The sequence below is a fragment of the Thermobia domestica genome, chromosome 16 (genome assembly GCF_964235325.1).
Source record: "Thermobia domestica chromosome 16, izTheDome1.hap1.1, whole genome shotgun sequence".
Taxonomy (NCBI): domain Eukaryota; kingdom Metazoa; phylum Arthropoda; class Insecta; order Zygentoma; family Lepismatidae; genus Thermobia; species Thermobia domestica.
The window spans coordinates 179,919,812-180,063,990 of NC_137469.1; the positions used below are offsets into that span (position 1 = coordinate 179,919,812).

The 144,179-nt window shown below is 35.9% G+C and overlaps 1 protein-coding gene across 1 annotated transcript; it reads right to left on the reverse strand.

Annotated features, from left to right (window-relative positions):
- Nucleotides 1–29,363: 29,363 nt before the first annotated feature.
- Nucleotides 29,364–112,572, reverse strand: LOC145673521 (23 kDa integral membrane protein-like). The gene is made up of 5 exons (XM_081743298.1): nt 112,191–112,572; nt 79,510–79,701; nt 61,059–61,223; nt 44,478–44,648; nt 29,364–29,922 (listed from the first exon to the last, which is right to left on the reverse strand). Exons 1-5 carry the CDS (start codon nt 112,239–112,241, stop codon nt 29,857–29,859), a joined length of 645 nt encoding a protein of 214 aa, XP_081599424.1. The 5' UTR covers nt 112,242–112,572; the 3' UTR covers nt 29,364–29,856.
- Nucleotides 112,573–144,179: the final 31,607 nt, after the last annotated feature.

Genomic DNA, 144,179 nt, shown 5'->3' on the forward strand with positions numbered 1-144,179 from the left:
CTCGAAAACATCATTTCTTAAAATTCTGAAATTTTGTCGGATAGTTCAACTTTACATGAGTAATAAACACACCAAATATCGTTCTCAACCAATGCTTCATGAATTAACTACAGCCGTTTAAAGTTACCGAAGTTCTGTTAACTTTGATGTCATAGTTGGTAACATTGGAAGCAATAGAAGTGCAACAATTTGATGATGTTTGTTGTTCACATTCATTAAATAACGAAGAAATGTTTTTCGTGACTGTTTTTTATTATTTTGATCAAGAAGGCTTTCTGAAATAGTAAAATAAGCCTTAATCTACTCCTTCCCTTTCTTAAACGGAAGTAATCTGAGATGGAAATTACGATTTTGAAACACACAAATTTTAAGTTCACTTACTTAAAATGGTCTTCGGAAATAAATTTCGTTTCCTTTTTTATGAACCAATCATTTGATTCCTTGGTGTCTTCTTCGCTAAGAGCATGTAACCGTTCAGATGCTCCAATAGGTGTTGGTGCACTCACAACTGATAGCACATTCTCGATAGTCACAAAACACTAATTATCACTTCCCTTATACTCTTCTGGAAACCTGTAGCTTGCTGAAGCTCCATATGGAAGCATAAATAGGACTTCAAATTCACGTAATTCATGATTTATTCATAATATTTCTGCTACCCACCACTAGTTATCATATATGCATTTAACAAAAGTTCCTTTTTGCAGACATTAAATATACGCTTTGAATTGCAGAAGCTCGATTTTGGGAGCAGCATAAAGTTAGTTCATGGTGACTCATTACGGCCATAAAAACTTCGCCATTTTCCGAAAGCCAAAGGTAACTTTGTTGAATATCAGTTACCGGTCACACACTTTCCCATTCTTGATTTTTTTTTTTTCGGAAATTGTCGAATTCAGTTTCAGGAAACAAAACGATAGTAATACCCGGTGTTTGTACTTGCACTCTACTCAAGAGTTCTTCTGCAGTTTTAATACTGTGTATGTTTTTGCCTACGGTTATGCCGCATTGCCACATTCTTTACAACATCCTCCCCCTCCAATACCGTCGCAGATACCCTTGCATGGCCGGTTTCACTGAAAAACCACTACTTTATCGGACCTGTCTCCATCTCGAATATCTGAAAGCGGTCTTTGAAGTGGGATGGAGCACCATCAGAAATCATTGACACGGTTTGGAAAGTTGTATACACTTATTTTCACGTACTCGAACCATCTTTCATAACCTATATTTTCGCTTTTCTTTGAGTATTTTTAGAATCTTGTCTATGGCTATGAGTACATGAGCCGAATCGTGTGTTTTGTCGTCGCAAACTTTCAGTTGTTTCATAATAATATTTTATATCCCTGCTGAAAAGATGGAAATTTGCTCCTTTTTTCGGGAACCGGTCAAAACCCCCACAGCCAAAACCCCCACACTCAAGAAATGTCAAAACGCCCACACAAACGGTCATAACCCCCACACAAATGGACAAATCTCCCAAACGCACAAACGGTCAAAACCCCCACACTCAAGAAATGTCAAAACGCCCAGACGATCAGTCACAACCCCCACACAAATGGACAAATCTCCCAAATACACGAACGGTCATAACCCCCACAGCCAAAACCCCCACACTGGTAGTCGGTCATAACCTCCAACGGTCATAACTCCCACACAAATGGACAAAACAGCCACACATAGCAACGGTCACAATCCCCACATAAATGGACAAAACTCCCAAATGCAGAAATAGTCACAACTGCCACACAAATTGACAAAACCCCCATACTCATGTATTACCCTTGTACTTTTTAATAACATTTTTTATTCCACTTAAACTGATGTTGCAACTATTCTTCTTGGGCGTCATAAAGAGCCGCAACAAAGACGTGAAATGACGATCATTTCAGAGTGTGGGGGATTTGTCCGATTTTGTGGGAGTTTTGTCCATTTATGTGGGGATTATGACCGTTGCTATGTGTGACTGTTTTGTCCATTTGTGTGGGGGTTTTGACCGATTGTGTGGGCGTTTTGACATTTCTTGAGTGTGGGGGTTTTGGCTGTGGGGGTTTTGACCGTTCGTGCGTTTGGGAGATTTGTCCATTTGTGTGGGGGTTATGACCGTTTGTGTGGGTGTTTTGACATTTTTTGAGTGTGGGGGTTTTGGCTGTGGGGGTTTTGACCTAGACCCCCTTTTTTCCAGCGATCACTCTGAATGTCACTTTGCAGAATAACAGTCTAGTTTTCAGCGAAGTCCGCATGAAGTAAAACAGAATTTGTATCTTAAAATTTCATACGATTTTTTCGGTAGCAACTAATTATTTGGATTTTCTTGATGTAGTCATGGATTATAATACTTACAGTTAAACCAGCAACGTACGATATGGAAATGAAACTGGCACATTTTTTTTTTCTAACGAGATCGCTGTTTTCCAATATGGCATACGTAACACTTTCATTACCATCAAGATCAATAATTAAAGACTCCATACTTATTTGTTCCACTCCAGGACATTCACAACATTCTTCAAGAAGACAGCTGTTATTTTCTACGGATCATACTACTAAAGAAAATAGGGCAATCATGACAGCTTCAATACAGGATGCACCTTTGATTTGTGGCAAGGCAGCAGTAGCTAACTTAAAATTTGCGCGATACATACATACACACACATGCACACCTTCCTCGCAGCTTGCGGACTGAGCCACTTTGGTCGAACACTATAAAATTTCGAGTGAACCATTCTTATGGTGGGATTATTCTGTTTAAAAAGTCCGTAAATTTCTTTGATGGAACGCGTAAGAAAACGTTTCATTTTTTTTTTTTAAACATTTTGTCCATTTTCGATCACTGTAATGCCATCACACTTGGGACTTTGTCTGGAACATTGTAGATCATCACAGAGGTAATAGTTCACGCTTTCATTACATCATCAGAATTTATTGGATGACTTTTCCAAGAAAACTTAAAATTTGTGTTTCGTAATTGTAATTTGCAACTCAGATTATTTCGGTTTAAGAAAACGGAGAAGTGGAGGGAAAGGCTCATTTTACTATTTCAGAGAGAATTTTTTATCAAAATAATAAAATGCAGTTAGGAAGAAACTTTTGTTCTCCATTTAATGAATGTGAATCACAAACGTCATCACATTGTTGCACTTTTATTGTTTCCAGTGTTGCGAACTATGACATCAGAGTTAACAGAACTTCGGTAAATTTTAAACGATGTAGTTAATTCATGAAGCATTCGTCGAGAATAATATTTGGTGTATTTATTATTCATGTAAAGTTGAACGATCTGACAAAATTTTAGAATTTTAAAAACATGATGTTTTCATAAAAATGGCACCCAAAAATACGATTTTTTTTTTTAAAAAATGACAAATTGTCGAATTGTTTGCGACAAAACGGTTGTACACAGAAGCGGTACAAAATATTTTTCGAACAGCTAGTAATTTGGTCTCACCAACCATGAAAACAGAATTTTAAAATTCGAACCGGAAGTGATCGAAAAAATTCGCAAACTTTGACTTTGCAGGTAAACTGACGTTCATTTGTTAATTTATATACAAAAAGATACACATGCGCAAACCCAACTATAATAAAATATAGTATGTACATACATGTATATATATCTATATGTATCTATCTATCTATCTATCTATCTATCTATCTATCTATCTATCTATCTATGTATATCTATATATATATATATATCACAAGAATTATAACTCTACCTGTCTCCATAGGTGAATGGTAGGGCTCCAAAGTTGATCATTTTCCATGTCTTTTACAACTCGTAAATTATACTCCCCGTCTTTGATGGTCCATTACTTGCCGACAAAACAAAAAGAATAGGTCCCTTAAAAACATGTGTAGTTGCTATTTAAAAAGTTTCAACCATATCTGAGATGATGATGGTACATGTTCTGCCTAAATTGAAGTGGAAGGCACCCATAATTCAAGAATGCTTATATAGTATTTATTACAGAGATCAATTAGGCCTATACGATAACATATTTTGAAACTAATTCCGTTAGATGTTCTTTATAGAGTTTTAAACAAATCTGATCGTGTAGTACTTTGTCACTAGCAAAGGCTTGTATTGTCCTTTACAATTTCCTTCACAATACTGTGTCTACGTACATTTAGATCTGACGGATGTGTTTGAAATACTCTAGTTTAAAAAACCTTGTTAGATCATCCAAAGTCGATTCATGGAGTAATTAGTCTCTTCAAAAATGTCTTTAGAGCAAGATAGAAAATCGTGTTGAGAAGTAATTTGCAAAGTTTTCATGGAGTACCGTATACAACGTGTTTTGTTTCAATCTTTTTGAAATTCGGTCTATATGAAGTTAATATCCATGTTTCTAATGCTGTAAATACGTAACCAATCAAAATCTGCACAATTGTTCTAATATCATACCAACTTGGAAACCATTTCTGTCCTAAAATAATAAAGACTACCAAAAGCAAACAAGACAGTATACAACGTTCAGTTACTCAAGTAAAGTAAAGAGATTTAACACTAGATTTCTTCGGGATTAAAGAGAGAAATTGTTTTCCTAAATTTGTTTTGAAAGAAAATCTTACTCTGACAACTACTGCACTGTCTAGGTATGGAATGAATAATAACTTACGTCTAACTTGTAACACATATATATAACTAAATATTGCGCTCATAGTTCGATTAAAATTAGTTTAATAATCATCAAAACTTATCACGATAGTTTTTCAATAAATTAAAGTATTTTGTTGCTTTTAAACTGTGTTTCCCTAATACTTATCATTCATTTTGCAGTAATTAAAAATACACTTCAATCACGTATGGCTTCCTCACTTATTATATCTTTAACAGCATAAGTAAAACAAGTTTAAACAAGTATGGCAACAATATTTGTTATTATAAGGTACAGGACTATTGTCCTTGTTGCCCCATAACTCTATATATATACGTTATGGTTTTTAACTTGAAGTTGTGATTCAGAGAGCTACTTATAAACTAAATGAGGATTTCGTGTCGAACTTCTTCGGCATGATTGACAGTAGAATACTTGTTGTACGTTCATTGACGTACGGTTTATGTTCAAATCTCACACGAAATCCTTTTTTATTGTACAATCCAGGAGGTGCAGTGTTCCATCCCACGCTTGGTGATGTGATTGACCAACATCTTGTGCGCATTATTGAACTTTCGTCTAAATACACAGATACCTTATTGATCTAGTCGTGACAGCCAATCCAGCATAATCCATGAAAATAATTATAGCAAACTCACGATTTGCAACCAACAGTAGCTGAATGTTAAATGAAATGTCATCTGGAGCTGAACACTTTTGTTCATATATCAGCATATCTATTCTGGGTGCTGCGCGAATTTAACATTAAATGCAAACGGTGGGACATTGGAAATTATTTCATATATAACATTTAAAAATGTGTAGAACAAATGCAATACATGAGTAGATAAATAAACAAATTGATTCCTTGTGTTTGAGTGTTTAAAATATTACGCCTCATTATTTATGGAGTGAAACTTAAATTCATAAGTTTTGATTTTGAATTAATAACAATAGTCTATGTGAATAAATGAGAACTCGAAATCCCATTTAATTATACAATTTACTACGACTCGTTACTACAATTTGTTGCTGTTGCAAGAAGACTTATATGCAAAATGATCTTATGACATCTCACTCAGACATGTCCGATGACAGAGTTTTGACTGAAAGTGGAGCAGGAATATTAAGGCAAAATAAAAGTACTTAAAAAACAAACGCTCCAAGCTCCATAGCAGTAGATTTCGATGTTCCCCAGAGAGGCAATTTGTAGAGTGGTTGGTTTGGTGAAATACAGAATGAAAGATTCCTGAATTCAGAATGATGCTTTGGTTTTATAATTTCACTTTTTATATGCACCATCGTCTTTGTATGTCCAAGTATTTTTGTTTCTTTGGAAATTTTTGGTAGTGTGTTTTTGAGTTTTCAAACTTTAATAACTTTTCAAAGTAATGTTATTAAACTGGAAGATTAAACAACTGGTCAGGCAAAATGATGATAATATGAAATGAGTGTTCTTTTTGTTTTTGTTTAGCAGATCAAACCATGGCGTGCCGATATTTCACTGAGCAATGAAGTACAATAGCTGCCTAGAAGGAGGTTTTTCATTCTCCAAGCATCGTGCAAGAGACGCTCACGGCCTGAATCGGACAGGATGCATCTTCGCACCTGATAATTGGCAGGATCTACGAGAAATTTGTAAGGACGGGGTCCTTTCAAGACAGTTACAAACAAAATAGGGGTAGAAGGAGATCTGTGGGAACTGAAGAAAATATCATCTTCGTGCAGGGAGCGATCGTAGCCAGCCCAACCAAGTCCTCGCGCAGACTTTCTCTAGAGACTAACATTTCTTAAAGTTCAGTGCTTAGAATTTTACACCGTGATTTAGGAATGATTCCGTACCACTTGCAGATTGTGAATCATCTCACAAACTCGGACAAGCAAGCAGGTGTGAATGCTGCACAAATTATCTTGGAAATGGTGCGCATAGAGGCGAAAATTCTGTCCATGTTCCCCGACCCGACGCCATGTAATCTTTGATTATTTGACATGCTCAAGGATCGTGTGCATGCCAGCAAACCTAGCAAGTTGGACGATCTGAAGCTCAGCATCACTCAGATCATTGCTGCTGTTCCTACTCAAATGAGCCAGAGGGCCATAAAATCAACAATGGACAGACTCCATAAATGCACTGAGCGCGATGGGTGTGAAATTGAAACCCTGTAACAAAATCCTTGCCTTGTAATTTCACGTGAGCAAAACTCCATTTAATGTTAACATCTTTTTGCCTCCCTCTGTATTGATTGCTGCTGTTCTTTCTTTGTCCAGTCTTTTTTTAAACCATGTGTTATTTTCACCTCACAATGTTACCAGATTTTTTTTTTTCGTTTCCAGAAACACACATTGAGCTCACTTGGAGGTCATGTTTTTGATGGAAAAATTTGCTTTCTGTTTCATACAACTTGACCATAGGTTATTGTCGCTTTTGGTTGCTTCGATTTTTTCTCACCTTCTGCGTACGCAAATACTTGCATTGAAAATATGATTTTGACTGCTCGATTTCAATAAGAAATAACTTATTCGTTTTTTTGTGATCATTCATTAATTATATGATGTTGATAAAAAATGAATCACTCGAAATTTTTTTCTGTTTTACGAATAAAGCTAATATGATAGCCAAATCTCTTCGAAGTCTTTTATCTGAAGATGTAAAGAAGATACGTTGACTACATTTAGCTAACTTTCAGATGTATTTTGTGTTCACTATAGTAGAAGAGATAGAAGTTGAATTTACATTATTTACATTTCTTTTTAGTAAAACCCAATTGTTTATAAATGTCTCCCAAAGATACAGAATTAGTGATTATTATCTATGACAGTACACACACACACACACACACACATATATATATATATATATATATATATATATATATATATATATATATATATATATATATATATAGATAGATAGATAGATAGATAGATAGATAGATAGATATAGATATACAGGGTGTTTCAAAACAACACCAACAACGTTTGGGAGATGATTTCTGACACTAAGTTAAGACGAAAAGTATACACCAACCTGGGACTAATATTTGTGCTATCCAAAATTACATGTTTCAGAATCCTGAGGTACTGGTGCAACAATTTCTACAGATGTAGTTTGGCTAGGAGCATATAATTTGAGGTACTCGCCAATTAGCTCCATAAAAGCTGTTGCGGAAATACCGCCGGATAGGGCACATAGTAGTTCCTAAATAAAGTGTTGACCCGACTACGGTAAATCCCGAAGTATTGGAGCTATGGACCTTTAAAGTACATTTTGTCATGTTTTAGGCAGGCTGTAACTCCGAAAGAAAGCATTTGTACACCCAGGTTAGTCTAACATGTATTCTACCATTATTAAAGGTCACTTTCTGCAACTGAGAATCTTCCGTGCTCTATGGTCTTCCGCTAATCTCTTCGTCCTCTCATACGACTTTTCTGCTTTAGTTTCGTCCATTAATTCTAGCCTCCTTCGCCCCTCCCTATCTTTCCTGCCGTCTTACCCTCTAACACGTATCTCATAATACAGTTCTATTTCAATCAATGTCAAAAACGGGTTCTCATTCCCCTTTTCAATAGTACCTAAAACTGCTCTCTTTTTCAACATTTCTAGCACCCTCTGATTCCTTTGTCACTCGACCCAATTAACTCTCTCTATTCTCTTCTACAGTCACATTTCGAAACCCTCCAGTTATTTTAATCATTTTTGCATAATGTCCATATTTCTATCCCATACAGCACAATACTGTACACGAACCATTTTATGAGTCTTTTTCTCAACTCTTGTTCAAGGTCCTATAACCCGATTTTTCTTTCTCCTAAAGGCTTCTTTCGCCATTACTATTCATACTTTCATTTCACATTCGCACTTCATATCAACATTAATAATACTACTCGGGTATCGAATAGTAGTCACTTGTTCTATTTTCACCTCTCGTATTTCTAGATTTCATACAGATCACTTCGTTTGAATCAATATGGTTTTCGTCTCTCTAACATTTATTTTTATCCCATATTCTTCAGCCTTTCCTCAAGTTTTCCAACATCTTATTGATTTTCTCTTCAAATTCTGCAACAAGTGCCATATCATGTGCAAACCCCATACAGGTAATCATTCTACCTCCTATTGAAATGCCATCCTGATTATGTACGCTCGTTTTCACTATCTGTTTTGCATAGATATTAAATAATGTTGGCGAGGGACGGCATTCCTTTCGAACTCCCCTTCGAAATACATTCTGCTGTGTCATTGCCTCCTCCATTTTAACACTTATCTGTTGGTTCATATACGAGGGTCACTACGTATATGAGAATTGTGAGATGTGAAATAACTTACATACTTAAAATCAATTTAACACTTACATTTCCTCAAAGTATTCACCATTACACTGTACGCACCTTTGCATCCTCGAAAACCACTTTTGGAACCAGTGTTGCCAGTCTTTTTCTTTAAGTGTTGAAAGTTTATTCTCGTAAGTCAGTACAGCTTCTTCAGGGCTGCAAAATCTCTTCCCACGAATGCGATCTTTGATCCTGGGCAACAGAAAAAAAAACACACGAGGCCAGGTCAGGGCTATACGGCGGATGAGTCATAAGTTGGATCTCCGTAGATTCTAAAAACTGAATTGTGATGTTTGCCGTGTGTGTTTACGCGTTGTCATGATAAAGCAGGATCCCACGCAATCCAGTTCTTGAACGCCGTTCCCGAGGCTTCTGGAACACTTTTGTTAGGCAAACAGTGGTGTACCAGTGAGCAGTAACAGTCGTTTGTTCTTCAAGTGGAACAGTTGCAATATGGTCAGATTTGGAGAAGAAAGTTGCGTCCATCTTCTTCCCCACACTTCGCGCTCGCTTCACTTTCGTGGGTGGATTTTCGTCTGGATAGATCTAAACTGTAGACTGGCCTTTATTTCCAGGGTCAAATTGATACATCCAAGTCTTATCACCAGTACCAATGTCAGAGATGCGTCGAGAATTGCCTTCATCAAACTTTGCAAGCATTTCTTCACATCATTCCACCTTCTGCTGTTCAGTCAAAGTATGAGGCATGCAACGAGATGAAATCTTCTTGAGCCGAAGATGATCATGAAAAATTTTTGTTACTGCTGGCGACCCAATGTTTACTGTACATTCAATGTCCTTGAAAGTTGATCGAGGATTTTCTCGAATCATTTGTTTCACAGCGGCAAAGCTTTCATCTGACACAGCTGTTGCCGGACGTCCAGCTCTCTCTTCATCTTTAAGCGATGTCCAGCCTCTTCTGAATTTAGCAAATCACCGATAAATTGTAGCACGGGAAGGAGCAAGGTCCCTAAATGTCCCCTGCAAACGGTCAATGCTTTGTGTCTCGGTCAAACCACTTTTGAAAACGTAAAGGATCATTCCCCCAAAATGTTCCCTTTCGAGCTCCATTCTAGACAGCCGAGTACTGCTTACATCAACAAACAAGTGAAGACTATACGGCCACGCCGATAAGCTAGTCGAGTTGAAACTTGCTTAGCTTCTTCGCTCTGGATACCACTACCGAACGCAATAGTTGAAATTCAAATACTGTGCCACAACAATGCGTATCTCAAAACTTTCGTAGTGGCCCTTGTATAAGATTCTTATGAGTCTTTGATATTTCCATGTCAACACAACCTTCTTCAGAATTTCCAACAATAATTTACAATTCACACAGTAAAACCTTTCCCAGATCAAGAAATCCAACATAAACATCTTTCCCTTTCTTTATGAACATTCCTCTGTTCACCATTAATAGTGCTATTGCTTGTCTTGTGCCTTTACCTCTTTTGAAATGAATATGCTTCTTTTTCAACTTTGTCATTTGTTGTCCGTTAACCTTCTGTTTAGTATTTGAAACACAATTTATATTGCATACGACATTCAACGAATAGTTCTATAATCCTCACATCTCTTTGGATTCGATTTCTTAGACACCCGTATTATGATTATCTCCAGGAAGTCCTTTGGCCACTCTACAGTTGCATATGTTTCATTGAGAGTTTGAACAATTCTATTATGCCCTTGTCTCCCATATTTTTAATGAATTCGTTTGGTATAATCCCGGTTGCGTTTCCATGACTAATCTCGGATGTAGCATTTTCAAACTCATTCCGAAGAATACAAAATGCTTTATCATCCTCGCCTACTTCATTTTCTACTTCAACATCCATGTTATATGGTCTATTCGTACTCTCATATTAATGCTCAATATATTCTTTGCATGTTCCTAAGACTTCACTCCTCTCGCCGACCACCTTCCTCGAGTCTATTCTTATTTTTTTTACTGCCACCGAAATATGAGTTTTGCTCCTCAGAAGTTCCATAGATTCCATCTCCTTGTATATTTCCTAATATTTTTCAACTCATTGTAAAATCCTCCCTTTGCTTTGTCTGCTTCCCTTCATAATTTGTTATTCAACGTTATATACGTGTCTACTCTCTTCCGTATTAACGTGTTTCTACTTCTTTCTTTCCCCCATTTTCTAAAACATTTGTTCTGTAATTTCTTAGCCATTCTATGGTTGCACTAACGTACTACTCCTCTCGTCTGCTGTATGTAAAGTTTAATATGCTCCCTCAGTCTGTTGCTACATGCACCTATCCATTTCTCGTTTGATTATCATTTTTTTTTAATTTTTCAACGAAAAGATATTTGCTTCCTCGTTTTTGAACTATTGATTGTTCAGATACCTACTTTTCTTCTGCCTACAATTTTCAATTGAATATCCACTTCTGCCAGTACAAAATTATAATGAGAGAAAATTTCAGCCCAAGGGAGGGCCTTTTTCCTTTACTTCTTCCATTGCATGCAAAGTCGTCGGTTCATATCTCTGTACTAACACTAGATCCTTCGTCTTCCGTTTAAGTCTTACAATCATAACTGCATCACCAACAAATTTTACTTCCATAACCCTCTCTTTTAAGCGCTTACCAAGAAGTATTTCTACAACATTATTACCACCATTTTCATTACCTAAGTAGACGTTTAACAACCCATTATCTTCCCATCTAACTTCACGAACTCCAATCAAATCTAGATTATTCTGTTTCGTTTCTTCTTTAAGATTTTATAATTTCCCTCCCTGTACCATAGTATGTACGTTCCATGACCCCATTTTAAATATTTTCTTTTGATTGTCCTTCTTTCTCTATCTATCTTCCCTGCATCGTAACTTTCTCATCCTGTAGTCCTTCCCGAGCCAATCCCCTTCCTGAGATCCACTTGGGGTAATATTTTACCTCCAGAACTATATTTTGACTTGCGAAAGATCATCGTACATATGTTCTCTTCTTGCTGTCAACAAACTAGGGAAACTAGAGTAGTGGTTTCTCGTTGCTGCGGAGTAAACTTCTGTGAAGTAGACTCAAAATATACTTAAGTACTCCTATTTCCAATACAATTCAATAGCAATGAACCATCAATATGGTTCTCAATATGATACGATAAAACAGTAATTCCCAATTGCTGCAGAAAGCTCTTTCGTAGCTATATAGTTACCCTTCGCCTATTTGGTTCGGCTAGAGACCCTTGGTTCGATTTCCAGCCATTTCTCATGTGGTTCGGATCACGCATTACGCAGGAGATGCAAGTCTAGATGCTTAAAGGCACGCTAAACGTGATCAAGCAAACAAATTATTTCATTAATGGCCCCGATCCTCTTTTTTATTTGAAAGGATGCTATTCTCTGTCCCACCCTAGGAAGATTATAAAACGGAAATGACGCTCAACGAGCGCAACGTTGCCACTTATTATGAGTAGGAGGAAGCAGATTTGAGAAAATAAGAAAAGAACACAAACCAAACTGCACACCGGTAAGCGACTTAATAATAATAATAATAATAATAATAATAATAATAATAATAATAATAATAATAATAATAATAATAGAAGAGGAATTGTAATTACTTAACTTACGTAATCTATTCCTGGAGGCAAGAAGCACCCAAATCTTTACTCCACACAAGTTCAGCGGAAGGGAGCTCGCATTGATAAGGGGGAGACGAAGAACTTAATGTTCGGCTCAATTTGCAATGCGGTCTATTCTGTAGGAGACTTCTATGTTGGAAGCAACTTTATTTAACATTTCTATTGATTCAAATTTGTTGGAGATTGAATCACATTCAACACTTTAATTTTTTAATCACTCTACAATTTCTTTTTCGGAACATCATTTCGTAGGGATTTTTTCATCTTTTATTGAGTGTCTGCGGTCATTATCTATAACAATCACGGAATTTGGTGCTACATTCGGAAGGAGTATTTCTTGGAAATGTTCATATTCTGCTGCTCAAATTCTCCGTGATAATCATCTGTTTTTGTGCCGTGAAAAACGAGGTCTGTCCCAGGAATTTACCCCCTCTGTCATGGTATGAATCACACTATTACTCCCTCTCCTTTCCGGAGATGCCTTGACGCCTAAGCACAAATCCTCTCTCCAGCTTCACTGTCTGTTTTCGAAAATATGAATAAATGTTTAATAACATGATTTTTTTTCACCAGTAGAAAGAGGTTTGTTTCTCTTCTTTCTTTGCTTCTTAAAACAATGTGGGAATTTTCAGCGATTGTCTTCAAAAATACCACTACAGCAGTTAAACACAAAATTAGCTACTAACAGCGCTAATAATAACAAGATAACACGGAATAACTATAACAAGAAAATAACAAAATAAAACAAAACAAGAAACGCGCACAACTAAATTCACTGAACTATCACAGAAAACAATGAATGAAAACAGTCATCCGCTTCCGCCGACGTGGCAACAACTGAGCTCATGTTGCCAAACTTACCTTATCCTAAGAAGTTTAACTGATAAAGAATGAGTTTGCATACCTCTATTGTTATTCTAACAGTCTGTCTTTCTTTCTTTGTGTATCTACTGCAAAAGTAGCTCCATTTTAAAAAGTTTGTCGATAAACTAATATTTGAGTGAGAGTAAATCTGACAATTTTACTTGTGTCATGCTTCTGCTGTTGATGTCGGCTGCAGTTAGGGTTGCAAGCACTTATATTTATATACTAGATGAACTTACCAGCTATTCTGAACACACGAACAATTATAAACTGCCACGCAAGTCAACTCTGAAGTTTAATTTGTTTTTACCACAATCTTCAAAAACATTTTAAATTCTGTCACTAACCGAATTCACCAAAACCGTTTTTGGTTTTAAACCGTCTCGTTTTTCTACTAAAAAACCGGTTCGGTTTTCTATTAAAAATCGGCTCCAGTCACAAACGCAACAGTTTTTAAATTCGAAACAATTTTCTCTGAAAATCGGAACTGTTTTATAATCTTCCCGGTTGTTGAAAAATCTCTGTCGGTTCTTTTGAAAACCGCAAAACCGTTATTTCTTTTCGCACCAGTAGTATGGAATACCACACAGGACAGTGGGTGGTCCGGAACCCTCCCCCGCAAAAGTTGTTTTAGGCTTCATTTTTTTTTTACAAATTTATATTCCCCCACCGCTTCAATGACTTGTTCAAGCAAATTTAGTTCTGCTTAAATACTTTCAATAGAGAAAGGGCAAGCGCATTTAAACAGGTTTTACATCATATATAACAATAAAATACATAAAAAATACAATGTACTGAAAATAATAATAGCATAGGCTATTAACTTTGATAGTTTTAAAATTGGCTACCTATAGCTTTAACAAAAATAATAATGCAGGAATTTAAAAAAAAAAAAACTTTTAGGGGTGTATAAACCTGGATCCTCCCTGGCCACACTACTGCTACAAAAATTAACATAGTTTAATTTTTTGTTATACTACACCTTTCGTAAACCTCTCGTGATGATGAGGGAATCTCATAAATTGTGGATGAAATTAAGAAATATCCGGGCATAAATAAATTTACAAGACAGTCCGAATAAATTTTGAGATGAGATGAGAGCTAATTCTTCGATAATTGAGACGAGAAGTAAGTCTTCCATAATCGAGACGAGGGGATAAAACCTTATTTCTCGTCTCGTGAGTAACACTATTTGGACAGATTGGAGATTGTCACTATTCATCTAGTGACCCCAAAAACTATGAATTCTACACTAATCTTGACCAATTCCATTTCAAATCGTCCAGGCAAACCACAATTAGTCCCCATCATAGTCTCAGATTTCATTTATTTTTTGTATATGGGATCTACATGCAATATTATTAGACCCATATTTTTTCTTTTTGCTGAAAAAATTTTCCTTCGATAGATAGCCTTCCAAATTGGCTGCCCTCCTCTCGGATTGCTCGAAAAACTGAAAAACATGTCAAATTAAAAGTTTTTATGTAGAGAAACTAATGTATTTAGTAACATAATCTCAATAGCAGGAAGAGTATAAAGTTGTATGTTTCGTTGGAGGGTAAAAATTCGTCTATTGGTCCAATAGGAATCGCGCAATTCACTCGCAATGTTGCCAACTTTGATGAAATTTTTGCTAACTTCAAATATTTTTTTTCTGTCCTCACGAGCAATATCAACCATCTGCTTGTAGCATCAAAATCTACTCCATAAGGTCTCTTGAAAATGTAAAGGACTTACGTTTCTGATTATTACATCCCACGTTATAGCATGATGAAAAGCTGAAAATTTCATTAAGACGCCATGTTTGGACGCCATTTTCTCAAAAACCCCACCTTTTAAAAATCTGAATTTTTTACATGTATTGGAAAAGTACCTAAGTATTTAATATCCGTTAACCGTTCATGCGGCTGAAGCCCCTAACATTCGCAATTAATTATTGAAATTTCGATTTTTGTACTTGCAATGTAAATATTTCCTATGGGCATTTAGGTCCTATACACAAGGCGATTTGAAAGGGAGTATGAAAATTTTGAGAGATGAATCCTGACATCAAATCCAGTAAAAAAGTTCCTATACACATGAGTCGAATTCCGCTTCGTTTTCGAGTTACAGGGTTTCCAACTCGGGACCAAAAATCGGCTCGCGACAATGGAAAATAAAATATATATTTCGTGTTAAATCAGAGCTATGTGCTAAGGTTATGATGAAGTTCAGAAAGTTGATTTGTATCAATATGAAAATTTTTACGTGCGTTGCAATTCGTTTGGCAGTGTTGCCAACTTGGTAGAACTTTTATTTCTTTCCAAATGACACTACGTGGATTTTATTTGATATTTGGTATTCATTAATGACTGCAAACATCACTTAAAGCATAATTTTCCCCACATCACCACAGTTTTCGAAAACTTACATGGATTTCATTAAAAGGTTTATCTTGTGCATTATTGATAGTTTGCAACATTAAGTGTGAATTTCACTCGATGTTTGTCATCATTAGTAAAACCAAAATGTCGAATAAAAACTACGTCTGTGTAAGTTGTAATAATCATAATAATAATAATAAAAAGAAGAAAAAATATTCTTTATTATTGCAAAACCTCTCATAACTCCACGCATCAAGTTCGAACTTGTTCAAGAAGTTCTGCTGAAACCACGAAACAGTTTATTACGAGGTTTGGTGTCGTGAACATCGTCCTAGTGTTCTCTGGAACCATGAAAATTGTTTTTACTGGTAGCATGACATTGTAGTGGACGAGTTACAGTGTTTGTGTGAATAACAATGAGGAAGTCCTATTACAGTAAGGACCGTATTAAATGTGTTGATGATTCTAAAAGGCATAAGATAATTGTGTACAGAAAGAATTCTTGACAAACATTTAATTTTGTGGTAAAATATATGTATTGTGTACAGCGCGTCTGCCAAAACGTAGTATTAGGAGAGGATGATTATTTGTGTAAAGGGTGCTTTGAATATTTACCGTGAACAACGTGAATGTGTGTGAGATATTGGTGACCACGAAAGAGATGTAAATATAAAATTATGCACCAGCAAGATAAAGAATTTGTTCCTCTGAATGTAGATTTTGAAACCATTAACCAGACAGTTAACATGCTAAACATGAATGTGTCCCCATTAAAACGGCCGTTATCGCTGAAACCTAGACTGCAGTGAAGGATTCACCTCTCAAAATTTTTCATACTGGCTTTCAAAACGCCTTGTGTACAGGACACAAATAATCATCCTCCCCTAATAGTACGTTTGGGCTGACACGCTGTACGCAATCCATATATTTTACCGCAAGATAATTTTTTGTCTAGAACTCCTTCTGTGCACAATCCTCTTACGGCTTTTAGCATAAATAACACATTTAATACGGTCCTTACTCTAATAGGACTTCCCCATTGTTATTCACACAAACACTTAACTTGTGCACTACAATGTCATGCTACCAGTGTAAACAATTTTCATGGTTCCAGAGAACACTAGGACGATGTTCACGACACCGAATCTCACAAACTATCAATAACGCATGAGATAAACATTTTAATGAAATACATATAAGTTTTCGAAAACTGTGGTGATTTTGGGAAAATTGTGCTTCATGTGATGTTTGCAATCATTAATGAATACCAAATATCAAATAAAATCCACGTAGTGTCATTTGGAAAGAAATAAAAGTTTTACCAAGTTGGCAACACTGCCAAACGAATTGCAACGCACGTAAAAAATTTCATATTGATACAAATCAACTTTCTGAACTTCATCATAACTTTAGCACACAGTTTCTGATTTAACGCAAAATATATATTTTATTTTCCATTGTCGCGAGCCGATTTTTGGTCCCGAGTTGGAAACCCTGTAACTCGAAAACGAAGCGGAATTCGACTCATGTGTATAGGAACTTTTTTACTGGATTTGATGTCAGGATTCATCTCTCAAAATTTTCATACTCCCTTTCAAATCGCCTTGTGTATAGGACCTAAATGCCCATAGGAAATATTTACATTGCAAGTACAAAAATCGAAATTTCAATAATTAATTGCGAATGTTAGGGGCTTCAGCCGCATGAACGGTTAACGGATATTAAATACTTAGGTACTTTTCCAACACATGTAAAAAATTCAGATTTTTAAAAGGTGGGGTTTTTGAGAAAATGGCGTCCAAACATGGCGTCTTAATGAAATTTTCAGCTTTTCATCATGCTATAACGTGGGATGTAATAATCAGAAACGTAAGTCCTTTACATCTTCAAGAGACCTTATGGAGTAGATTTCGATGCTACAAGCAGATGGTTGATATTGCTCGTGAGGACAGAAAAAAAATGTTTGAAGTTAGCAAAAATTTCATCAAAGTTGGCAACATTGCGAGTGAATTGCGCGATTTCTATTGGACCAATAGACGAATTTTTACCCTCCAACGAAACATACAACTTTATGCTCTTCCTGCTATTGCGATTATGTTACTAAGTACACTCGTTTCTCTACAATAAAATTTTTAATTTGATATGTTTTTCAATTTTTCGAGCAATCGGAGAGGAGGGCGGCCATTTTGGAAGGCTGTCTATCGAAGGAAAATTTTTTTTCAGCAAAAAGAAAAAATATGGGTCTAATAATTTTGTATGTAGTTCCTTATTTTAAAAAATAAGTTAAATCTGAGATAGTCATGTGGACCACCCTGGACGATTTGAAATGGAATCACTCTCTTAATGAGTTTGAACATTTTAATTTTCATCCCCACCATGTGGATGGGGCTAAGTTTAGACTTGAACAGCTTCGGGAAAGTTACTATTCATCTCAGTGACCCCTAAACTATGAATTCGACACTAATATCAATCGTTTCCGATTATTTTTACATATCAACCCACTACCAACTCGTAATGTACTAAAAGCGCGACCTCTCACTAGAAAGGGAATCAATATTTGTACTTAGGAGGATGTTCAAAATAAAAGAGGGTATATTCACAAACAATATATTCTGTAACGCAGCTATTAGTGATAACTGGTTTAATGGACTCCTCCCTCTCAACCTTCATTTATACGTATCAATTTGCTTAAAAAAAACTTACACCCTTAATTATTTCGCGGAAGGAACTGCGGCGCCCAGAGGAGAAGGATTAACTAAGCATGTCCATCTTGTTGATTGTCTTGATCCAAAAGCATGTCCATCCTTTTCTATCCGGGGATGTGTAAAAAATTGAATGTTAGAAGGGTCTAGAATCTGAAGGGAATTATCAAAACGCTAAAATTGCTGGACTATCTGCTTATTGTTTAAAAATGTCAAATTTCAGCTTTCTAAGTTGAGAGGCTGATGAGACTCCCCCACTCCTCTTTGGTACATTATTATAATTAATGTGATATGATAACATCTCACTTATTATTGGGGTCTAATATAAACCGAAAATCTTTTCATTCTGCTTTGTCGTTTGGCCGTACATAAAATTGGATTACAAACACTATTAAGTTATTTAAGTAAAGATATTGTTATAAATAACTACATAAAGTCACTTGTGTTGTTCACTTCCCTCATATTCTGCGAATAGAGGCAACTGTAGGATCTGTAACCTTGTTGTATGAGACTATATGCACATGTATAAAGAGACAATAGTCTTTCATCCTTTCTGACAGAAAGGTGCACTTTTTGCTACTGGCTACACTGGTTTGACGCGTTTGACGTACTTCCGTTTTATATTCTTCCTATTGTGAAACAAAGAATAGAACCGCACGCGTTTAAGACTGGTACATGTGGATGGAATATTTAAAAGGTAAATAGAATTTGTAAGAATTAAATTACTTATAGCTCTAAGTTACGTTATAAGCATACATCATACAGTGTATAGGAGAGTCTAAATGTCGTTCAAAAAAACATACATATTTTTGATTTGAAGTGTAGGTTTTACACAATTGAGAATGTCTTTATTTAATATATTAAATAATAGCACGAAGTCCTGGGATTCCGCGGACCAAGAGAAATGGCAAAGACAATAATAAAAGATACTCAGAACCAGTATCCTTGGAATGTGATCTGGGTGCCACAAAGTCATCCTACGGAAGCTTTTCTTAGTGTTATCAATATTGCTACGAACTAAAGATAAGAAAAGGTAATTTCTTTATTGGTGAAAAAGTGTCTCGAAATTACACAAATGAAAAATAGTACTGCTGAACTCTGAGTATTTATGTGACGACCCGATGTACGATCGAATACAATTTCAATAAAATTGCAAACTAATTTATATTGATCTCTCGGTTATATGCTTCTTACATTTACAAAGTAGAAGGTACAAAACGGAGCAGGAAACGTGTCAAAATCAAGTGGCGCAATATAAACAGATGAAAGTTCTCGGCGCAGTTCTTGTGTGCCTCTACGTAAGTTCATCATGAAATAATAAATAGATAAAAAGTTTATTTTCTGAGTGATAATGAAACAAGTAGACTCTTACGATTCATGTTATTTGATTTGGAGTTTAAATTTCGAGCATCAACGATACATAGGGGACACTCAAAGTTTAACTTGAAATTCGAATCATAAAAATCATACCGGAAATTAAGCGAACGCGTGTTTGATTTGCATATAACCATAACAGAGTTGGCACTTATAATCATATAGAGCGCAATCCTTCAGGGCTTAACATCACAATAATAAGAAATTTAAACTAATTAATATGGGATACATCTTACTGAGTTCAAAGATTTGATGTTTAACGTGGTTAATCACTCAATTTGTTTATTTATCAAACATATCAAACATAGAAATAGTTGAATAAAGAAATAAATATCTAAAAGAATAAACAAAATAATAAATATTTGATAATATCAAATATGTAACAATAATAAGAAGCAATAGATATATGTTAATAACAATAAGTAGTGAAAACAATAACATAAATTAACACTTATAGCAAGCCTTTCCACATGGGTCAAGTACCAACCACTCACTATCCATCAGGTCGTCTTCAGCTGTGCCAAATTTCAAAGAAGCTGAAGGCAACATATAAACAGGTGTGAATTTTTTCTTTCGGGGAAAGAGCCATATCGTTGAGCTGGCGTATATAATGACTAAATTCCAAGCCGGCCATGTAAGGTGAGTGGCAATGAGCTGCAGTTCTCAGAAGAACACAACTAAAAGAAACACGTGGGATGTTGGACACTTCGCTAGTAGATGCGACTATGATCTGAAATTATGAACTTTCATCAGGAAGAACATCAGTTTCAGCACCACTAACAGAAACACTTGGGGTTTTCGAAGATTCGCTCGCCTATGCGACTAGGGTCAGAATTTCTGGACTTTGAGCGGAAACAAGATATGTTTCGGTGTAAACTTTAGACGTCTGTGTTGCCACAGATATACAAGGAGCTGCAACAGTAGCAAATGGCACAGAAGGCGAGCAAGGGATGGTTTCCTTTAAGCGACGCTCAGCATCAGCTGCACAGATCTTAACAATTAGATAAGTCTTTCAGGTTGAATGGCTGGACAGTCCCGAGACCAAGCAGAATGCCCGCCCTTGCAGTATATACAAAAGGGTTTAGTCGCTGTACAGGGCTCCATGCCATGACTATACTAACCACAAATCGCATAGAGCCCAGCACTCGAATTACACGACATGTTGCTGTGCTTGAAGTGTTGACATTTAAAACATCGCAGGGGACTGAGGATATAGAGAAGGACCTTAAGTCGATAATAACCAGCCTTGATGAAGTCCAGAAGTATAGCCAAACTGAAAATAAGAAGAGTAGCAATGAAGAGTAACAATGAGTTCAACTGACTTCTCACTTTTGATTCGAGTTACTTTTACAGCATGTTTATCAGCCAGCACCGATTTAATATACTCTTCGGGTATTTAGGAAGTCCCAACATTTCCCACACCGAAGGACGTTCAGTACACAATGGAGTTCTAAAAACACGCTAAGTTGTCCAATGGTAGTTAACTTCAGTGGCTTCACTCTTTGCTTCTTGTCGACCGTTTCCACCAAGTAAGTGTCATCGGTAATTTCTTAATATCTTTAACCTGTCCGGCGTTATAAGTAATAACTTTATTAATGAGGAAAGGAGACAAGGACTTAAAAGCAATCGGACGATTTGCTTCAGCATTGGCACTGCGAGCATCTTTATCTTTAATTACAAGATATCGGACTACAGGCATTACGATACTTGTCTTTTTCAATCTCTCTACACCTTAGGAGTTTCTCTGGCTCTTTTTGGCTTGGATTTGTTTTGTTAAAGGTGAGCCCGGACTCGATTTTAAAGTTTTAATATCTATAAAATGTTGGTATAATTATATATTTATAAAGAGAAAATCTGTATGAACGCCACAACTTCACACATGGGCACTTGTGAGGAGAACTTATGCTGCTCCCCTGGTTATCCCGTAAGCTCACACTCACTATAGCATCAGTGTGGAGCCATCGCTGTGAAACGCAATTGGATGAAAAAAAAACAGTATTATGGACAAACAAGTGTCTGCGGAGAAAACAAACAAACGAATTGGAACTAACAGACAATCTGTCAAATAATAACATACACCTCACCAGCTCACAAGAGAGAACAGTGTGTGGATTTTTAAAAATCTTTTTATGTTTTTATTATTTATTGAATTTTTACGTTTTAGTAGGCTTTTTGTATTTCTATTCATTCAACGATTTGGATATCAGACAACACCAACAATGGACATACATAACACCCGGTCTTAATGGGTGCATTTGAACCCTACATGGAGGAAGACGTCCAGGCCTATCCAATTACCAAGGTTCCCAACAACAATTTGGGCACCACTTCATCCAGATCTACTCGGTGCTCATGCCTTTCTCTCATCCGTCTCATTGCTCCGGGTCCATGCGACTACCAAATTACAAATTCAATTATCACAAACCGTCCATAGGAAGCTTGGCGTTCAGAGAAAGCAGGCCACATGCTAGCCTTATCTTTGCACTTTGCTCGATTATAGGTTTTAAATGCCGGGTGATCTACCTGGCACAACCCCTAACCTGGAGGACCAGTGACTGACTGCATTTCAGGAGAACAGAGCGATGGGGGCACCAGAACCTGATGCATATATATACTGCAAGAGTGGATCCACATCACAACACATGGGGTTATATTAGTTTCATAAACTCATTGTATCTTCTCAAACAGGGACAACGCTAGACGTCAATAAATCCAGCAGGTGATCTCTTAGTAAGGATCATCGTGCATATGATGGTCATACATGAGGTAGATGAGAGTCTGCAGAATACGGTGCGTAATAAAGTACGGCGGATTAGATTGGAGAAAAAATGTAGCGACAGAGAGTGAATAGCGATAGGAGCGGAGCGAAGAAAACAGGAGAGGAAAAGCTGGGGGTGTGCTCTTAAAAAGTTGACTTTAAAAGTGGATGTTTGGTTTTGAAGGAGCCGGGTAATATACTGTGTACGAAGAAATTCTAGATTAGGTTGCATGAGTAGAAATGTAATGCGAGTAGAAAGCTCACAGAGTGACTGGGTAATTTAATGCGAAAAGCTATGAAAAATGCACGACGTACAAGAATGCGGATTTGCTCATAGTGAGATGATGATGCAAACAACCAAACTGTGAAGCCGTACGTTAGTATACGGCAGGGAGGAACACTTTATTAGTGTTGAGTGTTAAACTGGCATTAAGGACCAAGTTGAGCCGACAAAGCTTTACAGTAAAGGGCATGGGTGGATAAGTATAGGGAAATGGCCCCAGATGAATCTTGAGACAAGTGGCTGGTATGTACGCACCACCAAGATACATTAATCCCTCACGTTTCACAACCTCAACTCCCATTGGTTCATGAGAAATGACGCAAAATCAGAAAAGTGAAATTAATTTATTTCTCAAGAAAGGCTCGATCGATTTCGTTCAAAGTTGGATGTATGTATAGGGTATACAAGGGCTTTGTCTGAAAAAATTAACAGCTGCCCCGAATATCCCCCAGCTCAAAAAATTCGATTTAATATTTCGAGTTCCTTTTGATCTATAATGGTCTGCAAGCACGTTATGAAAAAAATAATTTTAGGTGTCGCTTTAACCCTACAATTACATATATTTTTTCCAAAATTGTATCACGGATACGTCATGGTCAAAATTAGCCAAAATCAACCATGTCACACGTATAAGGAAGCAAATCCGTAAAGAACAGCGATTCATATTTACTACATGAATGAATAAAAAAACACACCTGAAATGACAATTTCACTGAGGTTCCATTTGATGGCCTGTGCACTCCCATCCCTAGTTTGGAATATATTGAAAGTGTTTATTTTTACCAAATTATTTGGGAATGAAAACTCTTGTCATTTTAAAACAAACACGAAACAATGGATCTTTGTGATTGTGTGAATTTGTTGGGGAAAAAGGAGTACTACCAGCAGTTTTTTCTTGGGGGACAAGACCCCCATCTTTATAAGAATTGTACGTTTTATATTAGTAAATTAGTAGTCAATGGATTAAAATATTGGCCCTGTAAAACATAGAGGACAAAGTTTATGAAGTTCCTATGCCTGCATTTAAAGGTTAAAAAAATCACAATTGTCAACTGCAAAAGCAAGAGCAAGGGTTGTTACAAGAATTCGTTAGGCAGTTGAAGTTACACATGAAATGCTGAAAGAAAATTATCATCTACTCGATTAAATATATGAGATGATAGCTAGTATCGGCCCGTGTTATAGAAATGCTAATTCTCTACTCAATAAACTCTCCATATGTGTTACATCAGATGAAAACCACACCCCAATCATGAAATCTGCGAAATTGCAGCCTTTGTTGAACAGAATAAATTGCAAACAAGAGAACTTCCGTTTGCATCTATTGTTGACAGGATCTTGAGGATCTTCTCAAGCGAGCGAAAAATATTTGAAAGGATTATTTTGTGGATCCTTCCAATATAAACAGGCAATATGTTATTTGGCTAAGATGTTGGATGAAAGAGGAAATATAATATGCAGTATGTTAGAGACAACAACGAGATGTTGAAAACGACAGTGCATTCGAGACATACGCAAAGAATGACATACAAGTGCTTCATCTAAAGTTACAAAAGTGTCATTAGGTATTGTTGCGACTGAGCGAATGGATTGCGAACAGTTGGCTCTTGCTTCCATGTTGCAGCCTTTATTACCTAAGTTATGGAAGATATTTGTCGAGGATCCCAAAACCAGCACAAATATTGAGTAAAATATGCAATCATGACAGCATTTGTATGGTCATAAATGAAAACAGTGACAAGGACTGAAGTACCTACTATAATGTTCCTTTCATCCTTTTTTTTTCCACACATTCAAATACTTGTACTTCTTACATGTAACTTACTTTCCGTTTGCATTTTATTTTCTTCTATTTCTTGGATAAAATGTACCTTTTATTCAAACGTTGCAGTTTTGCACTACTCTGCTTCTTATCTCCATCGCCTTTCTCAGAACCTATGGGAGACACTACAACAAAGGTTGCATTACATTATGGTGTTGTTAATGGTTATACTCTTTCCAACTGAGGTTCTTTGTTGATTAGATACTGTATGCATAAGTAACTGATATTTTTTTATGTCAGCACTCACATTGAAACTCCAGGTATTCTCAAATGGGGTACTTATGAAGTTCTAATGGCAACTTGGACCTCATATTCATGTTCAAGCTGATTGGGTCAAATTAAATAAACACCGATATCAACAGTTTTACTTTCAAAATGGGGAGGGCATAAAGACCCTGCAGGAAAGGGGAAAGGAAGGGAAAACAATTTAGAGCCAAAAAGCATTAGTTTCGGATAGATGCATCTGATCTCCCAGAGCATTTGTTGACACGAGCAACCACATACTGCGATTTATATAATTAAAAAAAGGTTAGAAATGGCAAGCGTGTTGAAGAAAAAAGCAGAATCACGTAGCACACTAATTTTGTTTTCTCCAACTGAAATTAATGGAAGGACTACAAATAAAAAGCACTGACTATAAAGAATAACATTCCTATTAAGCTATAAAATTCGTAAACTGGTTTATGTTTATGGCTTAAAACAAAGAGAAATTATCCAGCAATTGCTTCCGGGATTGTCTGTTCATTTAATTTAAATAGCGGTGCCTGTGAACAAAAATTTCATATCCAAATTGAAAGTGACTATGTTTATTACTTTTAATCTCTTGAACCACCTGACCGATCTCAATCAAATTTTTGACGTAGATTGGAATTCTAGCCTGGGAGTGTTTTCAGCTATTGACTTTGACAGTACAACTTAGGGGAGGAAGAGGGGGAATTATAAAAAATAAATAAAACTTAATAACTCTTGAATTACCAATCTCGATCAAATTTTTAACATAGATGATGTTCGAGTCTGGGATGGATTTTATCATTTCACTTTCACGGAAGAACGTAGGGGATGGGAAGGAGGGGCAGATATACAAAAATCAATTAATATATAAATAGAAATGACCATGTTCGTGAGTTAATAATTCTTGAGCCACCCGATCGATGCCAATCAAATTTTCAGAATAGATGAAGTTTGAAACTAGAAGGTCTTTTTATTATTTCATTTTGATTGTAGAACATAGGGGGAGGGGAAAAGGGTAAATATATGGGAATGAATAAAACTTTATAACTCATGAACCACCCGACCGACCTCGATCAAACTTTCAAAATAGATAAGGTTCGTACCTGGAATGTTTTCATCATTTTACTTTGACGGCACAATGTAGAGGAGGGGAAGGGGTACATACATGTAAAAAAAAATCAAATTTTCAACATACATGACATTCGGGCCTGAGGTTTTTTTTTCTTTTAACTTTGACGATGGAACATAGGGGAGCGGAGGAGGAGATGATCGAATTTTCTACCACCTGACCGATCTCGATCAAATTTTCATGAACCTAAATGAAGTTCGAATCTGAGTTGTTTTTGTCATATCACTTTGACGTGTAACTTAAGGGAGATGGAGAGACGCTTGATAATGATGAAAATGACCAATATTACTGTCGAATCTATAGTCTTTGGGGTTCCTGAGATGAACAGTGATACTTCCGATGCCGTGCCCGCAACATGTGGATGGGAGAGGGATATATAAAAAACATCGAAAATGACCAATATCAAAGAGCGCTTTAGTAATAGTAAAAAGTTTTTGACTAACGGAACATATTAGTACTTTTTCCTTAATTTAATCCTGCGAAATCTGGGTACGTCTTAGATTCGAGGACGTCTTGAGTTCGAGTTATTATTGAGAAATTCTTAATTTAAGTTATTGTTAACGTGTTTATTAAAACTACTTTGCTAGTTATAAATATTTTTAATTTTGTATCATATTCAAGCATTCATAAATTATAGTGCGCTGTGCTGCGAGTTTAATTTAATGATGAACAGTCATTGAAGTACCTGACCCACATAAGCTTTTCCGGGATCTTGAAGCTGGTCTTCCGAATGACATTCTGATATTGCCGATTTAGCAAAATCATTGAACTCTTTTGATTTTCTTTTTAAATACTCGTATTCAGATAATACTAAAAAGTAAAATACGCAGTGATCGGTAGGTCACCACGATGCGTAAACTGAAGTGAATGTGTACAAAATAAATGTGGGAATACCATTTAATGGGAATTTAGAGCTCCGCCTTGAAATGCCAAGATGTTGGTCACGCCGTTTAGTTACATTGTTTCACTAACACTGGTCTACATATGAAAACTTTTTTTTTCTGCTGACTGAGATATTTGACTTCTTTTTTTTAAAATCGAAGTCGCTGATTCCAGGGGTGTAGTTAGTTTTTGCCTATCACGTCAGAATTTTACACAATCGGATCATACTTACACTGACAGAAGTTTCTCATTTATTCCATATATCTTACTAAGAAACTTACATTAAATATTGTATATTGTATAAGTGCGGAACAAGTTACGATAAAGTTACTGACACCCACCCACACATAGTATACTACATATACGTATATATATATATATATAGTATACGATGTCATGTGCAACATGGTGTTTATGGTTCCAGAATATTACGCATGGGTAGTTTTACGAACCTATTTGTCAGTAATGAATTCAGACTTGATAGAAAGTTAAGCAGATCCAATACATTTTTTAAATTTCATTTGCGACCTTAAGCTGATAAATGCACACAACAAAATAACCCAACGTGCTTACCTACTTAGGCAAAAATCTTCATTTCTTTGGTTTTCTGGAGTAAGTGGCCTCCGGACCGTCACGCTGCAAGCACCAGCAATGATCCGCCATCATATTTTCGTTCCACCTTCCCTGGTACCGGTTCTCCATGTTTTTCATATTCTGGTGAAATCATTCACCCTGTTCTTCATTAAGGGCACTAAGATTGGAAGGAAAATAGTCTAGATGGCCGTGTAGAAAGTGAAGCTTCACACTTATATTTACTCTTAAGTTCTTAAATGTGGCCAACAATTTGCAAACAAGTTACTTGTAGTCGTCCGCTTTAAAGTTTCCAAGAAACTTTGTAACAACGGCAAAAATGTATCCCATGCATCTCTTTCTGAGGGGTTCATGGTTTATAAGAACTCTTCATCTTTCATTAGCAACCTCATCTGGGGTCGTCAAAAATAGCAGCTTTCGCTTTCTCCTGTGTCAATGCAGTAAATTTCGAGCAAATGTATTTGAAGCAAGCACCATCCTGATTCAAAGCTTTTACATACAGTTTCATTAATTCAGCTTTATGTGTAGTGGTGGAGTAAAACTTTCTTAGGGTCAACAAGCGGTTCGTTCTGGATGTTTTTCTCTCCTACTTCAAAATCTACTTTGGCAGGCCACAATCTTCGTACCCAGTGTTCATTTCTTATTTGAACCGTTTACATACTTAATATCCTCTTCAATTTTAATTGACATTATTTTGAATTACCTATTCTTTATTTAATATATTCTTTAATTCTTACGTTTAAATGTTTCCCAATAACTCGTAAAAATAACATTAAACGTAACAGTGTGTGTGTTGCCATCTTGTGACATCTTTTAGAACTACGTTACGATTAATGGTTCTAAAGCATATATTAAATATTAGATAAAATTTCATTTTGTGAAAATACCCGACATGATTGAGGAAAACTAATTTCATTTTTGGATTTAGCACACTCGAATTATTAAAGAACAACTGGTAGCCTCAGTCAGCAAAATTGGTGTAGACCAGTGTAATCATTTAAATATTACTGCTATTCGTCACAATATATTTATCTACACTGAAAAAAAAATACAAACAACTGTGGATGTTCTTTGGATGTTCGTACAATTAATGTTTATAAATAATTTAGTCAATGCGAAATTCCTTTTTAATCTCATTTATATGCGATCTTAACGCTCGGACTAGCAATGGGGATGGGGTACTTTCTGACCACCACAATATATTTTTCGTAATTACTCTTCTAATCATTTCTTTAAAATTGTACGAAAATATGTTATAGCTCAACATATTTAACTAAAGAAAATACCTTATAGTGGTTCAAATAGAACATTAGAGTGTCGCAATAAATTTGCTATTTTAAGTTAGTGGGCACAAAGTGCCTTCCCGAGCCACAGTTTGCATTAGATGTGACTGACATTTAGTAGTGACTGATGTGACTGACTGACTGACATAGATGTGACTGACAGTGTAATAAACAGCTAGCTGTATCCCGCCTTTTTTGAACTTGGCAGTTACTATCATTCTGTGTACCATTCATTTTGTGTTTCACGTTAGTCTCATAAATTTGCTATTTTAAGTTGGTGGCCAGTAAGTACCCCCTCGTTGGTAGAAAATGTGACTGACATTTAGAAGTGTCACTCCTAGAGGACAGTATAACAACTGGCTGCCAGTCATATCTCTGTATATTGTTCACTTCTTTCTCTTTAGATTTTTGTGAGCGTTTCTAATTTCTTTCCTTTGTGACATACATTTAATCTTAACAAATGGTCACAAAATGGTCTGCCTACTTGGTAGTCCGCGTTACAAAAAGTACCTAGGTAGTGCGAGGGTTAAGCATAATAAAATATAACAAGACTAAATTAGCTTTATAACAGCTCTTTTATTTCATTCTGACACTTTTTATACAAATGATATCTGAGTTCTATCAATAGTTAATTACAGTATTCTGATAGCTCTTTTCAAATATTTCCTGACTTAAATCTCTCAATAAGAACATTTTTTTAAAAAACTTCATTATCATATTCAAATAACAAGATGTGTTTATCTTTTGTAAATTGACAATTTATATTCAAAAATTAACACTCGACTTTTTTTTTGTGAATAACAGGTTATTAAATTTACATTGCTACTAATAGGCTATGATGTACAATTTACCAAATGTTATTTAATTCTCATAAGATGAACGAAGCTTGAGTTTGTTCATATTCAGAGCTGAGACAACGCCGGTTCATATACAAAGCAGCTAGTCTTTACATTATTACTAGTTATAAATTCCTCATATCAAATATTGTATACAAAATTATATAAAGACACTACTCGTTCTGTAGATTCCCGAATATTTCACCTTCTTATTCAATTGTAGTGTGGAATATCATGAATTGTTGTCATTAAAAACAGTGTTAGCAAAACCTCTGCAAGCTGTGAAAATATATTATTTTAGCGATTAATATATTCGTTGATTAATTTACGAGGAGTAGTCCGGAAAACGTTTCCCGTCTCGTTTTTCCCAGGAAACCGAACTGCAATGGATGAAACAAGGTAGCTGTTACTCGGCCAAGACCCTCAGAAACAAGTAGGTATCGTTCACCCGCGATTAAATTGATAGCGTCGTCGCAGCACTTGCGCAAAGCGGAGACGAACCTCTGAGTCTGAGCCTGGTAGCTTTGGAGAGAACGAGCGTTTTGACGTAATGATCAAACGAGGAACTGCGAGAAGTTGCCCGCTATGAAAGAATACGTGGCTCATCGGGAGCAGAAATCCATAACCGCCTCGTTTAAGTCTATCAGCCTGATGTGATGTCGAAACAAATGGCGCAGAGATGGTGTCGCCAATTCACCGAGGAGCGGAAGAAAATGCTGGACACACCGAGAACTGGAGGTACGTGTAGTGATGGGTAAATTCCCGGGATGATATTTTTCGGGAATATCCCCTGGGAATATTCCCGGGAAATTCCCAAAATGGAAATTTATCCGGGAATTTATGTACAATCAGAAAGAAAATTGCATTCTATTACTATATTATGATTTCAAAGTTCAATTAATTTTTATATCACAGCATATTATTAGTGTTGTCCACAAAGGACTCTTTAAAATGTATATTCTGAACGGTACTATGTTACTTTATTAACACTTTATTATATTTAGAGAGTACGCATAAATGTATATTTATTTACAATATTTTGTATCAATTAGATATGTGCGAAAAAAATTATATAGTAACAGTTTAAATTTCTATGTAAGTGTATTTGCTCAACTTGACTCTATAACTGATATTATAAACACATGAAATTTATAAATGTTATAAACTAATTAGATTGGATAAGTGCTTGAAGATACATGTCTCACCAACTTATCAACATTTGCGCATACATAATGTTCCCAAAATTTGCAAGATACTTACTTATCTTTATATTTTAGCACGTAACATTGCCATACACGACCTTTCATTCTACCTATTTCTTGAAATTCCATACGTTAATTCACATGTAAAAGAAGTCCGAGTACCTCTTCAGAAATTCGAGTCAGAGAGAGGAGACAGACCGATGTCTATTACTAATGGTGGTTCAGGGTTTATTAATAGTACTTCATCTCTATTTCTACATAATTCTAAATTACTTTACAAAATGGTTCCCTTCATCATTTGTAAATTAGTACTTTGCTAATTTTGACTGTTCTTTAGCATTGGGGGCCAGCTTTTGCACCTACTTTTTTGCGATATTCTATTCCGATGCGGTTGTTTTATAGTTTCATACGTTAAATTACGTTACCAACATTAAATTCAGACAGTATTGCGGAGCGAGCGTTAGCGAATGAAGACGTGTTAGAGCCCCGCATGGCACGTTGTTTTCTATCTTCGTTACCAACAATTGACTTTCTTTTCACACATAAATCACTTCCTCTTACCTTTCTGTTTTGTATAAATCCCCTACTGCCTTAAAAAAAAATATGTTCCATACTTTCCTAACTACTTGAACATCACTATCAACTCATTTCTTCTGTAAATCATCCTACTTTTTGCTAGTTTTGGCCTCCAACACTAAACAATTACCCTACTTTTTAATGCAAATGGAACTAACAATTACCCTACTTAAGAAATCATATTATTATTTATATAACGTACCGTCAAATAATTTAAAAATTTTTAACCTCCAAATTCTTTAAAACCTAGAAGTAAATCAAAATATATTAAAATAAAATAATTAGTCATATGGTTCTTATAATTTGGAGGATAAAGTAAAGAAATGAAAATGAATTCCTTCCCGGGAATTTATAGGCCAGGGGAAAAAACCCGGGAATATTCCCATTTTTAAATTCCTTCCCACCGGGAATATTCCCACTGCCCAACACTAGGTACGTGCACTGCCATTACAGACGAAAACGTCAGAATGGGGGATGACTGTTGGCAGTAGGCGCTTTGGAAGCAACGCTGAAGTCACAAACGTGTTCGGCGCTTCTTCCCTATGTAGAACAATGATTTTGTTATTTCTGGAGAGGTTTTTGAAGTTTATAGACCGGTATGACAAAAAGCTGAATGTACGTCGTAGTTATATGGAAAACTAAAGGTACGTCTGATTTTTAATGTCACATGCTATTTTTGGTTTTGTATTACCACTTCTGTGCTCAGTCGCCTAGAGAAACTTAATTTCGGACTCCTCCTCGTACTATCAGAAACATTTTAATACTAGTAGAATGCCAATATTTGTAATAGAGAGAATAAGGTTTATATTACAACATAATTATATATTTATGGAACATATTACAACAAATACAAAATCTTTCTCTGTTTAAAAATACTTGTTGCTGCATGTACAATACTACTCCAATTAAATAAACACTTAAACAATCGCTGGTAAATAATATTTTACATTATGAAGATTGACCTAAATCTTTATTTTTCGCAGCCTCAATCGATGCATTTACCCTAATTCATTACTCCAAAGTCCAATAATTTTTGTGGTGCTCATACGTATGTTTTATCCAAGATGATACGATAGAATTCAGAATAGGTAGATTTTTATGCATCTCGGAAAACTATTCAGCAAAATTAATATAATTTAAAATAAACTTTTCTAAAGTTCCTTCCAAACTTCTCCTGTATATGAACTATTCATATTTTGGATGTCAAACTATATAGAAGACACATTTCGTGACTATATGCTGAAAACTTCAATATAAATTAATAATAATAATATAAGAGCTTTCAATTAACGTACGTGCTACTCACGTCTGAATGCAATTACTCTAAACTGAATGCATTTTACATATGATGTAGGAAGTACAGATAATACTTCTACAGAATTTTAAATTCCTATAAGAGAAACGTTCAACAATATTTTGGCTTTCTATTGCGTCGTACGCACGAATGATGACTTTAATGACTGTTTAGCATCTAATAATACACTTCGATAATTTGGACGATGATCATTTTAGAGTTCTGATATTGGCAACACTGGTTAAATATGGCGCTCGTCGCCCATAATATCTTCCTCTCTCTCCCCGAACCCCTACCGCGATGGAGAATATCGATTTGTTTCATCCGGAGCGTTGAATCGTGCGGACGTTTGTTTGTTTTGTTAATCGGTCAGGAATACCGTGTGTATTCTTTACGGTAATTTTGTCGGTCAAACTGACCCAATGTGTCCATTTACATACACTGTGCTAAATCTTTGGACATAGTTTATAGTTTCTCACGCAGATATTTAGTTGATAAACTTATTACAGACTTACATAATTAGCGGACGTTTTATTTTTTTCTGTATTTTTCACATAAAATCAACCATCTTGGTACTAGTAAAGCTCTGTCAGTGAACAATCCAGAGTTTGAAGATAAAGTATGTAGAATGAATAGAATGTAAGAAAGAAATGGGCGATCCAGATGTAGTGGACGATGTAGATTCTGTAGTGAATGACTGACACCGACCCTTATTATATAATGTGTGAAAGTGAGGAAGAATCAAGTAGTTCACGCTCAGATGACGAGGCAATGCTAGGGTGAGTCGAGTGATACAATAAATACAGTGGCTCTAGATTCTACAATGTCTGCATATTTCATTGAGTGGATGAAGAAAAATTAAGAGGGTCCTCCAATACTTGGACAAGTAATCATCTTCTTAGAAATGTAAGGATCCAAGCACGCAACATTATGAGAGGATGATTTCCAAACATAACAAGGTCTGCAGGAGATTTAGGAGATAGATCTAATAGAACATACGTGCGGCACCTGTCTTTGACGCAGATAGTATTTGAAAAATAGTTACTACCACTTATGTAAAGCTAACATTTGTTCCTGAGTAAATCCTTCTGGGCAAAGCAAAGTCAACTACAGGAACAGCAATGTTGAAGAGATAAATCCTTAATTGTTTTGTTTGTATTATCCTCGATTCTAAAATCCGATGATGAAAATATGATGTCATTTTGTCAGAAAAGACGAGTTTAGCCGACTGCTTTTTTCGGGCTACTATGGCTCTGAATCGATACAAAGTTCTAGTTTCGTCTCTATAATTTGAAGATGCTCAAACACGAGAGCTGAGTAAAACAAATGAAAAAAAGCAGCAGATATTTCAGAAATTTTTTGACAAAACCATCACCAACAGTCAGGCTGTTCATCGTCCTTCGCCCTACGTCACCACTGATGAGATGCTAATATCTTTTCGAGGACGATGTAGCTTTAGGATTTACATGCTAAACAAACTAAAAAACTACGGCATAATGGGTATGTGTTTCGTCCATGTCAAAACCTTCTACTTACACAAATCATATATTTACACGGGAAAAAAGTAGTGGAGTTGGTTTGACCGGAGGTGAAAGGACATCTAGTATAACAACACAGTCAGTCATTTGTTTGAGTAAAACTATAGAAGGAACCAACAGAAAAGTGAGCGTTGACAATTGCATTGCCTCTCTGGAGACTGTGGAAGAACTCGGTAACAGAAAGCTGACTTTCGTCTGCACCTTGAAATAGGCCAAACGTTTTATACATGAATTAAGTTTTTCCCTAATAATAATCTGCCAGTAGCGTCTACACTCTATGGTTTCAAAAATGATGTAACACTTCTTTACTTTATACCCAGAAAGATCAGAGCAGTTTTTCTCAATCACACAATCGAAAAAAAAACAGGACATGAAAAGGCCGGAAATAATTGCATTTTATAAAAGCACAAAAGCCGGTGTCAACCTGTAATTCACATGATGTGTGCGTTTTTTTCTTCAAGTAGAGAAACTATTCGGTGGCCGCTAGATGTTTTATGCAAACTCATAAACATCGCCAGTGTAAACTTATACAAAGCGTACTTGTGCTACACAAGATCGACCAAGAAAACACGCCTTGGTTTTATCAAGAGCTTAATGCCAGAGAGTTGATTTCCCCTCGTCTTTGTAAGAGGATAACTGAAGTGGCTAATTTTCCACGGGACTTTAAACAGGAAATAAACATGACTCTGAAAAACAATACTGCTCCCCAGGTTGAATGCGTGCTTGATGATCGACTCCAGAAAACAAAACGCAACGCAAAATCATCAAGTGCAACTTCGCAACTATGCGGAAAATCTCAAAGAAGAGTATATGCAGACTGTGCTGAAGAATGTGTGTAAATGTAAGGAAAGAAACTGGGGGAGTTTGTGAACTACACCAATATATATTATCCCAATGTTTCATAAGTTTCAATAACAATTTTTCTGCTGTTGTAAAAGTTTCAAAATTGTAATACATTTAATATAGTTATGGTTAATAAATTTTGTTTGTTGCTTTAAATGTTATCTTATATTTAATTGCCTTACGATATTTATTAAATAGTAAAATTAGTAAAAAGGATTAAAAATATGCGTACACTGTCGAAATGACAACATGTGTACCTTTACGTTATAATGAAAATGTGTCCTTATAAGTTTTAATTAGAATTATTTCTTAAATACACAATTTGTGAATCATTAGTTTAGATACCCTTGTACTTGTAACCCTTGTCAACAGGGAACATCCAAAATCAATACTGCGCAAGATTTATTTCACAAGTTTAGAGAAAGTTTTATTTGTTTTTACTGCTTTAATGAAGGGTAAAAATAAAATATGTTATTTCACAGAAAGCGACTCTAATGATTTTGTAGAATGGGAGAAGAAAAACAAAACTATGAAATAAGTAGTTTAATTATTAGTATTATTTTATAATGGTCATGGGTTTTATGCATTATTAATGTCGAATTGAACATAACATTGTTTCTCGTATGGTGAAAGACATTTATGCTTATTCTTACCTAATACATGTGCTTCTCACGAGACAAACACAACGTGCAGTTTTAGTATGTGAAAGAAAAAATGAAATTTTTGTGTTTTACGTCCCATGTTTAGCCGGTTAGGCTAAAGGAGACGGTGATGATGAGTAATGAATGAAATGGTGGAATGAAGAAAGTGGGAGGAAACGGGAGAACCCCGAGGAATCCCACGCACACGGTGTTTGTCCACCACAAAGTTCACTTGGCGGGGGCTGGAATCGAAACCCGGGGCCCAAGCACCAGAGGTGAACCCTCTACCACTGAGCCACCGCGGCCCCTAGTCTGTGAGAGATATCCTATGATTTCGCCCGGAGATAACTGAATTAGACATAGGTAACCGTGTAGACGGCGATGTCAAGTTATTGTGTTATAGAACTCTATTTAATGCTACACGAACGGTAAGACAATAACAGCAACTGCTAACGATACAAAGATCTTGCCATAGTTCAATTTAAAGAAGATTCACAGACTTTTTTGACCTTAATTCTATCTGGAATTTTTTCAACAATATGGAGTAACGCCCTACATAGGCCATGGAAGCCATGTAATGTTAGAGAAACTGATTTCGGAACGACTTGTTTCTAGAAAGACAGACTTTCTTTTTCCTCCTATAAGTAGGGACCTAACCATATGTGATGCTTCCTTGTGGGGAATGTTAAGAGATAAATGCTTCACGCCCCTCCTACTTCTGTGGAACTTCTTCGTGAGGTTATTTGGGTGAGAACAACGCATGCACATTGCGATTTCCTAGTCCAAAATCTGGCTCAGGATTACATTAACCCTTTAGGGATCCCATGGTACAATTTGTACCATACGGGGTGTTTCATGGTACATTGCGTTATAACTCTCCTATTTGAGCTTTTTCGTCCGTTTTTTTTCAAGTCCAGAGGCATTGTAGAAGACATTACGTATGGTTTCACACCTTCCTGCGTCGACACATAGGAGGTGATGACGTCATAAGTCTAAAATTTATATTTTCGTGTAATACTTTTTGGGGGGTTATGTAAAGTATTTTTGGTGGGCTTATTTTTGCACGTAGAAGATTGAAATTTTGCACAAACATGGAGTCCACCAAGTAGTATTTACCAGATTTTTTTTCAGATTTTTGCGTTAAAACAGGGGGGATCCAGAGGGTCAAAAAGTTGAAAAAAGGGATATTTTTACCCATAAATCCCGTTTTTCCTCATTTACCCGCCTTAGATACATGATGGAGACAAGTAAATGGTACCGCCTGAAAGGCAGTTCTATTCTGAAGAAAATGATGTGCGACACATGGCCCTAGGGTAATTAGGGAAGTGTCAGGGAATTTTTACCAAAATATACTTTTGTATAGGGGAATATTGGACATTTTCGGTATTTTTTGCGGGCTTATTTTTGCACGTAAAAGATTGAAATTGTGCACAAACATTTAGTCTACCGAGTAGTATCTACCAGAGTTTTTTCAGATTTCTGCGTTAAAACAGGGGTACAGAGGGGCTAAACGTTGAAAAAGGGAAATTTTACCAAAAAATCCGTTTCACGGGATTTTCCCGCCTTAGATACATGATGGGGACAAGAGAATGGTACTGGCTAAAAGGTCGTTTTATTCTGAAGAGAATGATGGGCGAAACATCACCCTAGGGTAATTAGGGATGTCTCAGGGAATGTTTAAAAATTTCCCTCTGTATACGGTAATATGGGACATTGTCGGTATATTTTTTTTTGGCGGGCTTACTTTTGCACCTGGAAAATTGGAATTGTGCATAAGCATTCAGCCCATCTAGTAGTATTTACCAGATTTTTTCAGATCTCTGCATTAAAACAAGAGGGTCCAGGGGGGCTAAAAGTTGAAAAAAGGATATTTAGACCCGAAGTATCCCGTTTTTCCTCATTTTCCCGCCTTAGATACATGATGGAGACACGTGAGTCATACCGCCTGAAAGGCAGTTCTAAGCTGAAGAGAATGATTGACGAAACAAGACCCTTGGGTAATTAAGGATGTCTCAGGAAATTTTTTACCTGAGATCATGGTGTTTTACGGTAATTTGGGGCATGGTGGGAATTCCTGATAAAATTTCTCCCGCCCTTGGTATTCAAGATAGAAACTTGAAATTTGGAACAAAAATTCAGTATATCAAGTACTATTTATCAGATTTTTATATATATAGCTACGTTCACACAGGGCTGCTCCAGAGGGGCCCAAATTGGGAGAAAAAATTTCCCTCCAAAATTTTCATTTTGACATCATTTTTCCCGCTCCTGGTATATGGTATGAACATGCAAGTGGTATAATTTGAAAGACAGCTCCATTCTGAAGAGAATGAGGTATGAACCATGATCCTAGGGTAAATAGTGACGATGCAGTAGCTGCTTGACTGAAAGTCTAAAAAATAGCCCAGAAACCAGGTGCCGGAAAGGGTTAATCTTCATCTGTCTATGCTATGCGAAAGTGTAGTAGTTTGTATATTTTCTGAACGGGCTTACTGACTGAAGTTGCCTAGCATTAAAATGATCTGCACATTTCAACTACTCTGGAATAAGAAAAGAAGAGACTCCACATAAACTTGCAATGATGGGAGTGGTACAGAACTTGAATACATTAAATCCTCCCAATCGTACACACCATAGACGAGAGGTTTCAGCTACAATGTTATTGTAGTTGTGATGTTCATATGTACGGTGTATCATATCATCCACTTTTTCTAATTTTTACTTTTTGCAGTTGTTCAAATTTGTCCTTTTCCAATTCTAAATGTCGTTTACATTCAAAATAAGAGGGATTACGGTAGAATTTATTTGAATATATATATATATATATATATATATATATATATATATATATATATATATATATATATATATATATATATATATATATATATGTTTAAACTACAGAATGGAATGAAGCAGTATACAAAGACACAACCTATTACCGGTACTAAACATTATCAATAATAATTGCTACGAAAGACTAAAACAAACAGTTGAACTTCTACAATATTGACTAAAGTAGAAACAAGCACTGTATTCAATATTTCCCAACGGACTCGAACCAATCTCCACACTCTCTAGAACGTAACTAAATATTGTGTGTCAAGCTGAACACAAGCTTGTTCGACAGAAACCTGTGTAGTACTGCTTTTATATCTTGTAGGATCGATCCCTCGACACATGATTTTATGAAAGTTAAACGCCACATGCGTGGCTTTTTTCGGAAACGGAACAGAAAATGGGACGAGAGCCTAATCTTTAAATAATTCGTTTATGAGATTCATGCAAACGAATCTCGCATGTGTGAGTGGATTTGCAAGTACAAGAGCTTATTGATATAATTGTTCGTTTATGTATCAACTATTCTGTGAAAGTCAACATTTATTATAATTATTATTGTTTTTATTATTATTACACTTACGATCGGAGTTTTGCACTACACGGCGCAATTACTGCAAAATATGTTATTATTCCTGTATATATTCCTACATTGTACGTTATTTCATTTATTTGTAGCCAGCAATTTGTCTACAGGTTGTCGAATAAAACATTGCAAAGTGCACTTGGTGTAAATAATCTTACAGGAAGAAGCCAGTTTGTTTCAACGATCAGTCCTAAACATCGTGACATTTGGCCCAGTGGTTAACTTCTGAGAAGTACAGCAAGATTACATAGGTTCAAATCCTGTTCAAGCCAAAGTTCTCTACGTAATAGTAGTGAAGAATCGAAGATTAATATCTCATACTAATTAAACGGACAATCTTTAAGAACACCTATGTCATGATAGTGATAATTTGAGTGTAGTTTGTGAAAGGGTAAGTAATCTACGGAGTTACCAGGAGTTCTGCCAGTAAAAGACGTCATTCGTCTGAAATATCCACTTTCCATGTTATTGTTTATAGAACGAAACACTACACAACTTGTTAAACAAATCTGGGGAAGAGTAACCTATGGGGTATCGCTATAGTGCTAGTATTCCAACTGGAAAATTTCGGTCCGATTCTCCAGGTAGTATCTTTCCACTTAAACTAATCAGTGCAAACAGAGATTCATTTGTGGTAGGAGAAATTACAAGGAATCAGTGCCAAGAATCCGAGTAAACACTGTGTGCGATCTTTATCATACACTGTAAGGATCAGTACTTTTCATATTTATATTCGTCTTTCTCTCTGTCTGTCTATCTGTCTTTCTTGACAACTTGTCACGTCTTTGAATCTTCCTTTTTCTCTCTCAATCTATTCATTTTTCTTTTCGACTCTTATTCGTTTTTTCTCTCTACCTCCACACACAAGCACACGAAAACACTCTTTCGTTTTGTGCATGTTCGTACTCTAGTGTTAAAATCTAGCCTCTTTACATTGCCTGGTGACTGCCCTAACCCAAACAGAAGCATTCTGGTCTAAAACTTAAGCGGAATGGGCCATTCGACCCGGCGTGAAAACTCTCATTAACTGGTACTTTCGGGGTCATGTTTGCTCTTCTGGGGATAATATCTCCAGTTCTGGTCATCTGTGTACAAAATCCTCTTTAAACACAAGGAAATAAATAAAATATCGTCTTCGTACTCCGACTTACCGTGTTTAGTAGAATCACGGATTCACTACGGGTTCGAATCCTCAAGCAGTGGTGACAATAACTTAACTCACATAACTAGACTGACGTGATACCCGTTTCAGGTCTGAGGTGTTGATTCTGTCTGTGCGAATTAGAACATTGTATTCAAAATCTTGAAATCTAGCCTGGGTGTTCGGAATAGGTAAATCTTCAGAGATGACAAGCAAGTAGCCCCTTTTTGGTTGTTTCAAGCAAAGCTTTTATTTATATTACTTTGAAAAAAAATTTGCTTACATTCTATAATTTATCTCAACATCTTAAATTCAATGCCGTTTATTCACAATCGAATTCTCAAATATGCACGGTCTGCTATGTCTCTAATAGACATCGAATTTTGCATTTGAATATTTGTAACTATTCATTACAATAGTTTAGACTTCTAATATTGGTCCTTCCTGATAGAAACCAGAAGAAAAATGGAACTAATTCATTTTTTGTCCATTTTGCATTAGTAGTCTGAAATGGAAGGTTTTGCATGCAACCGAACCGTACGCAAAAAATCATGTGATTTATCCTTTTGGCATTATTCTAAATGTGTCTCAGAACTCTACTGTTCCAATGGAATTTGTATATTTAACTTGACCGCCATGTTTGGTCTTCAGTTTGAAAGTGACTCATGACTTTCTGAAGTATTCCCTATATACTAGAATAGCCATGGAGACATTAAATATAAAAGTTATTTCTATATTGCTCTTCCATTTCTTGAAATGGAAGATCATAATGTTAGGGTTTTTAATACGTTTAAATTCTATATTTTTTAGTTGTGCTCTCTTTTCTTCTTCTTCTTTCCTCCAATCTCTCTCTGTGGCTCGCATCTAGTTGTTGTAGTTCTATCCAACAAATATCCATCGACTTCAATTTTCATTATGTTTGTTTAAATTTTTCCCTACATCAACACATGAATCATGTTTCTTCTCGCTTCTATTATTTTATTTTATTGATATTAACACATGTTCATTTTGACATTAAAATTGTGCCCATGTTGTTTGCTGATTTTAGTATGGGAGAGACTAGGACTGCAGAGAGATGTAGTCTCTTTACCGGATACGATTATGTTATCAAGAGGTGTCAATTGGGTGCCCTAGCTGCATGGCGTTTGACGAATAGGTGGTCTAAATGCAGCTTGGAAGACAAAATTAAGATAGATCTCGCAGAAATAGCAATAAAGATAGACATTAGATCAATTGAAAGCTTCTTTGAATGCAGCATTAAACCTTTGGATTCCATAAACCATAACTTCAGTTATTTTTATGTCGTGGCGTATCATATTCTGTACTAATTCCTTATGGACGCCCACAAAGTAATTTATTTGATAGAGTCATAACACAAGTCTCTATTATGCGAATAGTTATTATTTAGGAAGACTAGGAATTCACCTATTTTAAACTCGTATCTTCTACTACATCAATTTGTTTGTTTCTTTCTCATATATTGTTTAATGGAAGATGCAGAATGGGTTGAAAAGATTATTGTCATCTATTAAATACCGTCTACATCTTAGATGATTTCTTATCAATTTCTTTAATAATGTTATATTAATATGTTTAATGATTTTTGAACCTTGAGATAATAAATTGTAAAGCAAATGATACATTTTCCTCCAGATGATGGCCTTGTAAATATGAGTAATAAATATTCCAATTATGTACGTAATGGGAGAACTAATCTGGATGGCAGAATGGCTGGTAATAAGAACAATCTTGCTTCGTGAAGTATCTTGAAGACAACATTCTGTCGTCTTATGTCCCCAAATCTATAAAGGAATATACTGTTAGTCTGTTACGAAGAACATCAAAATACTAAGTGCAGAAAGCAATGTTGTAAAAGAACCATCTAGTGTAAAACAAATCGGGTGAAACTGGGAAACAGCTATAGAAACATGTAGCTGGTTATTTACAGACAATGTGATAGACCAGATAACAAGCATCCACATATTCAGGTAATCTGGAAAGATCACAGGCTTGAAGGTAGGATCATGATTCGACACAGCATTCGACGCAAAAGAGATTAGAACACTTTCTGAATACTGTATATTTGTGATGTTATAAAGTATTCTCAAACACACTCAATGAATATCTGGAGTGAGGATGCTGTAGATATACGACGGGTGTTAAGCAATTGTTGTCCCTTATATAAAAGGTATTATCCGAAATATATGAAATTGTACACGCAGCATAATGTACTCTTTGAATGTTTAGACATAAAGTTCTAAGCATGTCGATTGTATAATGTTAATGTTATGCTTTGTTTTTCAGGTTAAGGAGAGCGACGGTTGAGAAATTGGATAAATCTGAACAAGGAGCCTTCATTAAATACCTCCAGAGAAAGGGATTAATACCAAAGGAGGTTCATGAAGGCATGGTGAGTGTATTAGGTGAAGGTGTCCCTACATGCCAAATCATCAAGAACTGGTCACGTGACTTCCTGTGCGGCAGGAGGAGCTGTGAACATGCATCAGGTGCCGTTAACGGTGTGCACATAAGAAAAAAATAACCTGATAATAGCTGACAGAGGATTTACTGTGCAGAGGTTAGCTGAAGTTACTAGCTTGTCACTCGGTTCAATAGGCACAATTTTATGCCACAATTTGAGGTGAACAACATATCGTTCGATGGGTATCACGAATGTTAACCATTGGTCAAAAGCGTGAACGAGTCCGTTGTTGAGAGACAAATTTGACCTTGTTTAAGAAATACCCGGCTAACTTTCTTGCTAGATGTGTGACCAAAGATAAAACCTGGATGCGTCATTACGAACCAGAGTCCAAGCAACAGAGTATGCTGTGGAGGCACCGCGATTCTCCGCCCCAATAAATTCAAGAAAATGCAATTAGCAGGCAAGCTTGTGGCCACAATTTTTGGCATAGTAAAGGCATAGTGTCCATTGATTATCCCCAGGGCAAAAACGCAATGACAGGTGACTATTATTCAAAATTGATTCCAAAAGTTAGGAAAGCAATCTAGGAGAAACGCAGACTGTTGCTAGAAAGTAAAGTGCTGCTGCTCCAGGAAAATACTCCTCCTCACAGAAGTCACTTCACCTCAGTTGCTACTGCTGAAGCCGGATTTGAATTACTTAAGCACCTTCCTCACTCTCCAGATGTTGCTTCAAGTGACTTTCATCGTTCCCTAAACTTAAGCAACATCTGCTAAGAATACAGTTTGACAGCGATGAGCTTGTTATGTAGGCTGTCAAAGAACGGCTTCTAACACACTCATCAAGGTCCTTTTAGCTGGTATTCGTTCTCAACAAGATAGGTGGAAGATGTGCATAACAGTGAGGGGGACCATGTAGAAATATGACATATCTTCTATATCGAATAATTGTTGACACCTTCTTAAAAAGTTACAATTTGTACATTGGTACGTATTTCTTTATAAACTGTCGGACATTTTAAGACAATTTAATTAGGAGGGAAAAAATGTGGAAGATAAACAATTAAATACAAATTGGATATTTGCATATGTTCGAGAGATATTTGTAGATTTCGTAAGAAATTGTCAAATTGCATATAGCATATATGAATATTCAATCATATACTAAAAATTTAGAAGAAATTGGTAACTGCTTCGTATTACTTAACCCATCACTTACAAAACTATTTTTGCAGGCAAAACTATTGCATGTTACTATATGCTGAAAATATTCCAACCACTACTATCTTAAGAGATCAATTCTAATTGAATATATAAGTAATTATTTCTATATCACAGAAAAGAATGCTAACGTGTGGTTTCATAAGAACACATCGGAGACATTATTTATTTAATAATTTTAATAAAGGTGTTTTAGTAGATACTAATTAGTAGGCAAAGATACTACCCCCCACGAGTGCGAATGTAAGTAAAATAGGTGCGAGTCTTTGACGGTTATAAGTGCTTACCTCATATATCTTTCTAAGAAACACATATTTTATTTTTTTTAGTTATTTTCATATGCCTTTTATCTAACTTTCTACATATAGCATACTCGTCATTTGTTGATCTTCACTACTCTTTGTATTTCATAAAATTCTTTTCTAGCGTAAATAATACACTCAAATTACACAAATTTTAGTGTCTCGATTAAATTTCAATGCTATAGAAGAAAAGTACTACTTATTCACTATTTTACTTCATTATATTACCTGAACTGCAATTATGGTAATAGCCAATATACCGAGAATCTTCACGTGCTTTTGAAAATCTTGTTTGAACTTTTGTTTGCATCCCGGCTTCGTTTCTGATTGTCCGATATAACAGTTACCTGGAATTGGACCTTGATAATCACTAGCACCTTCGATTCCACAGCAATTGAACTGAAATTACGATATATGTATAAACATTACACATTTTTATAATATTTCCACACAATAGCAATTTACTTAGTTAACAAAAAGTCATTTTCTCAGTCAAAACACTAGACCACATGACCACTTTCTATGAGCTTCATAGAAAGTACATATGAGTATATAAGAGAGCATGGGTTTCTCAGCCTTTAGAAATAAGCTTCTACTGAAAACATTCAAGCTAGGGACGGTCAATTGGGAGGAATATATATGCTTAAAATGTCTAATCACTGCGAAATTAAAATGCCCGTAATTTTACAGTAATTATGTGATATCTTCAAATAGAAAAAAAAATAATCCAAAGGTCGAACAAGAGTGCGCGAATAATGTACCTCGTATTATTTTGCATGAGGTACATTACTCGTATGACGAGTCACTTAGTAGCTTTTCGTTTGCAGCCATTTATAAAGGCGGAAATAAATGCCGATTTTCTAAATGGCTGGAAATCGAAAGCAGATAAGTGAGACGTGATAACGGTATCTTATCTAAAATAATATTGTCTAGCAAGCTCTTCTTCCACTTTTTGATTAACTTTTATTTATTTGAATGTACTACATAATTTCTGTAAAATTAACGGTATTTTAATTTCGTGGTGATGGGGCCCCTTAATTTTCATTAGGTACAAACTCTGAAACACCAAGTGGTAAAGGCGAAATATGTCGTTTTACGGAAGTACATAATAATAGACTTAACACCTAAATTAAATAGTGTATAGGCTATGATAAAAGTCGATCATTACATTCATAAATATGAGCAGCAGTATGAAAATATATATTTAGATCGAACGCCAATAAATGTAATTGTCTTGAAGTATTACAGTGGAGTTCCTAATTACATATCAGTAGAACGCTAACTTTCACATGGAGTTTGCGTCGTGTTAGACTCTTGTATGTAAAGAAGAATAAACTAAGTTTTATACGAGTATCAAAAAATATTTCAATACTAATTCTATCGCAAGTAAGTGCTCACAGAGGTTACTTTTAATTATGAGATAACTGTTTCTGGGACTATAACAACAACGACAGCAGAAGAAGTGTCGTGAATGATGTGAAACACATTAAGAAGTGCGTCTTGTTAAGCACAAGCGTGATAGAACGCAAACTTACATTTAAAATTTTAAGTTTTGTTCGTGGCTCAAGTTGAGATTTATTATGTCCTCAACTGATTATTGATGTGAATACCATCACGCAGGCCTTACATATATCAAATCAGACACGCTGAGCTCCCACACACTCATTTATTTACTATCTTGTTTGCAGAGACGATTTCCCATAAAACTCAGATCTTGTTTTGAATTGCGATCGAAATTCAGTACAAATATTTGTAGAACGCATAGAAGTTCAAATAAAATCTACCTAAAGAGGTATTTCACATCTTACAATGGAAAGGTTAACTCAATAACAGGAATTGTAACATGCAACAACAAAAATTGATTGTGATGAGTGCAGCCTAAGTGTTCTCTGCTGCAGTAATGAAAGTTATTCACAATCAGGCTCTACAATTGAGTTGTTGCTAACTTTGTGGAATAAATGCAGTGAGAATACAATGCTCTAAGTTCGTTCTTGTTTTACTCAACAACTGATAGGACAGTATTTCGTTTAGTATATTGTAAGCTTGTTGTTTTCCCACATACAATGGCCTTAATTTTAAAATGCTATGAACGGTTTATGTGTACTTGCAAATGAAGATGTACTATACTCACCAACTACTAGTACTCTCATTTAAATATATTCACCACATGACGTATTTAAAATACGGTTAAACTTGTTCATGATGGACGCCTTCCAATCTCTACATGATAAGTAACACTTGATGCCATTTCGCTTCATAAAATGTGAGAAATAGGTATTGTAAAACTTCCTCTCAACATGTGTTTTCAGGCATCTTGGATGTATCTCAGACTACTTCATGAATTTTAAATAACTAATGCTGTATTTACATCATTTCAGTCTTTGGCTTTGATAGGTATAGCGCAAATGTATTTTCAGAATGTGTAAATCACAGTCAGTTCCTAATTAACTTCCTTAAACGTACTGCAATTTTTAGTCAGAATGTCAGCTAGTCACAAGTCATCTATATCTTTAGTCATTACTGGAATAGCCAGACCCCGGCACTGAGCGTGCTTATGTTGCTATTTAAGAATTTAATCCCGCATGCTTATTCTAGCAATGGGTGCTAGAATATAGTCAAATAAAGATTTAAAACAGACTAGGTAAGATTTTTATACTAGCATCGTACATCTGGTCACCGCTATGCACATTGAAACGTTCTTTCTATAGAATCAATATGGTCATTCTCTTATTTAACTGTTTTATCATGTCCTACATGTTATTTTGAGTCCATGTCCTCCAGTTTAATTTATTGCGTGCATGTAAAGAGGCTGTGTAATCTCTTGCTTATTCGGGTATATTACATCGTGAATCCGGAAACCGAGCTTCAGTTGAAACACGGAAGTTCTAGTATGTTATTATAAAGTACTATTTTTAGATGTTATTACACTTCGACACATGCTCAACGTCTGGTACTGTTGTATAAAAAAACATTTCTAGTAGCTGAATAGACGAAAGTGATTTATTTAAGGGTGTAAAAACTTGTTTTAATTTCACCCATGGTTATACGTGTAAAGGCAGTATAATAATTCACTTTATTAGAACAGTTTTCTCATATATGAAAACTCATTTATGAAAATTATTATTATTATTATTATTATTATTATTATTATTATTATTATTATTATTATGTTCCATGTCCCTTTCACAAATGTTGATCAATCGTTATCCACAAAGGGCGTGTTCTAGAAGAAACTAATTTCATGTCAGTAATCAGCTGCTACTTGCTTCTTTACTGCATGTAATAATTCAAGGTACGAATCACGCAAGGCACTTGGTAGTATATTGCAAATTCGTAAAGGATCATTCCTGGAGCAGTCAAATTCAAGAGACGTGAGGGAAACAACATTATTTTTAGTATTCGTGCTACGGAAATTCATATATTTCCTCTCGTTGTTGGTGCAAAAATGATAAGACCCGACCGAAGAGTGTGCAGTAAGGAATAGGAAAATGTGTCGGTCCAAAATGTTATGTGTTGTTGTAAGGTTAGTATCATGGACTCTGTTTGCTGCTATACCATGCACATTAAACTCGAATAGTGATGCTTATTACCCGATCACGACGTCAAACTTCATCCACTGTTCAGAGAAGTTAAGCAATTCTCAATTTCGGCGCAATAAAATTTTAATTTTATATCTAGCATGAGGACAAAGAAGGCGAAATTGTTGATGTTTGACAACAATTAGGTACCGGTTAAATTAGCGAAGCCACACCGATTAGACAAGATACAAGTATTTTCGCTAACTAACATATTATTCCTCCTCGGAGACCATAGACTCCGCATTTTGCAATGAAGCATGAGCATCTACGGTAATAGCTTAAGTATGTCTTTAGCAGAACATACAGGTATATTATCAGAATGATGATATTTACTGAATTTAAGGAATATGAATCAAATGGCGATCAAGTATATGTGTAGCGGACAATAAGAATTAATACCTTGGTACTAAGCACAAACTCAACGTTTACTGCTACATAGATCTGGATGATCTACACATCTGGAGAAAGCTTCAAAGGAAACAACACACACACACCGATCATTACTCAAGCATTTATCGCGTCCAGTCGGGAAGTGTAAAGTCAAACCTTTTGAGATCAGCCTATTTCACATTCGAAGAATGACGAAAAACGTACTGTTTTTTTAGTACGTAAAGATGTACTATATCTAGTGCAAGCATTCAATCCTTTTCATGTGTTCAATTTTATTTCGACTAGTTATTTTGTATAAACCTGGAAGCTATTTTTCAGTTTACAAAGTTTGATTTAAAAGCTGTTGATACATTACTTTTGAAGATATTGATTTCAAACAAAAACCCTTTGAAAGAGAACGTACATTTTATACTCAGTGTACATTTAAATCACTACGGAACAAACGTCACAGAAATCTTGTTCAAAGTTACATTTTCGCAAACGCAAATTACCATTTTAGAATAATAAATATTTATCTGTAACTTTCTTCTAAATACACGCTTCATGATGTACTATTTACTAAAATGTTTAATATCTGAGAGTCTCACTTCTTATCGTGGGTCTCCAGCCATTGCGATTTTATGAATATTTCCAATATTCAGCCTAATATTACTGAGGAGTGATACACTTGAAAAAATCTCAATGCTTTACAAAAAATCGTTATTTGATTAGTAACAGTACAGTCTTCTTTATCATTTTATTCACACTGCTAAACAACGAAAATGTAAATTGAACAAAATCAGCTAATTCTTATTGATTTTGTGGTGCTGATTACGAATTTGAAAGTTATTTTCGAATATTAGCTCTACTTTTCGTTTTACAGGCATGTCTAATAACAACGCTTTAAAAATAAATATATTCGCTTCGTTTGGGGTAAAATGTTACACTGATCTGGCAACACTGGAGAAACTATATGAACGCTTGGTTTCATTGTGTTCCTTATCTCAGTAGTGTTCTGCTATTGTTAGAAAAGACAGGTTTAGTGCAGTTATCAGCGTTTTGGGAGTGACGTTTGTGTAGTGCAGGACATAAAAATACAACTACAAGTACGCAAAAATACTGGTATTTCGAATGTATATTTTTAAATAGTTGTCGGAACTATTTCAAGTGACATTTTGAGGATTTCAATAAAGAAAATTGCCGCGAAATTGTGTAAACAGTGCGGATAGCTTCTGCTACGTGTGTGGGAAAGTGACACTTTCCTCACAAAAGCAGACTATAACACCACTAATAAGGAAAGCCTAACAATATTACTTTGGTTGTAAAATTGGAGACCAAGATAAATCTTGGGCACCCCACATTGTGTGTAACACTTGTGCCAGCAAGCTAAGAAAAAGGATTAATGGGAAGGGGCGCTCAATGCCTTTTGCAGTGCCCCTGATTTGGAGGGAGCCAAGCGACCACATCAGAGACTGTTATTTTTGTATGGTTCCTTCCGTCAAGAAGAGAATTTCCACAAAGAAGAAGCGGGCCTTGATCTATCCTAACATTCCTTCTGCAATGCGCCCTGTTCCACATGGAGAAGGACTACCTGTTCCTGACCCACCTAAAGAATACGATCTTTTTTCTGATGATGATCAAGAAGTTGAAGCTCCTAAATCAAGTACTTCGAAGGACCCTACGTTTGTTGTAGAAGACCCTCCATGTGAACCACATAGACTTACTCAAGAGGAACTAAGTGATCTAATCAGAGACTTGGACATCTCGAAAAGCAAAGCCGAAATTTTAGCGTCACGCTTAAAGCAATGGAATTTATTGCAGGAAAAAGTAAATATTTCAGTGTATCGGAATAGGGAGACGATGTTCACTTCATTTTTTACTATGGAAGACACACTTGTGGCACGTACAGATGTAAATGGTCTCATGAGGGCACTTAAAATTAATTACGAACCTACGGAGTGGAGGCTCTTTATAGATTCATCCAAGGTGAGTTTAAAGGCAGTGCTTTTACATATTGGAAATGAACTTCCTTCAATTCCTGTAGGTTACGCAGTTCATATGAAGGAATCTTATGAAAACTTGAAACGTTTACTTCAAGCCATTAAATATTACGATTTTCAGTGCCACATTTGTGGTGACCTTAAAGTAATAGCACTGTTGCTAGGTATGCAGTTAGGGTATACAAAGTATTGTTGCTTTATATGTGAATGGGACAGTAGAGATCGTGGATCTCATTACCGCAAAAGTGATTGGAGTACCAGAGAAACTCTTCAGCCGGGAGTGAAAAATGTGCAGCATGAACCACTGGTAGATCGTAACCGAATTTTGCTTCCCCCTCTACATATTAAATTAGGTCTTATGAAAAGTTTTGTTAAGAGCATGAACCAAGAGGATGAGGCCTATAAGTATCTAAGAGGACAATTCCCTCGATTAAGTGATGCCAAAGTTAAAGAGGGTGATTTCATAGGGCCACAGATAAGACAACTATTCAAAGATCACAAGTTCGACGAAATTCTCCAAGGTGAGGAGAAAGCTGCGTGGGAAAGCTTGAAGAGTGTTTGTTCACAGTTCTTGGGAAGACACCGAGCAACAAATTACAAACAACTGGTAGCAAAATTGTTATTGTGCTATGAAAATCTTGGTTGCAATATGTCTCTGAAACTCCACTTTCTTCATTCACATCTAGACTTCTTTCCCGAAGATTGTGGAGCAGTAAATGACGAACATGGTGAGCGTTTCCATCAAGATATTGCAGCCATGGAGAAGAGATATGAGGTAAAGTGGATTTCTAACATATTTGCCCACTACTGTTGGACTATTGCAAGGGATGCTCCAGATGTAACCTACAAAAGGCAAGCCAAGCGAAGACGCTCAAAATAAAATAAACATAATCCTGTACAAGGGATCACTTGAAACTTTTGTCTACATTGCAGTGTAGTTCTTGCACAAAAAGGTATTTGTACATATTTTTCATGTTTTGATGTTAATACTGATTTTTATTACGGTATTGTTAATGTTTAACTTGACCACGGTTACTTTATTTTCTGTATCGCTGTGAAACTGGTATTTGCACAATTTTGAAAAAGGAATTACAAGGGTATAGAAAGCTATAGATTAGGGTACTTCTTAACTCCCCAGCTTATCACATCACAGTGAAATAGATAAAAAAAGTGAAATGTAGGTTTTTACAAGGATTTTGCTCAAATGTTCTATAAATATTAATACATTTGTATATATACAGCTACTGTTGTACAAGGGCGTTTTTTTCACAACCTCAGCTAAGAAATTTCTTCTATTATCATTTCCTTTCATATTATGCTTAAATGAATGTAAAAATCGCAATTTCAAAGAATTTACATACTTTCGATCAAAATTTATTGAACAGCGTAAGCAATTTGAAGAATGGCTTGAAAGTAGTATAATAGAAACCGTTGTTTCAATATATCGTCACACCATTTTCTGTGTACTCAAAAGGAATAGTGGCAAGCTGAGAGTAGTAATAGATCTTCCCAAACTTAATTTGAAACAAACCAAAATAAATGAAATGTTAATTTACTTTCCATCAGTGGCATATTTACGATTTTGTTTCGGGGGGGGCTTCACTAACTTTCGGGGGGCTTTCCCTGAAAATGTGAAAATTGTGCAATATATTTAATATACTTTACTATAGGAAGTAAGATTTCGGGGGGCTTAAGCCCGAAAGCCCCCCCCCCTAAATACGCCACTGCTTTCCATAGTACGCAAAAACATCTCAAACTTCTTCATTTCTATAAAAGGCCATTGTTTAGTTCAAAAATGACTTGAGATAAGGTATTTAAACTGTTAGATCCACTACCAGGTAAACCAATGAAATTTAGAAAAAGCAATGTAAAAACTCCAAATTAGAACTTAGCATTCAAGATGTTAACTGTGATTTCATTCATGCTTTATCCTTGTAACAGCTGGAATTATAAACTAATTCTGGACTGGTTATAGTAACACAACTGCAAGTGATGCTGCTGTGCGATATCTACTCACTATCAAGTTTGTTTATTTCTTATTTTAACTACCTATAGTTAGACACCAGGAATATGAACCACTATTATTAGTTTTAAATTGGAACTATCATTATAGATACCACAACTTCCCCTAACAACAAAACACACACACACACACACACATATATATATATATATATATATATATATATATATATATATATATATATATATATATATATAAATTTTTATTTACGATTAGCTCGTGACAAATTATGTTTTAATTTAATGCCACGTGTTTACAGTGATATCCTGGTAGATCTTTCTTTGTCAGATAGCTCAAGGAAATAGTTTGGATATGAATAACTGATTCCAACATTGTTCACTGAAACGATTTTCAGATTTGAGAGTCCTTTATCAATACTTGTGAACAGGGGTGCCCATCCCCCCCAAAGCTGATGGCGCACTCCCCCCCTTAAAACTAATAATCTCTTCCCTCCTCAAAACTCAAGTCCTCTAAAAACAATTGCCCAGTGTAGCAGTAGTTTTTATAGTACTAGTAATTGTTATTTTTGTTGTTGTTTTTATTTCCTGTAGTAGTATTATAGAATGCTTGTAGTAGTAGTAGGGGCAGTAGTAATTAAAGAAATGGCATTACTTTTATTGGTAGTCTTGGTAGTGTACAATACTAAATATGTTCTATAAGGATATTGAAGGGTATAAAAACTTCTACACACTGTGTATGGCACAGGTATTTTTTTTTTTTTTTACAGTTAGTAGCATTATTTTTTTCTTTACAAAATATCGATATAATTCCCTTGTACATGAAAAGTAAGACGCAAGTTACAAGTTATTGAGTTTGATACCAAAAGAAAATGTTATCCTCGAAATTATCCTACAAAAGGAAGTGATATCCAACAAAAAACATTCCTGTGAAAGAGCCAAGTACGAGTGGCCTTAAAAAGAATTGAAATCACAAAAATAGGCGCCAAGTTCTGGTGGACAACAGTTACAAACACACTGGCTCACTTCAAATTTAGATTTGAAAATTGGCTGTTGTCTGTATGGTTACCACTAGCTCACAATTATGTCAAACTACTTTATAATTTTCAACAGACAACATAGGCAAGTTTCAAATTTAAATATAGCAACTTGCGCGGTACTTCATTCATAGAGTTTCTAAGCAGGGGGTAGGAAGATTCATTCTCAAGATTAAAAAAAAATCGCATCGTGTTCCAATGTTATTCTGACGATAGCAAAATTACTTATTCGACATTAGAGTAAAATTCTTCCCCAATATTTTAATTCCCCCCAATTTTTTTCTCGGTGGCACAACTTGCGCCATTCATCCTTCCTGTGGGCGGCCCTTCTCTCTTAAAACGAACCAACCTTTCCTTTCATACGGCTACTTGCGCGGTACTTCATTCATCGAGTATCGAAGCAGGGGGTACGGGGGTTCAACCAGGAAAATTTTTGAAAATTAGCTTCTCAAAATCGTGTTTTAATGCTATTCCGACAGTAAAATTGCTTGTTCGAAAGTAGAGTAAAATCCCCCCCAAAATTTTTCCCAATGGCGCAGCTTGCGCCATACATCCCCCCTGTGGGCGGCCCTGCTTGTGAATAACTCTGAGTCCTCACTGAATTCACATCAGTGACTGGTTCTGAGATAGAACATGTTCTTGGTATCCGTTGCTAGATTTCAAATTTCCTAAATAATCTGCTATTTAACACAACACACATCCCATGCTTTGCAAGGGCTTCTGCATACGGTTTTCCAATTCCATCCGTGCAACCCATTACCAAAGTCCATTACGCAATCTTCGTAACATCAACATTCATATTTAGTGCTTGTACTATGCGTGACTGATACATAATTTTGGGATTCGAAATAGTTAGGAACTCCCAATACAGACATGCATAATATTCCTATTTTTTCCAGTGGTGTAATCGTGGTGATAATTGAAATGAAAAACTTATACGAACAAACTGTCTCAAATATTATCTCACAGAAACTAGTTAAATTGTGAAATTACAATGTTTCCAAAATTTGTTTTCTATAGAAATGAAATTATATTACAGTCATAATTGATCTAAAATTTCGAGTTGTTCTTCGAAACATATGGTTGAAATACTAACATAATTAGTCTAACACACTAATTTGCTTTTAAATCGTAACCTAAAACCTTTTGGAAAGGCGCAATTAGACTAACTGGTCCATGAAAATACCGAAAAGATATAACGGTATGTCGATACCCTTTTCCATTCAATGAAAAAGCAGTAAAATCTTGTTATTCTTTGGCTAGTTTTATCTCCTGATACGATGCGAAAAAAATCGATTGAAATTACGAATATACAATCTTGACATTTTAAACGTATATTATCTATTTTATTTACTTTGAATTGTTTTAACATGCTCGTTAAGTTCGGTAAGTGACCCGAATTTTACCGTTCCTCTTACGAGGAAGGTCCATAAACTGTGAGAGTTGAATTTTGATGAAAATTAGTAACAAGAATCAGTTCGAGTTGCTAAGTAACGTAGTAATCGTCACTCGATGCACAAATGCTTCGTTGAGCTGCTACACCGACGCCATCTTAAAATCCAGTAGTCAATGTCCAAGAATACCTTTTTGGCACAAAAATGGAAAAGCCTTTGGTAGATATGACTTTACTATTGTAAATAGAAATAGAGCGTCTATATGTTGGAATACCCAGAGCATGATCGCCATCTTGAAAGGCGCCATATTAAATCGCGGTCAAATATGATAAATGGCAAGCGGGTCATGTGGGTATCAAACAGCACTGGAATTTACACTTCAATCAATTTCCGTAGCCAAAATTTACATATATGTTTTCACTTCAAAGTTAAGATCTCTCTCACTCACAGGAACATATAGAAACTGTGCTAGTTAGATTTGTGTTATGAAATGCGGTCGTACGAAAGCTTCCAGGGTTCTAACTGATGCAGTAGTAGTCACTTGATGTACAATAGCCACTATACCAAACAGATCTTGAGTCTAGTGAGAGAAATCGTTAATTAAATTGAAATGCCTGTAGTGAAAAATGGAATAGCAGCATGCTACACATTTTACCTATTTCGAAGCGCGATGGAATAGACTGGTGGTCGATGAAACACATGTTTAATAGTACGAGCAGAGAATACCAAAGGGATTGTTCGGATATATATTAGAAAAATTATATAAACTAGTGCATATTAGTTGAACTACCAAAGTGGTTCGGATTCCACTACAATCAGAAAGTCCACGTTTCCTTTAGCGTAGCAGTCACAAGTGTGGGACATTAATCTGAATCAAACTAAAAATTTATTTTAGGCAATTTTACATGGCCCATTATAGTGTGTTAAGGTTTCTTCTCCGATCTTGAAAACTTACGCAAAGACCCTCATTGTTGCTGAATATTGCGGTCTTTTCCAATACTCATATTTGACAACCTATAATTTACCGTGCTTATTACGAAATTATAATACTTTAAAGTAGTTATTGTCAGTCTGTCTAAACAAAATCAATTTATCGCTGACGCATTGAACAATTAAGGGGATTTAAATTATCAGTTCACAGCCCATTCTTAGAAAAAGATACACCTGGAAACTTCGAATTCACTTTTCTTTTGTCTGTTCTGCTATTAGTGATAAGAGAATGCATATGCACCTGCTAACAATAGATGACAATAAAGATTATTACAAGATTCAATACCAAGTTGCAATCCATGAAAGAAGCTTCTTTCTCGGTTTTCCTTAAATATTGAATAATTAAATGTCTGCATCTTTCCACATTTAACAATAAAATCTCGCTTATAATAAGGGCAAGACCAGTTTTCATATCAAAATTGTGATAGATAACTAATTGTAGCAAGTGTTCCTTAAAGTCCGAGGATTTATTTATTATTGAATCGATGTACTTGACAACTCCATTCATTTTGGGACTTGTTTATTTATTTGCTTTAACACTCACAATGATATGTATGGCTTTTTTGTCTTTGAAATACTCTATGGGAATGTGGTGAATTTCCCTAATATTGTACTCCGTATTATTAAAAACTGGCAAAGTAGACTTATTGGTTCTCTTGACTTTACACTATTGTTTAAGCTTTTAAGACATAGCATGCAGAATTTAGAGTGCTTTCCTACAGGCAATTGCAACATGGATGTGCAGTGAGGTGTATGGTGTCTGCCTTTGAATGACAAACGGTAGTAGTACAGCAATTTTGGTGCGGGCAGGCGTGTGACGTTCGGTACGAACTCATTTGTTGGACCACTGAAACATTTGTTCCGTGCATAAAATGCGAGCAAATAATCCGATAGACGTAGTCAACATTTAAAATCAAGTAGTATTGGAAAAACATAGTGTCGTGAGTATGAATGGGGTAGAAGACATTTGCAGGTACATTGCTTGCAATGATAGCACGCAAATATGATGTATACTTTTCTCTAACTGTTAGTGACACATTAGGTGTAGACACTGAAACAGAGAATGAACATGAAGATTCGACAAACGAAATGGATCGGTCTAGGTTTAATACTGATCAGTCTGGGTTTGAGTACGAAATGACCTCTGGTAGAACTCCGTCAGAAATAGGTGAGAAACATACTACAGCAGTCGTTCAGTCTTTGGCATCAGTGTCCCACGGATACACCATCCAAAGTCACACTTTTTCCAGTACGAATAGGCACACACACACACACACACACACACATATATATATATATATATATATATATATATATATATATATATATATATATATATATATATATGTGTGTGTGTGTGTGTGTATGTGTGTGATATACATATATATATGTGTGTGCGAGTGTGTGTGCCTTCAGGAGCCTAAAGGCCTATTGGGACCCAAAGTCAAACAACAGTTAGCTAAACAAACACCTTTCAACATTATTATTGACTCGAGCAAATCAGGTAAACTCACTCGTGAACACGTCAAACGATGGCTAAAAGACGTGTTTATTCCTGATAGGAAAGAGGATTCCCTGCTGTTGCTTGACTCGTGCAGTGGACAGACGGGTGAAGACGTACGAGAATTGTTACATGGGAGAAGCATTCGTGTTGAAGTTATACCCCCAAAGACCAACAAATTTATTCAGCCTGTTGATGTATACTTCTTCTGCAGTATAAGCTGATAATTCGGAGACTTGAGGATTATTTTCGACACAAATTCATTGTTTGTGGTATACCGAAGAAGTAATATAACAGAATTTTCATAATAAAAATGCATTCTGTTGTACTTTACCAATTTTGTGCACCAGTTCTAAAGGACATGCCTGCGTATGTATGGCAGAAATGTGGGTACGTTACAAGAGCAGTAGTTGGTTCATTTACAAATGTTTTGGAGACTATGTTGCAAGTAGAAAATAGCGTCCGTTGTCATGAAGATTGTGACGAAAGTGCATTTGTTAAATGTTTGCACTTCTCCACGATGCTGTGTACTAATCACTTCGTTATGGATCACCATCATCCCAACTGAAGTGCAAAATAGTTAATATTAGGTTAGTAGGTTAATATTTGTTATGTGCACCAGTTTATATTATTTTCTAATATTTTTTCTATTAATTTTCTGATAACTTCAAGACATATCCTTGTAAAGTCATATGTGCTGTTGCACCTACCTTTTATTACAGAATTTAAATGCTATCTATAATCGCAATACACACTCGTATATATATATATATATATATATATATATATATATATATATATATATATATATATATATATATGCATAGCGCGCTTCGAAATAGGTGTAATTTGTCACAGTGCTGCTATTCCATTTTTTACTACAGGCATTTCAATTTACTTAACGATTTTCTATTCCACAGCGTTTAAGCCAACCTTCAATTTCCTTACCTATACTTTGTCTAAAATTATAAGGAAAATTATAAGGTCGTTTCACAGTATATTCATTAGTATCTACCTCCATTGTATAATCAAACACGTTACATGTGCTTGGACAATCTGTCAAAATATATTTTTTGTGTGTTTCAATAATACTTCTAATTTTGAAGTCTTACCACCATAATCTACGAGATAAATGTGTGATGCAACTTTCAAGTCTGGCAGGGACATAACGGAAGATATTTTTTTCCATAGCTCAAAGCTAATTAATAACATGGAAGTTCTGGAATCACACAATGCTCTAGAACTGTCGTTTACAATTCTGGCGTGCATGTGTAAAGACCGTTAAGTGAAGAAAATGAGAAATGGAGATTTTGGCAAGGTCGCATTTAAAAAAAAATAATTTAAAAAAAACATTCTGCCTCTTTGTGTTTAGTTGGCTAAGTTATAACTACAGATCTAAGAGACATATGGAACTGTGTATATACAGACAAATGGGCAATGCAAATATTTTGCGAGTGAATTTTTTGACTTTGCTTCAATGCCAAGTCTGCTAACTGAATTAGGCGTTTCCTCTTATGGTCCAACAGAATGGAGATTATTTATCGACAGTTCGAAGCCCAGTCTCAAGTGTGTTCGTTTGCACAACGGTAATGCTTACGGATCGGTTCCAATTCGTCATTCGGTGCAATTGCGAGAATAACATAATATTAAACTTGTGATTGAATTACTCAAGTATGAGGAGCATTACTGGACCATTTGTATTGATTTCAAAATGGTCAACTTTCTGCTTGGACAACAGAATGGTTTCACGAAGTACCAGTGCTATCTATGTATGTAAAACAGTCGAGATCGAGAGCTGCTGGAGCACAAAAAGAATGGCCTATCCATGACACTCTCAAAGTAGGAATGTCAAACATTGTGAACGAACCAATTGTCAGCGGAGATAGGATCATTTTCTCTCACTCCACATCAAGCTTGGCTTCATGAAATAGTTCATGAAGGGACTGAATACTGATGGTGATTGCTTTCTGTATCTAATTTCTACATTTCCTGCTTTGTCTTACGAGATCAAAACAGACGTATTCGATGGACCTCAAATTCGTTTTGTTTTGCGTGATGGGGAATTTGCCAAGAAGATGAACAATAAGGGGGAGGCAGCAGGCTGTCTTTCGTGCAAGTTATTAAAAACTTTCTAGGCAAGAAAAAGTCGAATAACTAGGAAGTGCTGGTTAAAAGAATATTATCGGCCTTTCAAGATCTTGGGAATAACATGAGTGTGAAGATTCATTTTCTATGCATTCACCTTGATCAATTCCCTGAGAACTTTGGAGATTGTAGCAATGAACAGTGAGAGCGTTTCCAACAAGAATTGAGGACGATGGAAGAGCGTTATCAAGGGTGATAGGACAAAACTTTGTTGGAAGACTACTGTTAGACTAGCAAACGAGAGTGCCCCGTGGTTAACATAAGAGAAAGTTTTTGCCTCAATAGAAAGTGTTTGAACTTTCCATGATTTTATATGAGTTTTTTTATTACTGTGACTTGTATCTAGATAAAGAAGTTATTGTCAGGTAAAAGGAATTTATCATATTTCAATATTAGATGTAAGAGTGTGTGTAATTACTACAGACAAATACTTTCGTAATGATCAATATCATCATTTTTTGAATACAAGTAGTCCTCATGTACACGAATGTGCCATTCTCACATAAATTCGTTAAATTCACATTTGTACACTAGCATATTGGATTTGTAAGTACAAGGCAGGATTTAGGGGAGATTCAAAGGTTTAAGTGCACCCCCCTTCGTTGTAAGTATTCACTATCTAAAATGAAAAGCTGGCAGTGAAAATAGCAACGCATTCGGAAACTTTCAGCCATCATGTTTCCTTTTGGGGCTTAAAAAAAGTAGAGGTTTGCAAAAGCAATAATTCAAGTTGATTTTCTGAAGGTTGAAATAAAAGAATTCACCAAGCAAAATAATATAACATTTGTCAAGTAGGGAAGAAAACAGAAGGCAGGAGGAGAAAAGGGCATTTTTGTGCTGCATCCACTTGCGACCCTCTTTGAAACACTTCCTTCCGTTCTGTGAATCAGTGATGTCATCGGTAAAGAATATTGTGACATGTCACTTTGAAAAGTTTATGATTGATTATTTTGGTAGTTACTGGTGCACCCCCTCAGACAATTCTGGATCCGGCCATATGTACGTAATACTACTGAAATGTGCATAGTTCCAATTTCAGATGTATATGCTTTAATTTTGCAAGGCTTATTATACCTTTTTGTAATAGACGTGGATTGTATTTACACATATACCTTAATTTCTTCGCAAATACTTATATTCATATTCATAGTGGGTGCTGTGTAATGCACGGAAACAAATGCTTTTATTTTTCATATTTCCTATATATATATATATATTGTAGATTTTAATGTATTTACACCCTTTTCTGATAATAATAATATGTTGGTAGTTAATTTTTCTATAACCCTGTTTTATTATACGTTAACCCTATACATTAATTTTCTTATCTAGAGGCTATATTAACGGATTTCTTAAAGTGTATTTCTCCACAATTCTGCAAGCTCCAATTTAGAAAATTATAAATACCATAAGTATACATTATAGAAAAAAACACAAAACATTGAGTTGCAAAGAAACTGGAACTTACACGCAAAAATAAATTTTATATTTGAAATCAGCACATCCAAATTAGGGCAAAGGAGCTGTTAGTATCAATACAACAAAAGTTTGTTCCCGAGTGTTATTATAAATTTTGTCTTTAGTTGAATCAGAGTTTGTAATCAGAAGTTCCAACAATGCTAAACACTCATGAAATCGACTAATTATTTAACGTAATATATTATATCTCAGTAAAGTAGGAATAGATTTCGATTTTGTTGCTTCGAAACTGACTCGCAAGTGAGTTAGTGTAAGATGGTTATTATTATGAAAATGATACGAAAAGTTTGTCAACGTTACATTTTACACGTAACTGGGTCTATATTAAATACATACGAGCCTTTCCACATTAAACCATTCTGATCTTTTGCTTTCATCCATGAAACATTGCCTCATCTTTTCGCCGAAACCCGCTTCTGGATCAATTGTTTTGCTAATTACCAGAAATGTTATTCCTGACCCTAACTCCATACATATTGCCAATAATGTTAATACCAAATACTGAAATAAAAGGAAAACAAGACTGCACTATAGGTGAACTTAAGAAATATTATGCTGTAACATTATTACTTAAATTCAGGCAAACAAAATTTACAGATATTATACTCTTAGTAGGGAAGGTAGCGAAGTGTTCCTCTGATTTCATATCGATACTATACTCAATCGCTTCGTTTTTACATATTAAACTATTACGAAACGGATAAACCCTCGATCGGAAGTGTGTTCGAATTATAAGCGTTCAAAGTTCAAAATTGAACAGATTTTGCGAATAGTTTGAAGTTACCACTTTTTGAGATGGAAGGTTCGGTTTTAGTATGATTTTTGGGGGTATACCCAACACAGTGGTGAGGTAAAAACACTCACTGTATGCAACATAAGGGCAGTCGTGAGGAAGGGGGTGAAGGGTAATGGAATTTTGAAATTTTCAAACTGCCTCCTGTTTGACACACAGTATCGATAAAATAAAAATATACTTGCTGCCCCTATTCGACTGTATTATCATTCAAATTCTGTTCAATTTTGAACTTTTAACGCTCGTAATTTGAACACGCTTTTGATCGAGAATTTCTACGTTTAGGTAATTGTTTCATTTGAGAAATGGATTCGATTTAGCATAGTATCGATATGAAGTCAGAGTAACACCACGCGACCTTCCCTAGTCAATATATATTGTAAAATATTAGCTCAAATGTGTGTTTTGCGGACGGAAAAAATATAGAAAATATTTGAAAATTATATTTGAACACATTCCTTTCCGCGTTTAATGCATATTTGAATCAGAGAAAAATGAAAAATTACGTTCGTCTTAAGTGCTAACTCTGCTAAAAATGCTTTTCTGACAGTTCAGATATTATCTTCTTTTGGTGACCTTATGAATACATAAAGAAATTACATTTTGAAATTGTGCATCTGCATTGTGCCCCAAACATTACTTAAAATTCATTACATGTGGAACGTTTGAAGATAAAAACGAAATTGAATAGAATGAAAATACATAATGAAGTAATTCATAAAAGATAACACCATAGAAAAGGTTGTCATTTTATTTTCATTTTTGACATTTTTAATCAGAAAAATTCTAACTCTAGATCGCAACCAAAGGGTTCATCTTTCTTATTATAAAATGCGACGAACAATAAATTACATATACTGTTACTATAGGTTATTGTGTGCAATGTTAAACTAATTTTCAACAATAGGAGTAGGTATCCCATACAGAATTGAAAATCGGGATTATACCGAATTATGTTACACAGGGGAATTCTTCCGTCCAATTCAGGAGAAATTGCAGTTTCTAATAATTTTTCACTACTTTCTTCCCAATCTTTCACGTTGACTCGAACATCAAAAACACAACTTTCTGGAAACGAAAATATACCAGCAAACGCAGTCCAATATCAGAAAAGTGAGAGTTTTTGTTACATAGAAGACCATCCTGGAAGCATTTCAATTCCAGGCTTATTTTTCTCTGTCAGGTTATAACGCTAGCCTTCTGGTAGCTAGGGAGTTTGCTCCGAGACCACCATGTTTGTTCTGTCTATGAAACCGCACTTCTCATATCCTAAACATAACACCAATCTTAAGGGATTTCGAGATATGGCCATCTCATTAGAACAATTGCAAACCCAAAACTTTTTTCCTTCCTGTTTTCCTCTCTTCTGAGAGAAATGTCGAAAACACTCAAAGATATCGTTAATAATTTTAAATTAAAAGTCTAAGCACCAATTTTCATGACTCTAACTTGAAAGAGTTTCGACATATGGCCACTTATTTTTACAAGTTTTCAACGAATACTTTTCTCTACCCGCTTATTTCTTCCTTTCTAAAGAAAATATAAAATAATTGAGACATGTCTTTATTTAATATCTAAGTACACTTCCATTCTATGTTACTCTGCACACATAAATATCAACAGTGTCAAAGACCGGACTTGTTCCTTCGTCTGTCAACAGGTATCAGAGCTAAAGCGGTAAGAGACATCGAGATGTTTTTTAAATTGATTTAGGGCGGCAGGAAAGATCCCATTTCCTCCTTTAATTCAAAATACACACAATACATATTGTAAAGCTTTGTCCTATATAGGTATAGGTAGAGCATTAATAAAAAGAGTGCCCGGAATCGACCCCCACTACCGGTTTTTATTATAAAAGTTTCCACTATAAAAGTATTTTGTAAAATAATACTATACAAATAATTTCTCTAGTATACAAGGTTAGTTATAGATAGTCTTTGACCATAAGGTCAAAGACAAGATCCCGTAGCAGGCTAAGCGCAGAGGGGACTAAGGACCCAATGCTCCGTAGCAAGCAGAGGAGGGTAAACTGGCTAACAGAGCCAAGTAGCAGGCTAAGCGGCTGTGGTTAGGATTCCCAGACAGAGCCCCGTAGCAGGCCTAGCCAGGAGATAGGATAGGCGTAGTCCCGTAGCAGACTAGAAGCCTGGGGTTAGGTTACTCCTAATGTGCCGTGGCAAACAGTAGAAAGGTCACCAGAAAACTGGTACAGACTTGCCGTTATCCAGCAAATTGAAAGGGTTCCTTGGGTGGCGGTGGCGCTGCTGCTCCGTTGTCGTTTTCTGCTTCATGGGAGATGCTAGAAGTCCGACGTCTGCAAGTGATTGTAAATCCATCTGGTGTGAAATCCTCTTGTCAAACCACGTGGTGGTGTTTTAAGCACTGGCGTGTATAATTGATTATACAATACATCATGCGGGACATTTAACCCCCTGGATTGTTCTAAAATAAGCCGAAGGGTTATTTTTCTTCTTGTAGGAGTTGAAACACTGAGGGATCACACACAAAATATTACTAAAAGCATTACTAGCACTGTCAATATTAAAACATTTCAGGTTTCGGAGCAGTATTATGGTAGCGGAAGAAAGCACTAAGTTATTCACTAATCACAGGTAGGATCGGTGCATTTTATGTCACTTCATTTCCCTCGAGGTAGGTCTGTTTTTTGCTTTGGCGTTGATATAAATATATTAGTTTACTTAAGGTGAGGGATGTTATAGTTTGTGGATCGGTTGCTCTTTAGTTGTATGAATGATATTAAATGTGATCATTGGAATTGGAAGAGATATATCTAAACAACGCCTCTTGGATGTTCTTGGTACCGAACGAAGACGGAGATATATATATATATTATGTATAAAATAATAAGAAATACGAATACTAAAATGGTCGCAATTATCACAGGGATATAATGATAATTTATATTGGAAAGTTCATGATTCGAACGGCGTGATTCGTTGGTCACACTGTATATCGTAAGAGTTGTCCTGATTTTTGGAACTCCATGTGTAATGTTTATGTTGCATAATGTCGATGACAATATGTAGTTCACAGTGGAAAAGGAAAAATATCAAGGGATTCTAAAATTATAGGTTAGCTGTTCTTTTAAAGATCAGTTACCTTTTACATACGGAAATGCAAATTCAGCATACTTTCATTCAGATGCAGAATAATGAGTCACCTTTTTGTAAAAGCAGAGAGGAAATGTTTGTGTCGCAAAGAAAAGTGTTCTTATCTGTCTGAATGCTTGTTTTTGTGTTTCCTTCTTCCTAGTGGTGAATCCTTTATTTTTTTTTCAAAGTAAAAAGTGAGAATCATTAAAATGTTTTTTGATATTCAATGTTATTTGCCAATTGAGTTAAAATATTTAGATGCATTTATGATCTTTTCTTGTTCTTCCTTTCGTACTGCCAATTGAAAGAAGAGGAATACCTAAAAGATGGAATATTCCAGATCCTATAGTATATCTTGCGCTCTGCCTTGGCTGTTATATACATTTTTAAATAGATGTGTTCGCTCGTGTAGAAAAAAGCTATTTATCCTCATGCTGTGTCGTCTAATTCTTCATAGTATGGTTTAATTCTGTCTACAAAAATCTCTTGTATGGGTTGACACTATGACTCGGGAAATGTGACCTCATAAAGATTAGTTTAACTCTTTCGATAATTTCTAAAGGTCCTACGTATCTAGCCGAGAAAGTTTCTATTATTCCAATCTGACGATTGGGGAAAATACAAGTACCTTCTAGCCCTTATCAAAATTAGTATGTTGATATTTAAGGTCGTAATATTTCTTCTGTTTGTTATAACTTGCAGTTAGATTGTCCTGAACAATTGCACGTATTTTATTCAAACGTTGCAAAACATGGATCATCCTATATTCTTACACAACCTGTAAGAATATAAAAAGAAAGTCAATAAGATGTTGAAAACTTGAGAAGAGTTTGTGAAGAATATACGATGAAAATAAATGTTAGAAAGACAAAATCCATGGTGATTGGAACGAAGTGACCAGTGTCAAATATAGAAGTAGGAGCGGATAAAATACAACAAGTGACTAGTTTTGTCTGACAAGTGACACTTCCCAAGTGTAACACTCCGATTTTATAAAATTTACCTGGAAGATACTACACATAAAATAAACGAAAATTTGTCTTTTTATTTTCTGCAGCAAGACGGCTTTAGGGGCATAAGCCCCCACCCAAAATTTTGGAAGTTGACGCGCGAAAATCAAGAACAAGTGTACCGAAGCGAAATAAATTGTGCACAGATATTGTAGACCTAAAATGAGGGAATACGTGTTTCGTTTTCTTCTAAAAAGAAACGGTTGGGTGGGTCACGGACCTCTTCAAAAATTTGATCTTGAAATATCAGATGTGCTAATAGTAGTATGTCAGAAGTGCTTAAAGAATATGAAGAACTGGAACAAAATTTTGTTGCAGTGACAATACGCAAAAAATTTAACGAATACGGATTTTTTTATTTTCTGCAGAACAACGGTTTTAGCGGGCATAAGCCCTCACCCAAAATTTTGAAATTTGACGCCTGAAAGGCAATAAGAAGTGGACCGAAGTGAATGAAACTGTGCACATATATTGTAGACGTGAAATGAGGGGATACTGTTTTGAATTGTTCTTAAAGAAAAGAGTTGGGCGGGACACAGACCTTCTAAACCGTCGATTACGAAATATCAAAAGTGCAATTCGGAGGGGCCTTGGCCCTAATAATATTTTGGGGGCCAAGGCCTTTCCGAAAAAAGTAAATTTTACCGTAGTAGCGCAGGAAGGAGTGGACCAAAGCAAATGATATTGTGTGTAGGTATTTCATATGTTAAATAAAGTCTCTCATGTTTCCCAAGTGTTCGCATTCAATTTGCTTCAAATTTGGCACATCAACAGTAAATAGGAAATAAATCGACACGTCTTTCTGTTTATGCGGGAAAATATTGTAAGGGTTAAAGGAATCTCCCGAAATACAATAAAATACGCTATACTGTTTGTGCTTACTGTTGATGTACCAAATTTGAAAAAATCGGATAAGGACAGATGTTGAACACGAAAGGCCTTATTTTACATATATAATATCTACACACAATTTCATTCGCTTCGGTCCACCCAACTGTTTTATTTATTATTATTATTATTATTATTATTATTATTATTATTATTATTATTATTATTATTATTATATTATTTTCAGGAAAATTAGAATCACGTATTCCTTCATCTTACGCCTACAATATCTGTAAACAATTTCATTCACTTTGTTCCACTCTTGCCTTTCGGGTGTGAACTATGAAACTTTTGAGTGGGTGGTTTTTTCCCATAAAACCGTTTCTCCGCAGAAAATAAAAACGCGTATTTGCTTATTTTTGCATATTGTACAACGTTTCGTTGAAATTGTTAATGTTCTTTAGGCACTTCTGACAAACTGTTATTAGCACTTTTGATATTTCGTGATCAAAGGTCTATAGGGGTCCATCTGTGCACAATTTCATTCACTTCGGTTCACTTCTTCTTGCCTTTCAGACGTCAAATTTCAAAATTTTGGGTGGGAGCCTTTGTCCCCTAAAACCGCTTTTCCGCAGAAAATAAAAAAAGACACATATTCGTTTATGTGTAGTATCTATTTGCTAATTTTTTTTATCAAAATCGGAGTGTTACATTTGGGAAGTATTACATGTTAGACATGAGTTCAAACAATGCCGCAGTGGTTCAGTGGTAGAGGGTTCACTTCTGGTGCATTCGATATCACCTCGCGTCGAGTGAACCTTGTGGTTGACACACAAGTGGGTTTTCTCCGGGTTCTCTATTTTTTCATTCCACCTTTTCATTTATTAGTCATTACCACCGTCTCTTTTAGCCTAGCATATCTGTAAGACGTAAATCTCAAAGATTTCATTTTATCCCCTTTCAGCAGCGAGGCTATATAAGACAAAACCTACTGATTAACGTGGAATCCGAACCACATGAGCTCCCGCCGAGAAGGGAAGACCAACCGTAGCAAGTAGTGACTATTTTCATGAATACATGTATCCAGTGGCATATTTACGATTTTGTTTCGGGAGGGGATTTGCTAATTTTCGGGGGGGGGCTTTGCCTGGAAATGTGAAAATTCTGCAAGGTATTTCAATTACTTTACTATACTAAGTAAGATTTCGGGGGAGGCTTAAGCCTGGAAGCCACCCCCTAAATACGCCACTGCATGTATCATATAGAAATCTCTTCAAGTCTGATACTAAAATATTATTATTATTATTATCATTATTATTATTATTATTATTATTATTATTATTATTATTATTATTATTATTACTATTTTACGTATTACTTGATTTGCAAGCAATAGTTGCAGTATTGTAGGAGGAATATTGCCTAATTGATAATGCTTATGAGAATTGTTACGTTTTTACAGGGGAGGATCTACTCTTCCCACCCTGGGAAAGCACTAATTACGTAAATTCCTCTTCCACTCTACAAATAAAGCACTAATTAGCATATAGCACTGGAAAAGGATTAAATTTTAAACAGGAAAGTAACATTCTACATATTGTTTTTTCTGTGAAACAGATGATTGATTAGCTTTAGTGGATGAACATTTAAAAAAATAATGGAACGAATTAATTTCTTTATACGACAAATAGCTGTCGTTTCTAAAGAGAGCAAAAACATAGCAAGTAAACATAAATCGAAACCTCTGCTCAGCTAAAACTCACAGAACACTGTGTTAACATTTTGATTTTGTCTTATTCCTAGAGACATTTACAAGGTCAGTACAATATTGTCTGTTAACGTGTAAAAGTTGGCTGAAGGAAAGTGGAGCAAAATACTAAACAGTTGTGCAGTGCTCATTTTAAGTAAAACAACATACATCGAAATAAGGAGTGGAATTTGGCTGTTTGCAAATAAAAAATACTTTTATGAGCTGTTGGAGCAACTAACTCACACACTGATAGAAATAGAAGCTACTGTTAGAAATGGAAGAGATTTAAATGCTTCATCAAAGTAAAAATATGCTTCGTAGCAATTGAATCCCGACTATGAACAATTATGACAGCAGCGAGATTCGTACACGGAGTCCATAATTTCGTTACTAGTCCATGACTTCACCGTTTGAGCAGCGACTATTTGCTTGCTTTTGCTGATATATCTATGCATTTCGGGCACAACTTTGGAACATGAACACTAAAGTGAAATAATTAGAATGATGAGATTGGCAGTTTGAACTTTCCACTATTGCAACCCTAGTTGGGCATTGCAACATTACGCGAACTCTATTTTATATACAACCATTATTATACATTTGGTTTTCATAAACTTGCTCTTATGATAATACCGATTTCCTAATTAAATTAAATGTACAGATAATTGTTTAGTTCAGTTGAATTTGAGTTTAGCGTTCTTTTCAGCAGCGAGGCTATATGAGACGGGACCTATTGATTAACATGGAATCCGAACCACATGAGCTCCCACCGGAATCGAACCAGGGCCTCCCACGCCAAATTTATACATAATTGTGTCTTATATAGAAGCTAATATCGACTTTGTGCTGGACAAACATCTTGCTCGTGGGTTTTCTTTGGGTTCTCCCGTTTATTCACTTTCTTCATTCTACCATTTTATTCATTTCTCATCATCACCGTCTCCTTTAGACTAGCCGGTATAACCGTGGGACGTAAAACTAAACATTTCATTTTTGTTTCTTGCTATACAGTATATAATAACTAAACATTTGATCTAAATAAATGAGAAACCTAACATATTGCAGATTACTAAAATTGATATTTAATTAAATTTTAAGCATTATACATCTATACGATTGTTCAAGTTGCTTTATAAAGATGCAGATTATGAATTATACTAATTTTTCAGTGAAATGAAATTAAGTCTTTAAGTCAGACGTCCCATGCATATGTCCGCTAGGTAAAGGAGGCGGTGATGATGAGGAATGAATGTAAATTGTGGAACGAAGAAAGTGGGAGGAAACAGGGGAACCCTGATAAAATCCACGCACAAACGGTGTTTCCCCACCACAAATGTCACTTTGTGCAAGTGGGATCGAACCAAGGACTCTATGCACCAGAGGTGAACGCTCTACCAGGAGGATGAGGGAGGTTTCAAGTTGATATTTAACTCAGAACTATGTTCTTAATGAGTTGTGTTGATTTGGAGTTTAACGTCCCTTTCAACAGCAAGACTATATGAGACGTGGAAGTATTGATTAACGTAAAAAACGAATCACGTGAACTTCTGCCGTGTGGTGGTGATGATGATTTTGAAGCAGCTTTCATTTATGCCACACCCAAACTTCGCAAGACAATGCCGCATATTTAGGAATATTTTGATGTCAGCAATCATAAGCTGCTATTTGAAACCATAACACTTTGTACAAGGTTGGCAACATTGTCAACCGAATAAGCTCAAATATTGATTAGTTTCATTCTCTATGTTAGTATAAAAGTATTTGCAAAGGCATAATTCCACTTGATTGTATTATTCTTGTAATATTGAACATTTGCATTTACTTTCCCATTGTGAGCCAATGTAAGGACTCGACATATTCCATATTCCTGTGTTTTGGCAATCAATTTGATTATAAACAAGCTACTGTTTTGAGCGAACAGAAAATATTCTTTATTTAGGCTAAATTATTGTTAATTGACACTATATTCTGCCCTTTTTTCCTTGTGTCTCAATGTGTAAATTTTTACAAATATTATACAAATCAGAAACGTTCAGTTATATTTGCAACCTAAGGTGAAATACGCTTAGTACGGATAAGTTCTCCATCTCGTTTGAGGGTTATCGAATTTTGCATTTTTAATATTTACAAATAAATTACTGCGTACCAATATTTTCAAAAGTCACTTAACGAATAATGAATTCGGGCAAGTTCTTTCGAAGTAGTATTACGTATGAATCAGTGGAGACGGAATTAAGGAGCTCAGGCCCTGTAAGACTTCCAAAATTTTCATTGGAGGCTGAGCTCTTCCCCGAATGATCGATCCATATTTTAATTGATTTGCAGGTATGACTATTGTTAAGTTTCATAACTCAGCGCAAGGGTTTATGTTTACTTAAAAAATATCGTAATACATATACCGCATAATCTATCCGTATATTATTTCATACGCATATACGCTTTACGATTTGTTCTTTTAACAGCTGGGGACAACTTCATTCTGCTGTTCTAGCTACTCTACCAGGCGTAATTCATCTGCGAGCAGGCATTAGTTGGGTTGCCTAACTCAAGGACTTTGTAGATCAAGAATTTCTGTGGCCCACAAAGTCCGTGAGTTAGGCAACCCAACTAACGCCTACTCGAAGATGAATTACGCCTTGTAGAGTAGCTAGAACAGCAGCATGAAGTTGCCACACCTGTTAGAAGAACAAATCGCATTCTTTCCTGTACCATCTTGTTTCGAATTTTCGTCCTATTTTCTCTATAGTCATGTCCATGAAGTTGATTTTCCTCTCTTCTTCTACCTCCATTTCTAGCCTAATCCCTTTTTATCCTAAATTATTTTAATAAATTTCTCTAACTGTCTCTTAGTTCCTTTCCATATTCCAAGGTGTTCAATGTAAATCAAAAAAGTTATTTACTTACATTACGCATGCACTTTTGCTATACGAATCCATAGTATAGGTAGTAATAGTAGTAGTAGTAACAACGGGTCAGAAGCCCCGCAGGGCTCATTTTGTTCCACCTTGACTGCCATGATATTAATTTAACCTCAGCTGCTTCTTCAATTTTCTTCCTCTTTAATTCCAACAAAGTGACAATTTCCTTCTATTACTATATAACACAATAGATACACTAGGAGATTTGCACACTCGCAAACTGCAAAAAATCAGAAATGTGTATTTAGTTGTTACGGCTATGGCCGAGGGTGAAATAAAAATATAATGTTCAGAATATACTGTCTGCAATGCAGTAAGTAGAGTAGTTCGGTAGGTAAGAGTGGTTCGGTGGAGCACAGTTGGTCATGGCGGGTGTTGTATGTCAGTGGATCACATGCTGTTGATCCTCGGCCCGCTGGTTGACTCAGAAAAATCGACCCACTAACCTACCGACCATGTCCAACTATGATCTGAGGGTGAGGTACTTGGTTCGTTCCCATGGCAAGTAAGCTTGAAGTGGACAGCATCGTGCTCGTGGGTTTTCTCTGGACATTAAAATATCCTCCCATTTTCTCCTTACACTAATTTGTCCATCATAATTAACTTGCTTTAATCATGGTCCCCCTTAAGCTAACAGGCATAATCGTCGGACATTAAACGCAAAGATCACGAAATATCAAAAGTGCTAATAACACTATGTCAGAATTTTCTAAAAGACATGATGAGTTGCAACGAAATTTGTGTAGGAACAATACGCAAAAAATAGAAGAATATGTGTTTTCTTTTTATTTTTTTGTGGAAAAAATGGTTTTAGTGGACAAAAGCGCCCATCCAATATTTTGAAATTTGACGCCCGAAAATGAAAACGTATACCGAAGCGAATGAAATTGTGCATAGATATTTAGACCCGAAATGAGGGAATGTGTTTCACATTTTGCTGAAAAAAAAAAATAATAAGTGGGCACGGATTCCGGAAAGCCGTGAAATATCAAAATTGCTAATAACAGTATGTCAAGAGCGCCAAAAGGCTATGAAGATTTGCACCGAAACTTTTTGTAGGGACAATAGGCAAAAAGTAAACGAATATTTGTTTTTTTTTTTTTTTAATTTTCTGCGGAAAAACTGTTTTAGAGTGCAAAAATTTCTACCCAAAATTGTGAAAGTTGACGCCCTAGAGGCAAGAAGTGGTGAACTGAAGTGAATGTAATTGTGCACAGATATTGTATAAATAAAATGAGGTAACATGTGTTTTGTATTTTCCTTGAAATTTTCCAAACCTTTGATTACGAATTATCTAAACGTCAGAAGTGCCTAAAGAAATGGATGATTACAACGAATCTTTTGTAGGGACAATATGCAAAAAAAGCAAACATGTGTTTTTAGCTTGTGCGGAGAAACAGTGTTGGGGCCAAGGCTTCTTCCGCAAAAAGTAAATATTATCGTGGAAGTACGGGAAGGAGTGGATCGAAGCGATTGAAGTTGTGTCTAGATATTGTATATGTAAAATAAGGCAATTCGTGTTTCCCAATTGACCCCTTGTAATCTATTTTGTAAATATATTGATATCAGAGTTATGTTATAGTTATCACAGTCGTTGTGTAAAAAATATTCTTGACGCTTCGCGAATACATCTGTTGACAGTGTAAATATTACAAAGGGAATGAGAAGGAATCATCTTTGGTAATACTGGATGTTACTATAACCAAAGGGGATTACTCCTTATTCCACTTCTATTAAGCGGCGAAAATCTGTCTCCAATATTGAAGGGGGAGAGGACGGGAAGAACGTTCCCATATTTTCTAAAGCAATGTTCAAAATATTTATGATGTTGAAAAACAATACTGTGAAGGATCAGGGGAGCAGAGTTGTCTTCATCATTGTCAGGCGGGCAGATTTGAGGCTTATTCTGGAGGATATCAATTTCATCTTATTTTCCTCTGTGGGAATCGGACACAATTCATCAAATTTCTCCCCCAAAACACATTTCAAATCGGGTTATTGAGGGCACAATCCCTCAGTTCCAAGATTGGAGGGGACATGTCCCTCTCAACCCCCCCCCGTGCCATTTGTGCCAGTGCTTGTAATACACACACATTCTCAACAGATGTAGACACGAGGCATAAGAACATTTTTTATGCAGTGAATTTGGTAACCATAATATAACACGTGATATCAATATATTTACGAAATAGATCATATTTTGTTGCCAGTTACCATGAAATACTGAAAGATTTTACAGCTGATTTGAATATTGCTATTATTTTAATTCATTATAAACCTATAGAGAATTAACATTTTACTTGTAGCTACAAGCGGCTGCTTTATTGGTTGAAGCAAAAAACAAAAAAACAAATAAGTTGCCACCAATGGGAACCGAACCGTAACCCTTGGAACGTCAGTCGCAAATGCTTCTGACTCTGCCACGCCGCCACTTAATAAATTTGTGCAACATACGACATATGCAGCGAGTCAAAAACTTTAAGACGCTTTTTCTATGCTATATTAGGCCATTGCGCTCTCCCAGTTTGTAATATGAACACTTTAAATGTTCAGAATCACCTTGGAAAAAATGGCTCGTATGTTAATTTACCAAAGTCTGCTTTCTCCTTGTAAGCGAAAAAAGAACTTTAGGCATTTTGGGATATTGATATTTGTAATTGCAATTTTAGCAAGATACGAAGATACTTTTGGTGAATCAGAAAGAAAGTGGTTTGAGGAACTATATGCCTATTTTTTAAATTTACATTTGAAGTCTCTCAATTATAGTATTTTATCATGACGGAAATCAGTGTGTTTCGTCGTTATCGTAAACGTGTGCAATTTGCTTCATAAACGAGTGTTTTTTGACTCTTACTTGAGAGAGAAGTCTTAATGTAGTATCGTAAGCATTCGTTTCGTAATTCAGGGGTCCCGAGTTCAATTCTCGCTGCGGTAAGTTGTTTTTATGAACTATAATATTCATACTTCTGATGTGTAATAATACGAAAAATACTCAATTTCTTTCGGTCTTACAAGTTAGAGTGGAGACAGCTTTCTTCACAGGGGAAATACTAGCAAATTGACGTCACATGTCTGTCTACAACCTTGATTCGTACTGCGGTGGAAAACGTAACGTGTTTAGTAAACAATTCATGAATACAATCCCTAATGGTCATACTTAGGGCCTAGTATGACTCATAAATGTGTCTGAAACGATATTGTATCCGAGCAATTATTCCGAACGTCTTCCAATATTACTCCTACTGCTAGAAATAATATTTTCATTCGCATTTCCAAGACTTTCCATATATCCGTTCAACCGACATTTGTAAATAGGAACTATTCTTTCTTATATTTGTATGTATATTTTGTTCAAATATCAATATAACTCATACATAATCCAAAGTCTTTTAGCCAAAGAAAGCGTGTTACTATGTATCGTAGTGAAGACAAATCCTACTTACTTTCTGTTTAGGCATCCGGAGTTTTGATATTAATCTTGTCCTGGAGCTGACACCTTCTTTCTCCCCTCTAATTTCCTTTCGGACACTATTCTCTCTTATTCATTCTTTATCACTATCTCTTACCCTTTATTTTTCTTTTCCTATAAACTTCATTACCCTTATTTACATTGTAATAGGACGTAATATTGAGGTCTTAAATTTTCAGTAATAATAATAATTATTATTATTATTATTATGGTATTAAAACTTTCAAAGTTGCCCTAATATTAGACAAAACTTACAGATAAACACACCTCTGCAACTACCAAAATTTTAAACCAAAGCATTCAACTGAAGTTTCGTGTAGGAAGTATTCTACTGTACGTTTTGAGGAAGATAACTGTAATAAAAATATCTTAATATCACTGAACAGTAAGGATATAATAAACTAACTTTTAGGGCATGCAGAAGTAATTATAAAAGCTTTGCTACAAAAAAAACTTACACAGACCATAATAAATTCTTTGAGCTCCAAAATACAAAGTTACAAAATAGCGTATAAGATTCAGTCTACAAAGTAATTTTTACTTAAAGAATGGGCATACACTATTTTGAGAATCGAGATAAAACGAGAAATGTTTGCGATACTTTCTGTCTCGTCTCGATTTCCATCTCCCATCAAGATGATAATTTGAGTTTCCCTTGTCTCGTCTTGAATGTAAAATGTTAACTCTCGTCTCAATTTTGTACATTTTGTATCAGAAACGAGATGAGAAATTCCTCTTCTCGAGAGGAACACTAAGCAAAACCGAAATATTCTTGCAACGGTTACATTTCTGGTTGTAATGTTAGGCCTTGAGCGATAATAAGCTCCTAACTTTTAATCTTCTATGAGATAATAATAGTTATTATTACTACTATTTTTATTCCTGAAAAATTTGATAGTTCAAGTATTGAAACATCCGAGTATTCAAATATCAGAAGAAAATAAAACGTGTCTCATCTCCGATCGATCGCCATCAAAAATTCTAAAGTAAAAAAATGTACTGGTAGTTCGTGGATCCGATTTGATTCGACTACCTTCAGATTACTGGTCGAACCACTTAACCACGATTACTACGCATCAATTGATTTTTTTTAAGTTTGTTTGTGAGTATAATACACGCGCCATATTTGATTCAGAATAAAGGAGTTTTCTATTTTGTTTTTAAAAAGTCTGTAATGTTTATAATGTAGTGAATAGTGATATAATGCCCTCCGTGTCAATTTCATGTTCCTGTGTTTTCCCAATGAATCTATTAACAAACTACTGCTTTGAACAGAAAAGACTTTATTTAGGTAAATCGAAAGAAGTATCGCTTTGGATGAGCGGTTAGAGTGGTAGTTTTCTAATCTGGCGGCCCGGGTTCGATTTCCTCCTTCGCTGTTTACCCTTTTTAAAATGTTTCATTTCCAATGCTGAGCTCAAGTTGGATGCTGCTAAATGAAAGATAATCTCCAGTGGAGAAATTCAGTGATCTTGAAAACATACCAAGAAAAACGAATTGGGGAAACGAGTTGCAGAGTTAAATTTATCAATGATTCTATATTTGATTTTATCCGTAATTTCATGCATTTTTAAATTGTTGTTTATTCACACTATATTCTCCGCTTTTCTCTTTGTGTTTCAATGTGTAAAATTTCACAAATATTATATAGATCACGAACCCTCAGTTATATTTTCAAGTTAACGGGAAATAGCCCTACTTTAATACGAATAAGTTCTCCATTACAAATAAATTACCAATAATTATAATTTTCAAAAATTATTTAACGAATGATGAAATCAACACTTTCTTCTTTTGAAGTAGTGTTACGTATGAATCAGTACCGCCGGAACCTAGGAGCTCAGGCCCTGTTAGACCCCCAATATTTTTATTGGGGATTGGTTTCTTCCCCCCAAACGATTCATCCATACTTTTAATTGATTTGCAGGTAGGACTAATGTTAATAGTTTCAAAACTCAGCGCAAAGCTTTGAGTTAGTTAAAAAATAACCTACCATGCGTACCGCATAATTTATCCGTATATTATCTGATACGCGGGTATGTATAGTTATTTGAACTAAGTAAACTTGTTTATATAATCCTAGGTTGAGTTAATTATAAGATTAACTAAGTCCTCCGACTGTTATCTTCTCATCAGCGCCTCTGATATCCGTATATTTTTTCAAGTGGCTGTGTATAGTTTTACGTGTGTATCATACAAACAAGAAGTACTGCGAGTACAAGTATCCAAAGATTCCCTTTTGTCATTTCGTCAGCCAGCGTTTTGCTCAACTTCTGCACGAAAACACTCTCTACGATTTGTGCTTTTAACAGTTGGGGGCAACTTCACGCTGCTGTACTAGCTACTACCAGGCGTAATTAATCTTGAAGCAGGCGTTAGCTGGGTTGCCTATTTCACGGATTTTGTACATCAAGAATTTCTGTGGCCCACTGTACGCATGCTTCTGTATGCAAACAATATCATATAGTCCTGTTTGTAAACATCACCACATATATTTACGACGGAGTACTATACATCACGACTATTACTACAATAAGCACACGACGGACCACCAGCACCTTCTGCAAGTCACATGACGACAGAACAGCAGCACCACCACAGCCTCTCTGGGACACCTGTATATTGGACAGCAATCAGCCTACACTCACCAGTTTTCTGGTCTCTCTCCTCTTTTTTGCCTGGAGCACTGCGAGTAATCTACCCCAAAGCCTCTAGTGTGCTTTGGGAGTCTTGTCTATCCTTTTCCTCCTGGCTTAGCCTGCTTCGGGGCTTTGTATAGATCGTCTCCACGATTGCATGGTCTTTGGCTACCTAATTTCTACTTTACAAATAGAGAAAAGTGGTCTTTCAGTAAATCTGTTGCTATTTGGAAGATTTTATAGATAAATCTGTAGTGTAAGTCGATTCTGGACTGTGATTTTATTACCCTGGCTCTACCAATCCAAATTTTACAATATTTTTGTCACCTTGTTTTAAAGTTTCTTAATATTAGTTATCTTTGTTATACTTTTTCAACTTATCCCAACAAAAGGAATACAAAAGCAAGGATTGGATTAAAAATATTCGGTCTCTTCAGTGAACCTCGAACGCCTCACCTTCTATAACCGAACGCCGAAAACAACTGAAGTATGGCTAACAGACACTAGAATATTGATATAATATTTCAAACTTACCATGTTTGTTCGTATGATAAATGAGATAATGGGCTAGACTTTAAACTTTTTAAGATCATTTAGTATTTTCTAGTATGTTAAGTGTCCTATTATATTATTTTGTTATGCTAAAATAGCAAAGCCTAAGAATTGACAAATCTTCCCAAGAGGTGTTGAATGAAGTTCGTCTTGATGACTTACGTTTCAGTTGTTCTATCAAAATCTTATGTATTAATACCCTCCTCTCATCCATACACATGCACAAAGTGATTTACTGTTAAGTCTGCTTTAAGCTTCCAATATAAACAAATTTAGGTTTGCAGCATTCACTAGAGCATTGCAGAATATTCGGTGTACTCAACATGGCGTTACAAGATCGCATTGGCAACACTACCGTTGTTATTTCCTTTCACAATGACTGGCAGCTTGCTTTCCTCAGTACTCTCATAAAAGCTTGTCGATTCAGCTAGATTTTAGTATTACATGTTGAGTTTTATTGTTATAGTATTACACATTGTATGTAATGATCTACACTTGCATCTTCTAACGTATACCCCTGTACAACAGTATTACACATTGTATGTAAAGATCTACACTTGCATATTCTAACGTACACCCCGGTACCACCAGTTTCCGTGAAGCAATTTCACTGTGTACACTGATGCACTGAAATTTCTTTATCGAGCTACCCTTGCTGTACAGGGCTAGCATAAATGATTCATTCATTTTGAAAACGCTATATTATCAAAAGTATCACACATACACACATGAAAGATATACGCCTGTAAAAAGAACAACAAACTCAACACATTTATACACCCTCTACAATGTTCAATATGTGCCCCTTTGGTGACACGACACATATTCAGACGATACTCAAGCTGATTCCATACATTTGAAGTGTTTGAGGCAAGAACGTGGTAATCAACAAATTTTTAATTGCTGAGTTATGCAGCACCAGATAAACAGCGACGCATACCGCTTTGTCTAATCTTGTCCCTTTGATCATGTATAGTCGTATGTGAAAAATCAGCTTTCTGATTTTGAAATTGAATTGTATAGCAGAAAACCTCCAATTTCTTAAAATAGTAAAATTGTGGGTCACCATGTTCTTGCCTCACGCTCTTCATTTTGTGGCATAGTCCTTTCAATTGTCTGCACTGCAGCACTGATGCGTTCTTTGAACTTGACTAAGGATTGTGGTAGTGTGGGTACGTAAACAAAGTCCTTAACGTACCCCCACAAGAAGAAGTTGAATCATTAGACCTGGGAGGGGAGACAAACTAGGTCATTCTCACCAATACGCTTAATCCAGCAATGCAAAAGTTCATCGTTTAGGTAGTCACAAACTTGAATATGTTAATAAAGGGATGCCAAACTCTACACAATACACACTTGGTGAGCTTGTGGTTTTTTTTATATATTTTTCATGTGTGGACGTGTAACACTTTTAAAAATATAGCCTTTTCAAAATGAATGAATCATTTACGCTAACCCTGTATTTCGTCATTTGCTCGTCACGTGGCATTATTTCTAAGTGCTTTCACAAAATATTAGATTTGGGATTAACTTAATTTTCAACTCATTCTTGCAATTACCAAAACATATAATGAACATTACGTCCATCTAGGTATTATACAAGTCATCCATTTACTTACAAAACTTCCGTAAAACAAATAGTTTGAAATATATTTTCTTGTCATTACCTAATTTAATACAAATCGTAAAAATGAAGTAGTTAAAAAATTACTTACAGCTCTGAGACATGAAGCGTTTTCGTAAAATACCCCACAACAACCAAGACTGGATTGGATAAATAGTAATATAGCGACAGCTATCAAAATTGCTAGTGTAGCAGTGGAGCCGATATCAATGCAGTAAGCACTTATACTTTTCCCTTTATCAATTATTATAGAAGGCCACACGATGAAAACGATACCAGCAACCTTAAAAGTAAAACAGAAAGTGCAATTTAACAGTAACATTTCAATGGTTTAATTATCTTTTAAAGAATAAGTGGTCTTTAGTACTGTAAAACGGTGTTAGTTTGCACCAGAAATAAGGGAGATTAAAGAAAATTCGTCCAAGTGCATTAGTGAACTGTAAGTATGGTTATGGCTATTAAAATATAAACTTTGGCGCAAAGTAATCCCATAGCTGAGATTACTTTGCTCCGCATACAAAAAAGTATGTTCAACATACGAACATAATGTTTCTCTGCAATGTTTTTCTCCCATATTTATACTTTCACTTTCTACACAAAACAGCTTACAGTTTACAAATATTGATAATAGAATGATGGTACCAGTATCGGCACTTAGTATGACTTACCAATATTTGTAAAGAAAATTATGTATTTTATTTACCAACACAGACATGGGCGCCGAAGGGGGCTGGGTGGGGTTCGCTACCTATTGCACTAAAATGTATACGTAATATAGACCACATATCGCACGCCCGGTGGAAAAGTGTTACAACTCAAAAAAATGGATATTTTGAGTTATCATCGCTCAAACGAGAATAGAGAGAGAGATAGAGAAGCGAGCTAAACCTGGTTGTATTTTCGAACAAAGATAATGGAACGCCCCCATCCGCAACCTATCGGACTAGGTGGGAAAAACCAAATCTAAACATGGCTGCAGAAGAGGCTTTACGCGCACAAACACCAAGAAAGCTCAGCTGTTATTTTTTTTTTCGGAAATCCAGAGGGTGTAGTAACACATAAATTAATATTAATTATATAAGCAAATAACAACACAACAATTTCAGGAAGAATATTTATTACAATAATTTACAATAAATTGTGTTTTTCCTCGCTGCCAAGTCAGATCTGGATCCATCAAATATTATATCCATGTAGTTTCAGGAGTGAAAATAATTTCAAAAACATATTGTAATCTCAAGAAAGTATCATCTGATGTGTCACAAATATTTAAATCTAAACATTGAACTATATTCTCCAATATAGTCAAGGACCTCTCTTATATGACGCTAGAATCTATACTCAAGGCCAGTCAAGGACCTATCTTGTTTGACGCTAATATCTATACTCCAGGCCAGTCAAGGACCTCTCTTGTTTAATGCTAGTACCTTTTCTTTCCTTTAAATAAGAAACTAATTCGCACCTTTAATCAATACTTAATGAAGATTTCCTTTTCATTCATAATCAAAAATGTTTCCGTAGATAATTAATCAGGAAATAAATACCAGCAAATAATATTTTAACTAATTTACGCAAAATAGTTCGCAAATTAAATGTTACGACGAAAAGCTACCGCAATCGGTTTTATTACATTTAATCAAAGACATTGTAATTTAAGAAAATTATCAGTCTCAAACCGGTCAAACATTACTTTCAAACAATTCGAACATGTCAAACAATTTTTACTTTTTAGAAAAAAAAAGAAATAATTTTCACGTTCAGTTTATACTCATTCCAATCAAAGTTAATAGGAATTTCAGTTGTTACTCTATTAACCAAAATCAGGAACTTCAAACCTGAAAAAAACACAATATAATATGTACACTTCCAAGGTTTCGGGTATAAACCCTCCACCTTTTCTCCCCTGGATTTACCGAGATTACTCGCGTTAAATCTTTGTATAATTCTCGGAAATTCTAACCAAATGGAAGCCAACAAGACAACCTACATTAACATATAATAGGCGCAAACGAAACAATTTACTAGAAAATTAAAAAAGTCACTCACCTTTGAATTTCCACCTTGTTACCTTTGAATTTTGGAATTCTCCTGCTCTCAACTGCCTTGGACTCAACATTAAAACAAGAATAATCAAATATATAGTGAGGTTATACTCACATTTTTTTGTTTTAACGATCCCAATTTGAAACGGTAACTGAATGAGAAAAATGGGACGTTAAACTACAATTTCCCACATTTACAAAAATGAGAAATAATTCGGAAACAATTATAATTCTGAGATTCTGAGTACTACCAAAGCACTTCTCTTTATTTAGCTTGTTAACAGAAACAGAAAGAGCTAAACCAAGCCTCCCTTCCAATTCTCTTACCAACTTTTTAAGCAACACTAAATTCACTCGTTTTTGAAGAACAACAGACACACGTAATATCGCACTAAATTAAGTATTAGGATTATCATAATCATCACATACAAGGGTTATTCTTATTTCAATGCAGTAACACACTCTTCTATAACAACGACTTTAAGAACAAGAAAATCCGAAGCAAAGCTAATAAGTCCATTTCGATTCGTATACCATTTAAACAACCAAAGAATCCTGATGTTGTACGGTTGAAAAATTCCTACCCAAGTCAGCTAGCCGAGGCAAGCTGCTTGCGGTCGCAAGGCTCTGACCATGCGCAAACGCCTACTAGCGCATAAGCCAAGACCTTGAAGCTATTGATTCTGAATTGAAAGGAAATCTTCTTACAAGCGTTATTTCATTCTTTCTTTTTCTCCTATTTTTAAAGTTTGTGTCTTCTTCTTTAACACATCTTTAAATTAAATACATTAATATTATTTAACAATTATTCATCTTAGAATTAATTTTTATTGTTATATTTTCTATTTTTTTCCTGTTACTTGTAACGGCCACGTTACAATAACTAAATAAATTAACACTAGGATGGCAGAAGTACCAGTACTCCATGAAGCGATTTTGATAGAATAATGAACTTTAAAAGTCATGTTCCCACAAATGTGTAATTTTGACTTTTAACAGTCTTCCACCAGCAGTGCGATATATTAAATAGCAGAAGTAATATAGAACCATGGAATGGGTCCCCGATAGAAAATTTTCTTCGGACGCCCCAGAGCACACGAACCACGACCTGATAGTTTAGTATATGTTCCACAAACATGCCAACTGAGGAACAGAAAAAATCCCTGTGAACTGATTTTACTTGGTTGTTCTTTATGTCCCAGAATTTCATCCCAAACGTATCAGTGGAAGGTTTACGGCGTTTGGGGCTTTAAGGCTGAAGCCTACCCAAAATGCAGCATTTTTTAAAACACATCTAATGTTAGTTATTCCTATTCATATAAGCTTCAAGCCCCAACACAATCCCCCGAAAAATTCTAGTGATTTCTTTTTTAAAAAAACGAAGCCTTTCTGAGCCAAGTAACTTTCAAATTATTTTTCTGAATTCGCCACAGTAATTTATTTTCCAACATGAAATCCACTACGGCATCTACCTAGATAGAAAATTCACCTAAAATTAGAAGGAAGGAGGTACCATCAGTAATAATTTCCTATCTAAGAAGTCATTTTGCACCGGTACAAAGTAATCGCGATTAGATTTTGAAACTTTCTCCTCGTAGTTTTATTTTTTCTATTACATTTACATTTCACTCTTCAATATCCACTATTGCTTTAAAGTCACATTATACCCCATAGTATTCTACGAAGCTCATTTAACGTTGACGGAAATTTTTGCAGGTGATATCTTTCAAATTTTGTTCGCCTTTACAGTGACTGGTTTCCTTACCTATACAACAACAAACCCTGCGGGTAATTAGAACTAATGTTAACCGCCAACAGTATAGCCAAAATACAGTTAGATATTCTATCTTACAGTGGCAGTTGAAACTTTCTCTTTACAGTTTATGGGCTTTACCGACAGAGGACTGTGCAGTTCTTTCCATATTGTGTGCACATTAACCCTTGAAAAGCAAAGTATTTAAAACCTTGGAAAAGGACAAAAAGGAAAAAGAAAACGGAATAGCGAATTCCAATAGTTTGACCTATTCCTAAATGTCTCACATTTCTAAGATACATACAGTTATAAGTGGATGGCCCTCCTTAAATTTTGTCACTTATTATGTTTCCCAAGTTTTCGTTTTGTATGGAATGATGCTCTTGAGTTGCAGCGCAGAATTTTCGTTAGCAGCACTCTCCTTGGTAGCACAACAGCACTCTTTTCGTAGCACCCAACAGAGAGAATCAAGTAAGCATTGTCGTGTCACACCCGAAACAAAGACAGTATGGTGACGTGAGTAAGAGCAAGAAAATAATCCCTAAAGATCTATTATCATCTGCAGTGATTTGAAGATTTTATGTTATGATAATTTCTAAAATAAGTGAAAAAAATAGTTAAATTGGATTCTATCCATATAGTGTGACAATAACAGTTTCTATTGGTATTTTAATATGATTCAACATTATGTACTGGTGTAGGAGTACAAAAAGTGACATAAGCTAGCCCGCGAGAGGAAGCGTGGTTCGCTACCAAACAATGGTGTCGTAGGAAATCCCACGCGCGCATCTAGCACGACCCTACAATCACCCTCAACTTGCTCGAACTGAGATGCTCCCACGTGGCTGCCAGGTTTTGTTAAACTGGCTGCCAGGTGGAGCTCCCTGATTGGCTGAGGGTAATTGTATGATCGCGCCGAAGGCGCGTGAGACCCCCATCTGCTTTATTCTTTTGAGATTCTACATGAGAAATAACAAAATTATCCTAGAGAAACAACTTATGAGCAGTAGGTAACAAGTAAAATACTCTACAGATTTTTCGGTGTGAAGAAGTGTGTGCAAGTGTTATATTGGTGTAACTGAAAATATAAGCTGGCATTTCGATAAAATATCATTTCTGTTATTGAGCTTTTATCTAGATCAGCTGGGATAATGGTACAGGTTTTCAATCAATCTATTTTTGCCTTGTGCGACTCTGGAGCTTCTGTTACATTATTGTCTTTAGAGGCATGGAAACGAATAGCCTCTGTAATTTCCCACCCTCGCTTGCGACCTGCTCCACATGTTCTGTTGGTAGATTTCTCTGGAAAGAAAAAGAAACAGGTGCAACGTGAAACTGTATTATGTATCGAAATAGGGAAAAATTGCTTTTGACGTATGTGTGTTAGTTGTTTCTGATTTAAATACAGAATGCTTGTTGAAGAGAAATTTCCTCACTCAGTCTAAGGCTAAAATAGATTTTGGTAGTAACTCTGTCATTGTTGAAAAGGAATGAGAAACTGTAAGGCGCGCTATACATTACGAGATCAATCCTAGGAAATATCTTAGGATTTATCTTCGGAAAAATGTTATGACATATCTTGTAGGAAATCTTACCCTTGTGTGCCATACACGTGAAGATTTTTCCTGTCTGACCGAATGATGTATATCAACATTGTGAAATAGTTCTATTTAATAAAAGTATAAAGTTGAAGAATTACTATGCTAACCACACTGCACATCCCACTGATATTAATATCAGGCGCTATATTGTTAAATTATATACCTCTTTAAAAAAAAGTATAAGTCAGAAGTGTGCTGGTATACTTTTGGCGCACCACATTTTAGAAGATTTACAAGTAAAATTTAATACTTTGCATGAAAAGACATATTTATAAGGAACAAATTTTTTGGAAGCAACATAATTAAATACAAAGTAATACACCTGTATTTTATGTTTACAACTCTAGGGTTACTAGTGTAAAATCATTATAAATGTTTTAACGACGGTTAAAATAGGTGAGACAATGTTTAGCAGAAAGGGTCCAGCTATTTTTTCTAAGAAATGCTACAATTTCGGTAGTTTATATTCACATTAGTTTAGTTTAGGTTGGTTCAGGTTAGTTACGGTTATGTTACGTTAGATTATATTAGTACATGGGTCCAACACAATTTTCAAAAAGTGATAGAATTTCGCTTACTTCTATTAATATTAGGTTAGTTTAAGCTAGTTAACTTCATTAGGTTAGATTTAGTTAGGTTGTGTTAGGTCTAAGTACTTGCATCTTCCATTTCTCCTGTAAATTTTGTATGTTCTGCTTACTTCTGGACCCCTTCTGCGAAACTTTTACGTAAGTGAGTGCATATGAAAGTTGACCGGTGTTACTATTTTCAACCACCGGTGTATTTCTGCATAGTTTACATAAGCTATAATTTATGTTTACGAGTGGAGCGCTACTACCACGATACCATGACAAGTGCTATTCAAACTCGTATCATTGCCAAAACGCACTCGTTTTCACTACATCAACTGACGCGCCTGCTTCCTTCGCTCGCACCCCCTCACTAACGCTCGGGACTCCGCTTAGCCCTGCTCTGACTCGGTTAAATAGCATTCGTACTTTCTAGAAACAACCTAGCACAACTTGGTTTGCGTTTTTTGCACTATAGTTTTTATACTATATATATATCTTGACCCCGTATTTGTACGCAAATCATAAAAGAATTGTAGTTTATCAACAATTGCTTTTGTTGGTCCCCTTCAGGGATTTTATCTATGCTATGTAAGATATTTTCATGTCGGTCAACGCAAATCATTTAGGAAATAGTGACAAATTATAATTTTTCAACAATTATTTCGAGTGGTACATCTAAAGTAAACCTGCACGATCAGAAGATACCTCTTCATTTGTGTTTTCATTTGTTTTGTTTTCACTTTCTCTCACCTGATGTCGCTTAAATCGAAATCTTACGAATTTTCTTTCCGAAATAGAGCGTGCTCTAAACAAGAGAAATCTCATAGGATCGTTCAGAACACAGGAAATGACATGGGATCTGTTGCCATACACGTTGAGATTTTGACTCTAGGATAAATCGTAAGAGATTTCCTAGGATCTATCTTATAGTGTATAGCCGGCCTAACTGTACCTATGTTAAGTAGTGTAGGGAATAACCTTAAGGTTACTAAAATATTCACTAAAAATGAAAAGCAGCAAAAGGTAAAATTTGAATTGAAGCTGATAATAGTAATGTAAATATTGTTAGTGATACTGACGATGAATCGGAATGCTTATTCGAGATTGAAAAGGTAAATCTAGAATGTCCCATAGTAAATAATTTGATAATATAAAACGTAGTTTAGAAAAAGAGTGGATAAATCATGTCGTTGAAACAAACCACATTTACACTAAAGTTCGAAATTCTTGCAATAATGAAGAAGAAATGAAAGGGTTGAATTTAGAAATTGCCAGTCAGGATAAATTTTTGTCTCAATATTAATCACAACAAATTTCGGAAATTGATAACGAAATCCGACAATCGCACTGTAATATGTTAAATACAGTTGTAGTTTGTAGTGCAAATGTTAATCTGTCAAAGAGTGAATTTGCTTCTGTTTCGGAAATTCAGGCAAAAGTTAATGAAGCTAAATTATCTGAGGTAGAGAAAGAAAGGTTGTTCAAATTATTGCTGAAGCATAAGAAAATTTTTAAGAATACTCCTGGTCGTTGTAATAAGTTTGAGTACACAATTAAGCGTAGATACGAATGAACCTTTTGTGAATAAGCCATCATACTCACAACTAAACCTTACGTTTGGGTGAATCGAGTTGCTGACTGACACACATATGAGAAAGTAGTACTAAATGTGGTCAGTATTTCAGTGAAGTTGTAGGTGCGAAGCTCCAAGGGTTTAGGAGATACAGCTACCAGAACATCACATGAAAGTACAGAATAGTGTTCATACAGTTGGAGGTAAAATCCCTGTAAGAACTCTTGTAGCTACAAAAGGTGAATAACAAATATATGGGTACATATTAGGACTAGGGGGAAGTCATATAGTAAGGGTATACCTGACGGCGGCCATCTTGAAATTCGCCATTTTGAATTAAGGTTAAGTTTTTAAAATAGGAATAGGGTCATGTGATACATGATTTAAGGCTCAAATTTAATCAGAAGAACAATGGTGACGTTAATTTTAATTTACGCGCAATTGGTAAAATGTTACAGGGAAATTAAATATTGTTGCAGCATATGTATTAGTCCTTTACCCCACCTTGCAAATTTTGTGTTAATGATAATAATTAAATAAAAAGCAGGTGGATAAATATTAGGTCTATGGTAAGAGTTGCCTTGATGGCGGCCATGTTCAAATCCGCCATTTTGAATCAGACGAAAGTTTTAAACAAAAGGCATAACATTAACACCTTATTAATAGCAAATTTTACCATAAATCCAACGGTATAACCATTTTTGCTTTATCGTTAACCAGCATTTGTTATCGCATAAACAAGTTGTTAATTTAAGGAAAAATGACTAAAGTGGAATTGAGTCATAATTGAACTTGGGTCTTTCTTCCAGAAAATTCCTCAATTAGTACAATCAATATGTAGTTCAGAAAAGAGTGCATGACTTTACAAGGTGGGGTAAAGGACTAATATATATGCTGCAACAATATTTAATTTCCCTGTAACATTTTACCAATTGCGCGTAAATCAAAATTAACGTCACCATTGTTCTTCTGATTAAATTTGAGCCTTAAATCATGTATCACATGACCCTATTCTTATTTTAAAAACTTAACCTTAATTCAAAATGGCAGATTTTAAGATGGCCGCCGTCAGGTATACCCTTACTATATGACTTCCCCTCAGTCCTAATATGTACCCATATATTTGTTATTGACCTTTTGTCGTTACAAGAGGTCTTACAGAGCTTTTACCTCCAACTGTATGAAGACTATTCTGTACTTCCATATGATGTTCTGGTAGCTGTATCTCCTAAACTCCTGGAGCTTCGCACCTACAACTTCACTGAAATACTGACCATATTTAGTACTACTTTCTCATATGTGTGTCAGTCAGCAACTCGATTCACCCAAACGTAAGGCTTACTTGTCAGAAAAAGTATTTGAATTATTGGATGCATTGACCGGAAAATCTATTGGTTCTCATTCTGTAGATCGCCTTAAGTTGTGGAAACTCTCAAATTCGACTCGGAAAATCTGGCTTGATTTATCAGTTAAACATAGCTCAGAAAAGTACCACAATGTAATTTCAAATGAGTTTAAAGATTCAGATTTGGAAAGTAGTGTTGAAACTGTCACTTGCAATGCATTAACCGCAATACCTGTATGTTTGTCCCAAAACGTCAAGTCACGTGTTAACGATAGAATAATAATTAAAATTTTAGAAAAGCTATTAGATAATGATCAATATTTGAATTTATTGTATTGCAAAAATTTATGTTAATTTGACGCGTTGGAATTAGCATTGATTAATCTAAAAGATCCTCACATTTTGTTGAATAAGTGTATTTAGACCAAACAACATCATGATAAAAAAAAAAAAGAGAGAAAGACAGTATGTCAAGTTTTTAAAGTTATTTGAGCAGGCATCTGTGACCAGCTATGCGACATCCAAATGACCGTTGATGTTGTTTTCCTAAGGAAATGGAGAAACCAGCCAAGCTGTATGCTAAGACATTGAGATGAGTTTCCCTCCAACTACTGGGTAATATTATATTTTGTAAAGCCCGGTGTATTCTATTTTCTCAAAATTCCTATCTTTATTATTTAAAATTTTTAACCTTATGCTCTGCATTCACCCTCATCTCAGGAAGGGAGTAAAAATGTAGCAAGGCAGACCATGTCGAGTGGTCAGAGAGAAGCACAACTGAATTATTACTTTGTAAAAGTTTAGCTGTGAAGCTCGAATGAGCTGAGAAATTTTAATTGAATCTCGACAAATTATATAAAATGCTACTTTAATAATATGTTTGATATGCAATGTGTTATAATGTCTTTATTTAGTTGTAAGAAGAATTATTTTCGTATTTCTTGTGTTATTATGGATTTGTTTGTTATGTGATGTTTATAAATATGATAATGTTTATGAATATGAGTAAGATAACTCGAATAAAACATTTTAAAATATTATTTAATGACAGTAATATCTAAGGGAAAATTTCTTGATAAGTCTTTAATTGTAAATATGCATATACATGTATATAGTTGTTGAATCTCGTATTTTTATTTTGTACAATGTTGTACTGAAAAGTAAATTTATATAATCATGTGTAATGAAAATGTTTAGTTTAAGTTCTTATGGCACGAGTCACAGAAACGTAGCAAATATAAAATTGAATAGTATGTCAGTAATATAAATTCAATTTATATTAAAATAATGTAGTATATTTGAAGCATTGTATTGTAAAGATATCATTAAAAAAAAGAGAGAGCCCAAAGGTATGAGATAGCCCATTGGTATTATATAGCCCATCTACGTTTCTACGAAACGTAAAGGAACTATAATGTATTCTTTGGAACTCTTGTTAGAAGAAAGAAGAGGAATAATAACCAAAATACTACTTCTTCGTGAAGTTTGAACTCATCAGGATTCCAGGATTCTGATAATCTTCGCTGAGAATCATCGTCCCTTTTTGCACGTCATTTATAAGTGGATGGCCCCCCTTACATTTTGTCATTTATTATATCGCCCAAGTTTTTGTCTCGTATCGAATGATGCTTTTAAGTTGCAGCGCAGAATTTTCGTTAGCAGCACTCTCCTTGGTAGCACAACATCACTCTTTTTCGTAGCACCCAACAGAGAGAATCAAGTAGGCGTTGTCGTGTCGGACCCCAAACATAAACGGTATGGTGACGTGAGTAAGAGCAAAAAAATAATCCCTAAAAACCTATTATCATTCAGCAACTACCCTTGTCTTCTTCAGATACACTCTATTTATTTACTTATTTATTATTTTAGATTTTTAAAGATTTCCTTGTTTATTAATTTTTATTCCTTCAGCAATTAATTTATTTGACTTATTTATATATAAGCAAAGCTTTATATATATATTAAAACAAAAGCCAAAGTGAAATATGTGCAAGTGCTATATTCGTGTAACTGAAAATATAAGCTGACATTTCGATAAAATATCATTTTTGTTATTGAGCGTTTATTTCTTTTATAATATGGGCTATCGTAAATATAACAGTTTCAATATTCTTAAACATGATACGTAAGTATTTCATAAATTGTGAATTGAAACTTTTGAAAAATAAAATATATTAATTCACCCCATGTCTAGGCATTTGATTCAAAAGAGCAAAATCTCATTTCAATAAATATATTTTGAGTGAAATCATTATACATATGTGTTAAAGATAAATATTGAGTGATTAATTTTTATATTGGTGTTTTCGTAAATTATATCTTTCTTCAATCACGAAGTCGAAGACATTAATCATACAACTGTGCAATGTTTTAAGTCCTGAATTTCATATTGAGATGCACAGATTTACGATAAGCGAACGATCAGTGGTAAGTAACCAGTACATGGTATAATGTTGGATTAATCTGGTTAATGCTGTGTGCCGAACCCACTCTGGTTAAAGAAACGCTGCACCAAACATAGCAAATATAGCAAATATAGCAATACATTTATAGCAATATAATATAGCAATATAGCAATATAGCATATATAGCAATTTAAGAAATATAGCAAAACTTTCGTCAAGCCTAGCTTCAGGCGTAAAATTGAGTTATATTCCTTAAAAACACACACACAAAGCGAGAAACACTTCTGGTAGAACGTGTTGTAGAACAAGTGTACTGAATATGAAACCTTCTTTTATAAACCCCGTTTCCAGAATGTGGAAAGAATCAATACCAAAAATGTTCAGCGTTTACAGTACTCTGTATTTCTGAAAAGTACAACCGATATTTACCTTTACAATTTTCCCCATTCTTTAAAACTAAAAATTGCCATTTCTAAAAAAAAAAAGTGCTTTCATAGTATGATATTCTTACATACATCCGTATATACGAGAAGGGATCAATAAGTTTTCGGCCTCGAGCAGAAAGAAAAGATATTCATTGTTCTTTTTTTAATTTCTCAACGTATTCTCCCTAGACCTCAATACACTTGGCCAATCGCTGTTCCAGCATTTGCATACCCTTCAAAACAATCTTTCGTCGAGACTGTCAAAATACTTCTCTACTGCAGATATGACCTCGTTAACACTGTCAAATCTCTTTCCCCCAGTTGATCCATCAAATTCGGAAATAGATAAAACTGCCTTGTGGTCCACTCTGGTGGATAGGCTCGATCAATTTGAAGTTAGCATTGTGAATGGCTGCCATTGCAACTATTGGCTTGTCCTGCTAACATTGTCTTGATAAAAGAGCACTTTGCCTGACAACTTTCTTCTTCGTTTCTGCTTGACGGTTTCGCGCGCCTGGGTTAAGTTGGCATAATAGCCATCTGTGATGGTCGGTCCAAGTAGCAAATAGACAATTAATAACATTCCTTTAGCATCCCAGAAGACAGGTGTCATGATTTTCCCGGCGCTGGGTATGACGCGGAATTTACGAGTATATGGGAAACCATGGTATAGTATTTCCGCTCCGTGGATTGCCGTTTCGTCTCCCGATTGAAGTGATGGACTAAAATCTCATACATTGTTACAAGTTGCTTGCAAAACTTCTCTGAATTACGCTTTATCATGGACAAAAGTTCTTGGGAAGAAACCAGTATCTATCTCTGCTAATGTATGGACATTCTTGGCAGCCATCGAGAAGATAACTTTTTCATATGTAGAACATCGACCAATATTGACTGCACTGTACTATATAATACGGTATCCTCGGTATAATAGGTCTCCTCTATGGCTTTGCGTATAGTCACTCCACGATCAGAAATATCGATATCATGGGTCTCATTTACGTTTTCTTCATTCGTCACTGTGTATGGACGACGAGCACCTGGTGCGTCCCTACATGACTCTCTGCCAAGCTTGAATTCCTGACACCTCTCTTTACATTTGAAAATGGTGGGGAAGATTGATGGATAATACCAATTCTTCATATATTTGCTTAGTGTTTAGTTGCTGTTTTCAATAGCGACTTTATCACTGCACTGTAGCCATAAGACTCCATTTTCAGCAAATGGAACAAAACGGCTTATTTATATACTTGTAATTAGAAAAGAAAATAAGTTAGATACTTGAAATTTTATGTCGAAGCCTACTAAAGACTACAACATATTAAATTTCCGAGGCTGGATTGTATTTCTAACGGTATCAGGCCGAAGACGTATTGATTCACCCTCGTACAAATCATTTTTGTATCTAGCATGCTGCACTGATTATAATAATATCTACGGTACCCTAGGTTATCATGTGTCCACCGATGGTACCATGGACGCAATGCCCATTGTTCTTCATAATGATCCTGGAAGAAGCAACGTCTACAAATGGGGCACTATTACATCCGTATCTTTTGTGTCAATATCAATGTTTACTATAGAGGTATGCATCAGCAACCAATTCGTCACAACTTGTTTCACCCAGTTTTTATTTCATATCTCATTTCTTTCTGATCCGACTGCTGCTTAAATTCCTCAATCTTTTCGGTTTATCTTTTGTTACCTGGTTAGCAGTTACTTGCCTCCTGTGTGGTGATGAGATGATGATGTTACCACTTCCTGCCTTACTTTTCTCTTCTTTAACATCATATGTTCTTTGCTGTAGAGGGCGAACATGAGCTGGAGGTACATACTCCCCTAAGTGTTTACTGAATAATGAATAAGGGTAAATGTACCATGTACTCAAGTGGCTTACCAACTATGTGGGTCAGCGACAGATCCTTCATGCCTTCGTTAAATGCCTGATCAATCACGTGATCAACAGCAGCCCCAGCATATCCTGAAGTAGCTGACAAATTATGTTGATCAGCGAGAGGTCAACCATGCTTTCGTTCAGTGCCCGGCATACCAGGTGAATTAGCATCAAGATTTCTGTTTCAAACGTACAAGGGCGTGTCTTTAATGTCTTCTTTAAAAGGAGGTTAGCAGAATTATGCGAACGTTCGTATACATTCTTTATAAATTCTTCAACATTTAAACATACACATTTAAACGTTTCTCCTACGAAATTTGGATACACTTAGAGTACAGATGAAAGCAACTTTTCGTAATTTGTTCTCTTTGTAATTTGTAGAACTACTTGATTGCGAAAAGTTTCAGAATTGCAAGAATGATATTTTTAGGAAGGAAGTAGAGAAACAAGGAAAGCTATCCAACTCCAAGACTAGTATCGCATTGAAACTTATTAAAAGATGGACTTATTAAAAGATGGAAATATGCCTACTCTTACGATTCGCAACGTCGTCGAACCGGAAGTAGAACGATTACCTCCCCACCATAGGCCTTGAACGTTATGTACTCTGGTCATACATGCCAAAATGTAATACATTGGAACCTGTTTTATCACGAAGACAAGTATTGCAAACTCAAGACGATAACAGTGGCTGGTGATAGCTCCGTTAACTTCTTCCCCACCTTTAAAATTTACTCAGAAAAGAATGTCAAAGTTTTGTACTAGTTTTGTACGGTTTTGTACCACCAATAAAAAGTTTTGTACCACGTCCATTAACTAGTAATGGACGATTCAAAGTGGGGGAACAAGTTAAAACCTGTTACCCCACCATAACGAATTTTCGCGAAAATAGTGTCAAAGTTTTTTACTAGTTATGTACCGTTTTGTACCACCAGAAAAAAGTTTTGTACCGCATCCATTAGTCAGTAATGGACGATTTAATGTCTGGGCTCAGCGTTAACTTGTTTCCCCACCATAACGAATTTTCCCGAAAATAGTGTCAAAGTTTTGTACTAGTTTTGTACCGTTTTGTACCACCAATAAAAAGTTTTGTACCATATCCATTAGCCACTAATGGACGATTTAAAGTCTAGACCTAGCGTTAACTTGTACCCCCACCATAACGAATTTTCTCGAAAATAGTGTCAAAGTTTTGTACCGTTTTGTACCACCAATAAAAAGTTTTGTACCACATCCATTAGCCAGTAATGGACGATTTAAAGTCGGGACCTAAAGTTACCTTGTTCCACCACCATCACGAATTTTCCCGAAAATAGTGTCAAAGTTTTGTACTAGTTTTGCACCGTTTTGTACCACCAATAAAAAGTTTTGTACCACATCCATTAGCCAGTAATGGACGATTTAATGTCTGGGTTCAGCGTTAAATTCTTCCCAGAACCATAACGAATTTTCCCGAAAATAGTGTCAAGGTTTTGTACTAGTTTTGTACCGTTTTGTACCACCAATAAAAAGTTTTGTACCATATCCATTAGCCAGTAATGGACGATTTAAAAACTGGATTTAGCGTTAACTTGTTCCCCCACCATAAGGAATTTTCCCGAAAATAGTGTCAAAGTTTTGTACTAGTATTGTACCGTTTTGTACCACCAATAAAAAATTTAGTATCACATCCATTAGCCAGTAATGCACAATTTAAAGTCTGGACATAGCGTTAACTTGTTCCCCCCCCCTTAACGAATTTTCCTGAAAATTGTGTCAAACTTTTGTACTAGTATTGCACCGTTTTGTACCACCAATAAAAAGGTTTGTACCAATCCATTAGCCAGTAATGGACGATTTAATGTCTGGGCTCAGCGGTAACTTGTTCCATCACCATAACGAATTTTCCCGAAAATAGTATCAAAGTTTTGTACTAGTATTGTACCGTTTTGTACCACCAATAAAAAGTTTTGTACCATATCCATTAGCCAGTAATGGACGATTTAAAGTCTGGACCTAGCGTTAACTTGTTCCCCCACCATAACGAATCTTCCCGAAAATAGTATCAAAGTTTTGTACTACTTTTGTACCGTTTTGTACCACCAATAAAAAGTTTTGTACCACATACATTAGCAAGTAATGGACGATTTAATGTCTGGGCCCAGCGTTAACTTCTACCCCTACCACAACGAATTTTCCCGAAAATAGTGTCAAAGTTTTGTACTACTTTTGTACCGTTTTGTACCACCAATAAAAAGTTGTACCACATCCATTAGTCAGTAATGGACGATTTAATATCTGGGCTGAGCGTTAACTTGTTTCCCCATCATAACGAATTTTCCCGAAAATATTGTCAAAGTTTTGTACTGGTATTATACCCTTTTGTACCACCAATAAAAAGTTTTGTACCATATTCATTAGCCAGTAATGGACGATTTAAAGTCTGGACCTAGCGTTAACTTGTTCCCCCACCATAACGAATTTTCCCGAAAATAGTATCAAAGTTTTGTACTACTTTTGTACCGTTTTGTACCACCAATAAAAAGTTTTGTACCACATACATTAGCAAGTAATGGACGATTTAATGTCTGGGCCCAGCGTTAACTTCTACCCCTACCATAACGAATTTTCCCGAAAATAGTGTCAAAGTTTTGTACTACTTTTGTACCGTTTTGTACCACCAATAAAAAGTTGTACCACATCCATTAGTCAGTAATGGACGATTTAATATCTGGGCTCAGCGTTAACTTGTTTCCCCACCATAACGAATTTTCCCGAGAATAGTGTCAAAGTTTTGTACTAGTTTTGTATCGTTTTCAACCACCAATAAAATGTTTTGTACCGTATCCATTAGCCAGTAATGGACGATTTAAAGTCTAGACCTAGCGTTAACTTGTTCCCCCACCATAACGAATTTTCCCGAAAATAGTGTCAAAGTTTTGTACTAGTTTTGTACCGTTTTGTACCACCAATAAAAAGTTTTGTACCACCAATAAAAAGTTTTGTACCACACCCATTAGCCAGTAATGGACGATTTAATGTCTGGAACTAGCGTTAACTTGTTACCCCACCATAACGAATTTTCCCGAAAATAGTGTCAAAGTTTTGTACTAGTTTTGCACCGTTTTGTACCACCAATAAAAAGGTTTATACCACATCCATTAGCCAGTATTGGACGATTTAATGTCTGGGATCAGCGTTAACTTGTTCCCCCACCATAACGAATTTTCCTGAAAATAGTGTCAAAGCTTGTACTAGTTTTGTACCATTTTGTACCACATTCATTAGCCAGTAATGGACGATTTAAAGTATGAAATGAAAAATGAAATCTTTGAGTTTTACGTCCCACGATTATGCCGCTTAGGCTAAAGGAGACGGTGATTATGAGAAATTAATGAAATGGTGGAAAGAAGAAAGTGGGAGGAAACGGGAGAACCCCGGAAAAACCCACGCACACGGTGTTTGTCCACCAGAAAGTTCACTTGGCGGAGCATGGTTTGAACCCAAGACCCCATGCACCAGATGTGAACGCTCTACCACTGAGCCACCGCGATTTAAAGTATGGACCTAGCGTTAACTTGTTCCCCCACCATAACGAATATTCCTGAAAATAATGTCAAAGTTTTGTACTAGTTTTGTACCGTTTTGTACTACATCCATTAGCCAGTAATGGACGATTTAAAGTCTAGACCTAGCGTTAACTTGTTCCCCCACCATAACGTATTTTCCCGTAGTGTCAAAATTTTATAGTACTTTTGTACCATTTTGTACCACCAATAAAAGTTTTGTACCACATACATTAGCAAGTAATGGACGATTTAATGTCTGGGCCCAGCGTTAACTTCTACCCCTACCATAACGAATTGTCCTGAAAATAGTGTGTTTTGTACTACTTTTGTACCGTTTTGCACCACCAATAAAAAGTTTTGTACCACATCCATTAGCCAGTAATGGAGGATTTAATGTCTGGGCCCAGCGTTAACTTGTTCCCCACCGTAAAGAATTTTCCCGAAAATAGTGTCAAAGTTGTTTACTAGTTTTGTATTGTTTTGTATCACCAATAAAAGGTTTTGTACCACATGCATTAGCCAGTAATGGAAGATTTAATGTCTGGGCTCAGCGTTAACTTGTTCCCCCACCATAACGAATTTTTCTGAAAATAGTGTCCAAGTTTTGTACTAGTTTTGTACCGTTTTGTACCACATCCATTAGCCAGTAATGGACGATTTAATGTCTGGACTCAGCGTTAACTCTTTCCCCCACCATAACGAATTTTCCTGAAAATAATGTCAAAGCTTGTACTAGGTTGGCACTGTTTTGTACCACCACTAAAAAGTTTTGTACCACATCCATTAGCCAGTAATGGACAATTTAATGTCTGGGCTCAGCATTAGCTTGTTCCCCCACCATAACGAGATTTCCTGAAAATAGTGTCAAAGCTTGTACTAATTTTGTAACGTTTTGTACCACCAATAAAAAGTTTTGTACCACATCCATTAGCCAGTAATTTACGATTTAAAGTTTGGACCTAGCGTTAACTTGTTCCTGAACCATAACGAATTTTCCCGAAAATAGTGTCAAAGTTTTGTACTAGTTTTGTACCATTTTGTATCACCAATATTTTTTTACCACATCCATTAGCCAGTAATGGACGATTAATGTCTGGGCTCAGCGTTAACTTGTTCCCTCACCATAGCGAATTTTCCTGAAAATAGTGTCAAAGTTTTGTACTAGTTTTGTACCACATCCATTAGCCAATAATGGACGATTTAAAGTCTGTACCTAGCGTTAACTTGTTCCCCCACCATAACGAATTTTCCCGAAAATATTGTCGAAGTTTTTTACTAATTTTGTACCGTTTTGTACCACCAATAAAAACTTTTGTACCACCATCATTAGCCAGTAATGGACGATTTAATGTCTGGACCTAGCGTTAACTTGTCCCCCACCTTAACGAATTTTGTCAAAGTTTTGTTCTATATGGTACTATTAACAAAAATGTTGCACTGCATGATTAGCCATTAATGGACGATTGAATGTCTGGAACCACTATTAGCTTCAGGTCGGTCAAGATCGAGTTCCACATCGCCATTTACAAAAATAATTTATACCAGAGTTTTGTACTAGTTTTGTACTGTTTTGTACCAACAAAAAAGTTTTGTATTCGTCCCAAATTGTCCAAAATTTAAGATTTTAATGTGGAACTCCAACTTCACCTCTGAGTTCTACATTCGCCGATTTGCATCAAAGTGGCTTCATTACATAAAGAAAGTTTCGTACTGTTTTGTACCAACACTAAAATGTTTTGTACCAGTACCAAAATGCCCAAATTCAAACTTCTAATTATGGACACATAAACAAATTTCATGTCCTATAAACACATGATAATGGTCTCATTAGATAAAGAAAGTTTTGTACAAATAAAGGTTGTACCAGAATTCTGTACTTTTTTGTACCAACAATATGAAGTTTTGTACGAGTCCCAAAATATCCCAAATTTTAGATTTTAATGTGACGCACTCCAACTTGACCCCTGAGTTCTACATTCGCCGATTTGAACCAAAGTGGCCTCATTACATAAAGAAAGTTTTGTACTGTTTTGTACCAGTTCCGAAATGTTCCGAATTCAAACTTCTAATTTGGAACTCATAAACAAATCTCAGTCCCATAAACACATATATCAATAATAATGGTCTCATTAGATAAAGAAAGTTTTGTTCTCTTTTGTACCAGCAATAAAAAGTTTTGTACCTGTCCCCAAATGTCCCAAAATCCACATTCTAATGCGGAACACTAAGGTCAAGTTGGAGTTCCACATAGCCCGATTTCTTTCAAAATCGTCTCATTAGATAAAGATAGTTTTGTACTGTTTTGTACCAACAATAAAAAGTTTTGTATCTGTCCCAAAATGTCCCAAATTTCATCTTCTAGTGTGAAACGCCAACAGCCATCTGTTTTCTAAATAAGGATTTCCAAATAAAAGTGGTACCAGAGTTTTGTACTAGTTTTGTAATGTTTTGTACCAGCAGTCAAAAGTTTTTACCAGTTCCAAATGTCCCAAATTTTAGATTTAGTGTGGAACTCCAACTTAACCTTTGAGTTCCACATCTGCCGATTTTTATTAAAGTTCTGTCATTAGATAAAGAAAGTTTTGTACTATTTTTGCCAACAATAAAAAAATTTGTACCTGTCCCAAAATGACCCAAATTCAAACTTCTAATTTGGAATTCAAACAAATCTCAGTCCCATAAACACATATATCAATGATAATGATCTCATTAGATAAAAAAAAGTTTCGTACTATTTTGTACCAACAATAAAACGTTTTGTATCTGTCCCCAAATGTCCCAAATTCCATCTTGTAATATGGAACGCTAAAGTCAAAATGGAATTCCACATAGCCCGATTTCTTTCAAAATCGTCTCATTAGATAAGGAAAGTTTTGTATTGTTTTGTACAAACAATAAAATGTTTTGTACCTTCCCAAAATGTCCAAAATTTCATTTTTTAATGTAGAACGCCAACAATCAACTCAGTTTTACGTAACAATTTACATAAAAATTGCACTAGAGTTTTGTACTAGTTTTGTACCAACAATAAAAAGTTTTGTAATTGTCCCAAAGTATCCGAAATTTTTAATTGTATTCTAGGATTCCAACAAGTCCCATGAGTTCTGCACTTGCCTATTTGCATTAAAGTGGTGTTATTAGATAGAGAAAGTTTTGTACCGTTTTGTACCAATCCCTATCTCCTTTTATCTACTATCTAAAAAAAAGTTTCGTAATTTCCCAAAATGTCTTAAATTGCATCTTGTAATGCGGAAAGCTAAGGTCAAAATGGAGTTCCAATTACCCCGATTTCTTTCAAAATAGTCTCACTAGAAAAATAATTTTTTGTACTGTTTTGTACCAAAAATAAAAAGTTTTTTACCTGTCCCAAAATGTTTGAAATTTCATTTTTTAATGTAGAACGCAAACAGTCACCTCAGTTTTCCACGTAACAATTTACAAAAAAATATACTTGAGTTTTGTACTGTTTTGTAGCACAAATAAAAAATTTGTTCTTATAAACCTTCTAATTTGGAACGCATAAACAAATCTTAGTTCAACACACATCTATTTCACTCGAAATATTTCATTATATCAAGAATGGTTTGAACTCTTTTCTAGTATTTGAAAAAGGTTTTACCTGTCTCAAAATGTCCAAATTGTATCTTCTATTGCGGAACGTTACGGCCAAAATGGAGTTCAACATAGCCCAATTACTTTCAAAATCGTCTAATTAGATAAAGAAAGTTTTGCACTGTTTTGTACCAACAATAGAAAGTTTTGTGTATGTCCCAAAATGTCCCAAATTTCATCTTCTAATGTGAAACGCCAACAACCATCTCAGTTTTCTAAATAAGAATTTACAAATAAAAGTTTTACCAGAGTTTTGTACTAGCTTTGTACCAACAATAAAAATTTTTGTACCTGTCCCAAAATGTCCCAAAATTTTAGATTTTATTGCGGAACTTCAACTTGATCTCTGAGTTCCACATTTGCCGATTTGCATTAAAGTGATGTCATTAGATAAAGTTTTGTACTGTTTTTTTACCAACAATAAAAAGTTTTGTACCAGTATCAAAATGTCCCAAATTCAGGCTTTCTTTATCTAATGAGACTATTTCGAAAGAAATCGGGGTATGTGGAACTCCATCTTTACCTTGGTGTTCTGCATTAGAAGATGGAATTTGGGGAAAGGTACAAAACTTTTCATTCTTGGTAAAAGTACAAAATTTATATTGTTGGTAAAAGTACAAAACTTTATGTAATGAGGCCACATTAATGCAAATCGGCAAATGTAGAACTCAGAGATCAAGTTGGAGTTCCACACTAAAATCTAAAATTTGGAACATTTTGGGACTGGTACAAAACTTTTTAGTGATGGTACAAAATATTACAAAACTAGTACAAACTCTGGTACAACTTTTATTTATAAATTCTTATTTAGAAAACTGAGATGGCTTTTGGCGTTTCACATTAGATGAAATTTGGGACATTTTTGGACAAGTACAAAACATTTTATTGTTTGTACAAAACAATACAAAACTTTCCTTATCTAATGAGACGATTTTGAAAGAAATCGGGCTATGTGGAACTCCATATTGACTTTAGCGTTCCGTATTACAATATGGAATTTGGGACATTTGGGGACAGATACAAAACGTTTTATTGTTGGTACAAAATAGTACGAATTTTTTTTTATCTAATGAGATCATTATCATTGATATATGTGTTTATGGAACTGAGATTTGTTTATGAGTTCCAAATTAGAAGTTTGAATTTGGGTCATTTTGGGACAGGTACAAAATTTTTTATTTTTGGCAAAAATAGTACAAAATTTCTCTATCTAATGACAGCACTTTAATAAAAATCGGCAGATGTGGAACTCAAAGGTTAAGTTGGAGTTCCACACTAAATCTAAAATTTGGGACATTTGGGACTGGTACAAAACTTTTGACTGCTGGTACAAAACATTACAAAACTAGTACAAAACTCTGGTACAACTTTTATTTGGAAATTCTTATTTAGAAAACTGAGATGGCTGTTGGCGTTTCACACTAGAAGATGAAATTTGGGACATTTTGGGACAGATACAAAACTTTTTATTGTTGGTCCAAAACAGTACAAAACTATCTTTATCTAATGAGACGATTTTGAAAGAAATCGGGCTATGTGGAACTCCAACTTGACCTTAGTGTTCCGCATTAGAATGTGGATTTTGGGACATTTGGAAACAGGTACAAAACTTTTTATTGCTGGTACAAAAGAGAACAAAACTTTCTTTATCTAATGTGACCATTATTATTGATATATATGTTTATGGGACTGAGATTTGTTTAAGAGTTCAAAATTAGAAGTTTGAATTCGGGACATTTCGGGACTGGTACAAAACAGTATAAAACTTTCTTTATGTAATGAGGCCACTTTGGTTCAAATCGGCGAATGTAGAACTCAGGGGTCAAGTTGGAGTGGGTCACACTAAAATCTAAAATTTGGGATATTTTGGGACTCGTACAAAACTTTATATTGTTGGTACAAAAAAGTACAGAATTCTGGTACAACCTTTATTTGTACAAAACTTTCCTTATCTAATGAGACCATTATCATGTGTTTATGGGACTGAGATTTGTTTATGTGTCCGAAATTAGAAGTTTGAATTTGGGCATTTTGGTACTGGTACAAAACTTTTTATTGTTGGTACAAAACAGTACAAAACTTTCTTTATGTAATGAAGCCACTTTGAAGCAAATCGGTGAATGTAGAACTCAGAGGTCAAGTTGGAGTTCCACACTAAAATATAAAATTTTGGACAATTTGGGACGGGTACAAAACTTTTTTGTTGGTACAAAACAGTACAAAACTAGTACAAAACTCTGGTATAAATTATTTTTGTAAATGGCGATGTGGAACTCGATCTTGACCGACCTGAAGCTAATAGTGGTTCCAGACATTCACGTAACACTTTTTGATCTTTGTTTTTTTCATTATTTTGTTTATTTTAGGGGTTATTACAATAAAAAAAGTATTTTTAATGGTAGAACATTTTATTACAAAATGCTTATATTATTGTGAATATATTTGTAGCGTTTTTCGCCAACAAATCAAAGTATTAGAAAATGGTAGACTCGTAATAATCTTTTATCACCATAAGGTTGTTTAATTAACCAATCCTAATTCTTCAAAACTACTGTCGTTTCCCCAAGGAGATCGCACCCATCATTTTAGGTCACTGGTGATTGGCAAGGAGAAAGTACTACGGAAGATGCAGTTAAAACACGATTTAAAGAAATAACATCGACCTCTTCTTCCGAGATCCAGGATGCTTCGTGCATTTGAAGTTGGCCAATGTTAACGATGCAGAGTTTTGTAGCTCGTCACCACAGATTCGAAGTGGTTGCAAACGTGAAGAAACAGGGATATCTCGTTTGTAAACAAACTTTTGAGCATCTTCTTTGGACTTCGGACTTCAGTTTACCACTTTACGAATTCTTTTTTACTAAATCAGTGCGTGAATACGAATAAACTCGATTTCTTCAGAAATATTCAAATCCAAAAATAATAATAAAAAATAATACGAGATTAATATCCGACGAATTAGGTTTTTAATATCTTTAGGTCTGCAAATCGTCCATTGTTCCGTCGCGGAAAATATTTCACACACACAAAAAAAATTTTAATCTGTTTCACATGCGAAACTTCTTCGAACAAAAGAGTGGGTAATGATTCGAATCAGTAGTTTTAAATAACATTTTCAGAAATAGCGATACAAGGGGAAACGCGAAGAAATTTTAAAGCGGTGGTTAAGATCACTAACAGCTAACTGCAGAAAAGCGTGTGACGTAAATGCAATGCTGCGATAGCCGAAAAACGGAGTTTTATTGTATTGTAATACACACAGGGTTCTTCACCAGTCATGCCGGTGTCTAGTGCGTCTTCGAATAACTTCTGTTTGGTTCATATTATATAGAATATATTTCGCAATTTTCCGAAATAATGTAATTATTTATTGATCTATTTATATATCTATATATATATATATAGGGTGAACGGTAACTATGTGGACGAATTTGGACGGGTGATAATACATCTTTAAAAAAAGCAAAAAAGTCCTAGTGAACATGGGGAAAATTCCGTCCTGTTTAGGAATGACAGAGTGTTGAAAGCGTGGGAACATAAACTTCAGAGGCCCACAACTTAAAAACAATACATCGTGGAGAGTGCGGTTAAAAACGTCACTTAGAAAGTCATACCTACTCTATTGAAAAAAGCATATTTGAAAACGCAGCTACGTGTGCGCACGGGATTAACAACGTGTGACACTTCTTTCTTTACAGCAAGTCTGGGAATCCCTCCGTTCCTTTGGGGAATCCCCTGCGCACGCATAGCTGCGTTTCCAAACATGCATTTTTCAACAGAGTAGGTATGACTTTCTAAGTGACGTTTTTAACCGCACTTTCTATGATGTATTGTTTTTAAGCTGTTGGCCTTTGGAGTTCATGTTCTCACGCTTTCGACACTCTGTCACTCCTAAACGGGCCGGAATTTGCCCCATGTTCACTACGACTTTTTTTGCTTCTTATTAGATGTAATATCACCCACCCAAATTTGTCCACGTATTTACCGTTCACCCTATATATATATATATATATATATATATATATATATATATATATATATATATATATATATATATATATAATAAAATGACTACATTTGTAACAACTCTTGAGTCACCCGACTGATTTCGATTAAATTTTCAACGTAGATGAGGTTTGGGCCTGGAATGTTTTTTATAGCTTCACTTTCAAGCTGCACTTTGAAGAGAAGGGGAAGATATACAAAAATGATCGAAAATGACCAATATTAATGTCGAATCATAGTTTTCGTAGTGGCTGATATGAACAGTGCCATTTCCGATGCCTTTTAAATCCAAATTCAGTCCCCATTAGTACTTCTACGCGGGATGGTGACATGTAAAAATAATTGAAAATTACCGATTAATTGAAATCCATACTGAAAAACGTTTTTCACCACATTTTTCATCTGATATAAATATGTTTTTTTAAACACTAGTTACAGCATATAAAAAACGTGATGCAGGCCTACTTACAAATCAGTTTAGTACCATTGTTTTATGGTAGTATTTACAGTACCTTGTTGAAACGTTTGTATTCAAAGTGTCAAATATAAATCGCAATAAATTGTGTAATCTGCTGTAAAAAAAATTAAACCCTACTGTCTTCCAATAGGTATAAGGAGCAGATACCATACTATTTTTAGATTAGTATGGTAAAATAGTATTTTCCATACTATTTTACCGTAAATTATTAATTACATGTAAACGTTGTTATTTTTAAGTCACTGGAGCGAGGTAATATTACAATGATGCTTTAAATGCTGGTCATTTGGGGGGCAGGAAATCATTTGGGGTTCCTGGCCCCGATGGGTCCCCCGTGGTTACACCCCTGATCAAATATCATGAAGTAGAAATACTAGAATAATAGTAAAATTCATTGCTAAGTACTATTGCTGACATTTTTAATTTGCCGCTTTTTTTACAGTATATACAAGAGTAAATATTTGAGTTGGAGAAGTTGCACACTTGTATTACAAGGCTAGTAGTTTTGAGACGTAGGCCCCTGTAGTCTCAAGTTTGATTCTTTTTTTTAAAAAAAAGAAAAAGAATTGGGTTCCCGATGCCATTCAAAACGCAGATAAAATATATATAGTAAAATAATCGTATCTTTATTTTTTACTCATTTCTAGATATATTAGACAATTTTGATATAAATATACCTAACAGACAGTAAGTACCAGCATTTAGTATATCGTCCGTTTTTCGTACGACTTCTCTTTGATCTATATATAGACTTTTCTCAGTTGATGCAACAAATAAGTGAGTTTGCTCTACGCTCTACAGTTCGAAACTAATTTTATAAGATGAACAGACTTCTCTAACTGGAAAACGACATGGACAGATTTTCTGAAACTTTCGTACGTTGTTAGCTGCAGTATGCCTGTACAGGTAATTATTCGCGGAGATGTTTACGTAGAATCAAGGAAATGTACGATCTATGAAGAGAGAGAAAACAGACTTTCCTCTTATCTGCTGTCAATCTGCATTCTATCGGTTTCTTTTTCTCCGCGGACAACCCCAAGCTCAAGCACGTGACCTAGCGGGGGTAGAGAATGAAAGCAATGTAACTGGTTAGCTTCCTATCTGCTGTTCCGCACTGTTGCAAAATGCAGCCAATATCTAAACAATTTTTGGACACAGCCTTAATAATCTCAGTTACCGCAAAACTATGGATTATACATTAATATCAGTCATTTTTGTTTATTTTTTATATGTCACCTCCTCATGCCTTCTGCACTCCTAACAAAATATATTGAAACTTAAGTTAGGCCAGTGTCTAATCACGTAACGAAAATCATCAAGCAGTCCAGGAGGAGTTGGAGAAAACACCTCCTTATGTCACATCCGTCAATCTTCACCTCACTACCAAAAATTTCTGAAACATAAAGTAGGTTAAGGTACTTTCGGTACTAAGGTAGGTTAAGGTATGTGTATCAAATTCAGTTCCCAGACATGATCATTACATTTTGATATACAGTATGCAGCTAAATTCGTTGCACAAAAGCAGAGGAGTGGTTCCTGAGAGCGAAAGAAACAAAAAAGTTTCAATAGACACAGGCTGAAAAGTGCGTCGTTTACGTGTTAAATGTGAAAGTGTGGGAAACAAAGCTCTGAGATAAATATTGAACAGCTGATGAACATAGTCGTAATGCGGCATGATAAGTGACGGGCAAATTCCCGGGAATATATTTTTCGATAATATTCCCTGGGATTTTTCCCGAGAAGATTCCTCAAAATGGGATTATTAAATCTCTAATTTGAGAAGATCATTTACAATACTTACGGTGTTACAAAAATTCTCCAAAAACGCTTAGCAGGCCTACATGTATACACACATAAAGAAGAAAGAAACAAATCCTAATTAACACAGGTACGGAAACACCAGTACTAATGAAACATCCTGAGATGCAACCCTAATTTTGATGACATTATATTTTAAATGTATATGCATTTACAACTACAGAGATTCCTTTATTCAATATCTGGTTCTTCCTCAGAGAGGGAAATTCGAGTCAGAGACAACATCTATTACTAACGGTGGTTCGGGGTGTATTGATAGTACTTCAACTCTATGTCTACAAAATTTCTAGATAACTTAGAAACTGGTTCGTTTTCATCATTTATAAATTAGTATTTTCTTACTTTCTAGTGCAAATGGAAATGGAAATAAAAAATCATATTATTAATGTTATATAAAATACAATCAACGCATTTATTTTTTTAAACCTCGAAATTGTTTAAAACCTAAAAGTAAATCATAAATAAAAATAAAGTAATTAGTCATTTTTTTCTGATAATATGGAAAATAAAATAAAGAAATGGAAATAAATTCCTTCCAGGGAATTTATATGCCAGAGGAAAAAACCGGGAATATTCCCACTTTTTAATTTTTCTTTCCACCGGGAATATTCCCAGTGCGCATCACTAGCGATGATATCCATCCTAACCTGCTCTAGCCAAATTTGCAGCTCTCAGATTTGTGCAATGGTGGCGCAAGAGATTCCCCCAAAAGCATTTTTACATTGTGGCGAAGTGACGTTTCCAGTGAACTCTAGTACAGTGTCTTTGCAATTACAGTAGTTTTTGAAGAGGCTTCCAACTACAAACTGTGATTATTACCTTATCTGCCATCTTTTATCTGTGTGTGAGAGTACTGACCTGCCACGTAGTATTATTTCCATGCAGAGAGGCGTCCTTTACATATTCTTCTAAATTCAATTTATGTCATAAAATGGTCGGAATTTCTAACGTCCATTAGGGAATCCCTTGCACAAATCAGGAAACCACAAATAAGGATATAGCAGGTTAGAATCCTTTGACGATATCACGTCTACGGTTAGTAGTTTGTGCAATATTTAAATCTAAGGTTTATTTTCGAAGGATTTCGACAGCCTTTAACATGAAAACGACGCGCTTTTCACTCTATTTTTATCGGAGGTATTTTGTTTGTTTTGCTCTCAGGAATCACGTCTGTGCTTTTGTTCAACGAATTTAGTACCATACTGTATATCTATAGAATACGCCTTTCTTGCTCCCTTGAAATGGAAATTTTGAAAGATGCTGACACATGTGCTTATTTTGAATAAATAACTTATATACCATGTTCATAGGATGGTGAATTACCCAAAGTTTGGCAGCAATACTCATCCCAGATTCTCCCTTCGGATACGCATCGTAATCAAATATGAAAAGAAGTTAAGAAATGCCAAGCCCTGCAATGGTTTAGGAGGAATTCGCAATCAAACAACTTGACATTAATTCTTTTATGTGTAAAGAATGTCTCAACAAGAACACCGTACTTAATACGCCCAAAAAGACGCTTATTTTTAGGAAATGGGAAATATTTTTTTATATATGTTTACAAGAAAGAAGTATATTTTATCACTATTAGTTCTCTTCGGACCTTTGTTGGAGCTTAGTCAACGTAGAGCACTACCGAAAGTTACACATAACAGAGAGTTCTGCTTGTGAAAATTCAGTACAAAAATAGTGAGTGTTAAGAATAGAGTGTTAGAAAGCTTCGTGCAATATTTGTACTTAAAAGTACATGTAGCAAAATAACAGTTCGCAGATTAATAAATAAATTTGAGGACACAGGCTCGATAGTAGATATTAAATCTTTACGCTCTCGATTCAATAGGTCTGTTGCAAACATCGGTATTGTGCGTGGCAGTGCTATTGAAAATCTCAAAATGTCTGTTAGGCATCATGCACAATAAGTGAGTATTTCAGAAACTTCTCTACAGCGTATTCTCACGGACGATATGCACAAGGATGCGTATAAATTGGCAGCTGACTCAGGAGCTTACCGTTACTGACTCTGACCCACTACACACTGTGACCCACGGCCCACCAAAAGCAATCATATTCAGCTTTGACCCATGATCCACGATTTTCTCTCCGTCTTCACTGACTGAAGTGTTTACACTTCTAATAAAACAAGGCTATGAAATAATCAGAAATCGGAGTTTTAATTTCTATGGTCAATCACTCAAGCAGCACTCTTTTACAATACCGGTGGATCTGACCTTTGCAATAAAAACGGTACAGTGTTTCTCATGGGCCATATTACGATGAAATTCAATTTAATAATCATATATAATTATTTCCTTCTTGAATTGCAGATACTTTTCAGTGGAAAATAGGATGAAATTTGAAATTCTCAATTCAAAGCAAAGTAGGCCAGAAAGAAAAAACAAGTGTAAAATTCGACTAGATCTCGAAAGCTAAGTAATACACCCTGCTCCTATACTTACAATTACTAATATCAATATCCAAAGTGCCTGAAGTTCATTTTTCACTTTGATATACTCAGGTGGTGGCCTTGAAAGTAAATTGTAGACAAATTCACCACTGTTTAGAAGATGTAATCTACAATGTACTGAGTACAGTAGGGTCATGGTGGTTCGCTACTTCATGGTAGGTCACGGTGCGTCACTGTGGGTCACAGTGTGTCGTGAATCACAATCATTCACGTCCTGTTGACTTACAATCTTTAGCCACGATCCACTGACCCACTCCGCCTCTGCTTTACATTGTAGAAACTTAGAGGCTTACAGGATTATAAGTTTTGCTATTGTTAATTAAAAACAATCAAGTATGCCATGGGCGTTAATAAATTGTGATGTCAATCAAAAAGGGTTTGCAATTGCTGGACTAAGGAAGTATCAAATACAACTTTCCCATTATATAGCTACCCTCATGGTTTTAGGCTTATACGCTGACTTGAAGATGATGCAACTTTCTCATTTATCTGAAGAAACTCCAGATCAGTGTACAAACCATTTTAAGACGACGCTAAAATTGCGATGAAACCAATATAGGAGGACGTTATATCTGATAGTGCCTTGATCTATGGTTTTAGTATCTTGATGCAGAAGACAATTACAGCAATCTCATTTTAAAAAGCATTACCAGTGGCGTATTTAGAAGCCTATCGGGCTCAAGCCCACCGGAAATTCTGGGGTACGACAATAATCCTCCTTACCATTTCTAAGAAAAAATATAAATGCTTATTCACGTGTTGTGCATAGCTCCCCTGAAACAAAATCCTAAATACGCCATTGATGATTACTAATTTCGTCCACGTTCGATACCGGGTTATGTCGGTTTTCTGAGGATGAAAATTAGACTAAAAAATATTAAGAGAAGGAATGAGTTCATGTTACCGAGGAAGGATTTATTTGGCCGAATACCGATACCTACTTCGATGTTTAGTAAAGGATGAAAATATCCAGGATCCTTGGAAAATATAGTAACAAATGTTTGAAATCCGTGCCCGATCTATACAAACCGTGAAATTAAGTAGACCCCCTACACATTCACACTACCGTGAAATACCAAACGTAACCTAACTTTATATAACCAGTACTAAATAAAATTAGCCAATATTTAACAAAATAGTAACAATTCTACGTACTGGTTTACTTGTGGGGAACCATTAGAAAGAATTGTTGAAAATTTATAATTTTTTCACTCACTTCCCTTCCAGGCTTTTATTCACGGGGGTCTAGGTGGCCGGCCTCTCTAAATTTTTGCTGTCCCCCTCTAAAATTTTCATGGTAGGCTTACAAATGAACTATAATATGGTGATGAACTCTAATATGGTTGGGTCGGCCCCCCTCACTTCTACCGCCCCCTACATTTTTGGGCTGGCTACGAGTTTGTTCCCTTCTATTGTCCCCTAAAAGGTTTCTGCTGGACGACATGAAAATATCTCACTTGGTATAAATAAAATTCAAGATCACCAGAAGTAATTGTTCAAACTTTAGAATTCTTTTACGATTTGAATATAAATACGGCTTCCGGATGTGTGGCACAAAAACTAGTGGAAAAATACAAATCCACCTGCTCTAGGCGGCCACTAAAAACCACGGATACTATCTAACCAAGTAAGAGCGACGCGAAGTTTGTGAGGCAACGCGGTAGCTCCGAGGTGCGCCCGAAGAGAGCAGGCACATCAGCGATGGTGGGTATGCGCGTAAGTAAAGGTAGTGAAGAAAATTTGGTTTTGGCAATTATACGAATTTCAATAACACTTACCATGGTTTCAAACTAGGGTAATAGTATACATGAGAACGTCGTGATCTGCGTTTCTTCTGTGTTCTATTACCACTTCTACATGAAATACCATAAATTTTCTACGTAGTGCAATAGTAAGAAGTATCCATGTGCACAACACATGCGATATGCGTTAAATTTCAACCCCCCCTTACACACACATAGTCATAGATAAAGTACAAGGGCACTACACATGCAGATATGAAGTACAGCCTACGTTCTGTTTTATTTTCGGGTTAAATTCCAAAGTTGGGCGTCCGTTTCCAGCAAAATTTTTAAAATTTACAGGAAAGATATGGATAATTTGATCGTTTGTGTGCTTGATAATATATAAGAGTCTCGAAAAATCTGTTTATTTGTTATATATATGCGGCTATAAACATGGGACTATACGGCGAGCGGAGGGAACTACTTGGCGCAAGGTAACCAAACAGTTGCATTGTGGGAAAGAAATGAGCATTTATGTTATCAACATGGCGAATGTACAAGGGAAATGAACTAACAGTTTTAACATTTGTGAAGCAATACGTTGATAACGAGCAAAATCTTTTAAAAGTTTGTGAAGAGCACGGATTAATGAACCTAATGACAAATTACACAAAGTGTGCAGAGGAGATAACAGCGAAAAGCGGGCGCCCAACTTTGGAATAAATGCCTTATTTTCGTATCAGTCGATAAGTAAATCAAAGTCGCTTTGTTACCCCCTTGGTAAGTTCGTAGATACTCAATGAATAATCCCTGAAAGTATGAGCGTCCAGCTCCTTCGGGAACTGACGCGGCTTTACGTATACTATATCCCAAACGAGTATCGCTACACTTCTACCATAAAATAGGATTCTGTACACAGTATAGAAACATACCTCCGTGGAAAATAGCATCTAATAGAGTCATTTTTTTATTTACCCACTTATTTTATCCATCGTAAAGCACTTGTAATGATTTTCCAGTAGTTACCCTGTACTTGTCAACCTAACATACAGCTGTATTTAATTCTGTCACCTGCAGAAATGTATTGCTTATAGACATGTCTTTGATCCAACTTATTGAAATTGGTAATAGTTAAGAACAGCTACCTCTCATCTCCCGTGCACGAGGATACATCTTACTGTTGCACTACCTAAACACCCTAAGTACAAGGGCAAGAACTCAGTCTATTACCTACTTTTTAACATCCTAGATAGTCAATGAATAATTCCTGAAAGTTTGGCGTTTCTCGTCCTTTCCTAAATGGAAAGTACGGCTCCTTAACTATAACCTTGAAATTTAACAGTAAATCTTGTAAATGTAGTTTGCCAAAGCTACACCAGCAGCTAATTGCTTTAAAAAAATCTAGTCCCAAAAATCGTCATATGCCTCGATACCTAATTCGGCTGAGCTAGGTCTAGGTAATATTTATGCTTAATTTCTTACAAACAATAAAAATTTAAGAACATATACTTACTCCTGTTATTGCATTAATAGCAAGAAGTGGTACTTTTACGACGATGCACATATCAGTTCTAATATTTTCCTTAGATTTAAGTTACTGAAATACGTAAGTACATGTTTAGCATCGTAAAGATGCAACAATTACACACCTTGTTATTAAAGGCATCAGATGAGCTGCTATAATATTCATATCATTCATATAAAAATTATTTTCCTTCTCTCTTTGTTCTTCTTCCTTAACATCTACTAAGTTTTCATATCTTGAGGTGCACACCCTGATCCCAGTCACAATATCAGTAAGTTATGTTACAAATAAATATTTGTTATATAGTAATTTTAGTATAAAAATCAATGAAAGGAATAAAAGATGGAAGATGAATATGTCGTCAGTAAAATGTGACTCTTGCTACATTACTGTCTCACACAAAGAAAACATCTGCTCTCGGTTAAGGCGCATTTATAATTTGTAGGAATTTCCGTGCAGCTTTACTATGCGGATCCATAGCATAAGCAGTAATACGAGTAGGAAAGCGGTAGGAGTAGGAACTGGTCAGAAACCCCGCATTGGTTCGTTTCATTCTGTTCTCGACATAAAATGGGCAAATTAGAGACTTCCCCAATTTTTCCGTAGGTTTTACAATCTGTGGATCCATATAGTAAAAGTGCACCTGAACTATATATAAGAATTTTAAATGCTTTCGAGATTTTACTGTGATGCGAATACATGTGAAAAGAGGTGTCGCTTCAGGAAAGCACGGGTGAAAATTTCACCCACCTAGATTTTCAGAAACACACGTTTGTTTTAATAAACTGTATTCTAATAGCCTAACTAATGAAAGTCGTGAAACTTATTTCGGTGGAAAATCTTGCTCCTCTTCGGAAAAAATCTGAAATTGCGCTACTGTATGTGGCATGCCTCTTTGTGAGACCAGGCGCTTATTTCTCAAAGCTGCTAGGCTAGTAATAGTTCTTCATTCAGTTCTGAAAATGAAAATGAAGTGAAATCTTTGAGTTTTACGTCCCACGATTATGCCGGCTAGGCTAAAGGAAACGATGATGATGAGAAATAAATGAAATGGTGGAACGAAGAAAGTAGGAGGAAACAAGAGAACGCCGAGGAAACCCACGTACACGGTGTTTGTCCACCACAAAGTTTATTTGGTGCGTACTGGGATCGAACCAGGGACCCCATGCACCAGAGGTGAACGCTCTACCACTAAGTCATCGCGGACCCTTCATTCAGTTCTATCGCTACTCAAAGTACATAGTATGTCGGAAAGTTACGGAACTTTTTGCTCTACAGATAACCATTTGCTCCATGTATTGAAGCAACATTTCATCGGAACGCTTGATATCTGTTAAAAAAAGAAAGAAAAAAATAAACAAGGGACCACAATCATGTGAACCCATTAACGGAGTGTCAAGTTGTAGGAAGAAAAGTGAATCCTATCTGGTGTCACTTCGTCATGAAAAAGCGACTAGCCACATTTGCAACTAACCACTTAGACAATTTATTCTTAAAATTATCTGCACGTTTATTTGTTACTTGTTCAAGGTACCTATTATACAATTTTATTCCTATTATCTCCGACTTCATTCCCAGGACTGCTGACACGTTCCAAGCTCAACTCAGAAGGAGTGCACGCTGAATTATGTTTTACGTACTCCCTCTGAAGTTAAATACACTTTCTTGTACGACGCTGCAATTTATTCAGACTAGTTTAAAAAACGTTCTGAAGACTGTTTCTCGCCAATTGCTTCATAGCACTAATCACCTCCTTAACAGATTTAAAATGGAGCATTTCAAGCATGTACGCCAGAAAGGGAGGACAGGGTGGGGTCCAAATACCCCCTGACTCACGAAAATTTATTACATTTCTAAAGACTTTCTTAAATAAATAAAAAATATCAAACGTGGTATTTCAACTAGGGATTTGATCCCCCCTGAAAATTTTCTTCGGGCGCCCATGCTTTCAAATGTTTGAGTTGGGAGAATAGATAATACTCTGATGGAGCCACACCCTGAAAATAACGAGGATTATCTAGATACTGAATCCCGAAATCCTGCAATGTTATTTGCCCTTAAAGTGTTTGATGAACATAAGTAATATCGTGAAGAAACGGGAATTGTTTTTTTTTTTTCTCAATTTTTAGCTATATTGCAATTTCAATTCTTCTTTTGGTTTTGCGAATAATGTAGAGTAATACTCTTCATTAAATTTCTGACCTTTCGGACAGGTAGTCTTTAGTACTTTTCATCTCAGAAGAATGTTGCGAATTCCATTGATTGTTGTTTCGCTTCAGGACCGTAGTGGTACAGCCATGTTTCATCGTTCTTGCTATTTGTGACAGAAAATGATCAATATTGCGGTCTAAAGAGAAATGACTTCTCTTGGTGTCTTCACTCTTTCACGCTCTTGATTTACTGACAGACTTTTGGATACCCATTTAGCCAAGAACTTGCTCATGCCCAAACCACTATGAATTATCGTAGCGATGCGTTCCCAAGGAATGTCCACAATATCTGCTACAAATTTCGCTGGAATTTTCCTATTTTCAATAATAATATTCTAAATTTCATCTATGATCTGAGTTCGACTTTCTACACGTGAAGCATCATCTACTGAGAAATCATCTATTTTATGTATGCCAGCCACTTCTTCATCACTGCGCATGACGAATGAGAGTGTTTTACTGATTTTCTCATGAATAAGCTTCGGTGATTTTCCTTGAAGACACAATGATTTGATGACAGCTCTGATCTCGATGTAAATGAAGTTTTCTGGTTTTGCTCATATTTTAATTTCATATAACAATAATAATTTCGTTATTAATATGTGAATTTGTATTTGTACAAGCTCCATTTAATCACTCTACCAGCACTTATTCCGGGTTGAGCTACAAAGTTTTCAGGAGTTCCTTGTAGCTATTCAACGTTTTAGAGAATCTTTGATATGGAACATGTCTATGACGTTAAACTGCATGTACATGTCTCATATAGCCTAGGTATTAAATGAAAGATTACGGTTTAGAAAAAATAGCTTAGTGTCCAGCTACATTTGGAACACAACAGTGAAAAAAACTTAGTAAACTTTATACTTAACATCACAATATCTCTCTTTGGCATGAGTAATATTTAGTACTAATGGTACTGAACTTTTAATTATTATTTATTTACTCCATCTAACCAATACATGGTATTTGGAGGGTTCGTAGTATTTATGTGGGACTACAAAACAAACATAAAATGATTTAAAGAAGTGATTATACATATAGATAAAATATTTTATACTGTTATACGTATATTTTTAGATATTCTTTAACACTATAAAATGCTTTCTCTATTAGATATGTTTTTAACTTTGTTTAAATTTATTTTTCTTCATTTTTATGTGATTGGGCAAAGCATTAAATATTTTATTTGCCATATGTCTGGGGCTCTGTTGTACCAGTGATGATCTAGAAAAGTAAGACTTTTTATTTTGATCTCTAGTATTGTAATGATAATCTTTTGCTTCATCTAGAGTGAAAACGGATGCATCATATAGGCCTATATAAATAGATGGAACTGTTAATATCTTTAACTTTCTAAAATGCGATCTCCAGCTTGTAGTGTAAGTTTGCAATGATACGGATGGCATGTGTTTGTTTAATAAATACAGATTTGCTTTCAGTTGCGATACCCCGAAATAGGATGCCATACTTTATGATAGGGTATATGGAGAAATACTAAATTTGTATTAAGCCTTTTAGAGTTAAAGTGTCATTTAGCACTCTTAGAGCACATAGCCCCGAATTTAGTTAATGTATAGTTCTTTCAATATCACCACTCCTCTGAAGTACTCATCTATTATAATACCTAAAAATTTTGTTTCGTTGACTAGCTGTACGGATGGGTCGATTAAATTTATTGAGGATTTATTGATATTTTTAGCGTGTGCTGAGTGGAAAAGTATATATTGTGTTTTCGTATTGTTTAAAACCAAATGATTACTACCAAACCAAAAGCAAAGTTTTTTTTTTTTTTTTTTTTTTTTTTTGCTATGTCATGTACAGCGGGGGACACTTCTAAATGGTACACCTTAGCCGTAAATCTCCATATGGCTGTACCATTTAGAAGTGTCACCCGCTGTACATTGTTAACGAGAAATTTTGTATCTTTTTCTTTGATAATCACTGAAGTAATGTCAGCACAGCGTTTGATTTTGGTATCTATATTGCTAGGTAAATCGTTTATATATAGCAGAAAAAGGAGTGGACCTAGAGCAGAGGCTTGTGGCACTCCATATTTTGTTTCTCGATAAGTTGATTTGTATTTCATTGGAGTATCATCTGTACTTCTTATTATTTCGACTGATTGCTTCTTATTTTCTAAATAAGATTTGAATAATTTGAGACATTTTCCACGTATCCCGTAATGTTCTAGTTTCTTCAGTGGAATATACCGCTTTATTACATTAATGCCTTACTCAGATCGTAAAAAATACCGACTACTAAAAAATTTTCATTTATTCCTTTTAGTATATGGTCTATTAAGATATAGGTAGCGGTTTGGGTGCTTTTGCTGAGCACAAAGCCATATTGCTTGTCCGTTATAATATTCTGGCAAATCATAAAGTCCAGTAGTCTTCTCTTTGTTAGGTGTTCACACATTTTACTGGAAGAAGGTAGCAGCGAGATTGATCTGTAATTTTCGAAGGATCTGGTATCTTCCTCCTTGTATATTGTTCTTACTTGAGCTATTTTAAGAGCAAAAGGAAAGACACCATTTATTAAGCACTGATTAAATAAATACGTTAGATGCGGTGTCAATGGTTCTTTACATAGTTTTGTCTTTTGTTGACTTATTTTCCTGTAATTGACTAAATTTGATGCATTATCTCGTTTTCTAACACTGGTGTAATAAATATGTTGTAAACAGAACGCGGTATTACGTTTTACTAACAGTTTAATGGCTGTATCGGATTCTCTTATTTTTAGTAGCTTGTCAGCTGTTTCCGTAAAATGTCTGTTAAATTCGTCACGTAGGTTCATCTATTATTGTATTGTCAATGATTAACCTTTTACTATTACTTACGTTTCTATTTTCTATGTGTATGTGATCTCCAACAGCTTGCCAGAGTGAGTTGGCCTTATAGAAAGAATAAACATATTGGTGTAGTGTGCCTGTTTAGTGTTTGTAATTAATGTTTTATAGAATTTAATAAAATTGATTTTTCTGTAAGCTGAAACATTTTTTCTTTTAGTAATTTTCGCTTCAGTTTACTGTATTCTTTAATTTCCTGTGTTATCCAACTTATATGTGCTTTTGTTTCGTTACTGTACGCTTTGTATGAACATCGTAAATACCAAAATTTGTCTTCTATCCCATGTTTTTCATACATGGCGTTCCAATTTATGTTCTTTAGAAATACATTTCATTTTCCGTGAAACATCATATTAGGATCTCACACTTCTGATATATTAAATGATTCATTCATGATGTGATAATTGAAATTTACAAGAACGAATTTAGTATTACAGAAGGTCGATCCGCGTATATGTCCAATTTTACACCCGTACCCCTGACCACAGAAGCGACCGAACCAAGTGGTTAAACGCGTGTGCTATACCTGGAGGTTCATTCTATCATCTGCCAAGCGAAACTGTGTATCGTGTGCATCATGGCTCCAAAGGTGAACCGTTTTTGGAAGGGCTACGTAATTGGACTTTTCCACGCCAAATATTCGGTTTCTAAAATTCAAAAGCAGTGCAAAGGAAATGGTTGTGCATTGGGTTCGACGACTATCAAGAACATAATCAAGCAGTATAAAAAAGAAGACATACCAGGTAAGCATTCACCCACTAAGGGGTCGAGGAAGCGAGCGTGTACCACAGTGACTCCACAAGTAGCTCAGAAGTTGCGGCGAATGGCCTTACAAGAAAATCCCTCTCCGCTACGTGTGATGGCAGTTCGACTTCACATACCATAGTCAACTGTTAACCGCGCCCTGAGTGAGATATTAAACCTCCGGAGGGTCTTTAAAAGACATGGACATTACCTAAGTGCAGCCCATTGCCGTGAGAGAAAGACCAACAGCAGACGCCTCTATGAACGCCATCTATGTGGGGAAAAGTGGAAGTTTGTGGCCACACTAGATGAAGCATGGGTGTATCTATCAGATTGTGGCAAAATTCGCTCGATAACTTACATTTCGCGAGATGCAAAAAGCCGTCCTGCGTTAATCTCTCATTGCAAAGCAACTTTTTCGAAAGGATTTATGGTTGCCGCCGGTTACTCTTACCAGAGCAAGTTAGCAATTCGTCAGGTCCCTAAAAACTGTAAAATCAACTCTGCATTCTTTCAGCAACATATACTGACCCCAGTTTATACAGAAGATCTGCCTCGTTTGTATGGGCATGCCATAAAGCAAGTGTCTGTGCATATGGATAAGGCCTCCCCACATACATCTCGTTCTACCCAGAACTTTCTGAAGCAGATGGAGACAGACACCGGTATTCGTGCTATTCCATTTCATGATATACCAGTGAAATCACCAGATGAAAGTCTCATGGATTTCTGCGGGTTTGGTCTAGTGAAAAGGGCACTTTCTTCTCGTCGTGTCACTACTCTCGGGGCCTGTGGAAAGCCTGCCGGGAGGAATGGGAGAAAATTCCACTTCCTGTACTTCGTCGTGGTCTTCTACAGTGGAAGTTACGGTGCAGGGCTATTGCCAGAGCACATAGCCATCACATTGAGGCCAACCGATGGAGGTCCCATGGAGTTTCATAAGGTTAGTGTTATTTCAAAATTGGACACATATACGCGGATCGACCTTCTGTATTACCCTATTATTTTTGCCTTGAAACACCATATACCTAACCTTCATACAGGGCAATATTATGGTAGAGGCGCACTTCATTAAAACACAGAGGTTAGACCAGTATGAAAAAGGTTTGCAGCTATTTTATAACCTCCTAACTTCTATTTGGATAAAACGTAAAGTTACATTTTCTAAACAGAACACTTTTCGTCATGTTTATCGGCATCAAAATGTTCCATAGGCGATATCGTGGGGCGGGTTAACTCGAAATATAAGAAGAATTGTGCACTTTATGACTAAAGCATGATATTTTCAGAATATGATGTACACCCAGCCACAAAAGTTATTCCCCTCCTTAGCGCTCTAATTCCATTACTTAGAGCCCAGGTAATTTGCAGTTGTGAGAACGCCTAGACAGATACAACCAAATTTACACGTAACTTTTCTCGGCACTGACAGCAATTGGTAGCTCTGATCCAGGTGTTTATGCGGGTAAAATTGTAAAGTAGGTGACTAACGAAACATTTCTCCATTCTGAGATCAATCTCTCTGGTTCAGAGCGTGTTCTCCAGTGAACATCATATGTTAATTTCAATATTGCTGTGTATGTAATGTATTTCTTCAATATACACTGTATATTCAAAGCAATAAAAACACTGACCACATATTAATCAGAAAATGCTTGAAAGTAGCTGAAAATTTCAAATCTAGAACAGCTACTGGAAACTACTTTGTAAATGATTGCCTCCATTGAGAGACCTTCCCCAATTCTCCTCATTCCAACATCTTTTTCTTTCTAGGTAAGAGAAGATCTTGCTTATCACACTGAGTATGCGTTGAAATTGAAACTGAAACACATGAAAAGTTTCAACCTCACTGGGATTCGAACCCGGGTCTACCGAATAGAAATTCAATGTGCTAACCACTCACCTACCGCGCCATTTAATCTTCCACCAAAACTAACAACTAGTTAAAATCGTTTCATGGAAAAATATAAACAAGATACTCAAATATAACAAAAACAAAAAAATATAAACAAAATAAAAATAAAGGTAAGAAAATATAAGCAACTTGTGTGAGTGTCTTAATGACTTACTTGAGATTTCTTTCTCTCACTCAAAAACAAGTTACATATAAGTTCCTCAATGAAGAAAGTATCACGAAATGTTCTTCAAATTGAAGCCACGCCATTGCCACAGTCATAGGCAACTGCCCCCAGAGAAGATCCCCGCTGTTCGAGGGGGCCAATTTTCAGACAAAATTTTCTTACTAGATATACGATACGAACATAAAATGGGAAACGAAGCATCAAATAAGGTCGCTACATTACATAAAAAAACGCAAACAAAAGGTAAATAGAACAAAAATGAATCGTGTACCCATTTGCGTAATATTTATTCGTATGGCTTTGAGATATATCAATATTTTCCCCTTCATAATTTTGTCATATATGGAATGGGCTCAGGGAGTAACTAGCGGAACCGCAGACTTGCCGTGCCGGAGGGCTCACAGGCTCCAGTGGGCTCATAAAGATTAAGGAATAGTTGGTGAGAGTGGGCCCAAGAATTAGCAATCAGCATTTTCTAGGGGCCCAAATAAGCTTATTAATGCTTGCCCCCAAGACAAGAGTTTAGTTGATTTTGAGTTTAACGTCCCGTTCAGCAGCGAGGCTATATGAGACATGGACCTACTGATTAATGTGGAATCCGAACCACATGATCTCCCGCTGGGAATTGTACCAGGGTCTCCCACGCCCAAGCTCCCCCCAGAAAAGAATTTAAGTTACAGCGCTGGTCATTAGTTTCAGGGATAAACCCGATTTACATTACATTTCGTATTTACCATAACTTCTAATTTCCAAAGAAGAAAAGACTACAGAAATTATTTTCAGGTTCTTTAAATTTTATCAACACGTGTAGAAATAGACACTTCTATGTTTATGTTCCGTAACTACTAGTTACTTTCTAGTTATTTTCTTATATTCATATGAGGAGTTCGTGGCAAATTGAACCGATGGCACTAGCTGAGTGATCCCGTGCGTTCGGCTTCTGATCATGAGGCGCAATCCACTAGTGGTTCGAATTCTTCTCAAGAGCAAGGTCAGAATTTTAATTGTCCTCAGTATTTCTGTGTTTGTGTTCCTGTAATGTTTGGAATACGTCGAAAGGACATGAGGTGCCAGTGGCGAACAATACTGCGGTTGGGGCGGTTTCTTTTTAAAAAATTGTGAAAGCAGGAAACAATAATTGCAGCTACTTGGCTTCAAATCCCGTTGAGGTAACTAGTATTTTCTCTGAATGGGAAGATAATGTTTATGTAATTGGTATTGTAATTATGTTATTCCTTGATTATTATTATTATTATTATTATTTTATTATTATTATTATTACCACAATGGAAAGACAAAGTAATATTGTCGAAGGTATTCATAGGAACAGAAAAGATATAGATTATATCAGATGTTTCTTAAGTTTACACATGAACGCAATAATATTATTACGTTTATGGATTTACAGATAGAATTATAATTTTATGATAACAAGAAATGGAATATAAAGATTTGTTAGCTGATAATAGTAATGCAGTTTGTTTCGCCCTTCTTCTAAGTAGAAATGTGAGGTGATATCTTAAATAGGATCATTCTCGGGACTAGCAATCCCTATTGTAAGTTCGATCACAATTAGCAATTTGTGCACAGCTACGAACAATTCCTTGGAACTTATTTTTGCCCATACTACAGCAGTAAGGACGTGTTTAGCCCTTATGTTTTCATCAATTCTTGTCCAAACACGTTACCTGCCAGACAGTATCGAAGGTTGATAGAGATGACGTAATTTTGTGTTGTTGGCCTTTCACCTGTAAAGGAAGTTGTCTCAACTCTTAGACCCAAAGAAATTGAATATTTTTCATGTTAGTATAAATCAGAAGTATAAGATTTGTAGATTGTAAAAATTTACTGAATTGCCACACCCGAAATCGAACTTGCGTCTCCAACATTACGAAACTAACGCTTAAGCCACTACTCTAAGACATCACTGTTCTCGCAGAAGGAAAAATGAAGCTGTAGTGAAGTAAGTAATTACACACTTTTACGATTCCAGTATAATAATCCTGAAACTTTCTGGTTTCAGTCAAGATAAAATAGTAAAGTTATGCAGAATGAATAGTCCAGAGAAGTCAACTTTAAATTGACAACATATATGTACGGAGGCCCTGCCATATGCTCTCGCCTCGGGTCCTGGTTTTTCACGGCACGGCATTATTTTTTTAACTTAATTAATTTAATTAGCCTTCCTCAGTACCTTGTTTCCTATTTTGACGCGTTTTACTCACTTTTACAGTTTTCCACTAACTCTTTAAGAAGAGGGACAAAAACAGAAACATTGAGGAGAGTAAAAATCATAAACACTATTCGCGCGTTCTTCTCACTATTCGCGCGAAGTAAGACAATAAAATATGGTGAACATGCAATTTTTGGTCTTCCATTTTCTATGTGGTGTCTAATCCAGAGTTCGAATGGGTCAGTGGGTCGTGGGTCAACAGCATGAGACCTAATGCGACCCATCATCCAACGTGACTCACTGCGGTGCACCACCCACCGTGACCCTCCACTCACTATGACGCACTCTGACCAACCGACCCTCTCTACTCACTGAATTGTAGGCAGCATCTTCTGACGCGACAAAACGCCAATGAACCACAAAATTACTCCCTCAAAATATGTTAAATCGCCTATATGTGTGATTTGTTTAGATTAAGGTGAGTGAAAAAAACACTAATAAAGTACCAGAAAAGTATCCGGACGAGGCTCAACCACCAACTTTATGGTTACTGGGCGGGTGTTCTTCCGACTTCGTCACGGAGGCAATGAAGAAGATGTTGCTTGTAAAGGGATAAATCTCTGAGATCTTTTTAATTTGGTCAATCAGAGTGTTCTTTTAACCGTATATATGAGATGATAACTGCTTGGGATACGATAAAATGCGTTCGCCATGTAATTTTATAACAAAATGACGAGTGTCTATTTACTTTATTTCGTAGTTCTCAAATACTCATTTTCTAGTGATCGACGACAGTTGCCATCTAAATTCATACAATTATTTCACTCAAGATTTTTCACTTCATGATGTTGAGGCAGAGATTATTCTTGACCCCCGGAGCTCACTTTAGGAACAATTCGTTAGGAAAAAATAATATACAATAATAACCGCACGCACATGACTGCCGATAGTTTGTGTTGGTCAATTCGCGGTTTTCCGCGACGAATCGAAGGAGCGCGGACCGAAACGAAGTCCTCGCTGCGACGCGGTGGTAACTTCAACACACCGACGCGAGATATCTGTTTCGACTCGACGTAACTCTGCCGGCAGTGGGACACTAGAAGCAATCCTTCGACTCGTCTTTATATTGATGATCGAGGTTTACCCGCAAGTGGGCCAGTAGGTGTTGGCCACGTTCATGGCATGGGGTAGGTCTATCTTCATTGCTAAAAGCTTGTTTATTATATGGAGCGCTTAAAGCACGGAGCAATCAAATTTAAAGTTGTGAGAAATATAGACATACAATTTGTAATATAGGCTTCTGTATGTTGGTCTACGTACCTTGACTTGGGAGCTTTAAATTTCATCCGCTTTTCCACTGAGAAGTATCGATAATTCAACAAGGATATAATTAGCCCATGATAATTTAATTGAAATTCATTGTAAGTTTGCCCATCACAAACACTTTATCATTTTACATCTTAAAGGTCAGATCCATCATTGTTATAACAGCGATGCTTGAGGGATTGACCGTAGAAACTCCGATTAGTTAGAATTTGACGACCTCGTTTTATTACAAACATAAACTCTTTAGTCAGTAGAAAAGATAACGTGGATCATGTGTTAGAGTTGATGACGATGTGTTTTGGTAGATCAATGGTTCATGACTGGTGGTGGGTCGGAGTGCGTCATGGTGGGTAGTGGGTCAGAGCGAGCCAAGGTGGGTGGTGGATCATCGGTGAGAGTGGGTCGTGGTGGGTCAAGTTTTCATTGACCTACGCCATCTCTGATCAGATCGGTAAAACCAAACCAAACAAACAGTAATACTACTACACAAAACCCTCAACATCTTAGCTATTCATGACATAACTATTAGATGATCCGAATAGCTCTAGTATATTCACAAACCATCATTTGTCATATTTTACCGAAATACGACATGATTTTTCTGACAACCTGATACTTTAGATATTGTTAATACGCAAAGTTCATTGATCTCATCATTTATTCAATTATTCTCTTATGACCATCATAACCTTTAGGGTACTTCCCGTAGATATAGAAAGGTGAAATGTAGCATCCAGGCTCGGTGTAGTGTGCAAGTAAAACAATGAAAAGCAACAGCATAATATTTCCCTCCTCCAAACCCCCTAAAGTGGATTGTGTTGATTATTCAACGAAAAGACTCGAAATCCAATCAGAATATTCATAAAATATTAAATATGTTTGCAAGTCTCGAAGTTGCAATACAACTATTACTAATACTACTACTACTACTACTACTACTACTAATAATAATAATAATAATAATAATAATAATAATAATAATAATAATAATAATAATAGTAATAATAATAATAATAATAATAATAATAATAATAATAATAGAATAACAGAATTGCAAAATGAATTACATAAACAATACCTTTCAATTAAGAAAAAATGATTGTGACGACTGCGGGCCGTAACTTGTGGGGGCAGGGGGACCACTGCCCCCCACGCGCAGGGAAGCTCCCCGCCGTTCAAGGGGTTCTCATTTTAAGACAAAATTGTCTTATTCCATATGAAGGGTCCAGGGGAAGAAACTGATAAGTCCAAAAATCGGTATTTTTTGTTTTTGATACAGTGTTGTTCTGTGAAAACGGACGTTTCTGTTGATTTAATGACGAGGGGAACACTATGATAAGTCCGAAAATATTTACGAGTAAAGAAAACCCATCCTGGGGAAGAATATGTTAAGTCCACGACCTTCTGGGGAAAACGCTGTTAAGTCCAGGTTATTGTTGTGTTGTATATACAACTATCAGCATTGATATCGGCCATTTAAGAAATTACTTGTTCACAGTATCCGTTCAGAAACGTGCTCTAGTTACGTGAAGTTTATAATAAAACGTGGGTTTCTTTAGTTGTTGTGGCCAGTGGTAATGATTAACAAAGCATGGATGATTACCTGAGTGAAGAAGAATCTGCTCCACCTTCAACACCTAAGAAAAAACTTTCATATGGAAGAATTCGAGATGTAATGCAAAACTCTGACGACAGAGCCATGAGACCGGCCCCGAGTGCACCTGCAAACGACGTTTTGAGAAGGTTAATGATGTAGGAAAACAAGAAATCATTAGACGAATGAACGAAATGGTGTCAAATGATGAAATTAACATATACCTGTCAGGCCTAATTGTAATAGTACCTGTGCAGAAACGTAGGCCTAAGAAAAACGAGAGTGAAGCGTTTTATTGTGATGCATCATATTCATACCGACTGCGGGTGGTACAAGAAGGATAGACAGAGGAGGTCACTGTTTGTAAAGCTGCATTCGCTTCACCTCATGGTATTGATCGCGGAAAAGTTGATGATCTTACGAAACATTTGAAAAATACTGGTAATCCTCGGCCTATGATGGTAAGTTTTAACGTATTACACGTTACAAAATAATTAACGTAACCTACCCTAACGTAAACTAGCCTACAAATGTTTAACTTAGCTTATAAACAGTGCTCTCAATCGGGTCGATTCCGACTCGAGCCGGGCCACTGGTTGGGGCAGCTCGAGTCATAAGTAGATTCAGCTAGGGTTGTGTTACGGGTTGGTCGAGTCAGCTCGGGTCAGGTTAGGTCAAACATTTTTGTTTTGGTTCGGTTCAAGTTGACCCAAAATCCGACCGGAACCTTACCCGAAACAAAAATGTTCGAACCAACCTGACACGTGACCCGATCCGAGCTGACTCGACTGACCTGTAACACGACCCTAGCAGACTATCCATGACCCGAGCTGACCAACCAGTGACTTGAAAAGAGCTGGGGACCTCGGTGGCTCAATGGCGTTCACCTCTGGTGCTTGGGGCCTGGGTTCGATTCCGGCTTGCGCCAAGTGAACTTTGTGGTGGACAAACACCGTGTGCGTGGGTTTTCTCGGGGTTCTCCCGTTTCCTCCCACTTTCTTCATTCCACCGTATCATTTATCACTCATCATCACCGTCTCCTTTAGCCTAACCGGCATAATCGTGGGACGTAAAACTAAAAGTTTTCATTTTTGAAAGCTGACCCGATTCGGGTCAGAATCGACCCGATTGACAGCACTACTTCTATATGCTGTCTCTAACCTATCTTGTTTTCACCTCAACTAATTTTAAAAGCATAACTGATCTAGGTCTATCATTTTTTAGGGTTCCTTGAGATATCTCAAGAAAAATATACAGATTTGCAGTCACTGTAAAACTATTTCTCTTTAAAGCAGTGGAGAGCAGTACTACAAAGGCACAGTAAATCAAGAAACCACCATTGAAAAGACTTCATAATATGTACAAGTGTTACAAAGATGTGTTTTTATTAGATTTCTTACAGCAATTTTGTATATAAAATTATCATTAGTTTCAAGACAGTAGTGATTGTTTGGGGAAAACTCTGATAAGTCCGCTAAACAGAGCACAGTACTTTTTTATTGTTAAAAAAGTATTACTACTATATTATTTTTCATTCTTTATAATATCCAATCACAATAAGATATAACTAAAATGAATGTTAACAACAATAAGCATTGCATTGTAATGACATTTTGAAAAATATATAACTTCAAACTTTAAATTTGTTGTACTGTAAAATTTGCAAAATGTGACTTATCATATTATTCCCCTGGACCTTCATATACGATACGAAAATGAAGTTATAAATGAAGCATCAAACAGGTTCGCTAAATTACATAAACAGAATAGCACACTAAAGGTAAATAAAACAATAATGAGTCGTGGGCCGATTTCAGTAAAAAAAATGTACAATTAGGGGCACCATAAATAATATATATTCGTATATTATTGTCAGATTTGACAATATGGTCCCCTTGATTAATTTGTCGTGAATGGAACGGGCCCAGAGACGTAACCAATGACTCCGCAGACATTGGTATGCGGGAGATTCCAAGAATTTCAGATATCCTATGATCTTATTGGCTGATAGAGATAGGACATCAAGAGTCACGACCTACATATAGCAGAAATTAAAGCTAACTGCTGTCGGCCCTCGTGGCCGAGTGTTCTAGGACAACGTTCTAGTAATGCAAATACTTTTTGGTGTGGGTTCAAACCTTGCCCAAGGATTTTTTAAATTTTCATAACACCTTTTTCATTAAAATGAGCTTGAAGTTTTACTATACGTATCCATAGTAATAATAATAAGTAGAAGTACTAGTGGTAGTAGTAGTATCATCATTGATAATAATTATATTGTTTATGTAGGATACTTGAAGAAAGTACTTGAAACTACACACAGCATTTGTCTCGATTTTCTTGGTTTTGACTCCACTCAAATCGAAACTCGAGTCAAATTCGTGTCAAGTTAGAGGAATTTTTTCAAGTTGAGTTCTTGAGTCGAGCTCAAAGAGGTCTGTTTTGAGTCGAGTCTGGGTGAAGTCGAGTCAAGTTTTGTAGTCCAATAATTAACATCCTGTTATGTTAAATTTAAAAGGAAAACAGTGATAGCTTTAGACATGTTTTTTTTTTTTTTTTTTTTTTTTTTTTTACCAGAGCAAAACAAAGTGAAAGTACTAACAGTGAGGAAACTTTACGACCCAACACCAAAGCAAATGGAAGAAAGAAGAAAGAGTGTTTGGGAAAAATAAAACCATATATACAGTTAAGCAAATTTAGAAGTAATAAAGCTCTTTCCCCCCGTCAGAAACAGCAAATCTTAAAACTTCTTAGTAAACATATCGCTTGCTTTCAGTAGAATGAAACTGAATTCTCCTCTATCGGTGCTTACTAGCATCTTTGAACCTGATAGATGGAGTGCCATCTAAACATCCCCAATTCACCATTCCGCATAAATTGCGAGTAAAACTAAGCCAAAGAAGTAATAGAGCTGACTAATAACAGGGTGATACGTAAGTCAGAAGGAACATATCAAAATTACTTTCTTGCAGTCTGTAAAACCAACTTGGAATATATTAGGTTAGTTTTGGAGCTCAGGGTTTTATGAAAGAAATCTTTGAGGATTTCTAATACAATGAGCGATGTTACCGACAAGCTAGACAAACTTAGTCAAGCGTTCTTTGTGGCATCTTTAGATCTTGTGTCCTCGTTATTTCAATTACTCTTGTTTAAAGAAGACCAAGATGCTACAGCATTTCAAGTTCGAGATCTTAACTTACCACATTCGCAGTATTGTTTAACAAAATGCCCCAAGGACCCTCAAATTCTACCTCATTCTTTAAATGCCTGTCAGGGAGTCTCATCAAATTGTAAACTCTGATCTTAGGGGAACTGGTGACCACCCTAATTATCACCGAGTAATGATTTATAAATCGTTGGAAAGGTTATGGATAAGAAATTCCAACGAACTAGCACTTATGCCATTTGCGCTTTATTCGTAGTGGAAGAAGACGAAAGAGAAAAAATCCCGGAAAAATGAAATACAGGATTTGGGATGTTCTGGCAACCTTTACAATCACCCTGCGCTGATAAAATGAAGCTCATGTGTAGACAACAAACTTGTGACAATAATATGCAAAATTATTGGCCATTGCTTCAATACAAAGCGAGATAAAAAAAAATCACAACAAAATTTCTAATCAGAAACATGTATGACAAAGTTTCTAATAAAAACCGCATTTTCGAATGGCGGTTGCAGACTTTCAATGGATGGAGGAGGGGGAGGTGGAAGAGGGTGATTGACAAGACTATTTCTGCTTAGTTATTCGGAATTCGTCGCCGGCAAAGTAACATTTGTTTTATTCCATTTGTCAACAATGACCCAGACTCGAATAAAAGCAACTTGGTTGGTATTTTTAGAAAGGAAGGGGAAGGGATAAATCATGTCACATGTTTCTTCTTACAAGCAATTATAGTGTATGTGTGTGTGTACACGAAAATAGAATTATTGTATTATAGTGAACAGAAAACAATAACGAATTAGTTTTATGTTGAGAAAAATGAAAGAAACTTTGCCAAGAAGAACGATTCATTTGCTTTCACATTCGACCCCTTTCCCCACCATATCAGCACATTGTGTGCACACCATTTTCTTCAGTATTGTCCATAGAACAAGCTACAACAACAATTATAATTTTACCAAAAAAAAAAGTGATATCTTATATAAAAGCACCCAGAAAGTAAATGTAATGGGTCAATTAGCTCCTCCCCTATTCCACACGCATAACCGACATGTTCTTTTGAAGTGTATTTGCGTGTAGTGGACTACTCCATTGTTTTTCACACCAATTATCATGACAGTACCTCCATAATGGAAATAATGGAAAAACAAAAACCCCACGAAATTTCCCCTCCCCTCTCTCTTTCGCAATGGTACCTCCGAAGTATATAAAATGCATATCGCTGGAAAGCGTCGTCCTTTGCAAACATATTGATATTAAAATTATCTTTGGTCGTGATTAGGGGCTGAGTTATGAAGCTTTAAACTCATGACACAGGCTTGAGTCAATAGACGTTAAAAGAGCAACGCTATTAAATAATAACTCAGCATTATTAATTCCCAGAGATACTGCCAATTTAGTCCCAAAGCTTTTACAATGGGCAGATTTTATTTCTTAATATCAATTTAAATTAGACTTGAATTAAAAGTTCACAAAATTCTATAGCTGATCTTTTATCACGACAACCTCTTGAATTTGATAGTTAGGATTTACACCTAGCTGAACCAAAGTCAAACCCCTTCAACACGTGGCTCGCACTAAAGACACTGAATTACAAATGCAGGGTAAGATAGTTTCGAAAACCATTCATGTTTTACAAGTACAAGAAAAGCAACATCCCAAGTACAACACATGGAATAAACAGTACTTCTCCAAAGGCATTTTACATTGCCGATATTTTTGTAATGACAGCCATAGATCATTACTATGCATCCCGAGTAAATTGAGAAAAACATTAGAAGAAAATGCATACATCTTCTGCAATACATGCAAGTTATCGAAAGGTGTATTTGTTAATACTTTCAAGGTATTTTATTCCTAGTTTGAAACCGTGGCTGTGTGCTAAGAAATGCGGTCGCCTTCATTGTGCTAAATATCGACGGACGTATACAAGAACGAACATACATGTTCAAAGTTATCCGCCCAAGACCCTATTCCAGGCCTTTTACGTATATTGACACGCCAAAAAAATTTCCCATCAACCATGATGGGAAAAATATTTTTATGTAGCCGTTCATGCGGTAACTTCGTATGTCATTACTAATGCAGTATCTAATGTCACAGCAGATACATTCATTGAGTTCCTCATGTATGGTATCATTATTCACTCGGAATTCTCCAAATAATTTACTATGACCAAGTGTCCGTTCAGACCGCCTTAAAAAATATTAAAAATTTACAACAATCCCGTCGGTTTTTAACAGGACCTGATCAAACACGCTGGACTGATTACCTTCAAAAGGCGTCTGCCAGTATTATCCAGATTCCCTTAGCGCAACTCGGCGTGTCAGCTTTTCAACTGGTATTTGCATTATCCCCCACTTTTCCCATTGATCAATTACCCCCAAAATTACTCGCGAAGTACGGTATTTGACAATCAAAACCGACTGGTTCAACTTTTAGAATAAAGTTCTTTTGTTAATTACAAACGACACGAAAATTTTGAAAATGAAAGAAAAAAGTTGAGTCCGGCAAAATTCCTACTATCTTTAACCCACAACGGTTTGTTTTAATTAAAAGAATTCATACCAAAAATGGGAGTCAGGCACACATTTGCCCGTCTTTCTTGGCCCTTATAAAATAATTCAACCACTATATACGTATTCATATTTAGTGGAAATTGATAATATTAAAAACCGATAGCAGAAGAAAGCTTAAAATTGTATATCCCACCGCCTGAACTCCAGGATCCGGATTTCGTCATGAAATATAAGCAATTTCTTAAATGAAAAAAACATTGCTTATTCATTCGTGAAAAGACATTCTCACCAACATTCAAAAAATATATATATCCATCCTCCCTTCCCCCACCTTTTGTGACGTATGTTCTATGCTGGTAATACGCATTGCTTCAATAACCTAACATTCCTCTCCTTGTACGACAGCACATCTATCCTGTACGACGACCCGCTTTCCTCTGTTGCTAGAATACCATCTCTCTCCCCTCTCGATGGGATTCCCAATACGGCTATCTGCCTCATTTAAGTAACCTACCATTCTACCAAAAACGCTTTTATTGTCGAACTTGTTTCTAAATCTTTTCGGTATGTGTAAGTAACAGCCAGTACCAATAACTTTTAAATGATTTAGTCTGGTTAATTTACGACCACTCCACAGTTCCATGGGATGTTTATTTGACACATTCGTAGCTCCTGTGTAATTTAATAAATGCACTGCTCTATCACATACTTCAGGCCACAACAGACGCGGTAGACCGTAGACTGAAATCATTTTCCGAGCTAGTTCTAATATGGTACGATTTTCTCTCTGCGCTGTACCATTCTGTTCTGGCGTATACGGTGCTGGTATCATAAAAGTGATACGCTGCTCACTAAGTGTTTTTCTAACTTTGTCACAGTCAAATTATTTTCCTCCATCACATCTAATACGCTTGACCCGCTGATTTTCTTCATTTAAGAATGTTCTTAGACACTTCACTGCTTTATTCGTGTGCTTTATAAAGAAAATCCTACGATATTTACTGTACTCGTCTGTAAAGCATACGAAAAATCTTTCACTTCGGAGTGAATTCTCAGACTCGCCGCGTTCACATTCACATGAATTACTTCACCTATCACTTGCGAGTTTTCTTCTCTTACCTTAATGGGTTTCCTATGAGCTTTTCCTAAAGCACATTCATCACAGAACTCGCCTAGTTCTTTGTTATTTACACTAATTTTCGTTTGCTGTAGAACTGTTTTCACGTGTCTTTTATTTTGGTGTCCGAGCCTTTCGTGCCATAACTGAAGAACATCAGCTGTTTTTGCAATGTTCACTTCTGCTGGTTCAGTAAGGATCACTACGCGCATATATATTAAATACGCTTCTTTGTTCCACTTACCGGTAGCAACGAAACACTTACCGTTTTGTACAGTAATAAAGTTTTTACTTATATACAATCTGTTTACATGTTTCACCGAACTCCGTACCGAAAACATATGTCTTCCAAGCTCTGGAACATACCACACATTGTCAAAATAGCTATTTTCATTCTCTTAGTCCATTTTCCATTTACGAACGTTTCAACGTTCACGCTACCGTAACCCTAAGCGGAGATCTTCTTTTTGTTCGTGACTAATACGTCGATTGGAGCACTAAACTTCTCATACGTTGAGAAATATTGTTTACTATAAGTCATGTGATGCGACGCGCCAGAATCACACACCCAAGCGTCAGCTAATGTTACATTTGCATTACAGAAAGTGCTGCAAAATCCACTACTTTATCTGTGCTAGTTCGCATAGATGCATTAGTCTTACATTTGTGACACTGCTTATATTTTGCACTATTTCTCTTGGCACATTTCAACTGAAAATATCCGTTTTCTTTACAAAAATAATATCGGTCTTTGTTTGTTTTACCCACACTTGTGTTTGCGTGCTGTTTTAAGATTAGTGAGCCTTCTGATTGTTTCTGCGATTTCCCTCGCACTTTTCGAAGTTGGCTGCGCACGGCAAACGCAGTGGTTGTTTGTCCTGTATCACACACTTGCACACGCTTCTCGATAGTACATAATTTGTCTACCAAAGTTTGCGTTGTTCTTTAGATTCGTCTAGTGATTCCCATACATTTCTGAATTCTTGAAATTCCGTTCGAAAAGTTGCAAGAATTTGTCCATGTAGGAGCTCTACGAGTATAACATTCAATCCACGTTTTCTTAGTTGCACATTCACATCAAAATACAGTTTCCTCATTTTTGCTATGTAAGTTGCAACAGTGACTTCACTTTCGCTCTTTATGGTAAAGAAGTCTGTCATCAATAGATTTAGCCTTTGCACACTGGATTGTTCATGCACACTAACAAGTTTCTCAAATATCTCTTTCGCGTTTATGTAGGTAAGCACCAAGTCCGCTACTGACTGTGTTAACGAACCCCCAATGATTAATGCCGTTTTTGCATTATCACGTTTCAACTGTGCTAATAACTGTTCATTATTTTCTGAGATTGTCTGTGTGATAAAAACGGGACACTTCCGCGAACCGTCTATTATTGTCACTAAATCGTATTGTTGAAACAATATTCGCATATGCCACTTCCATTTGGCCCAATTGGAGCTTGCCTCCAATTTTTCAATCTTTACCTTGGGATCGGCCATGTTGACAGGAAACACAAAATGTTTAACTTTGCACTTTACTCAGTCACGCACACAATACTCAATTTAATAGAATTCTGTTCATTTAAATACTGGAAGTACTACACAGTTCTAGTCTTCTCTTCCTCCACAACTAATTCTTCTTGCCTTCTGTTATTTTTCTCTGCTTCCGTCCCTGGGCCCATAATCTGCTAAGACAAAACAGGTATGGCAATGGATACACGTAACTGTGTAGAAAGCGATCATATTTCTTGGAGCAAAATAACAGAATGGACTTGTATGTAAGTATGAAAATACCAACTAATGTTTAAAGCACCAGGAACTACAAAAAATACAAAATAGGCTTTTCTTGTTAAGTGCCTGTATTGTTTTTCCCTGCTACGAACAACAACTTACTCATCTTCCTGAGCTGCACGACACGACACATAGTGCGCAGAGTAGAACACACACGCAGCCATCTTGAAGCAGCTCCACCTCTCTCTCAGAGATGGCGCAAGCATGCACATGAAAGATGTTAGTTTACTTCCAACAGATGGCTGTTTTGAGACGAACACTTTCCAAGTCCAACTTCGGGTATCTTCGGAAAACAGTAAACTAAAACTGCTGGTTCGAACCTCCAAGCCAACCTTAGCAATGGGGTAAAATTGTATAGATACAGTCCGCATTATGCAGAGTCATTTTGAAGTATTATTAACGTCATACTAAAGCAGGAACCTTATGTTAATCAAATCTTTAGTATGGCACTAATCACGCGCTAAAATGACTCTGCATACGGCCCAGTATGTTTTGTCTTCTTATAAATATAATAAAATATGTTGAAATGGTATTAAGTGTAGAAAAAAAGTAACATTGATCGAAGTACTTAATGATACAATATTTCGAAACTATGTATTCACACTCTCGTTTCGTAATTGTGATTTCCATACAGAAGAGAACATTTGCGTATGAACTCAATTATTTTTCGTTAGAAGGAGCTTCTCAAGAGTGGTGATGTTAAGGTCGTGAGTTCGATTCCCGTACGGCTCACATTTTTTATGATATTATTTTTTTCAATGCCTGAAAATTAAGTAAAATAATTATATGAAAATACATCAGTTAACAGTTATATATAGTAGCAATAAATAATTTATATACTGCACTTATTTGCAGCTATTTTCATACGCAATTAACTTCTCAATATTCACATTACAGCTTGTGTTTCACGTTCTTCAAATCTGGTTACAGACGTAGAGCATACTCAAAATCGGATCGTGATTCAAGACAAAAAACTAGCTAGCTCAATTGTCACGTAAGAAATTCACGAATCGCAAAGTTCATATGAACATTCTGAATGCAAGCAACAACGGAACTTCTTTCCATAGAACTTCAGTTCAATACTCACATATGTTTTTGTATATGGAAGTGGTAATCCTTTAATTGCTCTCCTTTCTTATCTGTATATATATGCAAGTGTATGTATGTATGTATGTGTGTGGGGGTATTCCAACATAACTCATGTATGCTTAATTTTAACCATATTTTTAGTATGGGAAAGAGTAGTGTCGGGTTAGCTATCGTAAGTGGGAGGATTATATATATATATATATATATATATATATATATATATATATATATATATATATATATATATATATATATATATATATATATATATAAATTGCTAGAAAATCATCCACATTAGTGTCGGATCCAGTTTTCGGGATTGCTTAGGTAATAGTGTCACTTTCGATTTCGCTTAACTCCGATTAAGCTTCCATTAACCCGCGTCATTTACCATGGGGTCAAAATTGACCCCAGTGTTCTTCACGTTCTTCACAGTGCTGTAACTTTTAATACATTTGAAATTGCTTCTAGCTTTTTTTTTTGTATTTTCACTTTGGTTTCAGACAGGAATTATGCTTACTACAGACTTGTGCTCGGGTTTACCTAATGAAGGATATTTGTTAGTATAAGTGTTTGGGGTCAAAATTGACCCCATGGTACCTGACGCGGGTTAATAGGGATGGGCACGAGCGACTTTTCTTTGATACTCGGCTCAACTCGAAACAGACATCTTTGAGCTCAGTTGTAGAACTCGGTTCGAAAAAGTTCCTCCAACACGACTCGAGTTTGGGTCCAGTCTTACCAAAATGAGTCAAATCCTATGTGTAGTTTCAAGTATCCTACATAGACAATATAATTATTCTATTATCAATGATTTATAATTTATCTTATTATTAAAACACAACCCTGTATAAACATGGAAAATACACATCCCTTCAGGGTGCTAATGGTGGCTTAACTTATATGGCATCCGGAATGACTCTCTTTATCAAAGTGACCACCAAAATTATGGATTCGACACTAATATCGATCTTTTTTTTAAATCCGTATGCTATCAGCCCATCCCATTCTTCTTAGAACGGCTAAGGGAGTATTGCCCGCTGGGGCTGAATTTGATCTTAAGTGGCATACAACTACTACCAATTAATTTGGCGGCGCTGAAAATTTACGATTTGACGCTAATATGGGTCGATTTCAATATTTTTACGTGCCCATGTGACCACTCTGGGTGTTAATGGGAGGTTAGCAGGAGTTAAGCGAAATTGAAAGTATATATATAAGACCAACCAATACCGACCAAAACGTCGCTATGTTATAAAACATGTCACTCCCATGTTACCAAAGCATATCAGAGTATTCAACTGAAACCCTATGTAAAGGTTTTCCACTCTAGGGACTATTTTAGTGTCATCACGTGATATTGGGCATAGGGAAGTCTTCTGAGAGTCTTGGTGCTCGGGACGTCTTGAGAGTGTTTTGGTGCTATTGAGCTGTTTATCTGGAAGCACAGTCTGGCTTTGGATCTTCTCTGTTCATACTCTTTCTTTATGCCTCGGATAATGTTTCAAGAGCGAACATGACATGCTGTAATGAAAATCTTGAGAAGTAAACTCTATATGACAAATAGCTGCAAATAAATATACTACATAACTTATTTATTAGACCTACTATTATACGATTTTCTTAATTTGTGTGAACACTTATCTCAGATGTTATATTTAAAAAATAATAATCACTTATGTTCTGTATTGATTATTTGAATGTATATACAACTAGCAGCGTTCACCCCGCTTCGCTGCGGTCACCCCGGAACGCAATAAACTTTGTTACTTAGATAATTTTTACTTTTTCGCTTTCAAGTGATATGATAAAAACCATAGAAGATTGCAGTAAATCTTAACATTATATCGCCTGTCATTTATGTTAACCCGCCCCGCTTCGCTGCGGTCATCCCGGTGCTGGCATATTGTAAAAGTGTCTGTAAAAATAAGCAAATCAATTAAAAAATTTTAAACAGAAGATTCAAGCTATTTTCCGCTGTATATCGCCTGTCATTTATGTTAACCCGCCGAGTGACACGGTCATGCGGGTTGCATATAAATACGTTTATTTTTACCTATGATGAACTAATAACAAAGGATTTGTACGTTATGGACACTTGAATGGTCAATTATCTCAAGACACTGGTAATTAAAAATTAAAGTGATATGATAAAAACCATCTAGGGTCCAAATCCTAATAACCCCCCAAAAATGAAAGAAATTGGTTCAGCCGTATTAGCGTGATGAGCGGACAAAATATTGTACGTTCTCTTTTATATATATAGATAACGTATTTTAATGTGTTTATTTTATACAATTTTTCATACATTGCAGAAAATAGAACTTCATACAACAGAAGGAATTGGACCAGATTGGGAATCAAACCCACGAAATTACGATTTAAGGTCTAACAGCTTACCACTAGGCTAACACGACCACTCTAGACTACGTAGTTCTAACGAAATATTACTTGCTTTTGAAGACAATGCTATTTATATCCATTGCAAACACTGTTTTTGTTCTACTTTCATTTTACTACTAGGCGAGAATTATGTTCGTTGCCTTTTCTTTCAGTCTGTTTTTTACGTATGGAAACCTAAATGACAAACATGTGTTCGCAATAATACATGCTTTCGAAATATTGTATCATTAAGTATTTCAAAGGGCTGTTCTCCAGGAAGCTCTTCAATGCTACTTCGTTTCCGCTTTTTCATTTTTCTTCTGTTAAAAAATGTTGATCATTCATGTTTGCAACACTGGTGCTTCCCTAAAGCACAAACAGAACAACTTGTGCAGTGCGTTGAATGAGTGAAAGATGAAAAACGAAAGAGAACGAGTATCACTAATCGACACTCAAAAGAACTAAGGCTATGACCGATTCATCTTTATTGGAAACTAGAAACAATTACCCGCATCGCTGGGTTAAAATAAAAAAACAATAAATGCACAACTCATCACATGTGTTTGGTACCCGTGAAATATACTTTTTTTTTGTTTTTAGTAGCATGGATTTTAACGCCATTGGAATTATTACTATTCGTCCCAGCGACCCCGAAAACTAAGGATTCCACACTAATATCGGTCATTTTTGATGATTTTTAAATGTATCTCCTTTCCTCCTACCCCAAGTTCCACCATCAAAGTGATATGATAAAAACCATCCCTGGCCCGAAGTTCATAGATGTTCAAAATTTGATCGAGATCGGTCGAGTGGTTCCGGAGTGGTGAAGTCACATTATGACTTTCATTCTTATATAGATTGATTTTGTCTCCCTCTGTCTCCCTTCCCTTAGGGGGAGAAAAACTTCCCAGGCTGGGAAGATTGAATTACACCTAGTGACAGGGAAGTCAAAACTTAGAAAGGGGAAAATTCCCAGGTTTTCCTTTCTTCAAATAAATCCCTGGACTTAAATAGTATTACGATTTTGTTACTGTAGGTCATGCACTGAGCTTTCAAACAATTGATACTCAAAACATTACCTTTCTACCATGCAATGATTCTACTTACGTCTTCTTGGAGCATAACGTTGTCTTTAATATTGTTTACTACTCTAAAACGCTTAAGTTACCGGCATAAAGTAAAATATTGGGATGATCTAAAAATGTTGGTAAGGCATAAAATAATAAAAAAAATGAGAATAGTAAAGGACCTAGATGAGAACCTTGAAGAACACTCTTACTAGTAGTTGATGAATTTAACAGACTATTTCTGCTACGATATGCATCAAAGCCAACGTTAAATATACATTATTGTTTGCATAATCGGATTAACTGTCAGAAATACTTGCATGCTTTGCCTTGCTTTAAACACTGCAGATTTTGCAAATACGTGGTAGCAAATACGTTATAAAATAGTGGATTTGCTCATAGCAATAGACTGTTTGTCTCCGTAACTTGGTGAAATCGAAAAAGAAACGAGAAAATCCTGATTAACTGCTCTCTTTTCCGCAAATAATATTCGCCCGAAACATTAGATTCTCCGTATGTGAACATGTGTTTATAGTGTTTATTCTTATATAAATATTTATTTTAACGTTCACAATTTTTTGTAAGCAGCTTACGGGTCTGTGTTGCTATCCGTATTACTTTCAATGGAGGACTTGCGTTCCTATTCCCGCTGAGACTCGTGCTCACTTGGACCCGGACACACATCCTCGAATGTCACTCACTAGGTTGCCGGGTGCTCGAGCTCACTAATTTCGTTGAGGTACGTGTTTATCCGGCTCTGGGTCTCTACACTCAGTGAGGCTCGAGCTCACTAATCTGAACTGAATTGGGTTCACTACCATCAATGGGCTTGTGCTGAATGACTTCAGGGAGACTTGTGCTGATTTCTTTATTACCTTCGGTGGGGTAAGCGCTGAATATTCTCGTTAAGGCTTGTTCTTGCATAAGCTCAGGTTCACTTTTTTCAATGAGGCTCACGCTAACCAGGTCTCCATCACATATCCTTCAGTGAGGCTCACCCTTACTAGGCTCATTGGAGATTGCGCATACCCTAATCTCTTTCGAGCACGGGATTAGTTATCCTCGTAGTCACTAATTAGGGTCGTGGTCAATCGCGCGTGCCTCTTTCCGTCAACTGGGCTCGAGCTCACTCATCAATGGGGTTCAAATTCACTGACACAGTGTGCATTAATGTGGACTCGGATTCATTACTTGCAGTGGGGCTCGCACTATTTTTCTTGTTTAGTCTCGCGCTTCGTTGATCTCGGGCTCACATTATTTAATGAGGTTCGAACTCATTAGGTTTCTTGGAGCTCGCGCTCTCCAATCTCGTTCGAGCTAGAGCTTACTTTGGCTCAGAGCGATGATGCTGCTCTTCTACCAATGTTTGTTTGCTAGAACAAGACTCGGAAGGAAAGTCTTAAATTTTATTACAAGTAAACTACGTATTGATGTATTGAACGACGCTACCTCTGCACAAGTGAATGAATGTGGAACTCAAATTTTTAAGTGAGGAATATTCCACAGCTCACACCAGCAATTAGGAATTCCCATCAGATATTATGAAATACCTGGTTGGGTGCATTGTTACTAACTATTCTGGCATTGAAAATCCGTTGGGTACGTCATGAGAAATGTCAATAAACAAACACGGAGACTGCATAATAGGGTGTATCGAAAAAAACTTTTTTTCGAAATCCGGTTACGGCTAGTGCGGATTTTTGGCCAAATGGCATCAATAAAACGTATAAAAAATTTCAACTCGATCAGACAACTCCTTCTGCTGCCGAGTAGAGCCCAAATATTAGAAAAATCAACAAAAGATTCACTTTTCAACTGATTTTTCGAAAAATAATTTTTAAATATTTCCTATATTTTTCGGTCTTTTAAATTATTGAAATAGCATTGGAAAGGAGAAATAAATACATAAAACAAATTTATTACGGTTATTTCTGTACACCATAAGCATAAAAACCTAGTTAATTATTTGTAAAAATGCACTGATTTTCTGGCGTATCATACAATTAAATTTTAATATAAAATTATTGAAGTCTCTTGAATAACGAAGAAAACACTTTGGTGCTAAATTCTAAGAGCAGTAATAGTATAAATAATTTGCTCCCAATGCCGTATGCATCTGCTTATCACACTAGATCACCAGCCGCCCACCTCTCCCCGAACGCCTCTTCTCTTGTACTTGCCCAGCTGAAAGGATCGGTTTTATCAGTCGGCAGTAGTCAACCAGCTGTGTCGAACGTGATTGTCGCTGCTTGAGTTATTTATTAGTGCTGTAGGAAATTTTAACTAAATAATTTGTTTTCGTGTGAACTGCAGTATGTAGTAGTGAGAACAGTGTTTCAGTTGTGTTAAGTACTTTTTATTAGGAAGAGAGTGACAGATACGCTGACGTTATGGCATCGACAATTTTGTTACGGTCTGACGTTAGGAATAGCATTATTGGGACACCCAAGGAATTGGGTAGAACACAGCTACCAACCGTTGAAATGTATTGAGACAATACCTATGGGAGCGAGAAAAAAAATGAGAATTTCGGGATCCCGGAAAGAGCCTTCAACAAAGGATTTATCTTCTATCGTCGCCAGGAAGATTGTAGAAATTTGAGATTACGCCTCAATCAGCGGCGAAGCAATTTTCAGTGTCAAAAGGATTGTTGGAATGATATTGAAGTACCATAATACTGTCCGTGACTTGCAAAACTCAGCAAAGTCCGGTTTCCAAACTTCTGCGAAACGAATTGCTGATTTTCAACAGTCTGCCAAAAATACTTCATTTGATATAGCCTTTTGTAAGTTTTCCGATCCTCTTGCCTGCAACTGCGAAAAAGGAAGGAAAGTACCAGTGCTAGAGGCGCCTTTTCTTCTAGATCAAAGAACCACAAGATTGAGGCGTAATCTCAATTTTCTACAATCTTCCTGGCGACGATAGAAGATAAACCCTTTGTTGAAGGCTCTTTCCGGGATCCCGAAATTCTCATTTTTTCTTCTCGCTTCCATAGGTATTGTCTCAATACATTTCAACGGTTGGTAGCTGTGTTCTACCCAATTCCTTGGGTGTCCCAATAATGCTATTCCTAACGTCAGACCGTAACAAACTTGCCGATGCCATAACGTCAGCGTATCTGTCACTATCTTCCTAATAAAAAGTGCTTAACATAACTGAAACACTGTTCTCACTTCTACATACTGCACTTCACACGAAAACAAATTATTTAGTTAAAATTTCCTACAGCACTAATAAATAATTCAAGCAGCGACAATCACGTTCGACACAGCTGGTTGACTACTGGCGACTGATAAGACCGATCCTTTCAGCTGGGCAAGTACAAGAGAAGAGGCGTTCAGGGAGAGGTGGGCGGCAGGTGATCTAGTGTGATAAGCAGATGCATACGGCATTTGGAGCAAATTATTTATACTATTACTGCTCTTAGAATTTAGCACTAAAGTGTTTTCTTCGTTATTCAAGAGACTTCAATAATTTTATATTAAAATTTAATTGTACGATACGCCAGAAAATCAGTGCATTTTTACACTGATGCCATAACGTCAGTACAAATAATTAACTAGGTTTTTATGCTTGTGGTGTACGGAAATAACCGTAATAAATTTGTTTTATGTATTTATTTCTCCTTTCCAATGCTATTTCAATAGTTTAAAAGACCGAAAAATATAGGAAATATTTAAAAAAATATTTTTTGGAAAATCAGTTGAAAATTGAATCTTTTGTTGATTTTTCTAATATTTGGACTCTACTCGGCAGCAGAAGGAGTTGTCTGATCGAGTTGAGATTTTTTATACGTTTTATTAATGCCATTTGGCCAAAAATCCGCACTAGCCGTAACCGGATTTCGAAAAAAAGTTTTTTTCGATACACCCTACTGCATAACCATTATCTCCTGGGAAGAACTTCCAGCTTCGTTAATAATGTCGCAGTGGTGGATCTAGAAGGTAAAAACTTGGGAGACAGAGAGAATCCAGACTTTGATAGGTACGTAATAGCTCAAATTATCATATTCACTTAAGAAACTGAAAGGGCTAGGACCACGGTCCCGGGTAGATCCGCCACTGCGAAGTGGCTTAGAAGTATCTTGGATTTTGTGGTATTTGCTACTGTCCACATCTCTAGCATTTCGATGTGCAAAAGTGTTATGAACATTTTATGTGTAGAAATAAGTTCAAAATATCTCGAACTAAACCGAAACTATAGTAGGAACGTAAGTGAAAACAAAGACATCTATTTGTGACCCATATCAAGCTAAAACAATAAAAAATAAATTGCGAAGAGGAACAAACATGCCTTTCGGCTTCTTACTTCTTCTGAGGATTGCTGTTTGAACTACAACTAAGATAAAAAACTAACTCTATGACCTATGGAGCCCGGAGGTTCAATGCCGCGTTCACAAAAGATCTCCACTGTCTTCTATTCTTAGCTAACTGCATCCAGTTTCTACTTTGTATTCCAATCTCTGCGAGATCCATCTTAATATTGTCCTCCCACCTGGTCTTCCTAATGGTCGTTTTCCAATTGGTCTTCATGTCAAGACTTTGAAAGTGTCGAATATTCGTTTCAGGATCTTGTTCTCAAATTCTTTCAGTCTATGTTCTTCCCTCAGAGTAAGTGACCATGTTTCGCAGCCATACACAACAACAGGCATGATTACCGTTTTGTATGTTTTAAGCTTCAAATTTCTCGACAGAATTCGTGACTACAAGAGATTTTGAACCGAATAATAACACGAATTCCCTGCATTTAGTCGACATCTAATTTCTCCGTGGATATGATTTTCCTCTGTTAATATTGATCCTAGGTATTTGAAACTATCCACTTTATCAAAAGTATTATTTAATATTTTAACGCATCCATAGTTTCCTGTATTTCGGTCCCGATTCACTTCCATGTATTTAGTTTTATCTGCATTTACTTCTAAACCCATGTCCCTGCAAGCGTTTAACAAGATCTCTGCATTTCTTTCTATTGTTCTCCTATCATCACCTATTAAATTTACGTCATCAGCATATGCCATAACCTGGTGAATACCGTTCAATTCTAGGCCCTGGTTGCTATCTTTGATTTTCCTTATAGCATATTCCAGAACGAAGTTAAATAATAATGGCGACAACGCATCTCCTTATTTCAGGCCATTTTCGACGTGAAAGCTCGTGGACAAAAATTTTCCTACCCGTACTTTGCTTTGGGATTCATTTAAACGTATCTTAATTAATCTAATTAGCTTTTTCGGTATTCCAAGTTCTGTAAGGACGTTGTATAATGTTTCTCTCCTAACCGAGTCGTACGCCTTTCTAAAATCAATAAATAGTTGATGTACCGGGGTATTGTATTCCCACTTTTTTTTGAGTATTTGGCGAATGGTAAATATTTGGTCGATAGTTGATCGATTCCGTCTAAATCCGCATTGATAATCTCCAATAATTTCATCTGCGTATGGGGTCAGTCTTGCTAATAGAATATTTGAAAGAATTTTATAGGATGTTGACAGAAGAGAGATGCCTCGATAATTATTACAGTCAGTTTTGTCGCCTTTCTTGTGAATTGGAACAATGATTGATTCTTTCCACTCTTGTGGCAATTCTTCCTTGTTCCAGATAAGGAGAATGAGTTTGTGTATCTTGTTCCACAATTTTTCGCCTCCAGCTAAAATTAACTCAGCCGGAATTTCATCTACACCCGGAGATTTGTGTTTCTTTAATTTCTTTATAGCAGTTTCTACTTCTATTCGGTTGGGTTCTGGAATATACGGTTCTGCGGTGTGTATCTCCTTTTCTCCACGATCACTAGTTTTCGGTTGCGTGTTAAGCAAATCGTCAAAGAAATCTTTCCATCTATTTAAGATGCTATCCGTGTCAGTGAGAACTGTA

Coding starts and splice junctions, on each gene's coding strand:
- LOC145673521 (XM_081743298.1), bottom strand. CDS start 112,241: ATGTGCATCGTCGTAAAAGTACCACTTCTTGCTATTAATGCAATAACA. Junction 79,702..112,190: donor CTATTAATGCAATAACAGGA/GTAAGTATATGT, acceptor TTTACTTTTAAG/GTTGCTGGTATCGTTTTCAT. Junction 29,923..44,477: donor TTACCATAATTGCAGTTCAG/GTAATATAATGA, acceptor ATATTTTCACAG/CTTGCAGAGGTTTTGCTAAC.